This window comes from Echiichthys vipera, assembly GCF_963691815.1.
Source record: "Echiichthys vipera genome assembly, chromosome: 23".
Classification (NCBI taxonomy): Eukaryota; Metazoa; Chordata; class Actinopteri; order Perciformes; family Trachinidae; genus Echiichthys; species Echiichthys vipera.
Genome location: NC_139848.1, coordinates 11,178,782 through 11,304,779, shown reverse-complemented (window position 1 = coordinate 11,304,779; position 125,998 = coordinate 11,178,782). Strand labels below are relative to the sequence as shown.

General features: G+C 43.4%; 6 protein-coding genes across 7 annotated transcripts; 3 read left to right on the top strand and 3 right to left on the bottom strand.

The window, feature by feature from the left end:
* Positions 1 to 33,321: 33,321 nt before the first annotated feature.
* Positions 33,322 to 36,809, top strand: hpxb (hemopexin b; the record flags this gene model as incomplete). The annotated part of the gene is made up of 10 exons (XM_083938018.1): positions 33,322 to 33,386; positions 34,063 to 34,088; positions 34,247 to 34,330; positions 34,463 to 34,620; positions 34,716 to 34,869; positions 35,070 to 35,282; positions 35,395 to 35,487; positions 36,059 to 36,189; positions 36,293 to 36,440; positions 36,583 to 36,809. 10 exons carry the CDS (start codon positions 33,322 to 33,324, stop codon positions 36,807 to 36,809), a joined length of 1,299 nt encoding a protein of 432 aa, XP_083794144.1.
* Positions 36,810 to 44,871: 8,062 nt separating this feature from the next.
* Positions 44,872 to 47,858, bottom strand: LOC310964527 (gap junction alpha-3 protein-like; the record flags this gene model as incomplete). The annotated part of the gene is made up of 3 exons (XM_083937702.1): positions 44,872 to 45,700; positions 46,967 to 47,523; positions 47,790 to 47,858. The coding sequence occupies 3 exons, from the start codon at positions 47,856 to 47,858 to the stop codon at positions 44,872 to 44,874; spliced, it is 1,455 nt and encodes a 484-aa protein (XP_083793828.1).
* A 6,959-nt stretch (positions 47,859 to 54,817) lies between these two features.
* LOC310964851 (gap junction beta-6 protein-like) lies at positions 54,818 to 58,452 on the bottom strand (the record flags this gene model as incomplete). Its single annotated transcript, XM_083938145.1, has 4 exons — positions 54,818 to 55,028; positions 55,125 to 55,270; positions 57,965 to 58,117; positions 58,282 to 58,452. 4 exons carry the CDS (start codon positions 58,450 to 58,452, stop codon positions 54,818 to 54,820), a joined length of 681 nt encoding a protein of 226 aa, XP_083794271.1.
* Positions 58,453 to 63,319: 4,867 nt separating this feature from the next.
* Positions 63,320 to 65,747, top strand: sap18 (Sin3A-associated protein). The gene is made up of 4 exons (XM_083938258.1): positions 63,320 to 63,482; positions 65,008 to 65,117; positions 65,227 to 65,349; positions 65,462 to 65,747. The coding sequence occupies exons 1-4, from the start codon at positions 63,411 to 63,413 to the stop codon at positions 65,616 to 65,618; spliced, it is 462 nt and encodes a 153-aa protein (XP_083794384.1). The 5' UTR covers positions 63,320 to 63,410; the 3' UTR covers positions 65,619 to 65,747.
* A 1,163-nt stretch (positions 65,748 to 66,910) lies between these two features.
* Positions 66,911 to 71,088, top strand: rtraf (RNA transcription, translation and transport factor). The gene is made up of 8 exons (XM_083937711.1): positions 66,911 to 67,055; positions 69,041 to 69,165; positions 69,270 to 69,369; positions 69,688 to 69,768; positions 69,886 to 69,974; positions 70,104 to 70,172; positions 70,283 to 70,331; positions 70,457 to 71,088. The coding sequence occupies exons 1-8, from the start codon at positions 66,995 to 66,997 to the stop codon at positions 70,609 to 70,611; spliced, it is 729 nt and encodes a 242-aa protein (XP_083793837.1). The 5' UTR covers positions 66,911 to 66,994; the 3' UTR covers positions 70,612 to 71,088.
* A 644-nt stretch (positions 71,089 to 71,732) lies between these two features.
* nid2a (nidogen 2a (osteonidogen)) lies at positions 71,733 to 118,121 on the bottom strand (the record flags this gene model as incomplete). 2 transcript variants are annotated; one of them, XM_083938343.1, is made up of 44 exons in its annotated part: positions 71,733 to 72,836; positions 74,330 to 74,442; positions 74,553 to 74,676; positions 75,446 to 75,603; positions 77,559 to 77,730; positions 77,830 to 77,959; positions 78,417 to 78,589; positions 78,713 to 78,813; positions 78,899 to 79,028; positions 80,546 to 80,651; positions 80,842 to 80,975; positions 81,639 to 81,744; positions 81,854 to 81,987; positions 83,189 to 83,294; positions 83,416 to 83,549; positions 83,672 to 83,777; positions 83,874 to 83,998; positions 84,824 to 84,929; positions 85,047 to 85,180; positions 86,137 to 86,242; positions 86,366 to 86,499; positions 87,300 to 87,405; positions 87,509 to 87,642; positions 88,371 to 88,476; positions 88,601 to 88,734; positions 88,893 to 88,998; positions 89,100 to 89,236; positions 89,578 to 89,703; positions 91,148 to 91,276; positions 91,955 to 92,101; positions 98,764 to 98,994; positions 99,082 to 99,282; positions 99,736 to 99,847; positions 100,010 to 100,143; positions 100,290 to 100,399; positions 100,606 to 100,645; positions 102,414 to 102,525; positions 103,000 to 103,350; positions 103,437 to 103,569; positions 104,273 to 104,412; positions 104,516 to 104,617; positions 115,214 to 115,330; positions 115,605 to 115,790; positions 117,915 to 118,121. In XM_083938343.1, 44 exons carry the CDS (start codon positions 118,119 to 118,121, stop codon positions 72,826 to 72,828), a joined length of 5,844 nt encoding a protein of 1,947 aa, XP_083794469.1. In that variant the 3' UTR covers positions 71,733 to 72,825. The 2 variants fall into 2 exon arrangements, with proteins under 2 accessions (XP_083794469.1, XP_083794470.1); XM_083938344.1 differs by lacking the exons at positions 81,639 to 81,744; positions 81,854 to 81,987; positions 83,189 to 83,294; ... (3 more) ...; positions 84,824 to 84,929; positions 85,047 to 85,180.
* Positions 118,122 to 125,998: the final 7,877 nt, after the last annotated feature.

The window sequence follows — 125,998 nt, the reverse complement described above, 5'->3', positions numbered from 1 at the left end:
TTTTTTTTTTTAACTTGAGATTATTCTTTAGATACGGAATAAGGCGCGTTGAGATCATTTCAGAAGGAGAAACTCCCTTTTTTACGTGAATTAACATAATCAGAAGGGGCCATCTGTCACAGTGGGATGAACACATCTGCTGGGCTGAGGCCACGGTGACTTGACAGCATGGAGGTATAGGACGGCACAAATAATGTTGACATCTGCTGGACATGACACCATTGGAGCTACTGTGTTTGTTTTTTTTTATATATAAAACGAGGAAAGTAAAAATACAGAAAGCAGCAGCGTGTGGTGAGAATAAAAAACAGCTGACGGAGGCAGAAATTTAAAAAACAATTAAACTGAATTGCTGTGTCGCCTTGGTAGGTTTGTTTTTCCACATTTGAGACTCACCTTGACAAAGAGTTGGGAGGCACAAAAAAAAAAATCTTCCGTGCAAAACCAAGTTCAAAGCGCCTCAACTCCAATTTAACTCATATTCCACCGCAACAACCATCGGATGCTCGAGAGACGGAGTCGGTCAAAACGAAAAAAAAGGAAAAAAGAAATAAACTTGACTTTTTATTACTTTTTTTCAGCTTGCAACATGGGAATCGACGCGGGGGTCGAACGTCAGGCGGGGAAATAAATATCTAAATATCCAAAACCAGTCCCGAAGTTACAGATGATTAGCGATTAGTCGATTAAAAAAAAAAGAAAAAGAAAAGAAGGGATAATAATGATGTAAGCGGGGATCAGTCAGCCTCCTCGCGTGATCCCGGCGATGGAGAGACAATAGAAGAGATGGAGAGATAGCGGAGAAAGTGCAGCCGGGGCTTCTCGTCCATCCGCCTGTGGAAGATCGGGAGAAAGGGGGCGCGATAAGCGGGGCTCTCCCCGTGTCAGGAGTGAGCGGATCGGGAGGCAGCTCGCAGATAATCCCCTGTCTGTTTTTCTCCTCCAGTCTTTCTTCCGCCGAGTGTCAGATGAGAGATAAGATCCAAACGATCCCGACTAATAAAGGCTCACTTCAGGGACGGAGGGCATGGAATATATTTGAGGAATGGTATTGTCTAACACCGCCCCTCTCTCTCTCTACCTTTCTCTCTCTACCTCCCTCTCTCTCTCTCTCTCTCTCTCTCTCTCTCTCTCTCTCTCTCTCTCTCTCTCTCTCTCTCTCTCTCCCTCTCTCCCTCTCTCTCCCCCCCCTCTCTCTCTCCCCCTCTCCCACACAAACACACCCCCCCTCTCTCTCTCTCTCTCTCTCTCTTTACCTCTCTCTCTCTCTCCCTCTCTCCCTCTCTCTCTCCCCCTCTCTCTCTCTCTCCCTCTCATCCACACAAACACCCCCCCCCTCTCCCTCCCTCTTTCTCTCTCCCTCCATCTCTCTCTCTCTCCCTCTCTCTCTCTCCCCCCCTCTCTCTCTCTCTCCCTCTCTCCCACACAAACACCCCCCCTCTCTATCCATCTCTCTCTCTCCCTCCCTTCCTCTCTCTCTCTCTCTCGCTCTCTCTCTCCCTCTCATCCACACAAACACCCCCCCTCTCTCTCTCCCTCCCTCTTTCTCCCTCTCCCTCCCTTCCTCTCTCTCTCTCTCTCTCGCTCTCTCTCTCCCTCTCATCCACACAAACACCCCCCCTCTCTCTCTCCCTCCCTCTTTCTCCCTCTCCCTCCCTTCCTCTCTCTCTCCCTCTCTCTTTCTCTCACCCTCTCTCTCTCCCTCCCTCCATCCCTCCCTCTCTCCCACACAAACACACACCTCCTCCCTCTCTCTTCACGCCCCTCCAGCCCTCAAGCGCTCTCCCTCCCGTGGGAGTATACAGCGGACCAAAAGGGGAAAGCAGAGATGTGTGCGCGTGATAAAAAAAAAAAAAAAAAAAAGATGGGGAGGAAAAATAAATAAATATACGCGTGTCCGTGCACGTGCGCGGGTTTTCGGTGTTGGTGAAGCAGTGATGAAAAAAATAGAAATAATAATTATAATAATTAAAGTCAGTTTTTTTTAATGCAGTGAGAGGAAGAGAGAGATTTTCAACTTACAACAAATCAGCTTGAAAGTCACGTGGAGTTTTCTACATTTTTGTTGACATTTAAAGAAAAATAAACTAATATTGTGTCGTTTTGGATTTTGGAGATAACATTTATATGGTGAACCCAGTTAAAAAAAAAGAATGATGTAAACAGCATCACTGATTTATCATAAAGGCTATAAATAAAACTGTTCCCTTATTTGATTCCTGTGAGTTTACATGTAGTTTTCTGATGCAGGTGATTTAAGAGTTCGGCCTTCTATCAGTGCTTCTTATCAGGCTTAGTCGGCTGTAACCAATTCAATTCATTTCAATTTAATTCAATTCAATTTTATTTATAGTGCCAAATCATAACAGAAGTTATCTCAGGACACTTTACAGAGTAGGTAAAGACCACACTCTATGACTTATTTATGATTTACAGAGACCCAACAATTCCCCCGTAGAGTACGGTGGCGTTGAAAACCTTCCCTATAACAGACAGGAACGTCAGACAGACCCAGCTCTGTGGAGGACGGACATCTGTCTGCACCTGAGGGAGGAAGAAAAGGAGAGAGAAAGAGAGAAAAGATGGACAGATGGACAGAGAGAGACAAAGACAGACACAAAGACAGAGACAGAGACACTTACAGTAACTATAATATCTATAGTAATGTGAATATGACTTCTATGTCATGGCAGTTAATAACCACACCTGTGGGTGGAGGTGAGACTCACCCTCACCCTGTTCATCAGTGACACACACCTGTCTGCTCGATTCCAATTTAAGCCAATTTGAGCCAAAGGTTTATAATAAAGAAGACATTTAAACACGAGCAAACGCATTCGAATGATACTTTTTAAGAATAAAAGTGAGGAACTGATGAGTTCTGATGGAGCCCGTTTCAGAGCGGTTTGGACACCAGCTCCCTGAATCCTCCCGTGGCCTCTAAGACTTCAACTATTTAAATCCAACCTTATCATTTTGGGTTTTTTTCTCCTTTCGTCTTGACATTTCACTACCGATGTTTTTGTGGAAATAGCATAGAGAGAGGATAGAAGGTAAGGTATGATAAAGGCCTTTGAAAGCCAGAGCCATAAAAAAGGATACTTTAAAAAGAGATGCTTGTTTCTTTTTAGCTTTCGTAAAATAAAAGTGCAGAACTTTCCACTTAACAACAACATCAGTTCTGTGATGTCTAAGATTTAAATGGAAGTTTTCTTCAATGTTTCCTTATTTTTTTTACTTTTCTTAATACTGTGCATACTGTTAGCTAGTTTAATCCAATGGTTCCCAACCTGAGGCTCAGGGCCCCCTTCAGGGTCCAAGGAGATGAATGAGGGGTCCTGAGGTGAAAAATAGAAGAAGAAATGTGTGAAATATTGGATAATTTGAAATGAAACCATGTAAGAAGTTAGAGAAATATACAAAATATAGTGTATTTCTCTCTGAAATGTAGTAAAATGGAATCTCTTGAATAAAGTTCTTTCCTTTTGCTCTTGGAAAAGTCAAAACTGGAAGTCTTTCAATTGTGTAATAATATATTGGTGGTGTTGGCCATGTTGATATAAAGCATATTGACACAACTCTGCAGGGCCAGAGTGACAGAACCTTGATGGATGGTCTGAAGTTTGTCTTCTCCTCTCTTCTCCCACTCTTCCTGATCCTCCCATCATGCATCCCTATGCCCGTTGGCACCACCAGCATCGGGTCATGAGGGCATGGTTCCAGAGGAGGGGCAGTGGCCAGTAAGTGTGGGGACTAGCTGCGCCTAACGAGGTGATTAAAACGATAAGGGGAAGCACGGATGACATGACTCGTGGCCCGCAGCCACCGCCATGCTTATTGCCATCACACACACACATGCATACACACAAACAAGCTGTGAGTGAGAGAGAGAAGTACTACCACGGTGCCAGAAGGACCATATCAGTGAAAACTCGGCGTGTGTGTGTGTGTGTGTGTGTGCCTGGGAGAGAGGGGAAGAGAGAGAGTGTGCATGTGAGCGCATGTGTGTGAGATGACGGACAGCTCGCCTTGGGCTCCGGCCGGGTCCGCGGAGTGTGTGTGACACGGAGAGGCTCACAGCGGGGTGTATCGGAGACATGTCAGCACCAGAAGACAGAGGCCTCCTGACAGCTGGAGCCCACGGACACACACACACGGCCCACCACCCTAATTGCTCCACAGACGGAGAAGTGGAGATAGTCTATGCCTGGTGGTCTGCATCACCCGCGCCCCTCCTCAGTCCGCAAGGCCCTTGGCCAAAGACACGAAGGACCCCTCCAAGGCTGTTTTGTTTGTGCCTGCTGCAATTACATCCCACAGCTGATGTACTGACTGTGGAGACGGGGAGGCGAACTGCAGGGTGGTGTAGTCACCAGAGAATGGTCATTTCAGTCAGAGGGATGACGCTCCATGTAGTCATGACGTTGCTGGTAAAAGACTCTTTGTTTATGTGCTCTGAATCTCACATTAGATCATACTTCTGCTGAAGAAAATGAGTATTACAATCAGACATAATCCTGTTTGAACATCAGGAAGAATGTCCAGGTATTTCAAGGCAAGGTCATGAGTGCAGTAACAAAACAGATTACTGCATTAAAGGTCCTATATCATGCTCAAGTTCAGGTTCATACTTAGTTTGGGTTTCTACCAGAAAATGTTTACATGCTTTAAAGTTCAAAAAAGACATTATTTTTACTGTCTGTATTTACCCTCTGTGTGAAATGCTCCGTTTTAGCGCCTGTCTCTTTAAGACTCACAAGAAAAAGCCAAGTCTGCTCTGATTGGACAGTGTTTCCAAGTCTTCTGCATCCGCATCTCTTGGCGTCTCTGTCATTGCATCCGGGGAACGACTGTAACGACACCGGAGCAGCACATTATACGTAAATAAAATATAGTTGTGACATCACAACCACACAGAAGTTTCTGGCTGTGTGTATTGTTCTGTGTACTTCTGTGATACTTTCACAGTTATACAGCTCCTCAACCGGCTTTATAGTAAAAAATACATCGAAATATCACTTTTTTAGGATATTTAATTGGTATCAAGGTTTTTTTCCCATGCGCGCTGGACGAGAGGCAACATCTGCATGTCTAGCCCTTGAATTAGGAAGTACTTCTAGAAGAAATGCGCTCACAGGCAGCTTTGTATGCATATATGCAATAAAATATGTAAGCTCTTGTCGGCAGAACCCCCCAAACACCAGAGCGTCTGCATAGGAAAGGAATGTTTCTCTTTCACGTTCATTTGAGAGTAACGTAGACCTTTAAAAACTTCCTTGACCGTCACAAAGAAGAACGGAAATTTGTCTTTGGCATCACAAATATGAGGAAAACACACACACACACACACACACAAATACACAGTAAACTCATCTACTGACAGCTGGTGCTTTTCACACAACTCAGCGTGCCCTAAAAGATCATTACTATTGCATTAAAGGAATATTTCAAACCCCCCCCCCACACACACACACAAGGTTATATGAAAACCCAAACTTTGCCAAGGATGTTTCATTTCAGTTCTTGCGCGCTTTTTTGAAATGAACAGATGCAACTTTTTTCCGAATCATAAAGCTTCATTTATTCATTTTAGGGGGAAAAATTCCTTTACAAAGACCACCTCAGGAACAGGAGTTTAGTCTGGGTTGAAATGTCCTCTCGCTGTGGTTCCCGTAATCATTCAGAACTGGCAGACACACAGGAAGCAGTACTGATTTATGGTTATGATTATTCTTTGCAGGGCTTATATCGCCGATCCAGCTGAGGCCTAATACTGCAGAGTTTCATAGGAAATAAGATGCAAATTTGAAACCTGAGTTTTTTTGGAAAGGATCACATTGTATTCAAGGCTAAGGCAAAAAAAAAAGAATTGTTAAGGCTTTAAAAGACAATGAAAACATCCTTTTTTGTGTAGGTGGGCGTCTTTTTAAAGAAGCTGTCATCGGAAAGTTGCAAAGTGACGAGACGTCTGTAATGGAGTTATTCCTCTAATCAGTCAGAGCTCAGTAGACCCCGCAGCTGTCTGAGCCGCTAGTTACAAGACAAAAAAAACACCTTGAACTCGTGTGACATACTCCCACCTGTCACCAACACACACTACGCACACGCACGGTTTCGAACATTCAGGGAGCAGTGGGATGGAGCTGTGAAATGGGAAGGATTAGTCACTTTGTCAGGAGATGTATGAGGCTTCTCTCAGGTGGATGGCGAGCCACAGGGGGCATCTGGGAGAGGGAGAGGGGAGAGAGAGAGAGAGAGAGAGAGAACGAATTAGAGGCCGGAAAGAGAAGATAGAGAGGAGCCGACATGGAGGCGAAAAATGAAAGTGTGCAAAAATGAAGACATAGTGGGAGAAAATGCAGTTTGTGAGACACAAAAAGGAGAAGGTAGGGCGTTTAGCACGAGAGACTCTTAATTTGACAGCCGTGTAACTCATTTGCATCAGTTACATCACCCGGACGACACACACACACACACACACTCTGGGTAGTGTGTAGACGCCAACTTGTCCATGTGTTGTGTTCTGTCTTTTCTTCCAGGGTAATGAAATAGGCAGTGGCCTGGACCCATGCGTGTGTGTGTGTGTGTGTGTGTGTGCTGGGAAGATGGGGGTGGGAGGGGAGGGGGGATGTCGGTTCAGGCCTGAACAGGAGGTGTGGGCTCCAGAAAGCTGGGGGTCCCATGTGAGAATGTGGCCATCGTCAGCGCTGCAGTGGCAGGCCTCGGCACCATCTGTGCTCCCAGCAGGACGCCCGGCGCGTTCTCCGCCACCCAGACACATATGGACACACAAAGGTGCTCACTTTCTCTCATGGACGCGCAGTCTCACACACACACACACACACACACACGCCGAGAGCCGAGAGCCGAGAGCAAACATTTGGGACTGAACAGTGAGGGAGGTAGTTGGATGAGTTTGTTGATTGTGCGGCGAACGGGTTGATAGCGTCTTGTTGATGATGCTGACATAAGTGTGATGACTTCAGAGAGCAAGAGGGGGCATTATTAGTCAGCAAACATCCCAGCTGTGCTCTGCAATTCACACAGAACCGCATCTTTCAGTCTCTAGTCACACTGTAAAAACGTTTCATTCTTCATGGACGAGGATCACAAGTTGTTCGGACTTTAGTATTTAAAACATTTTTCGTTGCACCAACAAAGTGAGTGTGAGTTCTAACAATCATTGACTGTGTTATTCCTTAGGTGTGGAACAATTTCAGAACTTAATGGAAGTTTAACATTTTTGGAAATATGCTTATTAGCTTTGTTGGCGAGAGTGAGACGAGAAGATCGATACCACACTCTATGCGCATAAAAATATGAAGTTACCACCGGCCAGCTAACTTAGCTTAGCATAAAAGATGGGAAGCGGTCTTCATGCTGCTCCTCTTAGCTCCAATTTGGTCATGAATCCAGTCCTGGCCTCCGTCTCTTCCTCTCCATCCCTGTTCAGCGCAGACCTACATTTTCTATCACCGCAGCCTCCCACATCTCTTCCTCCTGCCCGCTGACCCTCCTGTCTTGGCCCCCAACCCCCCTCTGAAGCTGCACCTGCCTCATTTTCTCAGCTCAGTCGACCTACACCTCCATCTTTCTCATACCTAGCACCCCCTCTCTCTCCCTCTGGCCCCACAGCCTCCCCCCCAAGTGGCCCCTGTCCTTCCATCCAGGGCCTCCAGCTGGCTGATGAGTTCATTAGGCCCAGAGCTCTGCCAAGGAGCATACCGCTGTTTGGGCCAAACCAGGACGGCATCAGGGGGCCCCTGGTGGTCATTGGGCACAGTCCACGGGCATTGGAGGTGGGACAGAAAAGTCCCACAATGTCCCACATGTCGATATTCAGCCTCTGCGTCCATTCTTGGAGCCGGAGACTGTTATTTTGTACATTAGCAATCTGGTTCGGGGCTTGTTTCTCTCTGAAACTTCAGCGGGAAGAGCATGAGGCGTTGTGGTCTGAAGGGGTCCACATAAACAATGAGAGAAACAGATTTCTAATAATCCCCACAGGTCGCAGTGACATCTGGCCTCACACTTGAGCGTTGGCTCAATTAATTCGGAAAACACAAAACAAAAAGCGCCGGGGGCAAAGATCTGGGGGGACTTAACAGGCCGCTTTGTATGTGTGTGTGTGCGTGCGTATTGATTGTGGCATTTGATCAAGTCAACTGTGGTGCATGTGTGTGTGAATTTTGTCCAAATTAGTCGAGGTATACAGCTGCTTGACTGAAAGAGATAATCATGTTTGTCTTTTAAAGACGGGAATCTTGTGAAATAACAGCAGAGATGTGAGGTAGTGTGCATATTCGAACTTTCCCTTCCACGATTTGGCTCCGACACACACCTACAGGACTTTTACCTGCCGCTTTAACCACGGCTCTTCGTTCCCTCCGCTCTCACCTTTTCCCTCTGTCCTCTGCCTCCTTCTTCTTGGCGGCGGGTCAGCTGGGGTCGGGGCCTCCGTGGCTGGGCTCAGGTGTAGCCTCAGCTGGGCAGGAGGGGGAGAGGAGAGGAGAGGAGAGGAGAGAAGAGGAGAAGAGTGGAGAGGAGAGGAGAGGAGATGATTCAGTCCCATGGCTACCCAAGGGGGAGTCTTTAAAAAAATAGGAAACAAACACATGCATTCACCCAAGTAAAAAAAAAAAAAAAACGACAACAGCTTTGTCCCTCACCCCTCTTTCTACACCTCCCCCCATCTTCTCTCTTCCCCTCTTTCTCTCTCACTCTTTCTCTCCTGGGAGAGGCCTGGCCGGGCTTGGCCTGAACGCCATCTGCTGCATAATGTAACGGGATGGAACTCCAAATCCTTCATTTCCACTCACTGCCTGTCATCTGTGTGTGTGTGTGTGTGTGTGTGTGTGTGTGTGTGTCTGTCCACTCGTACAGTTGCATATGCACACATACGCGGAAAGGGTGTGAATGTTTGAGCGCGTGTGAGATCTCATTTTACGGATGTTGTGACATTAGCTCGTCCAGCGATGATGTTGAGTGATGGGTTTGATGAAATAAAAAGGTGACGCCGAATATGTGTGTGGTTTTTATTTAAAAGGATTATTCCGCTGTTTCGAATATGCACGTCTGATGGTTTTCACAGCATCTGAGGAGGAAGAAGAAGACAGCTACGACCACGGCATCGACGGGTCGTTGTTGTTGTTGCGTTTCCAGATCCGTACGCGACGAACGGTCGTCGAGCCCGAACTCCTGGGGAATCTTCAGAATGGCACCTTGCCAGAGATGTCACAAATTTGCTTTTTGTTTACATGTTAACAAACAACAGTGCACACACACAGAGTCGTGTTTAAGTGCCCCACCCCTCTCTGCAGCGCTGGTAACCCTGGAGGTGCAAAGAGTTGTCCCTCCATGTCCCCGTGGGGCCACTGTGAATTGGAGGGCCATCTGTTTTCTGGTAATAAGCTTTCTCTTCATTCATCCTTTCTCTCTCTTTCCCTCGTCCTCACTTCTTCTTCCTCTCGGTGTTTGATTCTGCTTTTGTCTCCGAAGCTTGCCTTGTCCGTCTTGCCCTCAGCACGCACGCACACAGGAAGACACGGACAGACGTAGACAGACGGAGGGATCTGCTACGAGAGGCCGCAGCGCTTCTGGATACAAACGCGGGCTCTCACGCTGCGAGTTAAGGGGAAGAGAGACATGGTGAAATATCACAGTGTGAACCCTGAACCCTGACCAGCTATCCATGGCTGCTGACATAAAGTAAACGTGACACATCCCTCCGCACATAAACCCGTACACCCCTCCAGCTGCTGGGCAGGCAGTAAAGTCACTATTACATTTTCTTTTCTTTGTTTCATTGGTACTATATGGTGACTCTGGCAGCATTAGGAAAAAATGGTCGTATTTTCTCTGTTCTTTATTGGATCCCGTTGTCTGTCTTGTGTTTCCATATTTGTGTTTTCACTCTGCAGTGATTTCGTCTTAATGGGCTGTCCAGTTGTGTTCTTCATTTTGGTTTGTCGCAGTGAGCTCTCAGGGCAACAGTAAAAAAAAGTGTTGTGCTCATTTTCAGGCTCATTCTGTTTTGGGTTTGTGCCAGAAAAGGTTAACATGCTTTAATGCTGAAAAGGAAAATGTTTTTAGCGCCTGTCTCTTTAAGACTCCTTTCCGAAAAGTACAGTCAGCTCTGATGGTCAATGGACTTGTACTCATATCGTATTTCACACTACTTGTCACATTCACCCATTCACACAGACGGCAGTGGACATCTTCATACCATCTAATCTGACCATTCACACCACATTTACACACCCATGCGCAGCACGAGGAGCAATTCAGGGTTCAGTGTCTTGCCCAAGGACACTTCGACATGTGGACTGGGGGAGCTGGGGATCGAACCACCGATCTCTCAAAAGGAGGACGACCCACTCATCCACTGAGCCAAACCCGCCCGCTCAATGTTTCTGGGTCTTTCACATTTAAGCTCTTAGCTTATCTGCAGTCGGGGACTGACTGTGACAGCACTGTAGCAGCACTTTCTACCTTTATATAGTATATTTGTGACATCACAACTGTAGAGAAGTCCTGACGGCTCGTTTTAAAGGATCGTTTCTGAGTACGGGCTGCGTGTAATTCTCTGTGGATTGACTTTTGATACTTTCACTGTATCTATATAGCACCTCAACCTGCTTTATAATCAAAGACATGAAATCTCACTTTTTTTACAAAATGGGACCTTTAAATTCCAAACAAGCTGACAATAACACAATCATCTATCAATTTATGACTTTTACTGTGAATATCAGTTGTATTATTTGTCTTGAAAGCACATTTCTAGCCCAGTGCCATAATAATTTGAATTTTATTGGACTGAATTCATCACCTTGCACAGCAACAGCTGACTAACTACCGGGCTCAGAAAGCCAACCCCTCTCCCCATCCTCCTCCCCTGCTGGAGCCGCCGACTCACCGTCGAGCCACTGACTACTGCCTGATTGTTTAAGTTTTGGTTTGGAGAAACATTTGGTATTAGATGGCACTTGATCGATCAGAATAGTTGCCATGGCTACGGTGTGATGTGATGGGGAGAGGCTGAAGGAGAAGGGAGCAGGGGAGGCGATGAAAGTGGATTTAAGTTCACATCATCCACCACACACACACACACACACACACACACACACACACACACACACACACACACACACACACACACACACACACACACACACACATACACACACACACACACACACACACACACACATAAACATTCACTGTGTCAGTGAATGGAGCGCTCCAAGGTCCAGCTTTAAAAGTGCGCCGCTCCTTTGCTTTCAACTTCACCTGCACACTGTATGGAGCAGGACAAAAAAATGTGTTTGCAGCTGCTCACTGCATGGGTGCGCCAATTCAAACCCAACAATCACACAACACACATTCATGTATCATTATGGGCTGTGCATGACAACGTCGATATGTCATCTGATATTGTTCATTATCCCGGCTGTTGCATTATCCGATTTATGCCTTCCTATGGCAGCTTTCAATGCAGCCGAGTGTTATATCATGATTATGAGCGGCCCGGGTGCTGGGATGCTGTCTGCATCTCATTGAGGCAGAATGAAGTGGATCAATATACCAGAGGGGGCTGAATCAGGGGGTCTGCATGTTTGAGTGTGTGTGTGTGTTAGTGTGAAGACAGACAGCCTTGGGAGATCAGAGTGCACAACTGCTTGCGGGTTCAAACAGTGTTTCTTTTTCTGTCTCTCTCTCACACACACACACACACACACTCTCTCTCACACACACACACACACACACACACACACACACACACACACACACACACACACACACACACACACACACACACACACACACACACACACACACACACACACACACACACACACACACACACACAGCTGTTTATCGCTTCATGCACAAGCGTAGAGTCGACTATTGTGATCCGAGCAACATTGTGGTGTAGAAACAACATAATCACGCAGTATATCAGCCTGTGACTGCTTCTTCCCCCCCCTTGTGTTGGTTGCAAACTTCATGAAGCCATATTTCTTCAGTGAAGCAGACAGGCAGACAGGCAGACAGGCAGGAGTCAGACTCTTGCTTGCTCTCATTTAAGTGCAGATTTACAAGCTGTTTGCGACGGGAGCTTAGGTGCCTTTTCAGGATGTCTTCTGCCTAGTTGGGAGGAAGCTGCCATGTGAATACATCTGTCGTGTCATCCTAAGTGCAGCAAACAGGCTGTCTGGCTTTCTGTGTGATGAAATTGAAAAATCGGAGCCTTGTAATAGCTCAGGTGCATTGTTGGTTTGTTCTGGAAAAGGATTTGTTCTTGTTGGAGGGGTATTTTTTTATCACCTTTACACACACACACACACACACGCACGCACACACGCACACACACACGCACGCACAGACACACACACACACACACACGCCGTTGTCCTTGCAATTACACAAATTTAATGCCCCATTTCCCCCTATTAATCCCGAATTCTGTCCACATTTTTATTCTCGCTTTAAATGAAGGGGCTGCCACATGCATCAATCCAAACAAAAGGGAGGTTAGATTTATTCTTCATTTGGGGCAGCGAGGGTGGGTGGTGGTGGTGGAGGGCTGGGTGTGGAGGCGGGGGTTCATGCATGGGCATAACCCAGCCCCTAAAGGAAGGCCCCCACTGCCAGCTGCCAGCCATAATTAAGCAGCCCTGCCGTGTCTATCACTGATTATGTTTGACCTGGCTAATAAGGCGAGTGTGTGCCACCTACATGTGGCAGGAGAGCGCCGCGGCCTCCGTCGGCAGCCCCCATTGTCCTCTTTTAGATGAGGTTATTAGTTTGATGTATTGCTGGTGACAAACACGCGTGCCGCTAAAACATCAGTTGCGTTAATGTGTTGAACGTAGTTGTTGTCGTACTGTATCTCCAACTTTTGAGAGTCAACTTTGCAGAAGCTAATTAAAGGTTGGCTGCGTGACTTTCAGAAAAGCCTTGTTATTGTATAAGCGTTGGTCATTAGTGAACTGCATTCAGCATCTTCTTGCTCACGCCTGCATGCTCGCACACTCCATAGCCGCGAGCGAGTACAGGCAAAAACAGAAAAACGTTGATGTTAGCGGACTTCGTTTAGCTAGCAGGTGAAGCTGAAGAGAGGCCAGGGACTCGGGAGAGCGCAAAACATCACATCCTTTGAAATTTCCCAGAAAATCCATCCTGAACCCTTTACGTAGAAGTAGTCAGTCAGCCGGGCTGTTATAGGCAACCGAGAAAGTGTTTTTGATGTAACAACCCATTCGCCCATTGGTAATAGAAAAAATATGAATAAATATGAATACATGTGCATTGATACACACAGGACCTAAAGTTCAAATCAAACCCAAGTTTTGACACTATTTAGGATCAGTAGGTGTGAATGGTTGTCTGTCTCTGTTCGTCTCTATGTGTCCTGTGATAGATTGGCGTCCTGTCCAGGGTGGACCCCGCCTCACGCCCGATGTCAGCTGGGATCGGCTCCAGCCCCCCGCGACCCCGACAGGGAAAAGCGGTTGAAGATGAATGAATGAATGAATCTAGATATATAATTTATTCATATTCAGTCATTATTTCTCAATAAAGTAGCTTTAAATGTCAGTGGACGGGTCTGCCCCTCCCATGCTGGATCTAGATTTGTGGGATTAACAGAAAACAGCGCAGAATGTAAAACAGAGCACCTTTATTATTGATATCAGCCTCACTTTTTTTACGGTTGACTCTCCTCCATCCACTTCAAAGCTGTGTTACGTCACTGCTAATGTTAACCCAACATTTCCTACATCTTTCAACACCTCTGACTAATTTAAATCATGGAAATTTGTCTACTTGGACTGTGGACAGATAGGCCACAGTCTTCTGTTGTATTTCGGACAAAGTGGCTGCTCCTCGCGTGTCTGCCGTAATATTAAACCACTTACGTTAAACCGTACTTGTTACCAGGCTGCACAACACATTAAAGGAGTCTCTGATTGGATTACCAGCTGATAGAAGCTAATGAGATCTGTGCAAACTTTAAAATCACCAAACCTGCAGTGCCGATATTTACACTGAGACAGATTTATTCTTACTTAGGAAAAGATCACTGTCTTCTCAAATGGCAATCCCAGGGAGGGCTATCCTTTAGTAACCGCCTTCGCCTGCGTGTACGGCAACATTGCAGCAATCAGTATAAATTAATAATAAGTGAATCAAAGTGCTTAATTTAACAGAGGCTATGAAAGATTAATACCTGACATTATCCAAGCTGCTGTGCTGTAAGGGGAACCACCCATGCCTGAGGTAAACCAATCACATTTCTATGAATATGACATTAGACACATTGATGTGATGTGTTACATCAATGTCAGCCAGAGTCTTGAGTACAGCAAGTCTGGATAGAAAGTCCACTGAGTGTGACTGGTCTATTTCTGTCTCTTTTCCCTCCCTCCCTCCCTCCTTCCCTCCCTCGTCGGTGGGTCTAGAGGCGAGAGATCAGTTCAGGGTGGAGGAGAGCTGGTGTTTGGCCTGAGGGGCGCTTGGACACAGATTCTGTCATTGTCCACAGCTGCCACTCCACCCCTCCCTCAGTCCCTCCCTTTACCCCCTCCACTCCATGGCCGTCCTCACCTTAAGGGCATCCCCTGCTACCCCGCCTCCCTAATGAAGAGTGACATGCGTCCGGAGGATCTGATCTAGTCTGAAACTGGGCCCTCGCCTCCTCTGTTTTGTCTCCTATTATTGACTGCGGTGGCTCACACTGAGTCGCGGTGATGAGAGCGCCATATACCCAAGAGGCATCGCTCCCAAATCGGAGGGGGAGCTCAAAGGGCAGATGCAATTGTATGGAATCATGAGGACCTAATTGTCTTTATTCATGAGCTGTGTGATTGATATTAGGGGAAAATGAGACACTCTAATTGTCCTCTTATATGAGGAATTTCTGACTGGACGCTGTGTGTGTGTATTGTGCATGCATCTGTGGGTGTGTGTGCACTACCGGGTGAGATATCAAACTGACAACTCCTAAAGGGCATCTATGCAGCGGTCTCCAGACATATCACTTGAAATAATTCATGTTGTCCTTTCTGACAGTTTCTTGCCTTTACACAACGATATCAGGATGAAATGCACACATCTTCGATTTTGTTTTTTAAAAAACAAAAAAGGTGACAAACACCTGCTCTGCTTTCAGCCAGAGGAAAAGGGCTTTACCACTAAACTAACTTGTGTTATGGTGATTTAGGTACTTCCTTTTGTTTTCCCTTAAGCAGATTTACGGTTGTTGAAATCATCCTATTCTGTCTGACAGCATACTATATGCTGAAGCTTTATGATGTTTACACAAAACTAAATATTTACACCAAAGTCTCTTGTTTTCTGTGTCTTCAACATACCATCAGATGTATATTTGAGTCATTTGAAATAAAGTTCAGTGGTTTTGCAAACATCCTGGATGCACAGAATGACTTTATTACCATTTTCATTAAGTGGTTTCTGATCGTTTGTCTGTTCCTTGTTATTTGACTATGGTTTGAGAGCTGAAGGATAAATCTTGTGATAATCTACAAATTAAAAAAGTAAAAAAACATGTAACATCCCCAAAGACCAAAGAAATACAGGCTGGATATATCCTATGCCATAGAGCTCCATTGTAAACTATTAAAAACATTTATGTGTAGCATTAGCTGGGATCGTCTCCAGCCCCACAGGACCCTGACAGGGACAAGCGGTTGAAGATGAATGAATGAATGAATGAATTGTAGCCCTGTTTGGGCAAAGGCAACCTTTTGGGGCTGATAATAAAGCAGCATAGCCACTTAAAGCTGGCTCCAAAAGAGAGTCCCCATGTTAAAATGCCCAACATTAAAAGTAGAAATGATCATGTTTACTGCCTGGTACGAAAACAGGTTTTGGTCCCTAGAACTAATTTCTCCTTTCATCAAATGAAGTTATGCATAATAAGGGAAATGGCCGGTTTGAGTGACAAGTGTTTCAGCAACCTGGCTTCTTTTGGCCCGCTTCACCTCCACCCATGCTCCACCTCTTTGACCAGATTCGTATAAGCCGAGAGTTACAACCAAAATACATTGGGAATGTATACGTAACATACTTGTGGTCAGTGGTGGTCAGTTTCACTGCATGTAGCTGAGTTTTAATACATTTGGTCCTGCAGGGAGCTGCCTCACATTGCCCTCTGATACAAGAATGTGTATAATCATTTTTAAACAGATTGTACTGATTCTTCACACGGTTCTATATAGTTTTAAACCTGTTGGTGGGCTGCACGGCCGCGTGCAGAGAGAGAACTTTATCCTTTAACGCTATGCATTTAGATTTTCATCTGGTTAATTGTGTGTTAAGTTTGCATCTATCAAAGAGTGAGTTAAAACAACGGGGTTTGATCATGTGACCCACTAATGAACGCTTTGTCGAGTATTCCATTACATCTTATCGCCAAAGAGCAAACAACCCATCTCAAATCTTACTGATTATGACCTTAAGTGGTTATCTTTGGTTTTCGGTTGAATAGCCGTTTTTATAATTGGTGACAGAAAGCAGTAAAATTATACTTTTTTTGTAAGGAAATGTACCTAAAAGCAGTAGTTAGGCTTGAAATTATCGAGTTTCTCCACTGTTCCCCAAGTTAACCTGCAAAATCTTAGTGTCTCGATAATAGCTCTTGTGTATCTGCGCGTCCGTCTGTCCGTCCGTCCTTCCATCTGTCTGTCTATGTACCTACCTACGTGCTCCACATGAGGCATCCTGCTGAACTATAATTGGAATCCATTAGGGAAAACACCTTGACTGGCTCAGGTAAGCGTAAACTAATGTGTGCGCGTGGCAACGTGCACCAATATGCACACAGAAAAGCACGGTGTGTACATTGACGCGTGTGTGCTTGTGTGCAAGCATGTGTGTGTGTATGTGCACCCACCAGTGTAATGTGATAAGCTCCAGCAAAGCACATACCTGATGCCATTAAATGCAATTTCCCCTGTGTGTCAGCTGAGCCATTTGTCAGCTGCTAACACTGCACGCTTTATTAAAAACCTCATCCGCTTCAATTAACTGCGCCCGCAAAGCAGTTTAACTCCACTCTAATCCTGTAAAGATGTTTAAACAGGCCTTGCGTACAGTAGGTACATCATTTCAAATCCTGTCAGCGAGTTGTTTTTTCATCATTTCCTGGAACACCTTTACTCATCCCTTAAAGTTGGGGTTTCGTTTAAGAGGGAGTGTACAGATTTGTTTTTTTAAGGCAGTCTCTGTGGTTCGGCTTCTGCGTTGACATAAGTTGTGATGGGGCATCATCAACAGGATGATGCCCCACTGACACATTTTGTCCCCTCTACATTATTTGCCGTGTATTCAATCTACGTACAGTCCACACATTATGAGGTATTTCCTTTAAGGCTGTGACTGTAAAATCAAGCTTTCATTTTTGTGCAATAGCCAGCAGCTGTGTCCCTCTATGGTTTGTCTACTTGCTTAACTGGGCTGTGACTGACAGATGGAGCGGTCACATCTTGGAGCTGCTTGCTGCTAATTTTGCTCAAAATAAGTTAGTCGGGATTTGCGCAGTTGCCTGCACTTTTACGTCCACCGATCAGTTTGAAAGAGGCAGGTTAAAACAAAGTCAACTGTGTCCGAAGCACAGAACAGTCCGGTTAATGTGTGGTCAGTCCAAGAACGTAGATTTATGATGATTCTGCAAAACCCTGAATTTTGTAGACCGCATTATCTGCACTAAGCGAGTGCAGATTTGTTTAAAAATTGGGGGGGGGGGTAGGAATGAGTGACAGGTGTGTAGTCAGGTGAGGAATAGGTGAGGGCCACTGCCTGTCTCTGCAGTTAGACAGTTTTGTTGGCATCTTTGTGTAGATCACCGTTCCTCTTCACCGTCGGACGTTGGTATTCTTCCAGTTTCGTCATTACACAGACTTTGTATGAGGGACCTGTCAGGGTAGAGTCAGTTTAATGTCCGGTCCAAATGATTCGGACATCACATCCGACGCCTCCGAGGAATGTTTGGATAAGTTCAAGGTTGCAGTGCGCCTGTGACAGTGGCTTTAAACTCTTATTCTGCTCTTGTCCCTCAAAGAAGAAAGGAACAAACTAAATGACTTCTCCTTTCAAAAAAAATTTATCCAGTTTGAAGGTCTCAAAACTGCCTCCCACAAGGATACCACACACACTCTTTCTTCCAGTCTCTCCTGCACACAAACACATTCACACACACACACACACCCTCTTTCTCACACACACACACGCACACAGTCATGCCAGCAGGGAGGTGGCGGTTAGCCATGTCACCAGAGGATTGGGGGGGTGGGGTTTGCAGGGAAGGGAGGTGTAAATTGGGTGAGCGCTGGGTGCAAATCCTTGTGAGTGAAGGCTTGCTCCTCTTCCTCTTGATGCTTTTTCAGATACAGGTGGTGGGTAAGGTGAAGATGCAGGGGGGGGGGGGGGGGGGGGCAGTTTGACTGTCATTTCTGCTCTGTATCAGGTTTGTATCAGGACTGTGCGCTCCGTTGTGTCTTTCACGGCTGCTCTTTCTTTAACCCCTGTGCCTGCCATCTTGTTTTTCAATGCACTATGAAACATTAGGTTTGATTTCAAAGCAGAAAAACAAGGCGCCAAGGCAGAGCGAGGGTGTAAAAGTCCGGGAGAAAGACGGGAATTGGGATTGTGACGGTGTTGACCACGAGTAAACAGGTTTACGGCGTAATTTCATATCTATCAACTTGACGTTGATGAAATTTGAAAGTGTAATCAGCAAAACGAAAGCTAAAGGCGAGCAGGTGTGACTTGCCTTTGATCATAACGGAGACCAATTGCAATTAGACCCAAAATGGCTTGACGGAGGTATCAGGGGGCCGCTTGCAGATTATGTATTTTTAATCAGAGTTGTTAGCATCTGTGATGGATGCCCATTTTACTCACACCAATCTCTGATGGCATACGTCCTGTTTGCTAGCTGTGAATTACCTCGGCGTGTATGCTGTCCATTAACTGCATGAGGAGGTGCACATCCCCCCCCCCCATCATGTCGCCCACTATCTCAACTGGTTTATGCTTCTGGAAAACAAGTTTCACTGTCGTCGCTCGTCTTCCTCAGGCCAATTTTATTGCTGCACACAGTCAACACAATTAAAGGTATGCTAATTTTCCTGCTTTTCATTCTTGTCCAATATAAGTGACACAGATTCCACATAAACCTTCGCAGTAAACGTGAACCGTTTGTTTGTTTTATTTGATCGACTACCATTCTCACTCAACAACAAAACAACTACCAACCACTAACATGGGGCCTTTGGGAAAAGGGGAAAATGGATAATCACTACCGGGACAATCGCTCTGGAGAAGTCACAGGTCTTTATCAGCTCCAGCTGCGATCGACAGTGATGGAAAATTGACACCCGGGTGGACACCTCATTTTCGTGTCTGTGCTGGCACGATGCTCTGGAGCATGTCGCCTCCGTCAGTAACTTCTGCTAATCTCAGCCACAAATTCCGTCCGTCTCCGCCCACGCAGCACTCGGACATAGTTCAGAATTAGTCTGCACCCAGTTTGAAAGAGCGACCAAATAAGTAAAAGATAAAAATTTAAAAAAAGAATTAACCGTGATATTTTTTCTGACCACCATGCTTTTTATTGTTTACTACCCTGTTTTACGGCGAAACGCAAGACACGGGAAAAAACACCAAAAGGCATAATTGTCTACTGCCAATGGAAAAGGAGTCTATTGCTTTTTTTAAGTGTGTTTTCATGTGTTTAAAAAACCTGCATACACATGCTAATTCGCTAATTTGCCTTGCTAGCAGCTCTGTACTTAGGGACAGTTGTGCTGGGAGCTAAATGCTAACCTCAACATGACAACATGCTCACAATGAAAATGCTAATGTTTACCATCCTAGTTTGGTGTTTTAGCATGCTAACATTTTCCAATTAGCGCTCAACACAAAGTACAGCGAAGGCCAATGGGAGAGTTGTCAGTTTCGAAAGTTTTTGCTCATAAATAAAAGTAGTGGACACATTTTAAATTGAACCGGATGCGCTAGATGAGGAGTTTAGGGATCAACAAAGGCTATACAATTAATCCTGCGGGGAACATGAACGTCTGTACCAAGTTTCATGGCAATCCTTCCAATAGTTGGACCAAAGTGGTAGTTGACCAAATGGCCGACATTGCCTTCTCTTGAGCCAAGCTGCTAGTGTGGCTAAAAACCTTACGCCATTTACACACTGAAGATTACTCTGCTGTCAGTCTTCTAATCAAAACCAAAGGGCATGACCGTAGCACACCTATTTTAGCCTTTTAACGATGGCTCCCAGTCGGTTTTCTAGGATCGATTGTTCGATTTTATTGATTACCTTTAAGCTGTTTTGGCTCCTTGCTATTTTTCACACTGGTGCCTTATGTCAGTGTATCTGTCTGCATGGACCTGGTTTAAAATATTAAGCTGAAGGTGAATGGTTCAGATTTTGCTGGTTTGAGAACAATGTATGTATGCTGTAGAAACCTTTCATACACACAGAGTTTTTTGATCAGTTGTTGACGTAAAAATACTGGCCTATTTGAGCCTTTTGAAATGTATCCAAAAATGATTCTCGTTAAAGTTATTGCAGTTTACGTAGAATAATATTCCATATTTACAAAGACTAAAGGCTGTGTGTGTGTGTGTGTGTGTGTGTGTGTGTGTGTGTGTGTGTTTGTGTGTGTGGCCCCTAACTCGACCATGTGCTAACCCCACACAGCTGCAGAGTCCCCTTGAGGGTTTGTCGCACAGGCAACAGAGGAAGGGCGGAGGGGGGGGGGGGGGGGCAGACATGGACTGAACACTCTCATTTCCATGCCACACTGTTCTGGCAAAGACATTGTACACCGCTGTGGATGTGCATCTCTTGTGCTATTGCTCAATCTTTTTAGGCCTGTCAGTTAGGGTTTTCATCAGACAATTCTCTGGGCGCAGAGGTTGGAAAGCTGACTGTGTACTTCGGCGTGGCAAATTTGTTCTGTGTGTGTTAACGCATTTATACGGGAGAGTGAGAAAATACTCTTCAGAGGGAGTTAAAAACAACAAAATCTAAATGTTTTCTTTACGCCGCATCTCAAATACGACGTCTTTTCGCGCGCCTTAGCTGTACGAGAAGTTTTTTTGTGATTTATTTGTCAGTGGACAGCTTCGTAAAAGTACACACTGTCTGTTTTCTGCCCGCTTCTTTCAGGTATAAGGCAGCTGTCCAGCCTGAAAACAGTAATGGAGAAACCAAAGAGTCTCAGGTTCCTCAAATATCCCTGTCAATCAAACGCCGTTTCCTCTGAGTGCGTTTTCTATCTGTCAAGGGTCATAGAGAGTGAGGATGAGACCCATTCCCTCCCTCCCTCCCCCCGCTTCTCCATCTCCTCCATCCCCATCCCTCCCTCCTCTCCCCGCTCCTTAGAGGTATATCTCTACCTTGTGCATCACGTCTGGGCATGACCTGTTGCTAGGTAACCCTGGGTCACAGCTGCACACTATGGCAGAGCCTTTTTTTTTATTTATCAGTGAGTTATGTGGGAGACGGGGGCTGTAATTTATTAGTTTGATATTGGGCAGGCAGCGCAAGTTTGGGATTGTAAAAAGAAGAGACGGCCTATAGCTCATCAAAATGCTCATTCTGATCCCCGGCCTCAGCCCGCTGAAGAGATTCACAACAGAGGGGATCACAACATTATAAATTCATCTGCTTTTTACTAAGAAAATCAAGCATCTTCAACAACAAAGCCAATGGTAATGCACTTTCCATGCTGGTAATTGAACAGATGTGGTCAGAGCTTAGAGGACCGAGAAAAAGGAATTCATCTCAGTACAGTATGTGACTGATTCATGTCCAAGGATGAAGTGGGTGCAAATAAATAGTGTTATCAAGCTTTGTAGTCATGGCAGTTATGAGTTATCCCCACAGTGTACATGCACGCAAAACTCATATCAGTCGGATTTTCAAATAAAAAGCTAAATCAACAGCAATCTAGGATAAACGTCTAATCCGTAAAAACTTGTACTGAATATAGTTTATTAAGCATTTTAAGGAAACGTGCTTATTCATTTTTTTTGTAGAGTAGCGTTAGATGAGAGCACACTACGCATGTTTGTCTGTTAAAAATGAAGTCAGAAAAGGATTAACTTAGCTTTCTGTAAAAATGGAAACAAGCTAGGTTAGACCTGAGGTAACAATATCCGCATACACCAACACATCTAAAGCTCACAAATAAATAAATAAAACTTGTTAGGGTGACAAAAAGACTCCAGGAAGACCCTGTCAAGAAAGAGTCAAGTGCGTAACCCCTAGTGAAACCATGACTATTATTAATAAACTGTTATTTTTAAACTCGTATGGCTTCAACAAGATAAAGTGTTTTAATTTGTGATCTTTAGAGGTGCTGATAGGCAGATTTTGCTGTTTTCTCCTCTTGCTTTGCTAAGCTAAGCTAACCGACTGCTGGCTGTATTCAGCTGAAAGATACGAGTGATATCAGTCTTAAAAATCCAAAATTGTTGCAATAACAAGTCAGAAAACAGGAACAAAAATAATCTTACATATAATTGTCACTCTTAAGGCAGTGGGGGGCAAAAAACAACCCTTTTTAGCGCTCATTAGGGGGTTATCTCTATGTTAAACCAGCTTATAAAGTTTTATAGATAGTTATGATGTATACACAAAACTACAGTTTGTTGCATTTATGAAATTATAGAACAAAAACGAAGAAAACTGTTTTAATTTATATTACTATTATGATTATTATTACCTGTTGTTCTCTAATTTCTCACCACATATCAAGCAAACAGGTAAGCCATCAGTGTTGGCAGTGAAAGCAACATTATTTTCCTCTGATCTTTTTTTTTTGGGGGGGGGGGGGGGGGGGGGGTATCCACGGTCAGCATACTGACAGCGTGGGTCAGAAACTCAAGATTAGCAGGGAAAAGGCGCTGAGTCATAGACGTAGCATGTGACGCATATTTTAGTTTCACATAATATTTTTGAAAAAAATCACCCGAACTCCAAGATAACAGATGCTCCCTTCGAAAAGATTGTCCACTGTGCAAAAAACAAAATTTATGTCCATGTTATTTTTTGGCAAAGCTACAGGGAGCCACTGAAAAGGGGCTGAAGAGCCGCATGAGGCCTGAGAGCCGCGGGTTGCCGACCCCTGGGCTAGAGGTTATGGTAAGGGTCAGGGTTAGGGGGTAGTGTTAGGGTCTATATCCGCCTATTTGCCGGAGAATTCTGCACCGATTGTGTAAAAAAAATAACAGACGGGGTAACATAGGTACGCTCCCCAATTTAGCTAACGTAAGCATGCTAACATGCTAAACTAAGATGGCCAGCATTGTTCACCAAACAAAAAATATAAAGCACTTTTGCTTTTGGCTCCAATTGTCATGAGATGAAATCAAAAATCTAAGACTTTGACTCTCTATGTGCACAAAAGAGCCAGACCTATTTCCCCTTAAATTCTGTTCAGAAATTTGAATCTGTGTTAGTGAGCGCTTCTCCTTTGCAGAGATAATCCATCCACCTGACAGGTGTTGCATATCAAGACACTGATTGGACAGTATGATTATTGCACAGGTGTGTCTTTTATTCTGACCAGCCTAAGGCGCACCTGAGCAATAATCATTCTGTTTAACCCTTTGGAGTCTGGCTTTTCTGGACGTTTTTTTTGAATATTTTGGATTTTGCCTTTATGTGTTTACCAGAAGCACAACCTCACCGATATAACCAGAATATTATTTTTGTTTGATGCTGTGGTGACTTGTCACATGATCACATCACTGAGCACTCCTTATTCATTAAAGACAGGGCAGGCACCGGTCATTTGGAGGAGTTGTGTTGGAAAAGCTTCTTGGAAACCATGATAGACTAAGTTTTAGACTGATCTTACTTACCTAAAACATATTGTCTACATCTACATTGAAAATACCAAACAATTTGGGGATTTGTTCAGGTCAGCTGATCACAAATATTGGAACACATGAATAAATCTAAATATTGGGATGCTTTTTTATTAAGGCACAGGTATTTACACCTACATTATTCATTGTTTTTCTAGAAGCATGTGATCAGGCCTTGTAATGCTAAACGTAACAGCGTGACCTTTTGGTGAACGTCACTTAAATCATCTAGGATTTTTGTGTGAAATGCTTGAAAATGTTCATTTTAGCTGTTAAGTTACTGAAGATGTATCCTGGGGTGCCCACAGACCTCCCTTCAGGATTGGATTGCAGACAGCGTACATAGAAAATGGTCCTCTGCCAATGTTAAGTGTGAGATTACGGCCTTGGATTTGATGAACGGCTTCAAAATGCGTCTGAATGTACAGGCCGTCACATTCAAACTCTATAGAAAACTCCCAGGGACCGCAGATGGAAATGAGCTTTTAGCTAAAAATCATCTTTTTACACTATGTAACCAATGAATTTCGTACATGGTCTCTGAAACAAATAAACAAAATCAACTAAACTAAACTACAATAAGAAATAAAGTAAGAAAAATATTGGCTACTTACTGAAATCAGTGCCATCTTTCCCTTTTCTCTTCCCTCTGTCTTCTAACATTGGGTATTACTAAATCAGGTACGCTTCATTTGTAGTTTTACATGTGAGATATTATTGTTGAGTTACTAGATGTGTGTATGTAAAGCATGTTATATATTTATTAGACTGAATTAAGGCAAATAAAGGGTTTGTGCCTGATCATATTATTCCCAATCTGCACCACCGCAGGAGCAGTGTAAATCCAGCTTCCAATAGTATATATATATATATATATATATATATATATATATATAAATAAGGTAGTTATTGCTGAAGTTAGAGTATATATAGGATGTTAGGCTATTAGTAAAATTATATGGTAGACTGTTAAATAGTTGTTTGTTCACAGTGTTTGATTTTAAAGTATTTAAATGATTAATTAAAAGAGCTCTTCATATGTTTGTTGGGAGATTGTAGAATGAGGCGTCTTTGAAATGTGAAACCATAATAAAATAAAAAATGTACTTTTGAATTTGCAGATACCGACCAGTTTATTATGATATCAGTTATTCCAAAGCGTTCTCACATTATTCATAGTGTCACTTTACCAAAACCCCTCAAATTAGCTTGGCAAACGTAAGGACGGACTGCCACCATGTGAAAGTTTGACAGTTTTTGCAACACTTCGCTGTGATATTAATTTGTGATGCATCTGCTGCTGTTGACTCAGCCGCAAATCTGCTCCCTGCCCTGATGAAAGCTCGCCGTGGAATCACAAGTCTCACCCACAACACTTTTTGTTGGATTCTCCTCCCTAATGTGCCTATGATGAATATTTCTCAGATGCTTCCTTTAGGCCATAGCTGATCAAAACAAATGCACCTGCACTTTTTCTCCCCCCCCCCCCCTTCTTGCAACTGCAACTCCCCTAGGACGGGTAAAAATTGACTCCCTGGCTTCCTCCACCAGGCAATTACGTGCCATCTGTTCCCATCTTGGTTGTTCCAGCTCGTTTTGTTTCTGCGATTGTTCGTCTAATATCATAGGCCTGAAAGTGTTAGAGAAGAGGGGGGGAGTGGAGGGGGGGCGCACAAAAATGAGGAGTGGCATGAAGAGAAATTAATCGAATCTAACAGCAGAACCAGATCTTCCCCTCTGAAAGGAGATAGTCCCACCAGAATGAGGACCATTACCATATTCATCACCTAATATTGCCCGCTGTATGCAAAGTGGGGGAGAAGAGTGCAATATGACTTTCTTGACCACCTTTCTAATTCCATCTGTGAAACCTTGCAGACTTGTTTCTTTTTTTCTTTTTTTTTTATTGTTTGTTTGCAACAAGTCCATTTACCTCGCTGCGATGCTGCCATTTGTTTGGGCGTGGTAATAATAACCCATTAACTTCCCTGTCATATACCGCGCTGATATTTATATATGTGGTTGTTATGCTGCCATGCTGAATCACATTATTGTTTTGTTACAGTAACCATTGGCCGTATTATTCTCTGCCGTACACACAGGCTGGAATTTAATTGCAGTGATGTTGCAGGCGAGGCGAGCAGCTGGATTGGAGACTTTTAACAGTGATATCAATAACGGAGCGCCACCTTAGGCCAATATAATTTTCCGTCTCTCCTGACAGAGCGGAAGATAGAAATAATCAGTCACAACACCAGCCAGGCAGCCTGTAGGATCTCGTGTGACATCCAGCAACAGTGATGGCTCAGGACCCATCTGTGTCCAGGGGGAAACACTCAGTGTGTGTGTGTGTGTTTGTGTGTTTGTGTGTGAGGACAATTGTTGGGAAGATGTTGGATCCTATAAGAAGAGGAAATCTGTTACACAGCTTAAAGGCTTATATGGTAGAAACCCACTTGATCAGTGGCCTTCATACGTGTTCATGTGAGTTATAAACAACAAGTTGAGGTGCATTTTCTTCTACGCTTGGTTTTTAAAAGTTAGATATTAACCAAACTTAAACATCTCGGCTTGTGTTGGGGGATGAGATGCATTCCCAAAAAAGAACGCCTGAGAGCAGCCCGACAGCAGAACCTTCCACCCTAACGACATAGGAGATTAAATGTGTGATTCTCTAATTGGGACCAAACCTTGTTAAACAAAAAAAATCAGTTCAGACTTTCCCGTGCAGACCTGCAGAGAGACTCCTCTTAAACTGCAGCTGAGAGAACGTCACCTTCAGTAATGGCGAGTCAACCATCCGCAGCATGTAATGCAATGAGAAATTAAATAGTTTAAGCACCTTTTAAATGACATTACTTCAATTTAAGAAGTAATTCTCATAAATGCACATTATTACCTTTCTAAATAGAGGAATTTGACTTGTCACCGAGTACATCTGCCTTAATGCAACAAGGCCTGTTGTAAAGTACATTTATTAGTGACGTATTACTATGCAGACTGATCATTTGATTATTGTAATATATATAATATCTGATTTAAAGCGCATTCGGTTTGAGAAAACACAAGGCATTAACTGTAAGGGCGCTCTCCTCCTGAAGCTTTGTATTTGCTGACATCTAGTGGTCAACCCCCGAAGCAATTTCAGTGAAAAGCAACTGGACTTGGTCGAGTGTGAAACGTGAACGTAATTCACAAGATAAACTACCACGTGTGTCAATAAAATGGATGTGGAGAGCAAGTGTCTGGCTCACAGGTTAAGAGTAAAATGAAATGAATGACGTGTGTAAAAGGGTCTTTTTTTCCATGTTTGGAGGGAACATTTTTGTGAAGCAGCAACAAAAACAACAACCTCAAACTCAATATATTTCAAATGAATTCCTCCCTATGTTTAATACTTGTGTGAATATTTATCTAGAGACCATCTCAACATAACACGCCTGCTCTCACTCCCAAAAAACATTTTCATGTTTGCACTAGACAACAAAATCTATTTAATTCAGTTCAATTCAATTTTATTTAAAGTGCCAAATCATAACAAAAGTTATCTCAGGACACTTTACAGAGTAGGTAAAGACCACACTCTATGACTTATTTATGATTTACAGAGACCCAACAATTCCCCCGTAGAGTACTGTGGCGTTGAAAACCTTCCCTATAACAGGCAGGAACGTCAGACAGACCCAGCTCTGCGGAGGACGGACATCTGTCTTGATCTATTCATTTTTCTCTTGTGCTGTTTAAGTTTGTTTACATCTGTTAATGTAATAACTATGTGCAAGTGGTCAGTTGATTAATATCCAAAATATTCCTGTGCAGATCCATTGGAAAAAAAAGAGAGGGAGGGTAAAGGGGTGAGGTGAGGGAGTGACAGAGAGGCGGAGGGAGGAAGAGCTGGAGGCTGCAGGGCAGAGCAGAGAGAGCAGGGGAGGAAGAAGCACACACCTGGAGTTCAGGTAAGACATCTCTGTTTTTTGAATGTTTTTGTTATTGTTGGGATTTTTTGGTGTGTATGCACTGGTGTGAATGTCATGCTTACATTTTGCAGCTTCAAATCTGAATAAAAATGTTTAAGTTTTGTACTTTTTGGAATTTCAGAATGACACAGTATTTGGCTTGAGGCGGTTTGCTGCCGACAGATTTCTTTGTTTCAACGGACTGAAGTGGCCGACGTTTAATTTAAATCTCAAAAGGAACCTATACCTGTGAGCTTTATGCTCTGAAACTTACAGTGAATGGCTCCATTGTTTAGTTTCGATACGCTGGAATGCCCCTGAACATCCTGCATAAGCCTCTCAATTATGAATGCTATCATTTATTCTATAGTCTCAGCACCTCAGCAAAAGGCCGTCCGGTAACTTAGCAACTACTGCCTCTCATTCAACATTAAAGTGGGGGTAACGTGAGAAGACGCAGCGGCCCCGCTCCAGGAGAATGACAGGGATTTGTAACCGACACATAAAATCCACATTTTCCCTCATTCCGACAAACAGATGGACGCCTCTTCAGCGCTTAACCTGTGAATGCATGAAGCATAGTTCTGACATTGACTGAACACCTTAACATGTTTTCCCTGATTTCCGCTTTAAGTTGTTTCTACAGCGTACAGAATGTAACACCCGCAGATAACATCTAAAAGATTGTTTTTAAAACATGGGAGACAGATTTTATCCATTGACACTTTTAGGTCACGTTTCCAGAGGGACTTTACCGTGAACATGCAGAGGTAAACTGACACCCCACCCTTTCATCCTTCAAAAGCCTTGTTGTTTTGCTCCAGGCGAGTAAAATGCTCTTTAACTAGATCTACACTGTTAACATACACACGCTGGTACCCACAAATGCTGACTCATAATATGATCCGTTTTGCACAGTCATAAAGAATCAGTTAAAAGAAAGGAAGAAAGGAAAGACTGACCCCTCTCCTGGCACTGTCTCACATACCTTGTGTTTGTGGTGAAAGACGAGTTCAGTTTCAATGCCTTCAGCAGATAAGCTGCTGTTTCCACCAAAAGTGACAATGAGGGTCTGTGCTGCTTTCGGAAGCATCTATTCGAGACCGCTGAAGTTTCATGATGAGTGACATTAAGAGACGTGACTTGGCATAGAAACCCCTCTGCTCACCTTGGCATAAATGATCGTTCAATCAAGTATCATCCAATGTAGCTGTAAATACGGAATAAATGATGAAATCAAGATGAAGAAGTACAGCTAGAGTAATTCAAGGCAAATGTTTGCTGATTAGAGACTTAAATTACTCAAATTGAGTACACTTTTTGTAGTAGTGATCACTGGCTGCTGGCTGGTTGAAGTCTGAATACAACAATGACCTCGACACTAACCAGGACAGTGGTTACCTGAGAGCACTTTAGTGTCTCGGGAGAAACTGAATATTGTGAGGGATAGCTGCAACGAAAGGCAACCTGTGTCCCAGCTTCAGACCGACAACAGAAACGTACACAAGGTTTTATTCAGGTTTATGTGATACACCTGGGCTAACAGGTAGGTCAAATAGATTCCCCTGAGGACTGAAGAGTTCATTTATAAAACATTGCAGGATGAATGTTGTAATGCTGTAGATGTATTTTGTATATTTATATTTGTCTTTTGCATGTTCTTTTTGTCTTTACAGAAACACACTCAACAAAATCGTGAAAAAGTGAAACCTCATTCAACAAGAGGATTTTTGAAATCTACCATCCATAATGTTAATGCGGTCTCATTCAGAGAGAAGAGCCCTCCTTGGGTTCTCAGCCCTATTGACACACAGCACTCCAATACAGAGAGATGTGAGCACCCCACCCCCCCTATCTTTCACCCCACGAGACTCCATCTTTACACCCGCATCTCTTACTTCACCACCCCCCTGGGTGACTCAGGCCCTTTCCAACCTGGAGCAAGGAGAACGAGAACTGCAAAGCCTCAGGGAACGACAACAGGCCGAAGTGGAGGAGGTGAACCGTGAGTTGGACAATGCTACAATTGAAGCTCAGAGAGAGGAGCGTCGCCTTCTTGAGAAGGTTGAGCAGGACCACAGAGAAGCCCAACGGCACCTTAGTCAGGTGAAAAGAGAGAATGCCGCGGCAGTGCGAGTTGTGCAGTCACTTGTTGACCAACAGCTTAGAAAAATTGGGCAACTGAAGGAGCAGATACAAAGATGGGGCAGTACCGCAGGTGGATCCAACAAAAATCAGCTCCAAAGAGGAGTGGCAGAGGTCACTCAACCTTGGGAGATCTCTCTCACAATGAAAAGGGTCAGTTTCTTACCAAACCCTGGGTCCAAGACCTTAAGCTTAGGGGAAATTGATGTTCGAGAGCAGGGTATGTCCTACCCAATTGGTGTCTGTGGTGCCCAAGGACAAAAGTGTGCTTTGCACTCAGGGGATACAGCATTTACAAACATTACCCCTCTTGAAATTCGAAAGGAACCACAACCAAACAGAGCTGGGCAAAGGTACAGTCAAGAGGAGAGCAATAAGGCAAACAGTGGGAATAAGCGTGTTGTCCTTAAGCTACGTCTGTCAAGCTCTACAGAGAATGAAGATGATCTCAAATCACCCACTTTAAAGTCCCCCATATCAAGACATTGTGGTGTATCTGAGTCATCCCAGGATGAGGAAGTAGAATCTGTGTGTTCAGACACACAGGGGCAAGACCTCTTCCTGGCTATCCCACCAGTTTCCAGTCAAGGAGAATCTGAAGGGGATGAATCTGATGGTAGACAAAATGGAACAAAGAGGCGCTCCACACTAAAGGGTAGGAGGAAGCAAAAGGCCCTTGTCCTGGTCTCATGTGAAGAACCATCCTGCCCTCCCGAAGAAACTGATGCAAAAAGCAGTTACGTGGCAATATCTCCAAAGAGTAGGCGCAAAGGTTCACCCTCCGGGCACAGTCTTGTAGATCTTTCTACCAAACATCATCCACTTTCTCAACACACTCTGCCTAAGAAAAAGACCTCAAATGAATCTTCAGTGGACAGTGAAAGCCCTCCATCCCCAGTGGACAGTGAGGATTCCTGTTACACCTATACGGTAAATTCTCCAGTCAGTGGATCCCTCAAGCAAGAGCACTGCCGCTCCATTCCCACCACTGACCTCTCAGGTAAACTTAGTCCTTTGATTAACGATGACAAGGGTGAACATAGAGGAATCAGGAAGATTAGCAGAATGCGTCTTGCCTCTGAACCTTTGACTTTTGTGCAAGACCAAGGAAAAGGCACAGAATCTGACAGGAACACCATAAGTTCTGATGAAAGACAATCAAGATCTCAGACTCCTGTTACACAGGGTTTAAGTTTAAACCGTGTAAGCAGATCTCTGTCCATGTCAGCCATTGAAGGAGACAAATTACACCAAGGCAAGGAATCACAACTATACAACAAGCACAAGAAAGAGAGCATTGTGCCATCATTGGGGGAGCTGGAGGAAGAGGGTGGTTCAACTGCGCTTGACTCAGCATATCTGGTCAAACAGTTTGGAAAACAAGGATCAGGTCGCACTGATTTCAACCTACCAAGCGGCGTCCATGCAACTGTCAAAGGGCAACTATTTGTGGTGGATTGCGGTAACGCCCGCATTCAGGTGACTGATCTCCAGAAAAATGTTGTACAGCAGGTGTCTCCTTCAGGATCCGAAAGGTCTTCCCGCATCTGCAACTACTTTGACGTGGCTGTGAACTCAAAGGGCCTCATTGCTCTAACCTGTGCTGCTGAACGAGCTGTGTTGGTTTTCAGCCGTCATGGACGTCTCCTGCAAACGTTTGGGGGCACATTGATTGGTTCCACCAACGAAGAGCTCGATGCTCCCAGAGGGGTGACTGTTACCCGTCAAGATGAGTTCTTAGTTGCTGACATCAAGCATGGCACCTTAACTTCCCTCAAGCTGGACCCCAAAACTGGGGCCAGATTGGAGCGCACAGTGGTGACCGGCTACCACAGGCCCTATCTGGTGGCGGCCTGTCTCACGACTGGGCTCATGGCATTATCCGAACGAGGAAATGAAACTGGACGTGTCCCGTGCATCCGGGTCCTGGAGCCTGGCTGGAACACTATTCGAATCCTAGGGGTGTGCTCTGGCTTGGGGCCCGTTCTAACCTGCCCTTGGGGTCTCTGTATTGACAACGATGGGGATGTGCTGGTGGCAGACTGGGGCAAACAGCACCACCGCGTTCTTCTCTACCCATCCAAAGGTGTTGGCTGGCCTCTGGTAAACGAAAGCCTGAGTAGCCCAAGAGGCTTGGCGTTGCTCCCTGAGGGCCACATGGTCGTGTCAGACAGCATGAATCATTGCATCAAGATCTACTGCTACAAGTGAACCGCAGAGGATGACAAAGACAGAGACAGAAACAAACATGCAAACTAACTGATGTGAGATGATATGATGAGAGGTTAAATATGTAACAGCAATAGCAAGCAATATGTATAATATCCTAGGGCGTTCATAATGTGAGTTTCTTTGTAGAATAATAGTAGTATAGTATAATTTACCGCCTCTGCCTCCTACCTGTTTTAACTTGACAAGACCATGTTTGATGATGTTTCAATTGGTGATGGTATATAGTTTTTATTATGGTAATCTGTAGATGCAATTATAGCAGATTAGTACAAATTAATTTAATTACATTTATTCATAAGATTAAAGTAGTAGATAAATGTACTAATGCATGCTTTTAAATGACCTTTGATAGTTTCTAAATCAATCTACAGTAAAACATGGTAGTACATAATGCCATTTCCATGAATGATATTCATTAACATTTTGCGAATTATGTCCATTTCGCTAAAAAAATGTATTAATCAACAATAAATACAAATTTGAGAAGGGCTTAATGGTTTTTTGATCTGACAATTTCTGTTTTAAAATAATTAAAGTTTAATTTGAATCTAATTTAACATGATTCTGATACTGTTACTTTGAATATTACCACACATTATTTTAAAGGCTGGTTATTAGCTTTTGGGTATTTCTCCTGTTACCATATTTGCCCCTAAACGAGACAGACAGACAGACGAAAACAAAAAAGAGAACAAGGGGATCGATCCTGGCGCACATGTTAGACAGACACAGTTAATAGTGGTAAAAGGTTAACCAAACAGATCTAAATTGCATTTGAAATCAACTTCAAAGGCAAAGTAAAGGTTTTCCCTTTTACTTCCTATCCAAGTATATTTTCAAGCGTAAAGAAAATAAAGATATAACAGATATTAAGTGTAAATGTAATTCACAATCACGCTAAAGCCTCATTTTGCAACAGCTAAAATTCCACCAACCTGCCTATGCAAACACACACACACATGCACAAACTGTTTCCTAACCTGTCCACCCACGCACACATTTCAGTATAAAAAGGCAGTTTCGGCCCCTGCACAGCTACATCTCCACGTCGAAGGGACCGCACAGCATGGAGGCGTTCACCAGAGCTCTGTTTCTGTGCTTAGCACTTGCCCTCACTGAAGGAGCACCTACGTGAGTATGAATGAACTCGTATCATAGAGCAAGATTTCAAAATCCTTCACTGCTGACATCAAGTGCATGTTTCCAGAGTGTGTCCAACCCTTGGAAATAAAGAGATATGTGCTTATTTAGGCTAAAAAGCCAAAACTTAAATGGCCTGTGCTCGACATGGCATGATTTAGTTTCAAGTTGATTTTCATGTTTTTCATATATATATATTTCTGTTCTTTAAGATCTCAGTATATGTGTATATATCAACAGGGGGTAGAAAAATAACATCTTAATATACAATGCAAACCAATACATTACAGCTGTAAATGGCTTCTGCTTCAGACAGGTGTTGAGTCAACTTTAAGCTGGGCTTTTGTTGCATTTGATTACATTAAACTTTAATTTGTTCCTGTGACTTTGTCCACCCTCTGTAACTGATCCGGATCATTACTGCTCTTTGGCACTTTCTCTTATCAGTTAAACCAGCGCAGCAGAGATATGCAGACGACTTTTCACTCATTTCATATCTCTGTTTGTCCGTGAATAAAGTTCACCACTTTGATCAATTGAACAAATAAAAGAGTGCAAAGTCATCGGTGGCGTGACGCAGCTTGACCCCTATTATCTTGACTCAAGGATTTTTGGCAATGAAAGGTAGTGTGGTTGGAAAAGTAAACATTGATTTTATCCCCCTCAGGCCCCCGCATGACGGAGCAGTAGATGGTGGGTGTTTCATAAACATATTAAAATCATAACCCTGCTTTCTCAGTGGTCTGTCCATCATTTGTCTACTACCATAGTTAAGCATCAGTACACATTTTCTGCATTTACCATATTATATGTAAGTTTCACTAATGGTGACAATACTTTGGAGCGTTTAGATGGTGCTCTACCAGACCGGTGTTCAGGTATTGAGTTTGATGCCATCACTCCTGACGAGAAAGGAAACACTTACTTCTTCAAAGGTGTGGAACTTTTTTTTTATAGAAAGAATGATGGCCTCTATTTTCTCAGATTATTTTAAGTTGCATTTTATAAATTTTTCCAAACTGAATATATATTTATCGCTATGAAATGAAACTGAACTTTTCCTTCAGGTAGCCACTTGTGGATGGGATACCATGGTCCAGCGCAGCTGTCCAATGAGTCCTTCAAGGAGCTTGACGACATCCATAACATCGGCCATGTTGATGCTGCCTTCCGCATGCACGATGCAGAGAACCTAGGCGACCATGATCACATCTATTTCTTCCTGGTATGATCCACAGATAGTTTAATATGGGTGTGATTCTGTTAGAATTTCAGACCCAGAGTCATTTCTGTACCTACGTTTTCTGATGTAATCTCCAGGATGACAAGGTGTTCAGCTATTATAACCACACACTGGAGGATGGATATCCTAAAGACATCCAGGAGGATTTCCCAGGTATCCCCTCTCATCTGGATGCTGCCGTGGAGTGTCCCAAAGGAGAGTGCATTGCCAACTCGGTTCTGTTCTTCAAGGGTATGTTGGCATTCAGTGTAAAAGTATTAATCTCACTAAATTGAGACTATAATTAAGATGTGTGCTATATAGTAGACTGGCATAGGCGTTTCCTTAAAGAATTTCAGCATATAAATCCATGCAGCAGTGTAGTCATATGCAAATAAACTAGTGTCAAAGGAACTGTGATTTAAATAAAATACCCCCCCCCCTCTCTACAGGACATGATGTGCATGTTTATGATATTCCAACAAAGACTGTGAAGACTAAGACATGGTCCCATCTGCCTGTCTGCACCTCTGCTGTACGCTGGCTGGAGCATTACTACTGTTTCCATGGACACAACTTCACCAGGTTCCACCCAGTAAGCGGAGAGGTAAGCGGCGCCTACCCCAAGGACGCCCGCAGTTACTTCATGAAGTGCCCCAACTTTGGTGAGTCCCTCCAGAAGTCCATCTAAATAGATTTGGTATAAATGATTATGTACGATAAAGGGAAACAGAAATAGTTTGCTTCAACGTGCCCGTCGTCTGTATTTGAGTGCAGGTCATGGAGGTGACTATAAAGTCCCGAAATGCAGTGAGGTCAAAATAGATGCCATCACCACTGATGATGCAGGCAAAAGTTATTTCTTCACAGGTAAAGTGAAACACACACACACACACACAATTCATTTGTTTTCTGACTTTCTGGGTCGGTAATCCAACTTTCAGGAGGTGTTTCCAGCTGGGAAATCAGAAATTCCAACATCCCTGCTCAAATGGAACGCAGCATTCGCATTGTCATTTTTAGCATGTTAGCACGAAGACCTTAACATTTGGCTCAATGCACTGTTGTGCTTAAGTATGGTCTGATAGAGCTGTTGGCATAACAAACAAAATATGGCCTTATGTGTGAACTAGTAAGCTTTAGAGGTGGGTAATATCACCATTAAGTGCCTTTGAGACTTCAAATTTTCAACAAAAAAAGATGAGATTTTCATTTGAACTTACAGGGAAGGTTTTCGTCGCCACCGTCCTCCAGGAGGAATTGTTGGGTCTATGTAAATCATAAATAAGTCATATAGTGTGGTCTTTACCTACTCTGTAAAGTGTCCTGGGGAAAAGTGTTCCCAATATGTCAAACAATCGCTTTGGATTTTTTGTCCTTTAATAATTCTTTCAAGCTTGCTGTAAATCTTTCACTAATGACGTCAGTTCAATCCGCACAGGCCCCATCTACATGCGCCTGGACACACATCGTGACGGCCTTCACGCCTTCCAGATCACCAAGGCGTGGAAGGAGGTGACCAGCGGGGTGGACGCTGTCTTTTCCTACACTGACAAAATCTATTTGATTAAGGTAGGCCTTGGAGGAACCATTCAAATCCTTGAAAAACCTCAACCCATTTCATCTGTGTTGCCATTTATCCTAAAATACCTCGTGTTCTGCCAAACACCTGCAGGATGATCAGGTTTACATCTATAAAGCAGCTGCTCACTACACCCTGGTTGAAGGCTACCCTAAAACCCTGAAGGAGGAGCTTGGCATTGAAGGACATGTGGATGCTGCCTTTGTCTGTCCCAATGAACACACAGTTCATGTCATCCAAGGTAAGGTTACGGGAGTGCTTATTTCTTATATTTTGGGTGACTATTTGGGTTGAACTTGTTTTGAGTATTAACAAAACTCTTGAAAATATGCCTAGGCAGAAAAGTTTGACAAACATCTATACGCACATATTTCTCCCAACAGGACAGAGACTTCGTGATGTCGACCTTACCGCTACCCCCAGGGTCGTGACCCGGGATCTGCCCATGTCCATGTCCGACATCGATGCTGCTTCGTGCAATGCAGAAGGGATTAATGTGTTCAAGGGCTCACAGTACTACCACTATGAAAGCCCTATGATACTGGCTGTGAGCAAGATTTCCCCTTCGCCTGAAAATATTACCAGCGCAATGATGGGATGTCAGGATTAGGAGTCAGGGATGACAGGATGTTTCAAACTCCAAATGTGTCACCTCTATCAAAATCACTTGTCAAATGGAAGAGTACAGAAACAATAAAATGTTGAAAAACTACATACTGGAGTGTAAGTTACTTTGACTTCGATGTCTACAGTGTATGATATCTTTGTCAACAAAAAGAGCATTTATTATTGGTTTAATATTTTCAGGTTGCACATGAAGGACCAAATGAGGACCAAAATCCAAAGGAAACGTATGAAGTAATGACAGAGTTGGGCCACTAGAGGACCTACTGTACAAATGAATGTTACACCAGAAATAATGAGGGGGGTCCGATTCAGTGTTAACCTGAATCAGCTGCAGTAACACAGAGTTTTGATGCAGACATACTCAATGTATAAAACATCTTAAGAAGCTATTCCGGTTGTGAAGTTGCCAAAGTGCCCATTTTTAACCAGGATAAGTGCGCCCTGATGGGACATGTCCCTTGATGTCACACCAAAATGGATACTTGTGTGAGGCAGCCCAAATAACCCCCTGGATACCTTAAGTGCTGCTACGTATAGCGGGAAAATTAGGTTTGAACTCTAAACCCTGTCCTTAACCGATGTACCCCTGATACTTAAGCCATTTTCTCACCTAAACTCTGGATAATGTCTGGAAATCTAGGTCCGGACATTGTTCGAGGGCGAGGGATGGTACCTAGGAAGACCGACAGACGTTCCATAATCCTGTCTCTCCACTTAGACATTTTCGTTGGCGTCTTCGATTAAATGACCCTTCTTCTTCACCCTTCTTCTTCATGTTTGCATTCTTCCAATTTCAAACAGAGAGTGTTTAAAATATTGATGTAGTCTCCATGACGTAATCCCTAGGTTTGCAGAAGAGTCAAAGTGAAGCTCAAGGTGGGTGGCTCCTGGTGGCTACGAGTGTTGCCATCTTGGAAGTGCCTCTGCTTGCTCCCAGCTTATCCAAAAACCAGCAAAGACGCGTAGTGCGATGAAGCTGAGGCGCCCCCCATGAAGCCTTCCATTCGAGGTCCAAGCTAGGGAAGGCTAACAAGCTAGGCTAAGCTAGCTAGACTATTTCGCCAGGGAAGAAAGCCAAGGGTGGCAGCCCGGAGATGGCGTTACTTAGTGGATGTATCAATTATAACTCAGGCAATGCAAACTGCAGCATCGGGGGTCAACAGCTGGGTGGACGCCAACACCAGTGTTGGGTTACCAGTCTAAGGGAAATCTGGGATCTGGTGCTGCGGTTGTTTCTACGGCTAACTGAAGGTTTCTCCCAGTCAGTTACCACCAAAAATAGAATCTAAATCTGTGGGAAACACTGCACTTATATATGTCTACCACATAATCTGAAGTAAACCAATTCATCTGCAAGGAGAGAATGATAATCCTTGGATTATAATTCCCCACAACGCACATTTTTATGGTTTTGACCCTGAATGAAGTCTGGGGACTGAAATGTCACATTGCTCTCAACAGCGCTGTTCAAATGTCTCCTCTATTATTGCCTTTCTCTATCTGAGCAATAACATAACGTGAAATAGAACAATACTAGAATTTCACTCACCCAAAGAACTGGAGAACTTGACAATCTTTTAGTCCGATTAAACACACAGTAAGCCATGTTCTTAGTCCGATATTTGGTTGAAAAATGCCCCAAAGGGCAAAAAGAGAAGAGATTGTTGTTGGAGACATTTTACATTTAGCGACAATGTTTGTCAGCTCAGAACAACTGAAAAGGGAGTTGCTGTTCGACAGCTGTGTTGAGTATTAATTAGGAACATGTTGCAGGTTTAGTTAAAGGGCATACAGGTGTGATTCTCTACATCGTTAGCCTCAATTTAGTGAAATCGCCGCTGGCCAAAACTTTATTTCTTACAAGAAAGAGGCTGGATCAGAACAACCAGCTCCACACAGACAGGTGTACTCTAGATATTAAGGTTGACCTTGTGAGCAGTAGTGCTGCGTAAAACATAACAGGCTTCACAGTCACACAGACTGAGAGGGACACACTCGTCTGGCAGAGTCACAACAGAATCCCAGACAATTTGTCCCCAAGTAAAAACAGACCATTCATTGATGTTCTCACCAAGAAAAGATTGTAATAAATGTAATCCCCATGTTTTTTTTTAAATCATAATTTATATTTTTAATTACATGCTTTTTTGTGTGTGTGTTTTAAAAGCACCAGCCATATGAGGCCAAATGTTTAAGGTCAACATGTCTGAAAAAAAAATGGTGATTTACGATTGGTTGGTTACAATATACAGTATTTTCACAAATGGTCCCTGCTTCTATTGGACCATATGGACGTGTACGCAGCAGCCCGCAAGAGTCCAGAGGTCGGGACGGCATTAGCAGGAATTCAAGGCCTTTTCACTCCCAGGAGAGGTTTTTGTTCAGCCAAAATCCCTGGGACTTTCAGCAAGCATAAAGGAAGTGCTGCCCTCAGCACAGCTTAATGGGTGAGGCCGTGTGGACACACAAGCACGCGCACACTCACCGGAACACACATGCATGTGCACATAGAAACAACACCGCACATATACATAGCAGACAGTACAGAGTGTTTTTCATCGCCGGGGACCATGAACATCTGAAAAATGTCATTGCAATCCAGCCATTGTCATGATTTAAGGTGGCGCTAATCTAAAACCATGTTTAGGAACTATTTTGTATTTTCACCCCATTAGCACAGCAGTCTTTTGCATATTTAAATCATAGCTAACCCATGTAATCATGAGGCAGGTCATGCAAGAAAAGTCAGGTGGGGTGGATGGATGAGTCAAACAACCAATGACTTTTACCCAGGAGACCGTTGTTCGCGTCCAGTGTGAAGGCAAAAGTCAATGTTGATTTATTACAGCTACGTTGGTGTTATCATAGCAAAATGTGATCTTGAAGACACCTGCTGTAGCGGGGAACTACCACAGAAGCAGTTTCAAATATTTTGCCAGGTCTGTCTACGGCCCGATCACCGCAATAATTAACCGCGCAAGATGAAGTCAAGCAGTTACAAGTGTGTAGTGGAAAATGAAGGGCAAGTTCAAAGATGGGTGTGGTCCGAGCAAAGTGCGCAAGTAGTAGTGGGGTGGAAAGTAGGGAAAGTTGCCCACACACGCTTATTTAAACCCAGAAACATAGAAAACAGGAATGGTACAAAAAGTTTATTCAGTAACAGTTCTGTAAACATCTGAGGTAAATGAACATTTACATCAACATGTTCTTTAACAAAAGGTTCAGACGCAAGGCACTTCTCTTCAAAGACAGTCGTTTTACAACGGGAGTAATAGCAGGGGGTGTTCTTCATTTCTAACATGTGGGAGGCCGTGTCCCTGCTTGTTGGGGCGCGATGAAAATCCCATCGAATCTCTTATTCAAGGCACCTCCATGGTGAAAAAGTTGGAATAGCCAAAAGTCTCTCAATCAATATTCAGGACAGAGAAAAACAATCACTTTAGATTCATTTCTTGTCCGAACCAAGTCTAATTTCCGTGTTTTTTTCCATAAATAAACAAAAATATGTTAATATCTCTCCTCGAAGGACACCCCTTTTTCTTTACTATTCATAATATCTTCATATCCTCATAACAGTGGTCTATAACTAACTGTGCAAATCTTTATCTACATATCAAAAGCACTAAGAACAGCTTGGAACGACAAGGTTATGAAAAACATTTCAGCAATAGAAATAAGTCGAATGAACCTTGTTCTCTTTTAGAGACGAAGCTCAACATTCTACCTTTTTAGTGGAGTTTCCCAGATTATTGGTACAAATGCTGTAATGTGACATCTTTGGTTTGTTACATCTTTGGTTAAATCTTATATCTAATAACTTCTTTTCAAATACAGATTATGTGCTTCAGCTGCCATAGTGTACTGAAGTTGTTTATTGGCATCGAGAGACATGTAAACATTCGACAGAGCCAGCAATAGATTCAGTGTATTGTTCATCCTATCTTTAGGAAATTTGTTCTACGAAACTAAAAAAAAAAGTGCCTTTTACTGCATTTTGTCTCTTATTTGTCACCTCGTGTTTCATTTGTTCAATAGAAGTTAAATGGTTGCATTCATGACAGGTTGGAAACTGATTTCTTTAACGGCAGCCATTTTGTCTTGTCAGCTCAGGAAAGGAACAAATTCCATTAACGGTGGCTCTGTTTAATTCAGGTGTTTCAATTAGCCGTGACGGCCAATCTGCACAATGCAAGTCCCTTGAACCGGAACACCTGACTGGAACGCAACAATCAAAGCTGGGGTAGAAAGTTTTCTATGGCGTCATCTGGCAAAAATTCCGTAACCTTTCAGCATGATGTAATTCAAATGGGCTGAGAGAGCTAAACTTCTCCGCCTTCTCTTGGCTTTGTTTCAGGCTTTAGAAAATCCGACCCAGGAGACTCTGGCCAGGTCATTTCAGAGAGAGGGCGTTCTAATGCAGATGAGCGTGCATGTCCCCGGGTGAAAGCCTGTTTCAATGGCAGAAAAAGTTGCTAATCCAGCATTTGCAACAACTGCCTACACTGCAAAGCAACCCGAAAAAGGGAAGACAGACTAATTGATCTTAACTAGAGTCTGACAGTACGCGCACATCAAATGTGTCATTAGCAATAAAGCGTTTGAGAGATGAGGAGCAAGTGTTGCGAATAGCTTAGCCTGCTGCTAACATAGCCAAAGGCTCAGCTGGCAGCTAGCAAGGCTAGCAAGGTTGTGTTTATGTAGCTAGCTAGATCCTTGAATCACAGCATGTCGATCTCAAAGTACTGTACAGGCCTACGCGTTCGTATAGAAAACAGGACGGTAATAACGGCTGGGTACCTTTGAAAAAAACGATTTATGATACCAGTACTGATACCAGTAGGCGTACCCTTAAAGTGGTAACGAGTTCTTCATTCGATACCCATCATGTGAGTGGCAGTTTCTTGGCACGTTGAACTGCCAACTTCATAAAAAATATGCCGCACTCGAGTGTTTGTGTTGTAGCCGCCGCAGTAATTGGCCAATCACACGTCGTATTAAATTGAAGAAAGCTTGCAGTGATTGGCTGCGAACAAAACAATACAACAATACAAATTATATTTTTTTTCCGATAAAAAAAAAAAGAGATTGAATGCAGGTATTGTTTTACTGGAGAATGCTAGCCTGGTTTTTGCTCTACCCTGTCACGAACTTTACCATTTTATAACTCAACAGTGCACCAAAATGTTTCTGAAAACACTTTACGTGACAAATGGGTAATACGGTCACAGCATCTTGACTCATATTGGATAAGCGCTGTCTAGTTTCACAGTTTGATTGTTGTTTATGAGCCGTCTTCGACACAACACTAGAGACTCCTCGGCTCTGATTGGTTGTTTTCCTTCAGGCGCTGTGGTAACTTGCAGGTGCCATTAGGAGCATGCCAAAAACGTATTTTTAGAAAAGTTATCTAGTCCAGCTTGAATGCAAAAAGCCCAAGGTTTTATTTGATTATTTGGCTCGTACACATGTTCCAACCTGCCATGAATGCGGATGAGCAGCATTTCCAGTATATTGATATATTTATACGGCATGTGACAGTTTTGGAGTCAAACATTAAGCGAGGTACTCTGAGATCTGACTCCTGCAACATGACAGTCTTCTTCTTAGGAGAATGAACCCAGGGCAATGTCCTGGGTTATCACCTGATGGTAAAACATTTTTACCAGACCTGGACAAGACAACGAAAGCAATGAAGACGGTTGAAGTGAGGTGCGGTTGAAAGCTTGTAAGTGGACCTTGAGTTAAGATGATTTGACCAAAGTACAAAAACAACATTTTGTTTATATCGAAATGAAAACATATTGAATCAGACTTGACTTTCATTTGGTTATTTTGTGTTCAAATGCTAAGCTTCAGGCACGTGTGATATAATTGAGCACTTTTCTAGTATTCTAGTCGTACTATTTCAAGTATAATCAACTAATATTCTGCTCAGTGAGAAACACAAAGATTAACAAACCCAAAACGCTGCTTTCCCCAAACCACTCTCCTTTGATGACTTGCTAATCGGGCGCATTTCTATTCCTGAATGAAAACATTTATCATTTGCTTTGATAAATGAAAGCTGCTGGGAAGTGAATTTAGATCAGCAATTTTCTGCATGTTTTTGGCAGGAATTTATAAGAAGAACAGGGAAAATGAACATTCCTATGTGGGATGTCTGTTAAGAACTGACAGAGAAATAAAAGTTAGCACTTTTTAGGTCGTGTTGCTTTCTTTTTTCAAAAAGAAATCTAAAAGCTACTGTATAATCTACAGCTAGTCTAGAAAATTAACGTAAGAGTCCTCCTATGCGGAAGAGCTAGGGGGTGCTCAACAGCTCTGTAACACACTGCAAACACAAGCATCGGAAAGAAGGTGAACTGATTATTTTACGCTCTGTTCGTGCTGCTGTAAATATAGTTTAAGCCCTTGATTGTGTATTTATTTCGAAAAATTACCTCATGTCTCCTAACACTGGGTTTTTGCATAAAGTGACCGGCGACCAACGTCAGAAAACGCTAAACACTTTTGATCTTCTCGATTAAAGTCGCTATAATTTGCAGCTTGACCAGAAATGTTAAAATGTCGGTCTGTGTAACATCCTGTGGTGCCTTGCAATACTACTAATCATTATACGTATATTTACATATTTATATACTTTATATAGTTTACCCTGATGTAACTGCGGAGAAGTCATTTTGTAAACAGTGAAACAAGATTAAGGTACCCAAACACACACACACACACACACACATAGACACACGCAGCCTGTGAAGCCTAAGGACTATGTCTCAGGGTGGGACTGCTTCATCGCCCTCCTCCTCCACTTCTCCACTGCTCTATCCCTCTCTTCATTGAAACTACAGGCTGGGTGAGCGCCGCACGCGCTGGCGGACAGATTTTCGACGCGACACGCGGACTGTTCGGCTCCATCATCACGTCACGAGGAAAAATAAAAATAAAGAAACAAAAGTGCAAACCTCTCCTCCTGATGTCTCCCAGCAAAGAATTGAAAGACAGATGGAAATGAAAGAATATGGTATTGCTGCCTCTACGCTCCCAAACTTATTAGTTAGTCCAATCATCATCATTATCATCACCACCATCAGCATCACTATAACTTCTCCTTATTTGTGTCTGCGCTGGCTATATATATATACACTGTAGTTGTGTGTGTAAGTATGTGCATGTGATCCTACATATACTTCCCCTCTCCAAAGAAAAGTCAGAGTATGGCCAGTGCAGTAAGTGGCGGCCATGTTGGCGCTTAATTTCTCTCTCTGTGCCGAGCAACTGATCATTTAAAAAATGTACGTGCTGTAATACAGCGTCTGGCAGCCATGTTGGAGATTCTTTTGGCTGAAAAAAAATGCTGGCTGTATTGTTTAAAGGAATTGTTAAGTATGGTAATTCGCGATTTTGCCGAGAGTTAGATAAGAAGATGGGTACAAATCTCACATCTGTGCGCTAACTATGGAGCTAGAACCACCACACGTCGATAAACTTAAGCATAAAGACCGGCGGCAGGGGGTAACAGCTAGTCTTCTTTTTCCAAGTTCTCTTTTGAAGTTTGAATTGTCTTCTTTCCTCCCCTGCACATATCCATTGTACTGTATTATTGCATGTCTTTTTGAGTGTTGCTCCTGACTTTTGTATCTATAACGCTTTTTTGGGGGGGATACGAATAAGCATGAATCCTTTTAAATGTATTAAATGATAGAAATCTCTTTGTTTGAACCTCTGCGTGCACAGCCATCTCTCCACCGCGCACCGCGTTGCTGGGAGACTTCCGCAAAAGCCCCTATGAGCTGACGAGTCGAGAAGCTCATGTCTGGCCAAACTCTTTCTATCCCTACTTCTAGATCATAATTCTGAGATTGAAATAAGCAGCCGGTGTGGTGGTGTTTTGCACGTCTTTGTTGCAGGCATGTCTTTTGCTGAAAGGGCGTGCTTGTGTGTGGTTTTATTCACATGTGGGGGAAAAAAAAATACTCATGTAGATTCTCTAAGTGTACACAGCACGTATGCATGGTTGTGTAAATGTGTGAGTGTGTGTGTTTTAGCTACACTGCCAGGTCATCGGGGCGAGCCCGGACGCCGCTGCTCCTGCTGGCCCGACTCGGCTTCCGGATGTCTCTCGCAGCAGCAGGTGGCTGATGCATCTCCGCCCTGGTAACCACGGTGAAGTCGTCATGTGGGACCATGCGGGGTGATGTGTTTTCCTTATCCGCCGTCGCCTCTTCCGGCGCGAGGGTGGAGAGAGGGGTGTGACGAGGAAGTGTAGGAAACGTGGAGTGTTGCTCCCCTTCTGGAAGTGGTGGGGAGATCTCCTCATGAGGAGAGGAGGAGGCGGAGGTGGGAGGAGAGGGAAGAGGAGGAGGGTAGGAGGAGGTGGAGGAGGTTTTTTTTCTTAACAAACTCTGGAGCTCCAGTGCCATGTTGCTCCAGTTCTGCTCCATTGCCATCAGCTCCCCGTGGCTCCCGACACTCACTTTGTTGCCATAAAAAGAAGTGGGCAGGGCCTCCAACGGGAAGTCATCGGGGTGGAAGGCCGTGCCATCCATCTTGAGTCTGGCGGGCACAGAGGCGGGGATCACTGCAGGGGAGGCCTCATTTGGACTGTAGGCTCCTCCTTCTGCCCTCGCCACGGTCACACTCGCATACCCCGGCAAGCAGTCGAGCACCGATGCAGCGGTCTGCTCAGGAATCGTCTCCGCGTCTCCAGGCTCGTCTCCACCCGGCAGCAGCGCCCCTCTGCCGCGTACAAACTCATTGGTGACCCCCTGCTTGACTTTCTTCCAGCCCAGGTGGTAGATCTCCAGCAGGTTGAGGACCAGAGACACACAGGCGACCACCAGCATGAAGATGATGAAGATTGTTTTTTCAGTGGGCCTGTGACAACAGACGAACAAAATCAGACTTAATTCCCAAATGTATTAAGAAATAGTATGAAAAAGACATGCTTATGTTTAAAACACAGAGTTTGTGTTACAGATCCATTCACGAGGTGTGTGTGCTTACCCTTGTCATTCTTATCATACTAATTAGCTTAATCGCTAACTGCTAAACTAGCTCTGCACGGGAATACAAGAACAACGCCACGTTCCAGTTGGAAGTCGGAATTTCCGTGTTTCCAATCGGAGATCTCTCGGCGCCCACAACCCAACATGGCGGCGTCCAGCACCAACAGTAGTTAAGGCTGTAGGAATATACTGTTCATTCTCACTTTTGTCTTAATTGTGTCTCATTTAATAATCGTACACAGAGTGCTGTCCATCTTTCATCTGTGAACACGTTGCTACAGTGTTTGTAAGCACAAAGGCATAATGCATTGTTATCAGCTGCTAAACTGACTGACCTGGCTAACCTGTTAAATACAGTATAATAGTTTTCCCGACTTTGTGACGTCAGCTGTAGCGTTTAAAGATATATAGTTAATCACGCTGGTCTGACCTATCTGGCGTTTCTGCTGCTGTTCTGTTTCATGTAATGTTACTGTGTTGCTTTGCCACTGTATTTTATAAACCAAATCTAGCGTTATGAACAGCCACATGTCACCTCCGGTCGGACAAACTTGTTTTAGGTGGTGTCATTTTCTGAATACTGTGGCCCAACAGGTGAATTATGTTTCCAACCTAACGTGGGCAAAAGTTATTATTGATGAGATTGGCTCAGTGCCATTAAATTCAATGTATAGGACGCAGGATTTCCCTTTATTTCTATGACACCTAGATCATAAACTGACATTATTTTACATAATTTCATCATGTAGCCATAATGTGCATATTTAAGATCCTTTTTTACAGGGTTCTTGCTTTAAAGCGAGCCAGTTGGAGACATTGTGTTTACTCACAAACCCATATATCTAATGTTTGGTCATTAAAAAGATAGCTACAGTTTTTGGCTAAAAATAAAAAGCCTGTTTTTTCTCTTCTCGTGTGTGAAGTCAAGGACCCATCATCTCAAACATTTAATGAATTTCGAGTGGTTACTCCACCATCGTTACCACTGTCAGTCATGTTGTGAAAAAACAGAAAGATAGATATGTAAAGCAACAGTAACTGGAGTGAATGTATGGCGTGAAAGTTTGAGTGGAGTGGAAAGATTGGTTTTGCATTGTAAACGAACAAACACACAAACAAAGTCCTACTGTCTAACCTGGAGATGAAGCAGTCCACAGTATTTGGGCAGGGCCAGCGGCCACATTTATAGAGTGGCCTCAGGTAGAAGCCATAGAGGAAGTACTGTCCCAGGATGAAGCCCACCTCAAACAGAGTCTTGAAGATGATGTTGAAGATGTAGGTCCTCAGTAACGCTCCGCGGATACGGATCTTCCCGTGCTCGTCACGAATCGGCGGCTTCTCCTTCTTCCCGTCTCCTCCTCCGTCCCCGACTCCGTTGTGATAGAGAGGGTCGTGGTCCTCCTGGTGCCGTACGGCCTTTCTGAGCTCCTCCTCCCTCTCCCTCCTCTTCTCCTCCATGCGGACGATGTGCAGCACATGGCCCAGGTAGATGAGGGTGGGCGTGGAGACGAAGATGATCTGCAGTACCCAGAAGCGGATGTGAGAGATGGGGAAGGCCTCGTCGTAGCAGACGTTCTCGCAACCGGGCTGCTGCGTGTTACAAGTGAAGTCCGACTGCTCGTCGCCCCAAACCTCTTCTGCTGCCGCGCCCAGCACCAAGATGCGGAAAATGAAGAGGACGGTCAGCCAAACCTGGGGACGATGAAAGGATTAATAAGGAGGAGGTCAGGTATCTTAGGCCTGGAATAGTTGAAACAAGTGCTGCTCTGCTTGTCTTGTCCTAGGAGATCGGGGAAAGAGCCTGAGCAGGATGGTCAATCTGAATTATCGAACAGTTTCAAACACTAAGAAGTGGTAAAATATTCTGGATTGGGGCCATTTAACCGTTGCAAGGACTGTGTGAGAAGAAGGAGGTAATCATGATATCTTGTCATAATAATCGAAAGTCAGTCAGTCACCTTTCCAATCACAGTGGAGTGTTCTTGAGCATTCTCCAGCAGCCGCCCTAGAAAGCTCCAGTCACCCATGCTTCACTCGATTTTCTAGCCTGGAGAGGAAAAACAAGAGTGTGTGATGAAGCACGAGACACAGAGAAGAGGAGAAGCATCACCACAGATGGCCAAACAGGGAAGTTTAGGGAATAACAACCATATATTTCTATGAAAAAGACAAAACCAATGCATTGGTTTCGTCTCTCGATACTTTTCCACTCCTCTGCTCTGTCTGTGGCACTCTGACCCACTGAGTCCACTGGTCGTGGACTATTACACATTTGGTGCCGGGACTAATTATGGCACCAGAATGGGATTTACTCGAAATAAACAAGAGCGCCGTGTTCATAACATGTCAGCCAGTACAACAGTGTGGCTCTCTGGTTGGTGAAATGTTCCTATTTACCTAAAAGCTGCCGTAGTTTACAACAAAATAGTTCAAGGAGACTCTTTTCCACCAGCTTGATCACGACCCTGCACCGAAAAACCTCTCGAAACCCTCGATTCCAGGTTTCGTGGAAAGGTCCGATGAGACAATTAAAGGTGTCATAAGGAGGAAAGGGAAGGCAGACTTACTAAAAAATTGCTGGATTGTGAGTGATAAATCCATCGACCAGAGATCAGAAGAAAAACTAGATCTGGAAAGGAGAGACAAAACGCCCTTGTCAACTTTATATGTCCATTGTAAACAGCAGTCACACTAAGGTTCACACACACGGGTTAAATCTCCGAAAATGCCACTTTATAAAACGCTCATTCTTCTTAAGCCACTAAAACAAAAACATAAGTCAGAGGACAACTGGTTTATGTTTAGTGACTCTGCTTACAATCGGCATTATTAAATATAAGGAGGGCAATATTGTTGCGGGGCTTTTCTGAGGGAGCTGACCTACAGAACAAATCTATAAGAATAAAACTGTGTCCGTGCACGTACACTCTGCGAATGTGGGTGTATGTGTATTGTATCCATGTAAGGAAAAGTTGGTATATGCATGGCTTTCTTACTGTAACCACATGCACATCTGCTTGCGGACGTGCGTGTATTCGTGCACGCGTGTGTTTGTGAGTGTCTGTGTATGTGTGTGTCGCAAAGCTGGCTGGCTAGTGGACAATGGCTGGCCATCTGTGGGAAGTGAATGAGTGGATAACAGGTCGTCCCAGTTGAATGCTGGACTCATCACATCCCGGGAATGCTGAGGAGGGCAAATGTTTGCCTGGGATCGACTGATATGTACAGACACGCAGACACGTACACACACACACACACACACACACACACACACACACTCAAAGTTACAGTACCACACTCTGCTCCACCTATGTGAAGCCACTGACAACTTATTTTGACGTCCAAGAAGTAGACCAAAGACTTGCATCTTATTTACCCTCACAAGAATCGTACCAGCAGTCTGAAAAAGCAGTGAAAATCCATGAAGGAAGGAAATCAAACACTCTGAATGAAGCTGTGTTCGGTTACGCTGGCCCTTCAGTACAATAAAAGTTTCAAAATCCAGCTTCTAAAAAAAGGTTCAGTTACTTTTCCATTCCCGACAGCTGCACCAAGACGGAGTAGTCACCTCAGCACATAACTGAGTGGACCAGTTACTGTAGCTGTCTACTGATACACCGATCTAACAGTGGCATGTGTACATGTACATGATGTGTTGACGTGATGAAATACCATCTGTCAAGACAGACAATAGAGAAGCTGCCAGATGGACATTGTCCTGGCCGGTGTGTGCTTTTGATGGATCAGAGGTCTTTGTGCTAAAACAGCCCAAACAGTTAACTCTTGGCCTGCCGCTCGCACCCTGAAAACCCTTTTAAGATACGCAGACAGTGGCAATGTTCACACCAAATAGGATACTGTTTTTTACCTATATTCATCCAGTAGCCAGATTTGGATTGGATGCACATCCCTAAACATTATAATCAGTTAGATTAACATATGTAAGCGTTTACTCCATGAACAATGTTGATTCTTGAGGAAATGATGCTGCGGACTGATAACAGGTCAGGGTCAGCAAGTGTGTGAGGACGCACAGAAAATGCACAGTGTAAATGTGCATACAATGGTGCGTTAAGTGTGTAAATGTATAATATTCTGGTAAGAACGCATAAAAGTATATAAGGGTCCGTAAAGTGGCACAAAGGTGACGCAATGAGTGAAGAGAATCATTGAGTATAAAGGTGTGTTAAGGTGGATCACGATGTGCATCCCACAAACTCCAATAAATCAAATGAAAAAAGCTAATTATGCGTAAAAGTATGATGTGAAAATGGGCTTCTAAACTTCCATAAATGTAGATACAATTGTATAAAGGCAAACTTGATGGAAAGGGTCCACCGTAGTAGAGTAAACTCAAATCAAGGGAAAGCATCTTTCAGTCATTATGCAACAAACAGCTGGAATAAACTTCCTGAAGATCTGAGACTTTCACCCACTCTGACCACTTTTAAAACTTAGACTGAACACTTTTACATTCACCTCAGCTTTCTGCTAAATCTCTGCACTTTTAACGTCCCCACTGTTATTATTGTCTGTGTTTTTATTCTCTTTGTCTTTCTGTAATGCATTTGAATTCATGACATGTTGTGCTGTGAAGCACTTTGAGTCTGCCTTGTGTATGAAAAGTGCTATACAAATAAAGCTGCCTTGCCTTGCCTACCTGTTCAAATTTGGGGCTCCAGGAAAGTAACATTCTTTGACAAAAACATCCCAGATTAGACAGGAAACACGGAAATAATCAGTTTAACAAGGGGAACGTAAGAGCAGCAGTGTGTTATGACTGAGGTTCATTTGCTTAAAAGAAGCATTACACTGCTTTTAAGTAGGTTGAGCACATATTGTAAAAAAAATACATATATATAAGATGACATATTTTGTATTCTCCCAGTTTTGTGGTGAAAAAAACTGATTTTTGACCATTTACCGGCTTTGAATCAACAAAAATGACAAAAAATATTTGTTTAGCCTTATATAGAGCTGTCTAACAATGGGGATACAGTCTTTTAAGGCTAATTAACATTATATAACACATCCTAATTGACTGCCCAGGACTCAATTAGGTGGTTTAATGATAAGAGTAATTGTTAAATCCAAAAGTTTACACTGAATTTCAAAGACTCTACCATCCTCCTATCCTAACTCAAGACATAATGGTGGCTCCCTGTGTGCCTCCTCTCCCACAGGGAGGTGAGCGCAGCACGAGAGGTGCTCCTAATCCAGCAGGTGGAAGGATGATAATCCCTCCTCTTCCCTCCCACTCCGGCAGACACCGTCCCTCCAGCATCCACCTGCTTACCGCTCCCCTCTGAACCACGGCTCCCTCCCGGCGGCGCGCTTCTTCTCCTCTCACTTCTTCCCTTCTTCTTCTTCTTCTTCTTCCTCCTTCCTTTTACTCCCACAGGTGGGCTCGAGGCGTCCGAGCGAGGAAGGGAGAGAGACACGGAGAGAATAACACAGAGAGAGAGAGAGAGAGGGAGAGAGAGAGAGGGAGAGGGAGAGTAAAAAGGACGCGAGGCTAGTCTAGTCTAAAAAAAAGGGCGCGTGTGAAACCTGTCTCGTGAAGGCGAAGCGCAGCGGCTGCATCCCGCGTGGCCAAGGCCATCCGCCACTGTCACACATTGGCGACCCCGTGCATGGGGCGCACGAGGGGGGATGTACGCGCGCGCGTGTGTGTGCGTGTGTGTGTGTGCGTGTGCGTGTGTGTGTGAAAGCAGGGCAGGGACCACTTTATCACATCACCGGGCCCCATTTTAAACAAATTAAAACAGTTTAAAACTACTATTACTAGCTAATGTTACCATAGCAACTGCTGAGAATATGCCCCTGTTGCAGTATGCACTTTGACATTAGTTGTAATTCAGTAAAAAGTGTTATTATGATTGTAAAAACAAACAATTCCCCTTCTTTTTCTTAGCACTTGGTGTTGTGGAAAAAGTGAAAGCTCTGGGCCACATAACCAGAGAAGACCTGTGTGATGATGCCGTGCAGTGCTGTAAACTCTGTTCACACTTTCCAGTGTACAGGGGAGGTAAAGAGTGCCCTGTTCAGGTCATATTACAACACACTACACGACACACTTGTAGTGCAAGTACAGTGCTGCAAAAATGAGAAAACTGCTGGTAGCCTGCAATGATGCATTTTGAATAATACTTAGGCGCCCAAGAGGGACAAGTGCGGGTCACATGTTTGTGTCCACTCTTCATGCTCTTTTAAGAAACTGCATGAATAGAGTTAATTTAACCAGGCAAGCAATAGCATCACAGCAGCACGAGCTACCCACGTCTCATCTCATCTCATCTCATCTTCATCCGCTTATCCGGGGTCGGGTTGCGGGGGCAGCAGCTCTAGCAGGGGACCCCAAACTTCCCTTTCCTGGGCCACATTAACCAGCTCTAACTGGGGGATCCTGAGGCGTTCCCAGGCCAGTGTGGAGATCTAATCTCTCCACCTGGTCCTGGGTCTTCCCCGAGGCCTCCTCCCAGCTGGACGTGCCTGGAACACCTCCCTAGGGAGGCGCCCAGGGTTCATCCTTACTAGATGATCCTGAACCACCTCAACTGGCTCCTTTCAACGCAAAGGAGCAGCGCCTCTACTCCGAGTTCCTCACAGGTGCTGAACTTCTCACCCCGAGCTACACACAGTGATGCAAAATACTTGTCAGATCTTTGGAGACACTGGAATATGTGTCCGTACGTGTTTTAGGTTTAAGATGGTGTGTTTTTTTTATCTTGTATTGTATGTGAATACAAATACGATGTGCACATACTGTCTCTGAGCACTGATCTGCTTTTTTATTTTTTAGTGTTGTTTTAGTTTGTTGATTTATCATGTTTAGTTGTGTGTTGTTTTGGTTTTAAATGTGAAACTTGTGTGTTTATGCTGCTGTCTCGACCAGGACTGCCTCGGAATAGAGATTTTTAATCTCAATGGGAATATTCCTGTATAAATAAAGGGTAATAAATACATAAATAAATAAATGGGTCTTTGTATCGTCTTCTTTTATTTATAATGGAGTCTATAATAAAGACTATCTATCTATCTACAAAAAGAATATTATCGCTAAAATCACCTATTTTTATTGAAAAGATTATTATAATATATTCTTGTTAGGGTATTCTACTATACTACTGCTATAGTTGAACAGGTTACGAGTGACAATGATATTAGCTAGTTATAGGCGAGTTGTACTGGAAAATGTGAAATGTGTCAAAATGAGGAAAAAATGACAAATACCATGGCATTCAGCGAAATGCAAATGGTGGGGGGAGGATCTGCGTAGCATTTAAATGATCATATTTTGCATAATTCTGCTTCTGAATAAGTCGGCTATCAAGTTTGTTTTTTAAAGCATGACTATATCACCATGGTTACTTGTTATGTTGTGTAAAGTTATGTTACCTCTTTGCCAAACCTTTTTTTTTTTTTTGTTTTGAAGTTCCTTGGTTATCTAAAAACATGCTAGTACAGCAGTGGTAGAGCCACAGCGGATATTCCATAAAATTATGAACAATTAAAAAAAACAGTATTTCAGAATAAATCAATTATTTACACATTGTTCTCTTAATTTGATCCCGACTGTAAGCATTACCTTATTCAAATTGATTAATTGGTTGATTGATTGATTGGTTGATTGATTGATAGATTGATTGATTGATTGATTGATAGATTGATTGATTGATTGATTGATTGATTGATTGATTGATTGATTGATTGATTGATTGATTGATTGATTGATTGATTGATTGATTGATTGATTGATTGATTGATTGATTGATTGATTGATTGAGTGACCATTTCAGAGGGTTCACACACACGCCTCTGTCCAGGCCAATTCAGAGTTGTTTATGTGGTTTTATCAAAAGTTATACAACTCCAATTGAATTGAATTTTAGGTGCAATACCTTTTACACTGAATGTCAGGTCTGCGTTTTAGTAAAAATAGGATATGTGTCCAAAAACACGCTCTGAGCTACATGACATAAGATAAATCGTTTACATCTCTGGTTCATTCCAGAGATAAAACCTTGCAGTTATCGACCAAAATCATGTATTCATATATATAATATAAGTATGTTATCATGTCAGTCCAATGGATTCAGTGACCCAGAAAACATGGGGCTAGACACCAAGATTACTTGGCTGGGTCAAATAATGAAGGAGTTAGATATTCTAAGGACGTCCTGCCCATCTTGGACGCCATCTTGGATATTGACCCTTCCTAGTGGTCACACTTTGGTAAACTTTTAGTATGTTATTAAGGACACATAATACTACCAAAAACAGCTGAGAAGCCAACAATGCCTATTGTGTCAGAGACAGAGGGAGGACCATGGACATGTCAACGGTGGTGCAGTCACTGCTGGCCACCAGCAGAGGTCACCAGAGGTCAATACAGCAGATCACTTGATGCATCAGCCATAAATGAAAAAACACGTCCTGTTCACTCCATTTATGTCCTTTTTCTTTTGCCAAAACAGTTTTTTGTTCTATTATGACTTTATGAATCATATGGAATACAATGATTATCACATAAGTATTAGACTATCACACACTTGAAAATCTCAGTCAGTATCATGTAAAATCACAGTTTTGAGTCCATCCTCTCCACCTCTTGAATGCTGCATTTTAACACCTGTACCGTGGAAAATGTTCTCTTTTTGAGTTGTATTTACACCTTTTGGGTAAACCAGATGTGTACCGCTTGTAATTATCGAGCTTTAAAGCCTGTTTAGTCTTTTGGAAAGTATGTCCTCTGCATGCATCATCCACCTTGTCGCTGCTTCCTCAGGTTGACACGAGTAACTTCTGGTTCGTCCTATTCTGCGTACTCTCTCTGCTGCATGATTTCCTCTTCTTCTGCCCACTGAGCCATCTGAAAAGAAAAAGTTACACGCGGAATTAAGCACCTGCATGTCGATAACCCATTTGAAGGATGAGGGACTTCACATTTGAATTAATCACCTGACTGTCTGACTGAGTAATATCTCTACCTAGTAACAGCCTTGGCAACGAGATATGCAAGTTCAGCCATGTTAAGGACCATGCAGATGGAGGAGGCAGTGGCCATGAAAACAGTGAAGATGGTTTTCTCAGTGGGGCGTGAGATGAAGCAGTCCACCAGGTTTGGACACGGCCACTGGTCACACTGCACCAGCCGTGGCATCTGGAAACCATCGTATACCACGTAAAGGGCATACCTGGAGAGACAAAGACACATGCCGAGTGGAGGCAACATGGTATAACTCTACCAAACTAGCAATATGGCAAAAGAAAATCGGATTCGGAGATCATACATGAAGCCTCCTTCAAACAGCAGTCTGAACAAAAGGCTGCAGGCATACGTCCACCAGAGGGTGCCAGCTATCGGGAGTCTCCGTCTCCGTAGAGCCTCCAAATCTTCCTGGCCTCTGTTGCTGAGGAAGCCGGCTCTGCCAGAACCCTGTCACACAACATGGTATGACATGACAAGCTAAGACACGACTGGCAAGACACAACCACAAAAATATATCCTGTAATATCACAAGACAAGATATAAGAAAAGACAAAGCAAGACAACAGAGGTCACATCACATGATAAGACAAGACCAACCAAGAGATGATAGATAAAAGTGGACGTGGCAGCGTGCTATTATTACTGCTTTTATTGGCAAGACCCGGCAGCTGGGTGGCTCGGCAGATGGTTGAGGTCAGGCATTGACCTCGACTGGGTTAGGGTCAGTATAGGACGTTGGTCAGGGGATAGTACCTGAACACGCGAGCATGCACGACCGGCCAGTCCTAGTGCCAGAATGCTACGCATGGCATGACAAAGCATCACATGACAAAATACAGCATGACATGATATAATAAAGAATGATGACATAATAAATAATGACGGTGGTGTAGTGGTTAGCACTGTCGCCTCACAGCGAGAGGGTTTCAGGTTCGCATCCTGGGCCTTTCTGTGTGGAGTTTGCATGTTCTCCCCGTGTCCTCCCACAATCCAAAGACATGCAGGTGTTAGGTTAATTGATGATTCTAAAATTGCCCGTAGGTGTGAATGGTTGTCTGTCTCTGTGCGTCTCTATGTGCCCTGTGATAGACTGGCATCCTGTCCAGGGTGGACCCCGCCTCACGCCCGATGTCAGCTGGGATCGGCTCCAGCCCCCCCGCGACCCGACCCCGGGATAAGCGGTTGAAGATGAATGAATGAATGACATAATAAAGCATGATATGATAAAATAAGGCAAGACATGACATGATAAAGCATGATATGATAAAATAAAGCAAGACATGACATGATAAAGCATGATATGATAAAATAAGGCAAGACATAACATAATAAAGCGTGATATGATAAAATAAGGCAAGACATGACATAATAAAGCATGATATGATAAAATAAGGCCAACCATGACATAATAAAGCGTGATATGATAAAATAAGGCAAGACATGACATAATAAAGCATGATATGATAAAATAAGGCAAGACATGACATGATAAAGCATGATATGATAAAATAAGGCAAGACATGACATAATAAAGCATGATATGATAGAATAAGGCAAGACATGACATAATTAAGCATGACATAATAAAATAAAGCAAGACATGACATAATTAAGCATGACATGATAAAATAAGGCAAGACATAACATAATAAAGCATGATATAATAAAATAAGGCAAGACATGACATAATAAAGCATGATATGATAAAATAAGGCAAGACATGACATAATTAAGCATGACATAATAAAATAAAGCAAGACATGACATAATTAAGCATGACATGATAAAATAAGGCAAGACATGACATAATAAAGCATGATATGATAGAATAAGGCAAGACATGACATGATAAAGCATGATATGATAAAATAAGGCAAGACATGACATGATAAAGCATGATATGATAAAATAAAGCAAGACATGACATAATTAAGCATGACATGATAAAATAAGGCAAGACATGACATAATTAAGCATGACATGATAAAATAAGGCAAGACATGACATAATTAAGCATGACATGATAAAATAAGGCAAGACATGACATGATAAAGCATGATATGATAAAATAAAGCAAGACATGACATGATAAAGCATGATATGATAAAATAAGGCAAGACATGACATAATAAAGCATGATATGATAAAATAAAGCAAGACATGACATAATAAAGCACGATATGATAGAATAAGGCAAGACATGACATAATAAAGCATGATATGATAAAATAAAGCAAGACATGACATAATAAAGCATGATATGATAAAATAAGGCAAGACATGACATAATAAAGCATGATATGATAAAATAAGGCAAGACATGACATAATAAAGCATGATATGATAAAATAAGGCAAGACATGACATGATAAAGCATGATATGATAAAATAAGGCAAGACATGACATAATAAAGCATGATATGATAAAATAAGGCAAGACATGACATGATAAAGCATGATATGATAAAATAAGGCAAGACATGACATAATAAAGCATGATATGATAAAATAAGGCAAGACATGACATAATTAAGCATGATATGATAAAATAAGGCAAGACATGACATAATAAAGCATGATATGATAAAATAAGGCAAGACATGACATAATAAAGCATGATATGATAAAATAAGTCAAGACATGACATAATAAAGCATGATATGATAAAATAAGGCAAGACATGACATAATAAAGCATGATATGATAGAATAAGGCAAGACATGACATGATAAAGCATGATATGATAAAAAAGGCAAGACATGACATGATAAAGCATGATATAATAAAATAAGGCAAGACATGACATAATAAAGCATGATATAATAAAATAAGGCAAGACATGACATAATAAAGCATGATATAATAAAATAAGGCAAGACATGACATAATAAAGCATGATATAATAAAATAAGGCAAACCATGACATAATAAAGCATGAGATTACACAACAGAAAGGACAAATTAAAGCAAGAAATGGCGTGAAAGAGAGAATAGAGAAGATAACACCAGACAAAGCACCACCAGCAGAGACATGACATGACAAAAGGTGACAAAACATCCCATGACAGGACAACAGAAGACGGCATGAACAGGAGGTTTGTCTGCCACCAGCACAGCAGAGAGATGAAACGCTACACACACCTGTAGCAGCCTCTTCTTATCGCCGTGGTTCCGATAGGCCACGTACATTGTGACCAGGAGCGTCGGCGTGGAGACGAAGACGAGCTGGAGACACCACAGACGGATGTGGGAGACGGGGAAGAACTGATCATAGCAGACGTTTTCACAGCCGGGCTGAAAAACAAAGACACACACACACAGACGGTTTCAAAAATGGAAATATTAAAGTTTAGGTTGCTGTATATATGTTGTATTCACGCACAGGTAAATGACATCTTGGCGACAAGACATGGAAATGATTATATTTACTTGATGACATCACTGACTGGGTGCCCTACCTGTAGTGTGTTACAGGTGAAGTCAGTCTGCTCGTCCCCCCAGACGCTCTCAGCAGCAACAACCAGCACCATGACCCGGAAAATGAACAGCACAGAGAGCCAGACCTTCCCCAGGCTGGTGGAGTGACGGTTTGCCCCGACTAACTGAGCGTACAGAGCAGGCCAAGACATCCTGGGGAAACAGCCAGAGACATATAAGAATATGATAATATGACACTAGCTGCCTGTGTAAAAGTGGATTTTTGTACCAGGCTCGGCTGCTTCCTTTGAACGCCACATCTCACGGCGACACAGATGGAAATTCAGAGGGAAGGCGGTGGCAAAAGATGAAGGGACGGACAGCCAACGAAACAAAAGAGGAGTTTGAAAGAAGAAGAAGAGGATAAAGAGGAATGAAAGTGAGAGGAGGAGGAGGAGAAGGCCCGGCGCCAGAATTCATGTGAACTGATGAACCTCTCTGCCCACTGTGGACTGTACTGAACCGAGCCCACTCCACTAAAAACACACTGGACATACTGTACAAACCCACACTACTACAGCCCTCACCATTCACGTTCTACCATTAAATGATTTATTGATTGTACTGATATCTGTGACATGCATAGAAATGACTTCCAGTGATAAAATGCTTCCTAAAAGAGTTTAAAATATATAAACTATTCCTAAAATTGTTCTTCCAAAGATGCTTTAGTATTGAGGGCACTTTCAAGTTGAAAAGAAATAAACGTTCCCACCTTGTGTCAGTTGAGTCAGGTTGTTTGGGGTAAAGTAGTCCACATGGTCCTTTCCAGCATGGAAATAATCAAACAGATCACTGTCACTTCATTACTGGCGTAATTAAAAAAAGAGGTCAAATTGAATGGAATCTGGCTCTAATATACTGAGAACAATACAAAACACAGACCTGCAACTCCTGCTTTCTTTGCATGAAATAAAAGATGCGCCTCCAGTGTCAGCTCAGCCAGAACGACATGAGGAGACTTCCTGTGGGGACTTTCAAACTAAAACCTCACACACTCCAAGATATCCTGGTTCACCTCAGCTCCTCTCCAGAAACAATGGATCCTGTCTCCATACTGCGTGTCTTTTATCAGACCTCCATTAGTGTTGTGAATGCTTACTGGCATTTCCTGGACGTATCAGTTTGCAACTAATGAACAGGAACGTGGGCGCCATTTACTCTGAACAACTGAAGACAGGCAGTTTTGCGGTACCAGAAGAAATGAATGTGAACTAGTGCATAATTCGCAATGTTGAGCTATGAATGTAGTTCATTTAAATACGTATGAACTGAACTTTGAGCAAGTTCATGTGAAGTGTGTGAACTTGCACAACAATTGCCACAGACAGTGGCGTGCACAGACTTTTTGAAGGGCGGGGGCGAAAAGGGAAAAAAAGGGCACATATGGCACATCCTCGCCACTGAAAAGGGCACTTTAGCACACGTTTAGGCTCCTAGAGGGCACTGTAGCACACGTTTCGGCTCCTAGTGGGCACTTTAGCACAATTTTTGGCTCCTAGTGGGCACTTTAACACATGTTTTGGCTCCTAGTGGGCACTTTAGCACACGTTTAGGCTCCTAGATGGCACTTTAGCACACGTTTAGGCTCCCAGAGGGCACTTTAGCACACGCTTTGGCTGCCATGAGGGCACTTCAGCACACGTTTTGGCTCCTAGTGGGCACTTTAGCACAATTTTTGGCTCCTAGTGGACACTTTAGCACAAGTTTTGGTTCCTAGTGGGCACTTTAGCACACGTTTAGGCTCCTAGAGGGCACTTTAGCACACGTTTTGGCTCCTAGAGGGCACTTTAGCACACGTTTTGGCTCCCAGAGGACACTTTAGCACACGCTTTGGCTGCCATGAGGGCACGTTAGCATGCGTTTTGGCTCCTAGAGGACACTTAAGCACACATTTTGGCTCCTAGTGGGCACTTTAGCACACATTTTGGCTCCTAGAGGGCACTTTAGCACAAGTTTTGGCTCCTAGTGGGCACTTTAGCACACGTTTTGGCTGCCATGAGGGCTCTTTAGCACACGTTTTGACTCCTATTAGCATGCGTTTTTCAACAGCTGGACCAGGGGAGAGACACAAATTTAATTGGTGGACATTCAAATGGTGGCCATCTATTGTTCTTTAAGCGTGGAAGTGAAAAAGGAAAGACACCAAAGCGAAAAGGTGTGTGTATGTATTTTTGTGTAGACCTTTGACTGTAACAGGACACAGGTGGAGAGTCACAGTGACTTTTCGGAGCTCAACCATCACTTGGCAGCGGTCCGCCTGCAGGACAGTACAGCTCTGTCTGCTGATAATGACTGTGACCGATGAGCTTTCCCCACTGTTTGTGGAAGTGTGGGCGAAAAAAAACTTCTTCCTCAGATTACACTGTGGATGCTTACAAAACCAAAATGACAACTTTTGAGAAACCTGCAACATATTCTGCATATGAAGTCACCATTCTTAGTGGTTATCACCTGATTACATGTTGGTATTGGTTTTCATTCCGTATTAAGAGTAAACACTGCCTCAATCAATGCATCACATGGCCCTAAATGAGCAACAATGGTCTGGAAGGGCAGGGAAATGTCCAGGGTTGAGACAGACAGGGCGTTAGTGATTCTAATGGAGTCATTAGGGGAATAACAGGGACACTATTTCCTGATGCATATCAATGAATGGATATCAGTGTCAGGACTGGACTCAAAGACCCACTGTTTGATCTTTCAGTCAGGATAGAGCTAAAGAAAAAACAACAGAGGGAGAAAGGCTGGTGGATGTCCATGCCATCCTTTCTGTTCAGAGTCGGTGCGTGTGTGTGTGTGTGTGTGTGTGTGTGTGTGTGTGTGAGGGGGGTGCATAGAGTGAATGAGTAGGGAGAAAGGGAGAGAGCGGCAAAACAGAGCTGATTGTTAGAGTAGCTCCTGATCGGCTAGCCAGCATGAGAACAGAGGCATGCAGTGTCAGGATACACCACACACTGTACAACACTCGTATATGTTACCCAGAACGCTACACACACACACTGTAATGAGTGAGGGGGAGAACAGCATGTGACTGAATAGCAGGTCTCAGTTCCGTAGGTGGACTTGGCGGACTGACCCTGGATCAGCTCTGGCCTACTGTATGAAAGTCTGCCAGATTAGTTATGTGACTGACGGATTTTAGTTTTTTTGTACCTTCAATAACGTCAGATTCAGATTTCTTTTGGTGCTTCACTGTAACGCACATACATTGTTTTGATGCGTCTGTCATCACCTCTTGCAGAGAGTGGTCGGCATGAAACTGGACTCGCTGGTGACGGTAGCAGAGAGGAGGACACTGGACAAACTGCTGGACATTATGGTTGACGCCAGCCACCCCCTGCACACCGTCATCAGCAGGCAGATGAGCCTGTTCAGGGGAAGGCTGCTCCTGTGGTCAAGTGTAGGACCAACAGCCTTCAGAACTCCTTTGTCCCTTAGGTCATCATCCTCTACAACTCCTCACTCAGGGGGAGGAGTAAATAAAGAGGACAGAAGGGAAGGAGTGGGACCCACTCACTGTGCAATTAATAATCTACTCTTACAAACCTGGAAACTCATCTTCTTTTCTTAACTTTAATAACTTTGTCCACCACTTCAGTGCTATAATTTAATCTCACTGTTCATTTCTGCTAATGTCATTTATCCACCGTATAAAACACAATGCCATATACAGTCATATATACTTTATATTTTAGCTTTGTTTATCCTCTATATGTTTCTCTACACTTCATCTCATCTAATTTCAATTTTCTGTGGATTTTATTTTACTTGTATTCTTAACTCTACTTTACATTTATTTAACTTAGAGCTTATTGTTTACTGTCTATTGTTTACCTTCTATATTTAACTTAGAGTTTATTGTTTACTGTCTATTGTTTACCTTCTATATTTAACTAAGAGTTTATTGTTTACTGTCTATTTTTTACCTTCTATATTTAACTAAGAGTTTATTGTTTAATGTCTATTGTTTACCTTATATATTTAACTTACAGTTTATTGTTTCCTGTTTATTGTTTACCTTCTATATTTAACTAAGAGTTTATTGTTTACTGTCTATTGTTTACCTTCTATATTTAACAAAGAGTTTATGTTTACTGTCTATTGTTTACCTTCTATATTTAACTAAGAGTTTATTGTTTACTGTTTATTGTTTACCTTCCATATTTAACTTAGAGTTTATTGTTTACTGACTATTGTTTACCTTCTATATTTAACTAAGAGTTTATTGTTTACTGCCTATTGTTTACCTTATATATTTAACTTAGAGTTTATTGTTTACTGTCTATTGTTTACCTTCTATATTTAACTTACAGTTTATTGTTTACTGTTTATTGTTTACCTTCTATATTTAACTTAGAGTGTATTATTTACTGTCTATTGTTTACCTTCTATATTTAACTTAGAGTTTATTGTTTACTGTCTATTGTTTACCTTCTATATTTAACTAAGAGTTTATTGTTTACTGTCTATTGTTTACCCTCTATATTTAACTAAGAGTTTATTGTTTACTGTCTATTGTTTACCTTTTATATTTCACTTAGAATTTATTGTTTACCTTCTATATTTAACAAAGAGTTTATGTTTTCTGTCTATTGTTTACTTTGTATATCTAACTAAGAGTTTATTGTTTACTGTTTACCTTCTTTATTTAACCAAAAATGTATTGTTTTATGCCTGTTGTTTATCTTCTATATTTAACTAGAGTTTATTGTTTACTGTCTTTATTTCTGGATTTCTGGAAAATACATTAATATGTATTTTTAGACCTCCTTATTTGTGTTTTGTAAGCAATAAAGAGAAGTCCAAGTCTAATGAAGCTGTGATACATCAAATAAGTGTTCATCATTAAAAAAGGAAATGGTAGCTTAATTAAATTAATACAAATGGATATACAGATACACCTACTACCTAACACTCGCTGTCTCACTCCGAAACAGTAGGCAGCGATAAAGTTATCGTTGGTTTAACTCACCTAAAACGACACCGGAAACGGAAACGGCTTCGGTCTCATTCGTCGCTGCAGCTACGGTAGAATATCCGAGCACGGTGGTGGAGATCAGTAACGTGACAGAAGTGCATTATTATACCGAAGAAAAAAGAAACAGCAATGGCTCTGGAATCTCGGATCACACAGGAAGAAATCAAAAAGGAGCCAGAAAAGCCTATTGACCGAGAAAAGGTAGACATTTTTGTTTCTCTGCCGGTTTAACGTTAGCTTGTTTACCTAGCTCAATGGTGAGCTAAATGCTAACAGTTTGGACACTGTTTGACTCATGGCACACAAACTACACACATAAACGTATATAGACCAGTATGGCTGCTCTATTTACGAAGTAACGTGCCGCTGTGGTTAAGAGTAACGTTAAATAAAAGGGAATTGAGCAGCGCCATAGTGCCAAGGCTAATCCGAAGAGGCTGGGACACCAAAACAAAAATGTCCGCGCCGGATGTTACTGCGCATGTGTCCTCCCCCAAAGCTCAGACGTTTATTGTTTTTGATGTCCCAGCCTCCTTCCATTAGCCTTGGATAGTGCTAGCATACCGTGCTAGCTAATAATTAACAACATTTTGTAGTTTATAAATGATATTGCCGTGATACTTTGATAAACTTGTGTGACATAATGTTATAACGTATCAACTGGAAATAAATGTAAATGAAAACTAGTAGAAATATATAATGTAAATGTCAAAAAGCTAACCAAATGCAACGTTCAATGTCTTTAACGAAGTTAGCTCGGGGGAGTTGAAACGGGCTACTTTCCACAGGTGGTCAGAGATAGCTGAATTAAATAAAAACACTATGCATATATGCATTCAAATACTACTCATATTTTTATCACGACTATTGGCCAATTCCAGCGTCTCCTGAGGATAAATATAGTGTTTTATTAATATCTACTAGGGGTGTAACGTACACTAAGGTCACGGTTCGGTACTTACCTCGGTTTTGAAGTCACGATAGGGTTCATAGTTAGGGAGCGGGAGGGGGTGTAAACAACGTCTTGTTTGTCAGAACGAAGCTCAGTTCAATTAATAAACAATTAAACACAGCAGTTAAACAGGGTTAACATAAGTCATTATGAAACATACAAATACAATATATAAATACTGCTGCAACTCTCCAATAAATAAAATACTTCTTAAATAATTGCAACTGCAGCATTAATGAAGGTTATGGCATTTGCCCGGTAGGTAGGGGTTGTTTAAATGGTGTTGTGAGCTTGGTTTTTTGGTGGTAGTAACACCTGGATGGTTCCTTTATTAGACGTATGTACATGTTCATAATTAACCTGTGTGCATCCCACACTTGGGATTCAAGTTTTAAGTTCTGCACAACAAAAAAAGACTGTATATTCACCATATTAACACTATGTATATTTGCGGACCGAGGTCCATCTCTGTACCGATCCAGAAGCGCTTGTACCGTGACGGTTCGGTACGAATGCGCGCACGTTACACCACTAATATCTACTGTATTTTGGCGCTAAAAATGGCGTGTTTACGTACTTGGTGTGACCACTAAGCGGCAGGGAAGCTTTGGGACTTAAGCCAGACGCAGTAGCTTACTATATTTCTACAGGAAAAACTTTGAAAATAATGAGCCGATCTAATTCCTGTGTTAAAGAAAATAGTGTCAGCAGTCATCCATTCTGCCCACTTTGCTTTATCTTCACGCCCCTGTTTTATGCTTCTTTGTGCTGCAGACCTGCCCCCTGCTGCTGCGAGTATTCACCACCAACAGTGGCCGACACCACAGAGCGGATGAATTTGCCCGTGGCAACGTTCCCTCCAGCGAACTGCAGATATACACATGGTGAGATCGCAAACATTTTGCTTTTTCGTCATTGCATGTGTCATTCGACCATTTGCCCATGTTGTGAGTTGTGTTTGTTAGACAATAACAATAACCGTGCAATTTTAAGGATGGATGCTACTCTGAAGGAGCTGACCAGCCTGGTGAAGGAAGTGTATCCAGAGGCCAGGAAAAAGGGCACCCACTTTAGCTTTGCCATCGTCTATCCCGACCCCAGGGGGAAAGTGTACAGGTTGGTATCATGCGACGACAGCACCTTTGTGACTTTGGAGCAGACCACTTACTTACTGGTCCATGGAATATATGTGCACTATATATTAAAACACACCTTTCGACCCTTACAGGTTGAAAGATATCGGCAACACTATCTCCGGCAGGAAAGGCGCAGATGACTCCATGACGTTGCAGTCTCAGCGCTTCCAGATCGGAGACTATCTGGACATAGCTATCACGCCACCTAACAGAGCCCCGCCCCTGAACCCACGCATGAGGCCCTTCTGAACATAAACCAACACACATCAACCTGCGTTAATTTTTAAATTTTTTTTCCCCCCTCATTACATCATCTTTGATGGTTTTTGCCTCATTTTATAAAATGTGACGTGTAATAAAGTTGTCATTTTTTCCAACGTTTCTGTCCCTTTCTGTGTAACATGCTGTGAAGTCTTCATAATAATAATAAAAGAATCATAGGTCAATTTTGAGAAAATATGCCATTTCATCAGTTTTATGGCAGTCCAGTTTCCACAACATAACTTATTTGGAGTCAGAATTCCTGGTGACACCTCAGTGGTGTTTCAACTCTCCAAGTTTGTGAAAACAGCCAATGCCATACATCAGTGGCTCACAAACTTTGTACATGATGTCCCACCTCAGAACATATCAGGCTCTCTCAAGTACCACCACTAGACTATTGAGCTGCGGACAGGCAGGTCTATTCCTAATCAGAGGATAATTTATTGTTTACCATGACATCAGTTTCAGAAGGCCTGCTCTAAATATTCTCCTCCTGATCCACACTACTCTTCTTAATAGTTCCCATTTGGAGCCAATCATTACCTCTGCTGACTCTTACCATCTCAGTTTAGCTCGTGCCTCATGAACGTGACCACGTAGCACGCTGATATTGAAACAAAAATACCACAGGAAATGTTAAACTTAATTAAAATGAAATTTCATGGATTTAAAAGTTTTAAGTATTTTCTTACGAAATGTTGTATTATTTCGATAGTATTGTATTTATTTAGTAATAATGTTTCCTGTTTTTATTACCCAAGTTTGAGAACCGTACATTATAACTGCCTTGGGATCTGGTAAATTGGGAGCTAGTTGAAATATAAGTGTCAGCACTGTCTTCACTTCCGGTTAAATGCTACTAGATTAACTGTTTTTGAGCCAATATGTATCACAGAATCAGAAATACTTTAATAATTGTTTTTGTTTCAAACTCCAGCTATACAAACAACATATTTGTTATATATATATATATATATATTTGTTATATATATATATAACTATATATATATATGAAATATCAAAATGACAATGGTAATGTATATACAGATCAAAAGTACTGTAATAACGTGCAAAGTCCCTTACAAATGTGCAAAATAGGAGTGGGGCAGTGAATGTCGTTTAAATTAGTGTTGTGACAATGTTATAAACTAATAACGTAATAACGTCATCATTGTATCCCCGTGTTGTGCTGGTGATAGATAAGGATACTTTTATTTTGAAAGTTTAACAGGAAAATAGATAATGCCCGACGGCGCATGCGTGATGCCACATACTGGTCGCAGCTAGCAGCAGGAGCAACCGAAGCGAGCTAACTGTTAGCTAACGAAAGCAGCGACTTACACATAAAAACGTGCCCGGAAATGTTTCAGAGGAAGCTGACAGCGCTACAGTATCACAACCCCGGCGGCTTCGACCTCACAGGTGAGACGCAACCCGCCAGAGAACTTCTAAATGTGGGTCCGTGAGGTAAACGCTGAGCCCGGGGCTAACGTGCTGTCACCGGAGACGAGCGAACGTCAAACTCTATTTGTATAACAGGGAGGCTAGTTTTATGACGCTTTATGGCCGACAGAGCTGTGTGTTTTAGGAGATAATACATCTTTTACAACCTCGTTACACACAGGTGGCTCACTGTTTGGCCACCGTCTTATTCCAACGTATTTAAATAGAGATGCAGATATCCGATATGCCGATATTTTACACCTTAATCGGCCGATAACCGATATCAATACCGATATTTATATACACTGTTCCGCCACACTTAATTGCAGGAATCATCAAGTCTCTTCTGTAGTGGAATTACATTATTATTATCTCATCTCATCTCATCTTCATCCGCTTATCCGGGGTCGGGTCACGGGGGCAGCAGCTTTAGCAGGGGACCCCAAACTTCCTTTTCCCGGGCCACATTAACCAGCTCTAACTGGGGGATCCCGAGGCGTTCCCAGGCCAGTGTGGAGATCTAATCTCTCCACCTGGTCCTGGGTCTTCCCCGAGGCCTCCTCCCAGCTGGACGTGCCTGGAACACCTCCCTAGGGAAGCGCCCAGGGGGCATCCTTACTAGATGATCCCGAACCACCTCAACTGGCTCCTTTCAACGCACAAAAATATTATTATTATTATTATTATTATTATTATTATTATTATTATTATTATTATTATTCATTCATTCATTCATCTTCAACCGCTTGTCCCGGGGTCGGGGTCACGGGGGGTGCTGGAGCTTATCATTATTATAATAATACATATTTTCCATCCGGTTCAGGCTTGACATGAACGCCCGCCCACCAAATGCAGGTGACTTTCAGCAGTGGCGGGTAACACAGTTGCTCCAACTAGCCACTTTATTTATGGGGGAAAAAATGTCAAAGTTTTGAGATGCACCTGCATGTGACTGCTGCTCAGATAGACTGTACATAAGGTGATTATTAAGGCTGTCAATGGATGCAAATATTCAAAGTTCTATGTTTTATGTATTGTTTTATTTGAATTGTATTAGGCTACAGTGTTTATTGTTGTTATAGGTAAATGATGTTGTTAATTGCTGTATTTAAACAGACAGTATTTCTCTTACTGGACCTTTTTCAGTAGTGTTATCTCTATAGTTAATCTTATACATCCCTGCACCCTTTTTTATTATATGGATAAGAAGTTACCCTTTTTTTTGGCTATTTTTTCGAAATATGCTATATACGTATACAAAACTGTGGCTAGTAACTTTTGGAAACCACGAGCGACAATGGCTGTTAGAAGTAAGGTTAACAGTAGATATGTAGGTAAACCTGGGGTAGGTAGTTCATTTTGGGGGCATCCCTTTGTTCCCCTGGTCCTATGTTCCCCGGTCAGGGAACCTTTTCCCAAAAAGGATCCTATGTTCTCCTGTTGCAATAGCCTCTGCCTTGGTGAATTTAATTCAGAAATTTGGTACAGCTAGAGTTTACAGTTAGTGTTAGGGTCAGGGTTAGGGGGTACTGTCAGGGTCTACATAGGCCCATTTGCTGGGGAATTTGGCACTGATGGTGTAAAAAATAACAGATCGGGGAACAAAGGACCCTTTGTGAGAACAGCGGGGAACAGCTGCTCCTACGTTCTCTGGTCACAAACAAAGCCGGGAACATGGGTATGCTCCGGTTAATTTTTCGGCAATAAATCCGTGACCCTACCCCGGATAAGCGGATGAAGATGAGATGATGAGGACAGAGAGGGAGAGCTGCAGAAAGGTCTCTCTACTTGTTTTTGTTCCTTTTTACATGCTGCAGCCCCTCATCCTAACTCCTCCAAAGAAGGCTTAGATTTACTGATTCAATAATGTCTGCCTCTATTACATGACAGCAAACCCTGTGTAGGTACAGCATCCATTTATCCGTCGGTGTGCAAACGAGTGTTCGTCTCTCCTCTCTGCTCAGATGAGACACAGTTTAGGAACTGCATCGTGTGGCTTGAGGACCAGAAGATTCGACATTACACGATAGAAGAGAGAGGAAACCTGAGGAACATCCCCAGCTCAGACTGGCCCAAAGCCTACCAGAAGGTGAGACCACTTTTAAAACCTACGACTAAGATTTCCACCATTGCCGTGGAGCTTCCAGCACTTCCATCCTTACATGCATGATGAGTGTCCTTTCCTTTGCGTAGTACCTGCAGGACCTGGAATGTCCGTTTGGAGAAAAGGAGAAACAGGAGTCTTTAGACTGGTTACTGGGCATGGCTGTACGATACGACTATGGAGACAAAGGTAAGATCAGATGGCAGTACGCGTACATCTGTTGTGATAACGGCAGTATTGTTTCAGATGAAGGTAAAGGAGCATCTCGGCTACAGTGACAGTTGCCTCGGTGCGACCACACCGTCATACTGATGATGACCAGTAGATGGAGACGTTATCAAAAGAATGTTTGCCGATGCAGCCAGCTCACCAGTCAAGTTATTATTGTACAGAAACAGTTGCTAATTGAGTCCAAACATGTCTAAAATCATCTTTATATTCCTGACACGCTTATATATTCTGCCACCAAGTGTTTACATTGGGCGTGTTTGGTGTCCCTCTCTTCAGTGGACAAGTATCGGGACTGTGAGCCCATGACAGCCTACAGCAACATTAAAACAGCAGCGGACCCGCTCCTCAACCTTGACAGTAAGCAGAAACACTTCTCCGCTCCGCTCCCCCGCCCGTCCTTGCACATTCTCTCTCTCTCCTCCTCCTCTTTGTCCCAGGCGAAAGACGAAAACAGACGTCGTTTGTGTTTTTCAGGTGATTCGCCCGATTTCAAAGCCGGAGTGACAGCTCTGGCCAACATTTTAAAGATCCAACGACACGATGACTACCTGGTTATGCTCAAGGTGGGAGTGCGCCCGCAAGCTGTATATGTGTCTGAAGATGCATACATCTTTTTATTATCACTTTATACTTATTTAAAAGAAAATGGCCATGCTAACCGGTTTGTTTGGGATTTCATGTACTCCCGCCAGGCTATTCGTATTCTGATCCAGGAGAGACTTTGTCCAGAAGCCATCGCTAAAGTCAGCCAGAATACTGAGGTATTGTAAACGGATGATCCCCAAACTTTGTATCCAGAATGATATTTAGAGATGATCCTTGATAATGAACTGAGCAGTCCCAGTCATGTCTGTGTTCCTGTGGTTCCCAGGGTGTGGCAGTAGCTTTAGACAAGCACGTCTTGGGCTTCGACACTGGAGGTGAGCGCTGCTTTTATATGATCAAAAAGTAGAGCAAAGTTAAAAAATATATATATATCAATACAATTTCTGTATGGGACCACTTGTTTGGTAAAGTAAATGAAATAAAAAAAGTGTCTTCTCAGACGCCACCCTGAACGAAGCGGCACAGATCCTGCGCCTGCTGCACATCGAGGAGCTGAGGGAGCTCCAGACCAAGATCAACGAGGCCATCGTGGCCGTCCAGGCCATCATAGCCGACCCCAAGACAGACCACAGGCTGGGCAAGGTCGGCAGATGAGAGTGAGGATGAAGAGGGACGCTGCCGGCAGGGAGGGACTGAACCACGAGAGTTTAGATTTGATTTTGAGAGGGAAAAGTCGTTGGACATAAATTAGTTTTTCTGGCGTGTGTTGCATGAGAACAGACTGATCGGATGAGGAATGTAGAGAAAATATGAGCAAATGCCAAATTTTCCGATGCTGTCGTTTTGTTTTTGTACTGAAGCGTGGATACGTTTATACCTCAACACTTTATTTTTAGGCTAATTGGTACGGAAGTAGTCATTTCTGCTCATATGTTGTTAATTTTATCAGACTGAGGTCTAACCTTCTGGTCATCTCCCGGCTGCCACAATCTCTCCCTCTGTAGGAACCACAGAGAACCCTCTGAGATATTCAAATTGACAGTTATATTTGTTTTGTTTCTAGAAAAAAACATTTTTTGCAGATGGATAAATGGTTTACACTGACACTGTGTAGAAAACTATATAAATACAGCTCAACAGAGTCTGGCTCCTGTGCTTCTTGTGATAGCAGTGTTCCTCTGTTAAGCATCTTAAAGGTTTCACAGCCCGTATTCAGAAACTGCCTTTAAACGAGCCCTCACCACTTCTGCACAGTTGTGATGTCACAACTATACTGTATTTAGGTAGAATGGTAAATGAACCTGTACTTATATAGCGCCTTTCTAGTCTTCTGACTATTCAAGGGGCTTTCACAGTGTTTGTCACATTCACCCATTCACACAGACCTGAAACACTGACCAATCAGAGCAGACTGGGCTTTTTCATAAGGGGGTCTTAAAGAGACAGGCGCTAAAACGGCGTGTTTCAGACTGAGGGTGAATACAGGTACATTCAGACAGACAGGATGAGAAAAATGTTTTTTTTAACGCTAAGGCATGTAAAGCTGCTAACTCAAAATACAAGTATGAACCTGAAAATGAGAACAACATGCGACCTTTTAAAGAAGCATCATGCGCCATGTGTGGAAACCCAGGACGCAATAATCTCCGAAAAGACCGTCAAGTACCAAATCACATTTTATTGTTATAAATATTACATCTTATAAAAAGATAAAGATTTGAAAAGTAGTAGTAGTAAAAAATACTTGGCAAAAAAAACAAAACGTGTGACGTCCTTTCATCGTGTGTGAAATACAGATTAGTGCAGAGGAATATGGCTGACGACTATTTCAGTCAATCGACAATAGCAATGGTTTTACACTTAGCGTAAACACAAATACATGTTTCTGAGCATGTTAATTCCATTTCTAACCAGGTATTCAATAATCATGCTGATTAGTCAAGACTTTTAAATTCATCAGTTCAATTCTTTGGGAAACATTGCACCTGTTTGCTTTTTTGTGAGGAGTTAGATGAAAAGATTGTATATTTATGCTAAACATTACACTATAGCTTAGCTTAACCTAGCATAAAGACTGGAAGCAGAGAGGATACGGCTAGCCTGGCTACCCACCAAGAAAAATACATTTCCGCTATTGTATGGATTCAACAAATAAGATAGCATGTGCTGTGTCTGGTACCTCTGGACAATGCTAAGCTAACCGTATCCCCCTGCGCCCAGGCTTTGTGCTAAGCTAAGCTACCGCCTCTAGCTTCATATTCAACATACAAATCATGTATTGGTAACAATGTTCTCATCTAACTAGCGTCAATAAGGGGAATACAACATTTCCCAAACGTCTAACTATTTCTTTTACCTGTTTTTATTTCTGTCCACAGCTAAATGGTTAGCCGGACTTTAGCCGACCAAAGGAAGCTCGGTTTCACAACAGAACTTTGGCTCAAACGGTTCAAAGGTCATTCTTCTTTGGCTTTAAAGAGCAGGAAAGCTACACTCACATCCGTTTCCAAATCTGATTTGTTCTGTAGCTTTAATCGATAAAAGAAAAGGAAAAAAAACCTCACGTACAAAAATACAGTAGAAAAAAAAATAGAAAATGAGGTATAAAACAAATTTACAAAACATTTATTTTGGGGGTTATATCTTTAAGGTGAGATAATGGGGTTGGGGGTCAGGGTGAGTGGAGGGGTTGTAAATTCGCTCCGACGGTCCAATTTGGCAACAGGAAGCCATCTTGCGCCCAACTGAGTGTCCTTTCTTTATTCCGTGGGACACTGAAGAGGACACTTTTTAAGGTGGTCCTGCCCTCTGATCAGGATTCGGCCCAGAACATTAGCACCAAAGGACCCTGCAGCTGCCAGTCTGTCATTAGTGGCTCCCTGAGACACACAGATCAGACATTGAGAGGACAAAATGTAACTTTGACACGTAGATTACATTTGCAGTGGCAGTACAAACCTCCTTTTTTCCTTTTAGTTTATAGCTCCAGGTGGAAATGAAGAGTTAAAGGTCTGATTTTCTCTTCCTGTGTGACAGGATGAGAGCTTAAGTGCTGCAGTGGCCTAATGACAGAACAAACAGACCCTGTGTCCTGAACAAAGCCCTACACTTAACAACTTGTGAAGACTGAGAATTATCTCTGAAGACGAGTGTGCGTCTGTGTTCATGCATTCGACAATAAAAGCTTTTAAGTCTCTTACGACCGGCTCCCAAACCCTTAACAAGTGTGCCTTAGAGCTGTCATCATGGTCGGAATTACACCACGCAGCCACATCTTTGAAGCAGTCGGCTGTTATTTAGTCTGAGGCTTTAGAGAGAGTGAGAGGACGTGCAGACGTTTGCATCCGCACAGCCGTCATTTCGACCGTTTTCGCAGAGTCAGATGCGCAACCCGAACTGTGCGCGCAGACTCGTCTATCACAAGCCGATTTTACGCTCTCTGCAGATGTGCGTCGCTCTGACAACAACATCTGCCAAGGTGCTACTTTAGGGATTATCTGTGTTTAGAGGGCTACTTTGTACTTTAAAGGTGCTTAACTCGAGGCTTTGAAAGGACTTGAGGCCATCTGCAGACATCAACACATCAAACATGACACACGCAAACACAAAATATAGGCAGAGGGGCACAGGCAGCTGTGTAATCATTGTTCTCGCGTCTATTTCACCGAGTGTATGTGAAGTCACCACACACACACACACACACACACACACACACACACACACACTGTGGAGTAGAGGGTCGAAGCCAGCTGTTTGGGAGCCGGGTGATGAAATGCAAACGTGGGTTTCTTCAGACAACACAGGCTGCATTTACTGGTAATTATTTGTGTGCAAACTATTCATATTTCATAGCTAATTCGATTCACTGATGCAGTTTTTAGGTATGTTTATTTAGCACGTGTCACAGCCTCTCCGTATGATGCATTCGTCACTAAACTCCCTTGAAACGTTTAAAGATCCCTTCACACTCGTCTTGCTTCGGACTCGAACTCAGCGGTCTCATCCGTCACATCCCTCTACGGGGTTAAATGTGTTGTCTGTCTCTGTGTAAATGCAGCCTACGGGGGTTACGGTGACACCTGGTGGGAGTTGACTGATGTGATGACATCACTGCACACACACCAATGAGCTCACTGTCTGGTACACCTTACTTAGTGTGTCTGTCTGTGTGTGTGTGTGTGTGAGAGAGAGAGCGCTTGTTTGGTTGTTATTATACAGAGCCTAAATTACACATCGGAACTGAGTCTGAAAAGAGTGTGCGTGTGTACATGACAGAGTTATAGCTTGTGTTTGTAAGACACAGCGAGACAACCATGTTAAATCAATCATACGCATGAAGCCGTGTAAAAAGCATTCACTCCTTTCACAATACCTGATAGACAGTGGGTGGTTGCTATGGCGATGCCGTACAGGTGAGAGCGCTGGTCGGGCAGGTATTCGTCAGTGATCTGACTAGTATCTTTGCTCACTGCGATCACTCCATCCCTACGAGACAGACGGCAGAGAGACACGGAGGGTGAGGAAGGCAGCGGGGGCTTCATGCTGAACAGCTCGCCGATAAACAAGCAAACAGGTAGAAAGATAAAGATGGCTACCTCCTCCAGTCAGTGTAATAGAAGTGGTTCCTGTAGTAGACCATGCTGAACGGGTAGTTGAGGCTTGGGTGGACCACTCTTCGACCTGAACCATCTGGGGATACACACTCTAAACGCTTTGTACCTGACGTGCAGAGAAGAAAGACAAAACATGGGTCATTATTACCTGAAGCTTTTTAGATATTAGGTAGATGCTGATGCGGATGAGACATACTGTATTATGCTCATTTTCAGGTTTATGCTTGTATTTTGGGTTGGAAAAAACAACAACATTATTTTTCTGATACTGTCTGAATTTACATGTATACACCCTGTATACACCCTGTCTGTCTTCATTTTTCACCTTTTCTTTTCCTGAAAAAGTCCAGTCTGCTCTGATTGGGCAATATTTACGGGTCTTCCCCATCTGCACTCTCCGTCACTGCAGCCGGGGAATGACTGTGACAGCACTGTAGCGGCACTTTCTACCAATACATAATTTAAAGTTGTGACATCACAACCGTACAAAGTCCAGACGTCTCCTTTAAAGACACAGTTTCTGAATACGGGCTGTGTGCGTTTCTCTGTGGATTAAGTGTTTTGATACTTTCCCAGTTTTTATAATGCACCTCAACCTGCTTTATAATAAAAGAATACATTAATACCTTTCATCAATATGGGACCTTTAACTGTAAATAAATATAGATTCAATGATTTTATAAAAATATGTACAGGAAGTAGCAGCGCTATTTTGCTACTACAAGTGTCTTGTCTGCAGATCTTCCGAAACTCAGATTTTGTATTTTGTCACCCCACTCCCAGTGTAAATAATGAACTTGTATCGGTGATGGCAGTAGCAGTTCACCAGTGGTAACATGGACAGTGGCAGTAGTAGCGGTAGCAGTAGTGTTTACCTGCATCGGCCCAGCACACTTGACCAGAAGAAGAGTCATAGGTGAGAGCGTTTGGCAAACCGATGCCGTCAGACACCACCACCCTGCGGTTCTGACCGTCCACTGACGCGCTCTCGATCTTGGGAGCCTCTCGGTTCCAATCGGTCCAGTACAAAGTGCTGCAGAGAGAAAAACAGGAGGCAGGGGTTATCGAACTTTTGACTCTTGAATTTCATTTTGCAAATTATTAAACTATATCCAAGCTGCTTTCGCATTATGCCGACTACTTAAAAGTGGACCCTATTTTGTCAATTGTGTGTGTTTGCGTGGACTTGTTTTTGGTACTTAGTGCTAGGATCTGGCTAATATAAAGAGACAAGAGAAAAACACACACACACACACACACACACACACACACACACACACACACACACACACACACACACACACACACACGCACACACACACGGGTATATAAAGGTACGAGGGCACAGGGCTCGAGGGACCATCTGCCTCATGCTGATGAGGTCACGGTCAGGTTACTCTGAGCAACGTGCGACCTCTGACCCCAGCTCTCCCACTGCATTTTTGGTTTCATCTGTGCACATCAGAAAATATGGTCCACACTGGTGGACGCAAACAGGCCCATTTTGGAGATTTCAAAGAAACTAGTTTCTCCGTATTTCTCACGAATGTGTTTCTGTGATGATTCAGATCATATTGTATTGTTTGCGACATTTTCTCAGCAAGATGCGAACAGAGCTTAAGGCAGAGTGTGTGTGGGCCGCTCACGACGCCACACTGCTTTTCGTCTGTAGATGATGGTGTACATGTGGGCTGTCCACTGGGAACCACAGGTAATACACACCACATGAGCAATCAGCTTACACACACACACACACCATGTGTTTATGAGTCTGTGCGTTAATTAATTTGATGAACGCATGGGTGAACAGATGTTGGTGTATGAGACATTCATACGCATGTACATGCTTTTATAATGTGTGTGCACGTAATTTCAGAGTGTGTGTGTGTGTAACGGCAACATGTGGAGGCTCAGAAATCACAGAGCACATGCTTAATCATACGTGTACCCGTGTGAAGCAGTAATTACCTTTAGGACTTGGCTTTTTGTCAGAACACACACACACACACACACACACGCACACACACACACACACACACACACACACACACACACACACACACATCCTTGTCCTTCAGTCAGAAAACAAACTTTAAACTCTTAAACCAATGATGTGAAACACACATTTGGGGGTTTTATGATTTGGGTTATTGGTGCTATGTTTAATCATTTGTATCAGCCGCATTAACACACACACACACACACACACACACACACACACACACACACACATACCTGTTGATTATGTGATTAGTTGCAATGATGAAGAGCAGATGTTATTCCTGGAGAGCTAACCATTGATGGCCTCATGCTTTCATTGCATATGTATGTGTGTATGTGTGTGTGTGTGTGTGAGTGTGTGTCTGCCCAGGATTAATAGCATCAATAAATTCAGTACAGTTTTCTTGGCTCAGTTTGTCGGAAAACTGTCAAAAATAGCACTAAAATTCACTGATATGATAGAATTATCAAACATGCGTCACTCAAGGGAAACTCTACTCACGTCCACATCCACATCGATTTCCCTGCCACCGTCTGTCTCACACTGATGAAGTCATGTTTAAAAAACAGACTGAACAGGAATTCTTTCTGCAAAATGGCTTTAAATAGACTGTGCACTGTACTAATGAATTAGACACAGGCCTTGTTGACTTGTCAGAGGACTTAAAAGTGTTTGTCATGGTGGTGCTAATGGGCTGAAAACCATCTGTGCCCTCTCCTGGTCTAAAATCGCTCTGTATACAGTGAAAGCTGTATCTCATTCTGCCTCAGTGAAGCACCTCCAGGATGTTACACTTGATCGCAAAAACAGCGTGTGGGTGCTTGTTTGTTTCTTGCTCAAGGGAGAGATTTGTACGCGTTTGCAAATCCAGACCCAAAGCTTTAGAAGTAGCGGGTTTAGTAAGGTGATTAAAACAAAACAAAATCATGAACGCAGCACGACAGAAAGATGAAGAGAGAAGCTGGTGGATGGAGAGAGCGGTTTACCCGGTGGAAGAGACCACGATGATGGCTCGAGGGTTGACCAAGTCCGTGTCGAACAGCGTCCGCCTCCCACTGCCGTCCAGGTTGGCGCTTTCAATCATGTCAGGGTTCGAGTCGACCCAGAACATCAACCTGCGTTTGACGTCCACCGCCAAACCCTCTGGACTGACCAGATCTACATTGAGCAGGGAGACCACGGAGAAGGCATTGAGATCATTCCAAAGAAATCATATAGCATTTATTATAGAAATGAAGTAGTGCAAGGTGTTCTTACTTGTGTTGATGAGTATCTCGGGTTCGGCACCAGCTTTCAGTGAAGCTCTGTTGATTGTTCTTGCGGACAAATCTGTCCAATAGACTTTGTTCTCTTTGCAGTCATAGGCTATACCCACAACTATGGAACCCTGCGTACACAAATGAACATACACATAATGAGATATGTCAACATAACTACAGCCACATTAGTATTAACTTTGTGCGTCTCACCCTTCTTTTTTTGTGTGTGTTCGATTTAACTTTCCGTTGCCGTTACTAACACAAGTCAAAAGTCTCTGTCCTGGCTGGTTCATTGGAGTGATGATTAAAAGATCTTTGGCACAACGTTACGTAAACTATTAACTAGTTTAGAACTAGCTCAACTAGCTTAACTAATGTTGTAGCATCACCTAGAGCTGATGGAATGGTGATGCTGCGTAGATAGCAGCTTTTAACTAGCTTTCAAAATGGATTTAAACATCTTTCCAACATTTAATCAAAGAAGCAATTATCCTTGTGCATAAGAACCAACTAACAAAGTAGATACCAGAAGTCAAAATTGATAGAATACATATTGAAGTGTGCCTTTATCCGATAATCTCTTACATGTAGTGTCAGTAGTGTTTTGGAACGGGTCGCATCTAGTTTGGTCCCGTTGAGAGGCAGCGCTCCTATCTTCTGTCCCTGAGCGTACAGCAGTGTGATGTCAGTGTCTGGCGGAGGGGTCACATCCGGGCGGGGCAATGGGCGCACGGTGGGCGGGGCCACTGAGGGGAGGCCTGGGTAAAAGATTGGACAGGTTAGAAAGCACGTTTCAATAACACCGGGACAAAAATGGCACAGTCCCGTGTCACTGTCATTTAGATCATGTAAACAGACAATACAGGTGTAAAGACACTCACATGCGGGTTTGACGGCATCATGTGATCGGGTACCAGGAACCTCCCGACCGTCCTGGTCCACACACCAGCAGTAAGTGGTCTCTCCATAACACTGGACTGGACTGAGAGACAATTTGTTTTCTTGAGAGACTTGCCGTCATAAACTATTCCAACGATGACGCTACTTTGTGAATGTGTGGTGTGTACCTGAACTGTCCGTCCGCCTCACACTGAGGCACGTAATGCTGCGGCTCTGGCTTCCCGCCGTAGTGCTCGATCAAACTGGCCCTCCATCGCTCGCACACACTCTCGGGGCGCTGCGTTGGAGCCACGGGGACTGAGAGTGACACGAATCAAACATGCCCAAGTTAAATATAATGGCGCACAGTTGTAAAAAGTTCAACTTCACCATTTTGTTGTATCATTATTTGATATTTTTAGGGTGTTTTCTAGCTGGAGTTTACGTTAGAGTGATAGGTGGAGTGCTTGATTAATGGTGTGGGGAGGCCCTGTGTTTAAAGAGGCGCACACACATACACACACACATCTTGCTTTTGTCAATATTGTTTACCTTGTAAAATCTCTTTAATAACTCACTTTATAGGGAGAGCTTTAAAACTAAACCTGAAACCACTTAAGGGTTCCACTTATGTTTATACTGGCCTCTCTCGCTCTCTGCACATTTCTAATGGGAGACTGCAGTTGCTGGACCGAGAAGGAGATTAGGGTAATATGTGAACGGAGGGTGAGAAGAAAATGGCTCTGTTGTGAGAGATCAGAGAGGTTAAGAGAGAAGAAGACTAACTAAACAATTAGACTGATGTTTCTGATGCTAAGTTTTTCCCAAAGGAAATTATTGTAGCGGCTGTTAGCATGCTGCGATCCAGCCTTATGAATCACTTGGTTTCACTTCTATTTACTGTTTAACCACATGACCAACTAAATGCAGTGGTTCATGTGTCTCTGACGTCCTTCAGAAAGATCGACAGCATGTGGATTGTCCGCTAAATCAATGATATTTCAATCCTCCAGCCGACTTACCGTGTTGGCAGTGAGTTGTATCACTTATGTGGGCGCACAAATTTGAGAGTGTAATGTGGGTGTTTGATCCCCGCATCACGTAAACTTCTAAATTGGGTACAAATGTAATTTAAGAATCCAGCTGAAACGGTCAAATTACGGGGTTACATCCACAAAAAATAATGTCTCAACTTTGGATTCGGACCCGAGGATATGAATCACAAACTGAAAATGAGCTGGAAATGCCCTGGCCTCCCTCATCATCTATTACAGATGAATCTCTGAATAAAGCTGCAGTGCGGTGGCAGAAAAGTCTGATTTTTAAAACAGCAGAGCAAAGGTGGAAATCTATAAGCATGTGTCTCTGTCCGTCTGTGCAGCATCTGTAGGTTGGGTGTAACACTGTTTTGTGACTCAGCTGGCCAGGTTCGGCCCGTCTTGTTTTGGTTTGGTTGCTTGGCGACGGCCGGCTGCTCATCTCACCACGAAATGACCACTTCAGATGTTTGAATGGTCATAAATGGAATTTATAGCGAGAACTGAATTTATAGTACGGCCTCTGTGTGTACATTAGAGTGTGAGTGAGAGGGTGAGAGAGGATCACGGGGTCACAGAGAGAGAGAGAGAGAGAGAGAGAGAGCGAGAGAGAGAGAGAGAGAGAGAGAGAGAGAGAGAGAGAGAGAGGCAAACAACCATGTGATGTTTTTCCAGTTTAAATTTGAAATTGCCGCAGGAAATGAAAAAATAACTTTTAATCTGAATTGTATTACTCTTGGATGCACAAATCAATATTTATGACACTCAAAGTGTCTCATGCAGAAATAACAGTCTCACCTGGTCTGTCACAGTCTACAGATGGTGTACCAGGTGGTGTCCTGGTTCCTGTTCTCTCCTGTCCCCTACTGTCCACACACCAACACTGTCCAGTGGAACCGTGGCACTGAAATCCATAACAACAAAAACAACATAATCCATAGGCCTGTGAATGCGCTCATTTGTCCCGGTCACAAATAACCAAGTCCAGTTGCTTTTGACTGAAACTGCTTTGGGGATAACATTGTCCATAGTAAGTCAAAAGTAAAAATGTTAAAAGAAGAACAAAGACAAGAGAAGCAGACAAAAAGCTGTACCTGTCGAGGTAGGTATTGTCCTTCTGCGTCACACTGGGGCACAAAGGCTCCAAGTATCGGGTATCCCTCTGGACTGGTGGTCTGTACACCGTCTCTGTGGTGCTCACAGTGAGTTTTAGGGCGCTCTGGTTCATCTGGTACATTAGCAAATGTACATAGTTACAAAGAAACACACACAGTTGCATATAAGTGACAAGGCAATATGATTCAATGAACGTTTTTCACAGACTAGTCTCAACTTGGCTGGTTACGTCTCCTGACGGCAGAGTTGTTTATCCAGTCCTACCAACTCTATGCAGATGACAGTGAACTTGCATCTAAAGCAGGTCTTCTATTCTTTTTTGGTAATCCTGACCTCCGACTGTGGTATAACCAAAGCATCCTGCATTCTGTCACTATAACTTGTACTTATTATTTATTCAAAGCATTTCAGTCAGTCTGAGTTTTTGAGTCGCTGTAACTGTTTGAAGTGGGCTTGAACCTCTGAGACACTTTTGGTACAATCCCTGACAACCATCTGGCATGCATCATGGACATTTCTTGTTCTGTGGGTCTGCGATCTATAACATTTGGCTTGTTCAAGCTCTTCTCATGTTCTGTATAGAATATATTCTATAAATACTTCCAGCTGGCCTCGTAAAGGATTCTTGACAGCTTGTACCAGTCATCCGGGATGCTGCTGTGTCTAACTCCTTAACTCTGACCTCCTGCTTCTCAGTTTAAACAATTGTGTTATGTCCACTGCAACATGAAACATAGCTCAAGGGTGTTGTGGAAGAATGAAACAGCAGCCTCACCTGGTTTATCACAGTCTTTGGGTTGTGTACCAGGTGGTGTCCTGGTTCCTGTTCTCTCCTGTCCCCTATTGTCCACACACCAACAATGTCCAGAGGAGCCGTGGCACTGACACGATAATGAAAGACAATTTCAGTATTATGTCTATAACTCGATTCGAGTTCCTCAAAGTAACATTGAACCACGAAAGTAGGTCTGTTGTTGTTGTTGTGCTAACCTGCAATGGTAGGTACTGTCCGTCATCGTCGCATTGGGGCACATAAGCTCCAACGATAGGATATCCCTCTTGACTGGTAGTCTGAGCTCTTTCTCTATGATGTTCACAATGAGTTTTAGGACGCTCCGGTTCATCTGGAAAACATTTACGAGTTTACAAGAGTTATTAAAGATGCCCTATAGTGCTAGTTTTCAGGGTCATATTTTTTATTTTGGTTCAGCTTTAATAGGTTTACATGCTTTGATCTTTAAAACACACATTATATTTTGCATATTGTCCATTGCTGCAGCACCCATGCAGCACCTCTGTGTGGCAGCCTCTGTCTGAGCTTCTGCCCCCCCCCTCCATAAAGCTGTGTGCTTTTATTGGCCGGCTGGTCTGCTCTGCTGTGATTGGTCACCTGTTTATGCTGCGTGCCGGGAAATGATACGCCTCTTACCATATAAGGAATAACTTACCTCAGCAGCTGAACACACGTCTATATGGAAGCTTGCCACGTTAGCTGCGCAACATGCTAACGTTAGCTTTAACTGGTCACCCTCCAAAAGAAACACCAAAAACACCATAAAAGTGGCTGAACTTACAGTCTTCTACGAGGACAGATTTCAGAAATTCAAAAAGAAAAATCTCTAATAGCGACCAACACCCTAGCGTTCAGAGCTGACCACAGCCAAACCAGACAGTTGGCAGGGCTCACGTCTAAATGCAAGTTTTTTTATTATTTGACCCTTTGGTATTATTTAACATGACTATAAAACCTATAACAACATTTATAGGTCAGAAACGACAGAAAAGCAAAATAGGTCCTATTTACGTAACAAACAAATAGTTCCAAGCTAATCTAAAGTCTCAGGCTTGGGTGATACCACGTAAAATCCACATCAGCCCTGGTGAGTTAATATGTTTCACTGAGACAACATGCCAGAAACGTTTCACACTCTGGCCTGTTGAACCTCAACATGCCTTGTTAAATAGGACATCTACCAAGACTTCACTCCTTGCTGCCCTTCTCTTGTTTCACTATGCTGATGACAATCAACTATCTTGACAAGCTGACCTCTCCATCTTCTTTGATGATATCAAGATGTATCCTGCACACACTGCAGTCTTCCTACAATCCCAGACATACCCTGGATATGTAGCAGTCTTTTTTTTTTGTTCTGTACAGATTATTATAAATCCCCTTAGCTGGGCTTCTAACGTATTATCACAAACCCTTAAACTCATCTAGAATGCTGCAGAAATGGTGTGTTATCATCTTGCACCTTAACTCTGGCCTCCTGCTTGTTAGCCTCACCCCAGTGAATCTTGGGCAGCTAGAATAACCAATCTCACCTGGTTTATCGCAGTCTTTGGGTGCTGTGCCAGGTGGTGTCCTGGTTCCTGTTCTCTCCTGTCCCCTCGTGTCCACACACCAACAATGTCCAGTGGAGCCGTGGCACTGAAGCAATAATGGGAGATCATTTAGGTATTATGTCTACACTTCTATTCACGTTACTCCATATAATATAAAACCAGAGGTAAAACACAGTGACATCTTCGTCTGTCGGGATGAAGTTTACCTGCAGTGGTCTGTACTGTCCATTTGCATCACACTGGGGAACATGGGCCCCTACTACTGGGTATCCCTCTGGACTGGTGGTCTTTACACTGTCTCTATGGTGCTCGCAGTGAGTTTTAGGACGCTCTGGTTCATCTGGATGACAATGAGTGATCGATGTATTAGGAAACATAGGTCTTACTAGCAAAACAGAGGGGAGCCATTGTGCTTTTTCATCTTCTGCAGCAAGTCTTGTTAGCTAGAAACAGCTGTCTCACCTGGTCTGTCACAGTCTACAGATGGTGTACCAGGTGGTGTCCTGGTTCCTGCCTTTTCCTGTCCCCTACTGTCCACACACCAACAATGTCCAGTGGAGCCATGGCACTGAAATACACAATATTAACCACCCGTTATTACACATAACGATCATTATGACAAGGGAAAGGCCTTATGTCTCTTTGCATTAAAACTGTGTCTTACCTGTTTAGATGTGTATTGTCCATTTGAATCGCACTGAGGTACAAACGCTCCCTGTATAGGATATCCCTCTGGACTGGTGGTCTGCACACTGTCTCTGTGCTGCTCACAGTAGGTCTTCGGACGCTCTGGTGCATCGGAGGATTTCAGATTAAATAACAGTTATATATAGTACAAATCCCTTAATTAGACTGATGATATTCCTCAGATATAGTAACTGACATGTAAGCAATACACCCGGCTTTACCGTTATGGTGCAGTAAAACAGTTTTTAGCAACCTAAAAAAGGTCCACCTAAACAAAAATGAATCAGTTTAAGTGTCTTCTATGTTTAGAATATTTTTTACTACATTACCTTGTCATCAGCGCTGTTTAAATTCACAAAAGGGAAAGTGAAGCCATTCTGTGCTCTTGTCAAAGCCACCAGACTCCATCTAGCAATTCCTGTGTTCTGCAGTTTTGGTCAGTGGTGGCTTTGATGAGAGCATAGATAACGGCTTCAGTTGCCCCCCGCGTAAACTTAAAACAGGGCTGTCTCACAGCTACCTAAAGCTGTGAAAATAGTCTAAATACAGTGTACACTGATAAAGGTGGGCCTTTTGTAGGTGGCTTAAATAAGTTTATCTGCTGCCCCCATCCATTGCTCTACACTGTTTCACTGCCGTTCCTGTACTTCTGCCTGCTTCTCCAAACTGGGGCCGTGCCGACTGACATCTACTGTAGGTAATATGCTTACAGTTGATAAGTACCTCATACAACCACAAAAGGAAGTGCCTTCTTGTTCTAAAGCCCTTACTTAGGTGTAAGGACAGTGTCTTTGCTAAAGACTATGCAAAAAAAGTAGATATCCCGAAAATGGCAAACGATTCTTTTAATCTCAATGATATTTCGCTCGAATGCACAAATCAATATTTATAAATTCAACGTGTCTCAAGCAGACATAACAGTCTCACCTGGTCTGTCACAGTCTACAGATGGTGTTCCAGGTGGTGTCCTGGTTCCTGTTCTCTCCTGTCCCCTACTGTCCACACACCAACAATGTCCAGTGGAACTGTGGCACTGAAATACATACAATAATTAAAAACGGCATTATCCATACTAACTAAAAATGTAAAACGGGGAAAAGAAGCAATAGAAGCAGACCAGAAAAACAGTTTGCATAGAAATCAGTTTCACCTGTTGAGGTAGGTATTGTCCTTCTGCGTCACACTGGGGCACAAAGGCTCCGAGTATAGGGTATCCCTCTGGACTGGTGGTCTGTGCACCGTCTCTGTGGTGCTCACAGTGAGTTTTAGGACGCTCTGGTTCATCTGGGGAGATAAAGATGGACAATAACAGGATCGTATGCATATTTTTTTCGAGCGTACATATTAAAAGGACCCGCCTACCTATTCATAGTCATGCATTGTGTAACATTAGGCAACAATTATAATTTGTTTTCTTATGATGTTAAAGGTTATTTTCCATCTGTAATATTTGTAACTACAAAACTAAAACGTGTCTCTAGGACCAATTCAATTTTCATAACATGGAGCGACAAGTTAGTAATTTATGTTAATGCTAATCATGAACAACAAATGCAGTCTAACATAAAACATATGTCAATTTTCAACTACAAATTGTTTAAAAAAGTACATATTTTAATGCATTTGCTAATAATCCTTTTTTTGAATGATCCTACTTTAGGTTAATGCATGATGTGCTTAAGTAAATACCTATAAATGTTCTTTAAAAAGATACACGTTAAAGGGAGGACTGGGGTAGTGTTTATTTTCTCCCTGACCGTCATAGTTAAAAAGAGCTGAGGGCCACGTCTCCATTTTTAGTTAATATTAAAATATATAACATAGTTGTGGCTACTTTTGTCCATTGCGACAACGTGCGTGCTCTTTTTTTTTTAGCTTCACTTCATCTTACTGTTTCAATATGCCGTCCTTTCCGTTCAACTTCCCACCATACGCGGAGTCCTGCAGTGATATCACCTGTTTTTCCAGGCATTCCAAGGCTATGACCCTATGACCTCCGTAGTGCACCACTTACAAGGTTAGACATACACTCGCGTAAACGTGCTGTCTGTTTGACTTGAAATTGAGCTGAGGAATGAGGGGGTTCACAGGTCAATGTTTTAGCGAGAGAGCCTCGGAGAGCCATGACATAATACACCTGCTGACGCTGGTACTGTTACCGCAGAGCACAGCTTGGAGAACCCATGGGAACATGAATAGAGGGAGAGGTCTGTCTATGCATGTCAACTTTTCTCTCTCACCTGGTTTGTCACAGTCTGTCGGTGGTGCACCAGGTGAAGTTCTTGTTCCTGCTCTTTCCTGTCCCCTACTGTCTACGCACCAGCAATGTCCAGTAGAGCCGTGACACTGAAAATTTAGATATTACTTATTACATGCAGTCAGATTGTTTTGATGGTGTTTTAAACAAAATCTAAAAGCAATATCAGCTCATATGTCTTTATATTAGCCGATCTTTCATTAAATGCTGACCTGCAGTGGTGTGTACTCTCCATCAGCCTCACACTGAGGTACATAGGCTCCGAGTAAAGGGTATCCCTCTGGACTGGTGGTCTGCACACTGTCTCTGTGGTGCTCACAGTGAGTTTTAGGACGCTCTGGTTCATCTGAGGGAGGATAGCATTTGTTTACACAAGACATTTTTAACAGATAACACAAACAGGCCACAACTACATGATAGTACTGATAAGAATGTTTCACAGAGTAGGGAAAGAGGAGAAGTGCGTTTACATGCACAGCAGTAACTCAAAATTGGGTTAAAGGAAATAAAAGGGAATAATCAGATTATTGAAGTTCCCTCCTTTTACATGAGCAGGGGGGAGAATGGGAAAATGACGGGAGTAAGGCGACCCCCGGTACAGTCGGTGGCGCTCCGCCAACATACAACTGGTCGGAATACAGCTTTTTCTTCCAGTTCATCTTTGTCAAAATCAGAACAACTTGGAAACCGGGGGAAAAATGGACGACTTTAGGACAGAATTACGACAGAAAACAGGTCTTCTTGGCAGTGATTTTACTTGCCATGGCGAAGTCTTCCCTTGGTTTAAAGGTAATGTGTGTGTTATTGTTGTTTTTTTCATGTCGTTTCTGCTCTGTTACTTCCTGATTTATTCTTTTCCCGGGTCAAAAGCCACTGCTGTGGATGGAGTGGGGTGGGGGAGTTGTAACCGATGGAGCATGTGCAGACGCGGAACCCAATATGCTGTGAACGCTGTTTACATGCATGAGAACTCCAATTACTGAAGGAGCTATCTAGGTCTGTAAATCGGCTATGAAAACTCAGGTACAGTGTTTACATGGTATTTGAGAAACCGGGGTATTGCCTTAATCCGAATATAATCAGGTTTTTAAATCGCATGTAAACGCACTAAGAGAGCTGTGAGTCAGCACTTCCAAGAAATCTCACCTGGCCTGTCACAGTCCTTGGGTGCTGTACCAGGTGGAGTCCTGGTTCCTGCTCTCTCCTGGCCCCTAACGTCCACACACCAACAATGTCCAGTGGATCCGTGACACTAAAATAATAAATAGTAGTAACCATAATGAATTCATGTATTCACTTTGTAAGTTTCAAAATTACAGTAATGTTTTATGGATATACAAATGACAAACACTGACTTGTAATGATCTGTACTGTCCATTAGCATCACACTGGGGCACAAAGGCTCCAAGTATAGGGTATCCCTCTGGACTGGTGGTCTGTACACCGTCTCTGTGGTGTTCACAGTGAGTTTTAGGACGCTCTGGTTCATCTATAAAGAAAGAAAACAATGAAATAATTGTGCTGTGCTGTGATCAGTTACATTTGCTGTCTCCCAGAAAATGCTGCACAACATGTGCACTTTTCATTCATCTTTGACTCCATCATGTCCTGATCGAATAAAACGTTTAAAGACTTTAGCATTCAACAGTGGAAATCGGTGACCTGTCCACTTTCTGAGGCTGAGCTTGGTAAAAAAAAATCAGGTCCCTTTGGAAGTTAAGTTTCCTCTTTCCCCTTCTCATTGCTGATGATGAGACACACCAGGATAGTGTCATCTGCATATAAAAGCATTTTTTTTGTGATATAATCAGGGTTCTAAATGAACACCTGCCTACCCCCCAACTTTGTAAAGAAGAAGAAGAACGAACGGAGCCAAAGCAGGGAAAATAGACTGAAAGAGGAGGGAGTAAGCTAACGTTAGTAGAGTAAAGTAAAGAGTTAAGGTTAAACTAAAAGCAGCAGTGGTTAGGACAGATTATTGGGGGCGAGAAGAGGAAAGAGGCAGGGGGTGAGGATATCGATAGAAATGAATAAAAGAGAATTTAATTTAAAAAAAAAAAAAAATTCTGTCTCCCACAAGTTCCCTAACCTTGTGAAAGCGGAACACTAAGTGACTGAAGAACCCAAAATATAATCTGAAACAACTGATTTAGAAAGAACACACTCAGAAAACATCTCCATTTTTGGGATGGACCGAGAAGGACGCATGTTCCTCACCTGGTTTGCCACAGTCTGTGGGTGGTGTACCAGGTGATGTTCTTGTTCCGGCTCTCTCCTGTCCATTACCGTCCACACACCAGCAATGTCCAGTGGAACCGTGACACTGCAGTAAATAATAGAAGCAACAGCATCAATAACATAACACTATATTTTATTCGTATGCAAGTTAACCTTCCTTCAGTTGGAGGTTAAAAGAAGTCCTTTCAGACACTTAATTTGTGACAAACCTGTAAAGGTATGTACTGTCCGTTAGTGTCACACTGAGGTGCATAGGCTCCGAGTAAAGGATATCCCTCTGGGCTGGTGGTCTGCACGCTGTCTCTGTGGTGCTCACAGTGAGTTTTAGGACGCTCTGGTTCATCTCGGGAGATAAAGATAAACAAAGTAGAGATAAAATGTCTACACACGCTTATCTAATTCTTCTCTTGAAGACCAACGTCAAGGGGAAGTTCGCTCTTTGATGCTTTTCGATATAATACACTGTATGTGTGTGTTTTTGTCAGTGGGTGTATACCTTACCTGGTTTGTTGCAGTCTTTGGGTGCTGTACCAGGTGGTGTCCTGGTTTCTGCTCTCTCCTGGCCCCTTACGTCCACACACCAACAATGTCCAGTGGAGCCGTGGCACTGTGATGAATGATTCAACGTTTCCATATCAGTATGTCACTTAACTCAGTCAGCAATGCACTCTGCCGCTCTCTTTAACGCACGACCAGTGCCCAACCCACCTGAAGTGGTCGGTAGCGTCCGTCAGAGTCGCATTGAGGAATGAAAGCACCGAGGCTTGGTTGACCTCCATGTTCCGCTCCACTCTGCAGGCTGTCTCTGTGTTGCTCACACTGGCTCCTTGGGCGAGCTGTCTGTCCTGTAGACAAATAATACAACATTTACACATGTCGTTATTGTTTTTTTCCCCCTCCAATATCTTTGAAGTTTATTTTGGATGTGTTATTTCAACAGGGCATACATATGAATACATGAGTTCATGTCCCTATCATACAAACTGTACTATCTGATATGTTTCTATATAATATTTACAGTGTTTTAATAGATGATTGGCACACCGGGCAGACAATAATGATCCCTAACTGTACAAAAAAATCATTGTGACCACAAAGCAGATTTTTCAGTGCTATTGAAAAATTGCACTAGCAATAGTAAACGTGTGTCATAATCATGCATCACTATAGTGGCTATTTGACTGACCTTCCTGTTGGGTACAGTAGAGACCGTCACCATAAAACCCAGGCTGGCACTGACACTGGAAGGAACCCAGTCCATTGATACATCTGGCACTGATGTGACATGGAGAGCTGCTGCATTCATCGATATCTAAAAAAAGAAAAACGAAAAGTCAAGAACCACAAATCTAGAAACACATCCTCAAATTGGAATTTGGAGGGGAAAAACTATCTAAATAATCTATAATAATATCTGTATAGGTGCAACTGCATATGATTTATGAAGGCCTTCTGTAAAGTATCTGTCAAGCAGGGAGGTAGGGAGGGTTTAAAAGAAGTTCATCAAAAGTTCACAGTGATGGGTAAAAGGAGGACACACACACACACACACACACACACACATGGGCAGGACCTCTCTCCTCCACACATTCCAAACACACATTGTGTCATTGCTCCATTTGTCTTTCACTTTCACCCCCTCTCCTGTCTAATCTGACCCTCTCTTTCTCACATTAGTCCTCTCCTTCCCACCCTTTTTCTCACATTTGTCACCCATCCTCCCCTCTCGCTGTGCTCCCTAGCTTTTGCAGCTGTGCTTTACCGCTGTGGAAGAAATGTTATGCCTTCCCTGCTCTCGGACAAATATGTGGACCTCTTCCAACTCCGCAGCTCATTTTGGAACATGCAGCACTACATGCTACAAAATATCTCTTATGTGACCGGCAAAAGTAATGGACTGATGAAGATGGGAGAATGTAATAACGTACATGTTTACGGAGGGTTCTTCTACAGGCTGACCCTGCCTGAATCAGCAGGGAGCAGCATGTTTAGTGGTTCAGGCTGACGTTCTTTCAAAAGTCAAACCTTTATGTTAAGTGGCTTTAGCTGATATCTTTGCTAATTGCCATTTTTCATTAAAATTGTAGCGTTTCAATAATCTCATAATAATAATAAATCGAATAACTAGAAGTGTAGAAGTGTGTTGAACCAATACACAATCCACATGATGGCGGGGGCTGTGGAGGGAGGGGGGGGTGCAGGTGACCTTGCTTTGTGAACTTTAAAGAGAGCACTGAACACTTGGCTTAATGGGAATGATTACAGCCCCTGTGTTTACATCAAAATATCATCTTTTTTGCTTAATCTTCAGCTGCAGGGCCCTAGAATAGCACTGTCAGTCTCTTCATTGGTCGGTCCACCACTTTGTTCCACACTAAAATATAACAACTACTGGATGGAGTACCATGAAATTTGGAACAGACTCCAAAGGAAAAATCCTACTGATGTTAGAAGGCACCCCACCCCCACCTCTGAGTCTTCCTCTAGCACTGCTACGACGTGGACATTTTTAGTTTTTTGAGTAAAATGTCTCAGATTGAGTTGGATTGCCATGAAATTCGGTTTAGACATTCATGTTCCTCTGAGGATGATTTCAAATAACCTTGGTATATATATCTACCTAATGACGTTTCCATCAGCCTCAGCTGTACGTGTTTTCAGAAAGAGCTCAGAACCCCAAAATCCAAGTCGTGTGTGCATACTTCACACTGTTGTCTTGTGTTTAGTAGCTTTAAGGGTCTTGCGTTGCAACTCACCGACACAGGTACGCCCGTCGAAGCCAAACTCATAGCCACTCTGGCACTGGCAGCGGTGGCTCCCAGGCAGGTTTATGCACTGAGCGTGAGCGCCGCATGTACTCGAGCCTTCGGCACACTCATCTATGTCTGCAGTGAGAGAACAGGGGAGAAAGTGAGGCGGTTTTTCTTTTAACTCGCATGTATGTGAACCAGGGATCCCAATCTAACAACATGTAGCATGCTGCATGTGTTTGTGAGTTTAAAAGCTGTAATTAAGTGTCATTACTGGGGCTTTTAGTGCGTATACATTGTGTGGCTGCTTGTTTGCGTTACTATAACATGCAGCCCCACACCTGGATTCTTGACTGCATTCTTAAATGTAGTGTGTAATACACAGGACAAAACCACACACAGATTATGTGACCGTAGAGAGACACTGAGGCCCAGGCATGGGAACTGAGGCCAAGCCTGGGGCTTTCCTAGTGCTGTCAGCAGGAGAGAAAGACTTGCTGCTGGGCTAATGATAGGCCGTGCTCCAGCTTAAAGCCCTGGAAGTCCCTGTTAAGTGCAGAATTAAGATAGAGGAAGAGGCAGAATGGGGGAGAAGAGAAGAAAAGAGAAGAGAATAGACCTTCCATCTAGCTTGTGCTTGATCCCTCTACACTGGATACTTAACAGATGTTGATGAAACACAGACAGGCTGCCTTGAACTGTTTTTAATTGCATGTGTCTGTGTGTGAATGTGTCTCTCATCATCTGTCACGATTATTTAACAGTCCACCGGACGTGTGCATCCATGCCCATAGAAAACTCGGACAGACGTACCGTAACAGTTGCGTCCATCCCCTCTGTAACCGGTAGCGCACTGGCACTGGAAGGCCTGGCCCTCCAGGGGGATACACTGGGCCGTGGTGTCGCAGTCATGGTTCCCAGCGTAGCAGGGGTTGACCAGCTCCGGCCGTGTCGGCTCAACTACAGAGAGGAGGAGACACAGAGTACATTTTTATTTAATTTTAATTAAGTTCAGAAGTGGCAGCTGTGACGGTGGGTTGTTTACACTGTGTTTGTGTTTGTCTGTGGGTGATCGGGGGGCGCTTTGGATAAATGTGCTACATAAATGCATCCGTTTGACAAATATAAAGAAATGGAAGGACAAAGTAACAGAAAGTGTAAACTACTTACATGCCAAAACACCCTAATAAAGAGGATTTAGCAGCTCAGATGGACATGAGATTAAAAAAACAACAGCAATGAATGGATTTCATCTTAAAATAAACCTAAAGAGACAGACAGAGAGAGTAATATTAAAGTACTGTTTGTACACAGGAGAGACACAGTGAAAATAGACTGCAAAGAATCTGCAATACTCCCAATGTCCTGAGTTGAGATTAATTGAGATGTGGATTATTCCACGGTAAAAGTCCCATGATTACAGCGATGATTCCTGGACAGCCTAACCAAACACACATGTCAGAAATCACTCCGCACAAATTCCCATAGGACCGGTTTCCTCTTAGGAAGTGACTCCCTTCATGTGCTCGATATTCAACATATGGATGATGTTAGACACACGTACACATGAGAGAGACACGGAGACAGGGGGATGAGTGAGCGGATGTGTGTTCAGGGTTTCCTCATACCAAAGCACGGCTCCGACGGACAAGACAATTTAAACAGCAACCCTCAGACTAATTTCTGGAAAATCAGGAAGAAAAACAACGCTGTAAAGAAGAACCATGGGAAATGATTAGAAAAGAATGCGAAAGCCCTTGTAAATATGGTGAGAATTAAGTGACACACAGTGCGACCCCGCGTTCAAATGGTTCAGAGAGCATAAATCGGGATGGGTGGCACAGTGTTCGTGCCTTTCTCTAACGACCGAATCTGATCCACTGAACCACCGAAGTGCTGGTAATTGGCAGTGTTAGCATACCATGGTTTAAATAAAGCTCTAAAATGTCATAAATATTGAAAAGAAAGTATGTTTGACTTATTATCCGGGCGTTGCCTTTGCTACGCCATCTTAATATTATTCCAAATATAGTTGTTGCATTAACTTTAAAGGTCCCATATGAGGCTTATTTTCAGGTTCATACTTAGGAGTTTTTGGTTTCTACTGGAAAATGTTTACATGCTATAAGGGGGTGGTTAGCACTGTCGCCTCACAGCGAGAGGGTTCCTGGTTGGAATCCCGGCTGGGGCCCTTCTGTGTGGAGTTTGCATGTTCTCCCCGTGTCTGCGTGGGTTTTCTTCGGGTACTCTGGTTTCCTCCCACAGTCCAAAGACATGCATGTGTTCGGTTCATTGATGACTCTAAAATTGCCCATAGGTGTGAATGGTTGTCTGTCTCTATGCGTCCTGTCCAGGGTGTACCCCGCCTCACGCCTGATGTCAGCTTGGATCGGCTCCAGCTCCCTGCGACCCGACAGGGACAAGCGGTTGAAGATGAATGAATGAATGTGTAAAATTACCCTAAGGTGTGAGTGTGAATGGTTTGTCTCGATGTGCCCTGTGATAGACTGGCGTCCCATCCAGGGTGTACCCCGCCTCACGCCCGATGTCATGTATGAATGCATGAATGTACCTGTATTCACCTTCTGAATGAAACGCTCCATTTTAGCTCCTGTCTCTTTAAGACCCCCTCCCCGAAAAAGCCCAGTCTGCTATGATTGGTCAGCGTCGCTCGGTTTCCGCACCTGCGCTTTTTATGTCTCTGTACCGTCACTGCAGCCGGAGAATGACTGTAACGGCACTGTAACAGCGCTGTAGTGGCGCATTCTACCTATATATAATATAGTTGTGACATCACAACCATACAAAGTCCTGATGGCTCGTTTAAAGACACAGTTTCTGAATACGGCCTGTGTGCATTTCTCCGTGGAACACTTTAAAAGCAACAGTATATAACACCTGGACCTGCTTTATCATAAAAAAAGGCATGGAAAGAGTTGGTCATTATGTCTAAATACACACAATCTACCAGAAAAAGAAAAGAAAACCGCCTTAAAGAACATCTCAGGACCAATATCTGTTTTTAATGATGTTTTAGGGTGGAGCTTTTTTTGTTTTTACCATCACGGGCATCACCCACTATAAACAACAACATACACACTTCCACCTAAACAAAATCAAACACACAGACACTAGGCACAGCTTGCTTCCATCTTCTTAGACCCCAGGCCAATTTTGGCTCATTATCAAAGAGAGAGAGAGAGACAAAAAGAGAGCAAGAGAGAGAGAGAGAGAGAGAGAGAGAGAGAGAGATCGAGAGAGAGAGAGAGAGAGAGAGAGAGAGAGAGAGAGAGAGACTCTTCAAAGTCCTGAATGTGGCCGGGAAGAAGGGGCGATGAGAGGGCGAGATACACATGGATGGGAGAAAAGACTGAGATAATTAGAAAGAGAGCGAGAGAGAGAGAGGGTGGAGAACACACACACACACACACACACACACACACACACACACACACACACACACACACACACACACACACACACACACACACACACACACACGCACGCACTATACACCATCAAAGCAATGACTGCAGTTTCCCACCTGTTGCTTTTTACAAAACTACACACACACACACACACACACACACACACACACAGAGGTTTTACTACGGGGGCGTAGCTATATAACAGTACCAAGCTGGCCAGGATGCGCTGGCTATCCAGTAAACCACCCTTGGTGCAACACAAAACGATTTATCTATCAGCACTGACTTTTACTAACACGTTGAAATGACCTGACATTTTTCAGAGCGGTATTTAAAGTAATGAAAGCAGAATCTTGGTGGCCCTTCAGCACTTTTGATTCCTCGCATTTGGAACCAAACAGCCTCTGCTGCTTCGGTCTTGTCTCTCACAACTCCCCCGACGGTATGGAAGTGACAGGTACAGAACAGTCCAATGTCTGATATCAGAAAGTCCCTGGACCAATAGATGAATTGCACTCAGAATTACTTTCCATTGTATTCCATTTCCACTAATTCAATTCTAGTCTATCACACTATTGACTGAGACAAATGTTCAAAGGCTCACGCCAGTGTTTCTGCACGCTGTAGCCAATTTACTACAAACGATACTGGCCCCTCCTCCCCCTGTCAATGACACCAGAACACAATACCACACACACTTCTAGTGGTCAGAAGGGATGAGTGAGTGGTAGTGTTCACAATGTTTATTAGATAAATTTTACTCATTGTGCCTTTCACTAAAAATAACTTGAAGGCAGATAAGAACCTTGTAATATACTGCTTGATAGCTGTTCCCATTGCACAAAGATCTTGACGACACCGTAAGTTTTCTCTCCCACTCTTTTTTATTTCTATCTCTCTCCGTCTCTCTCCCTCTCTTAATCAGCTCGGTGTCTTCAGTTCGTCTGCAATCTCTGATTCTCATGACATCAGTGGGCAACCCCCCCTCCCCCCTCCCCATAGAAAATCTGTCATTGGCTTGGATATTATTTCCCAGAAAGTGTAAGAAGACCCTTGAACGCAGACACACACACACACACACTCACCATTTAACCCGTGTTTACAAAACCCCCTGATCCCCAAAAGCTCTTCCAGCTGTGCTCTGGGTGTATCCGTGCGTATGCGTGTGCACGCGTGAGATGTGTCATCATAACCTTTTTAATCAACGTGTTGACGTTGAACTGACAGAAACTTGGTCTGGATTCAAGAACTGAAGGGGGGGGTCTCTTATCTCTCTCTGGTTCTCATCCGATAGAGCGGGTAAAGAAAGCATGACCACTGTGTGTTGACAGAAAAAGAACATGACACGTGTTCACGCTGTATGTCTGTACACACAGGGACATAAAGGAAAGGTGAGCGAAACCTTGCATCCAATAAAACACAATAAAAAAGACAGCTGTGTGCTTCCTTCGAGGCTCAACTACGCATTGACTGGGATCCAAATGAAACCTCTTCCCTCTGGTCAAATGCAGGATTGACCATTTTCACACCATAAAGATTTAACAACCATGGAAAAACATTAAGAGGGGAAGATACACTTGATACCCTTGTCAGCCATGCACACATGTCCAAACACAGCAGAGCTATAGTACTGTGTGTGCCGCACTGCCAACCTTAACCAATATTCAAAAGCTACATTCAAACTGCTCGGCTGGAATTGGCTCGGTAAAATTCCGATCTCAAGCTCGGATCAAATCAATCACTGTGATACAATTTCATGATGAGATATTCAAATAAGGCAACATGAGGGTGTGGTGGTTAGCACTGTCGCCTCACAGCGAGAGGGTTCCTGGTTTGAATCCCGCCTGGGGCCCTTCTGTGTGGAGTTTGCATGTTCTCCCCGTGTCGGCGTGGGTTTTCTCTGGGTACTCTTGGTTTCCTCTGGGTACTCCGGTTTCCGTCCAAAGACATGCACGTGCTAGGTTAATTGATGAGTCTAAAATTGCCCGTAGGTGTGAATGGTTGTCTGTCTCTGTACGTCTCTATGCGTCCTGTCCAGGGTGTACCCCGCCTCACGCCCGATGTCAGCTGGGATCGGCTCCAGCGCGACCCCGACCCCGGGATAAGCGGTTGAAGATGAATGAATGAATGAATGATATTCAAATAAAGCGACATGAGGGTGTGATGGTTAGCACTGTCGCCTCAAAGCGAGAGGGTTCCTGGTTTGAATCCCGGCTGTGGCCCTTCTGTGTGGAGTTTGCATGTTTGCATGTTCTCCCTGTGTCTGCGTGGGTTTTCTCCGGGTTCTCCGGTTTCCTCCCACAGTCCAAACAGGTGTTCGGTTCATTGATGACTCTAAATTGCCCGTAGGTGTGAATGGTTGTCTGTCTCTTTCTCTATGTGTCCTGTGATAGACTGGCGTCCTGTCCAGGGTGGACCCTGCCTCACGCCCGATGTCAGCTAGGATCGGCTCCAGCCCCCCTGCGACCCCGATAGGGACAAGCGGTTGAAGATGAATGAATGACATTCAAATAATTATGTTATGTTATTTGTCTCCTTTCATGCCACAGAACCAAACCAATCTGGTCAAATTACAAAGTTCTGTGGTTTTGTTTTTTGTGTTCTGGTACCACAGAGTACATCGCTGGCTTCCATTGAGCTTTAGCTGCTCCACCAGCTCACTCTATAGGACGATGTGAACACTGTAGATTCGAGTCATACATGCCGATCACCATGAACAAACCAGTCAAAGATCTAAAGTCAGCTGTGACGCAAATCCCGGCTACAATGATCCTCGAACAGTGTGGTGTGTCTGCAGCCTTTAGTAGACGTTTGGACATTGTTTTCTACGGTCTCTGTGTATAATTATCCCCCAGCTTGCAGCATGTGTGCTTTAACAGCTGAGCTCCATCCAACTCTGCGCCGTGGTTTGGCTGAGGTTTGTGCGGCTGCAACAATTACTAGCTGGTCTGGTTGCAAGTTGTGGCCGTGGGACAGAAAACCTCATATTTTCAGCGCCTCCAGTGTGTTCACCCACTTTGAGATTGACAGTGATGGTCTGGAATGGATTTACGGTCACTCGGATACTCCTTATTCCTTATTTTGGGCCAATTTGGCCTTTTGTCGAAGGCAAGATATCAGTGGGTCAGCTTCATCCACGTGGATGGATAGAACTCCCTGACCCCAGCCGTGTGTACTGATACTACGTCTTCTAAATCTGATTCCAAACTGAAATATACATTTATATATATATATTTCCCAGATTGATGACCAGAGGAAGTATTGATGACATACTTTTTAAGGCTGATGAATACATGTATCTAGTATTTCATTCATTTATTCATTCATCTTTAACCGCTTATCCCGGGGTCGGGGTCGCGGGGGGCTGGAGCCGATCCAAGCTGACATCGGGCGTGAGGCGGGGTCCACCCTGGACAGGACGCATTTCTCAAATTAGTTTGGAAATGTGTTTGAATTTTTGATTTTGAAGCCCCCGCTTTTATTCTCATGACTGTTTTTCTTCACATTGTTTTCATTCCTGTGTTTAATGTCTCATCACTGTCTCTGTCTCTTGTGCGTGTTTTTAATGCCAGGAACTAAGATTTACTCTTTTACTTTCTTTCACCACGGTTGTACTTTCCTGAGGACTGAAGGCCTCCGAAGCATGTAGATCATTTCAAGACTGAACCTTGTGATTATAACCTTAGATTCTACTTATATTAAAAAAAGTCAGGTGCATACTTGTGTTTTTGGGTGTCTACAGCACCGTAGCGGCACTTTCAACCTATACATAGTCACCGCAACTGTAGCTGAGTTCTGGCTGCTGGTTTAAAAAGGAACAGTACGGAGTATGAGCTGTGTAAATGGTAAATGGACTTGTACTTATATAGCGCCTTTCTAGTCTTTCTGACTACTCAAGGCACTTTCACAGTGTTTGTCACATTCACCCATTCACACAGACATTCACACTGATGGCAGTGGACATCTACATACCATCCAATCTAATGTAACCATTCACACCACATTTACACACCCATGCACAGCACGGGGAGCAATTCGGGGTTCAGTGTCTTGCCCAAAGACACTTCGACATGTGGACCGGGGGAGATGGGGATCGAACCAACAATCTCTCGCATGGAGGACGACCCACTCTGTCACTGAGCAGCAGCCTGATATCTCCAGGTGATGTGTCCGTCTAATCCCAGTTTGACTCACCTCCGACCGGGCTGATCTTGTTGGTGATGGCGTATCTCAGGATTCGCTCCTCTTTGACGTACATTACAAACACCCTCTCCATGGTGATCTGCAGCGTCTCCGGGACGGTGGCGCGGTTGTCGTGGCGACAGTCGCGGTAGGTGATGTTCTGTTTCAGCTGGAAGGAGAAGGCCTCTGAACCCTGCTCTGCTGAAACGACTGTAAACTCCCTCACGGAGGTGGAGGTGGCAACTGGGGAAAGGGGAACGTGAAGCGGTTTTTGGCAAACAGAGGTACTAATGTTACACGTTATTTGTCTCTTGTGGTGTTTATCCTTACCAGATGGGTAGTACTGGTAGGTCTCCTTGAAGGGATCCATGGTAACTTCAGCTCCAGGGGGCAGGAAGGGCACTTGGCCGTTGACCACAGTATCCACGGTGAGGTGGTTGTGGTCGTCAAGGCCACGGCCCGTCTGGGTGATTGACAGGCGTTGATTACCGGGGTAGAAGATCACCTCTGCATGACGAGTGAACTCAGCACCTGGTGATTAAAATAAGTCAATCGATCAATCGATCAATCGATTCTTCTCCTGTTTGACTATTTATAGATTATTTTCATTGCACATTACTATAGGCAGACCAACAGTGCAGCAGTTGCATATGATAAAGAGTGGAATGTCTGCAATGGTTACATCTGAACAGCACACACACACACACACACACACACACACACAAACACACAAACAGCTGCTTCCTATTAGAGAGGGGAGGTGGAAGCCTGATATCACATCTCATCCCTGGAGACAATACAGCTGGCTGGGAGACTGAAAACACACACACATACACACACACACACACACACACACACACACACACACACTGAAGAGGAATTCCCTCATCTCTCTACAGCTGTGCCCTAGAGTCAAGATGTACAAGGCCACATACTTAACCAAACACACACACACACACACACACACACACACACACACTTTACCTGTGATTTTGAATCCCGCTTGGCTATTGGGCAGCTCCAAAGCAAACAGCCACCCAAACAGCTCTCCTATTGGTGCGAGTGGCATCAGAGCCCAGCCCACTGGCTCGGGTACCTGACCAATCAGCACAAAGTTCACAAGGAGAAATTGGAGAAACCAGGAAATCAAATATGGATGCGAAGGAGATTATTTAGTTATTATACAGAGATCGTTTCTATGAAATGTAAAAAGGCACTATATATTACATATCGAAAGGTTAAATTGTTAGACTCATACCTCACTGATGGCAGTGTACGCTCTGCCGTCTCCCACTACGATGTAGGCGTGAAGATCAATGTTGTTCAAGGCCACTGGAGTTGAACCGACGATCACTGTTCCGCTCACCTTACCGCTAACACGCTGTGGAGCACCTGGAGGAGCAGCACAGGGACAGCAAAGTTGTTTTACCCCAAAAAAACAACTTTAACATTTGAAGAAAAGATTAAGCTACTACATAAAAATAAAATAAAATAAAAGAGATTAGTGTATCTCTTCGGGTTAATGGTAGCTTTCTAACCCTCGGGTAGACAGTGGCGTCCGTTTCCGTAGAAGCCAGGCCGGCAGTGACAGCAGAAACCTGTGGCGTAGTCAGAGCAAAATGCATTCTGGGAGCACTGCTGTTGGAATCTAGAAATTCGAGAGAGGGCAGAGAAATAATACACGTTTCATACAAAATGGAGAGATTGCCTCTTTTATTCCTCGTCGAAATCTGGCGCCTACATTACCCACAATGCAATCCAACCACTGATAGCTTAGTCAGAGATTTGGGTGTGTTATACAAGGTGTAGTGAAGCCATGAGCTTAGATATCTTAGATATCCAGTCTTCACGTACCTGGCACACGTTTCCTTATTCTCCGTAGTGTACTGAATCACTGGGAAAGAGAGAAAATCATAATTATTACTATACATTACGTATACAATACATGTATAATTAATACCCTGATGTCTCCTATGCAGGATCCTGGGAAAATGGCAATCATACAAAACAGAGAGAAAGATGTGCATGCTGACCAGCACTGTCATTTGCGATGCTTGTATCAAAGATTTGAATTCTGTTGTTTTTTATGTTTATGGCTTGGAGACGATACATTTCCTTTGTTGCCAGTATTTACATCCTACAGATGTGCAGGTTTAAATGGAGACACTACATTAAACGCTGTTTCCATATAAGTGCAAATGGACAGAGAGAATAGAAAGTAGAAGGACAAGACACAGGGAGAGTCTCACACACACACACACACACACACACACACACACACACACACACACACACACACACACACACACACACACACACATACACACACACACAAAAAAGACACAAGTCAAGGCACTACTGTTGCAAACCAGCTGTTGCAGTCCTGCCTCCCACGCCCACTAATCCACACACACACACACACACACACACACACACACACACACACACACACACACACACACACAAACATCTAAAATACAGAAGTCTAAACTCTGAAAAACAATTTACAATATATGCATAAAGTAATATATACATACAAAGTAATTTATCTGTACAGTGTATCTGTAGATCACAGAGGTATTTGCCATGTGCACACAGGAAGTGATGCTCTGTTCTTGATTTATTTGGAATAAACAGAAAAATAACTGGCTAGTCAATGCGGCAGTCACCATTGCTGAACAGACAGAAAAAGGCAGAAGTGCAGCCACATTTCTCATACCACTGAAATGACTAATCCTGATTGCACTAGCTTTCACTTTTCACTCACATTCATGACAACACATGGAACTTCCATAACTACCGAGGGAGTGCTTTGCTCCCTCCAGTTTCTCTCCTGGGATCTCTCTAGATTTGTCTTTTTGGTAAATGGCGGATTTGGGATCAAAACGCAGTATTCTATCATCCAACAGGGGCACCAGACACACACACACACACACACAAACACAGGATGTCAGCATGTTTTCTCAGGAACCGCACATACACACACGTACACACACATACACACACGTGCCGATGGTGTGGAGGGAAACCCGCATACCAATATCATAATGTTTTACGTTCCGTCTAAGTTTTATAAACATCGAAACCATGGCAGCACTGAAAAATGGAGCCATTTTGGAAATGCACACACACCCACGCTACTATTCATATACACATACTTCGTACTGTACACGCAGTTATCCTGGTTTTGCCTGGTATATTGAGTCAAATCTAGTTTTCCTTCAAACACACAAGGATTATAGATTGATGGGACGCAGAACAAAATGTTTAAAAAGAAGAGCTGGCTTTATTCTAAAAATACGGTCATTATTTCTGGGGGGAGAGAAAATCTGTTCTTTTCACCTCTAAGAAAAATCATATTACCCGACCCTTATGTAACCAGGGAAGTTGACTGAGAACTCATTCTTATTTATGGCAAAAGTCTGTGGGGGTAGTTGCAGGGGAGGGAGTTTTGGACACACACACACCCACACACAAACACACCTGGGAGCTGCCCAGCACAACGGCAGTATTGTACTGCCAGCTGCTGAGCGGCTCCGCGGCAGAGGGCAAGGTAACGTTACCCTCCCGCTTCTCAAAGTAACCATCCTTTCATACGTTTCGCAGACACACATCTGCATATAACTATCCATATTCATGAAGACACATGGTTTGTCTCTTACCCCCCGTGTCAAAATCAACATCGTCTTCGTCCACGCTGACCACGTGACCTCCAGGGGAAAGAGGTGGTTCGTTTCTGTGAGGGGGGTAGACGTCCACCACCTCCAGAGGAAGCTACAGGGGGGAATAGGGCATGTTTAACTCCAAGTATGTTTTTCCTGTTGTCATTGAGAGCCAAGCCAATACTTTTTAACTCTCTCCAGATGCTGCAAAACCAGAGAGCTATGATCTGTGCATACTTTACATATTGTATATAGTATGTAGGGTATAATGATCGCAGTTGTCCATCACCATACTGTCTCCGAAAGAGCATTCCACTATAACCGCACAATTTACAATAAGGCGACTATGATTTCAAATCGTTTCGAGTACTGACAGCACTGGCAGTTTACATTCTGCTCTTTCTCATATCATAACACATAAACATGGCCGAGCAGCTTTGCGATGTTTGTGGTTGATGCCAGTAAAAACCTGATTCAGGCCCACGTTAAAAAAGCACAGTTGCATATGTTCCAGTTGTCTTTGGCCGGTGGGGTTTGTTGCCTAACATGTTAATTCATTTCATGAGCAGAGAAGTTTTAGTGTTACCTGTGGTTGCTGTTCCTGAGTCCGCTGAGCATCTCCCTCTGGTACTCTTTCTGGAACATTAGGGGGAGCGTACTGCCTCTCTGCTGGCTCGGAATTGTATCTGGGTTCAGAGGTCAATGGCACATCTTCGCTGCCATATGACACCTGATGACCAGAATCTTCTGAATGCGAGGAGGGAGCGTCTGGACTTGCTGGTTGAATGGGCTCTGGGTGGTCACCACCAGCGGGGGCTGGCTGGAATTCAGGGTCCCCGCCTGTGAGAGGATAATCATCTTCTTCTTCCTGGTTATCAGGGTCGAACGTGTTGTCTGGATAGTCCTCAAACTCACCGTACTCGGCGGTGGTGGTGTCCTAGAAGAATAAACCATGGAGGACTCGGTGTCACAAAAACAAATCTTGACTGTACATAAAATAAATTACGCAAAAAAATAAATTACCAGGGAGAGGCCATGTCCTCCAGTTGGTGGAGTAACAAGGAGACCACCAATGGATGCAGGAACAATGTTGTCGAAAGAGTAACGGTTCCCGGTGTGGAAAAGCCAAACGCCTGGAATTCCTGTATTACCAACCCTAGAAAACAGACAGCGTGAGCCCACAGTCCAGTCTGAGTGCGTGAGTGAGTGTGAGTTCTAACCTCACAGGTTTATATCCTAATCAATGATATTAATTACACCTGAGCATGTTCTCCAGTAACATGTCATAACATATTGGAAGTAATTAGCTCCACAGCTACAGTATCGAACCGCCATATCCTGTTCACTGACTTGTTAGCTAACTCTCTATAAACACACTGATTTTACCAAAATACTGAATTTAATAAAAGCTAGCCTTACGGCTGTGTTACCTGTTAACAACAACAGCTAGCTAATAACAGCAGATTTACTCAATTAGTTAGTAAAAGCTAGCTAGCAGGCAAATTGAGCAAAGCAAACTAGCTATCTACAGTAGTTAGCTAGATCTAGCTAGTAGCTTTCTAGTGGTAGTTTTTACTAGCTAGCTTACTACTGTAGCTTTCTTCTTTGTGGAGTCAAACGTTATCTTTCTTTACTAGTTGCAATTTATGGTGTTTTATACAAAAGTTTATCGAGCTAAATGCAGATTTCAGTGTCACATTATTAACCTCAAGTTCAAAACAAACCTACATCATTATCACGTGAACCTTTACTTCAACAACAAGAGTATTTTTCAGACATTTCTGTTTCCCTAGCCACTCAGAGGTACTAACAATGTTGCCAGGTGTGACTGTAACGCAACTTTGAGTTTTACAACTTACTGGTAGAGGTTCTTAACACTCTGCTCATCGCTGGTAACGCTGTAGTGAGGCCCCTCAGTTCGGGAGAAGATCAGATATGCGATTTCTCCTCTGCTGAAGCCCACTCTAGCAGGAAGCTCTATCTCAACATTATAAGACTCCTAGAGATAGACAGAAAGAAACATTTCACTCCAAAAATTAACTGTAACGGTAACGTCTACAAGTGCTGCGCTGGTAAAATGTTTAAGCTAATACCCAGTTTACCTTTGGTCGTGTCCCAAAGAAGTTCAGGCCACCTTCAGGGTAGAGGAAGAGAGCGTATGAATCGGTCTCATCGTACCCAATTACTGCCTGGAACGTATTGAACTAAAGAGAAAGAAGAGACACCATCAGTTTGATCCAGAATGACAGGTAAAGGTAACCTCTCGCACTGGTAGTTCAACGGAATTTCCCGGGTAAACTTCGCAGTCATAGCAATGTGGTTTATTGGCATATTCAATGACGCATACGGAGAGAAAAGAAAGAAATGGAAGAAAAGAATATTTTAAGTTTTTAGTCTATTTAGTATTTGCGTTGAAAGGAGCAAGTTGAGGTGGTTCAGGATCATCTAGTAAGGATGAACCCTGGGCGCCTCCCTAGGGAGGTGTTCCAGGCACATCCAGCTGGGAGGAGGCCTCGGGGAAGACCCAGGACTAGGTGGAGAGATTAGATCTCCACACTGGCCTGGGAACGCCCCAGGATCCACCTGGTTAATGTGGCCCGGGAAAGGGAAGTTTGGGTCCCCTGCTGAGCTGCTGCCCCCGCGACCTGACCCCGGATAAGAGGCTGAAGATGAGATGAGATAGGATGAGATTATTTCACCTGTTCAGATTAGCAATTCAAGTTTTTGCGTGGCTAATTTAGTCTTTATTTGATCATAGTCTGGTCTGTAATTGTCTGTGAAGCAACTGCCTCGAGAGAAAAATTCAACGTACCATTTTAATTGCAATTACCGCTTATGGCCAAAGTGGACGCCGTAGTACAGAGCATTGAGTCTACCGATCATTTTCAGCTCTGCGGGTATCAGAAGGATGAGGTCACTTCCTGTGCGTGCAACCCAGCTCAACCACCCTAAGATTATACACTCACTCCTAATATTTAAACTTCACACCTCCTCTCTCCTCCCTGTGTCTCCTCCTCTTCCTCTGCTGGGTTCATGTTGAGACTTCTCCCCCTTCACACCCCCCCTCTGGCGACCGCCACTAATTATTGAAATATCCTGGCGTCTAATTTGCACAAATTAGGAGGAAACAACCGAATGGAATAAGTATGAACTGATCAATCGAGCAACTTCGGACTTTGTTTCTAAACGCTGGATATGAGGGACTTCTTTCCTACGTGTGCACAGCGACGCCCAGCCCACTCTGCCTCCCAAAACCGCAGTTAAAAAAACAGATTTGGTGAATGAGAGGAAGACTGTGAGTGATCCCATGTTGTTTTCCTTTGGGACACAATCACATTATCTGTACGCATACACACACACACACACACCGCACACACACACACACACAAGAAATGTACACACACCTCGGTCTCTCAACCCCCAGCCCAGATGTTGATCTCCACAGCTGTCTTCCTGTGTGTCTAGGCATCTTTCACGATGATGTTACAACATCCAAACCAGACATTGTTACAATGTGAGACGTGGGGTGCGCACACATACACACTCATACAAGCATGCACGCAAGCCCAGATGGTTCTCCACCTATTTTCATCTCATGTGAACGTATGTGTGTGTTCCTAATTGTTTACATCAACATCTTTAAACTATCTTGTTGTTTGTGGGCGGGGAGAGCTTTGTAGCCTCTGGGCTCTTTGTAATTACTGAGGAGGGGGTCTTTTCTTTTTTTTTTTTCTGTCTTTTAAGAGGAGAAGAGGCTGGAGCTACGAGAGGGGATCCGCTTTTTCTTTTGTCCTTAATATCCTTTCTAAATGTGTGTATTTTTCTCTCCTGTTATCCCTCCTTTATCCTGGGAGGGGGAGGCGAGGGCAGAGAGATGAAAGGATGCGGGGGGGTTGAGAGAGTCGGGAGAGAGGCCATAGGTCTGGTTTACAGCGGGAGAAATACGGGCAGACAGAAAAGAGGATGCAGTTATGAAAAGTTAAGTCAGCAATAGAAAATGTGAGTCAGTAACCCGTTCTGCGCAGTTTATTCAACAGCGCCGCCATGAAGGTACGTCGCAACGCTGGCTTTTCCTTCATTCACACAGACCAAACAAGGCGGCGCGATGTCACCCACAGGTGTGAATTCACGCAGAACGCAAGCATTCTGGAAGCAAAAGAAGTGTCTAGTGTGTACAAGTCAATATATCTTCATTGTCCCCAATTTGCAGTACAGTCAGCAGCAAAAACAACAGTCAAATGCACAATAGTAATTACACATATGATGCCAAAGACCTAATAGTTAAAAGAGATGGAATACACAATGACATGAGTGACATGGGACAACAATAAACAATCATCAATCAACAAACAACGTGCAACAGTGCTTCACTTGATAGAACTGGATAAAATAAGGAGTCAAAGTGACCACAGTGCTATCAGTTGTTAAGAAGGCCAACAGCCACTGGAACCCAGGACTTTCTAAATCTGTCAGGACGAGTACTGTACGAGCCGATCTGCACCGTTAATCAAACCCCCGGACCATAAAAAAAGCAATTTTATGCAGTATAGCACAACTGTCGGTAGAGAAAAGGAAAGAGGGCGCCGTGGGGCGTGATAAAAGGCGCAACAGCCCTGCAAATGGGATGTGTGCGTCTCTCAACGTGTTATTTCTGACCACCATCTATATGATCTTAGATCGTTTTGTGATATTTCATATTTCACTGAAATAACTCACCAATTACTGGATGGATTGCCTGGAATGCATAAAAGTTAGCGTCAGTTATTCGTTTCTGTTGTTTGTTAGCTTGTTACAGTTTCTGACAGCTGCGATGGCACTGTGTTTTCTCTATGTACTGGCCACTAGTCCACTCTTATTTGCCGGTGTTGTGTCGAAGTCGCGTTTCGCATATTCCACAACGATTGGTTTATGTATTAATGACATAGCAACTATAGCTTGCCTGGGATCCATTTGATTCTTACCTCTTTAGTGACAAATTTTGCACAATTACAGTGCAGTACAGTCAGTAAAGTCAATGTCAGACATTTTAGAGTGTACGTTATTATTTACCGTTCGGACATGAGAGTGGTATTAATCCTTTCAAGAAACAGAATAAGGCCATTTCTCCTTCACCATCCCTCCTCTATCTGTGTGGTCATTTGCTGTGTTTGACTCTGTGTGTGTGTGTGTGTAAAGTAGTCCTGGTGTGCTTTACAGACTCACAGCTGGAAGACAACAAATTGCAGCCAACACACATCAAAGACTTTGAGACGGTGTGTAGCTCAGTATGTATGTGAGTATGTGCTCCGAAAACCCCCCACTGCACACACACACACACACACAAACATACACACACACACACACACACAAACACACACACACACACACACACACACACACACACACACACACACACACACACACACACACACACACACTAAACCTCCCTACAGGCATTTTGTTACACCTTTTTTAAGGAGAGTCCTCACACTCCTCACACCATACAGACACATGCATGCGCTAATTGTCTCCGGGACTAACGTTTGTTGTCAGGGTCGTCCTTTAAGGTTTAGGTGGTAACATCATCAGTCTGCTGCACGGTGGGGGTTTGAGAGTCTAGAAATACCTAACAGCTTAACGCTGTAAACCAGAAGTTCTTTTACACTTATAGCGTGCTCACACTATCCTTTTGGCCGCGGCCAAAACCGGTTTTTCAGCTAAAGTCTAGTACCTTTTAAGTAGTGTGAGCGCACCCGCTCCGCGCTCAACTGCGGCCAGCTGGGCCGCCACGGCCCGCTTGAAATAGGTGGGCTTTAGCGGAGCCGTTTGCACATGTACGAGCACGAGCGTGCGCACGTGTACGAGCACGAGCACGAGCCCTACGGCAGTAGCGTTATGTCCGCCTGTTCGGACATGTAAATAGAAGGACGGACCATGCGCGGACATTTAACAACAACAACAATGGTGGTGAAAGGTTCACGTTGTGTTTACTGCAGATTTGGTCGGATGAAAAGATTAAAAAACAGTCGACAAGACGCACAAAAACTCCGAGGTCTATGGAAAGATTTGTAAACAAAGCCACACACACGCGATCAATGCGTGTGACGTGTTACGGCTTGAAGGCGTATGGACAGCAAGAAGTATTGGCCGAGGCCCAGGTAGTGTGAGTACAAACGGGGCTGGGGCGCGGGGGGGAGAGGGAGGGGGGACAAGTACCCTAAAGTCCGGGTCGTGGTCCGGGAGGATAGTGTGAGCGCGCCCTTAATTTACTTATAAACCGTATTCCAAGAATCACCAGTTCAGGTAAGCATGAACACATCAGTGTGGCTGTGGCGTCAATCTCCTTATCTAACTGTTGGCTAGAAAGTGAATAAGCACATTTCCCTCAATGCCAAACTATACCTTTAAAGTAGACCTAGTGCTATTTGCCTGTTTTGAATTAATGGTAGCTTTTGCAACCATGAAATGTGTGTATGTAGACTTCGAAACTTCAAGGTCAACACATACATTTATCAAATTGAAAAAGAAGCTGTTAATGCATGTGAGCGTGTTTCCCAGCCCTTGTTTATTTATTGGTCTAATCTACTCCGTCTTGACATAGTTTAGTCTACTCTGCCTCGCTTAAGATCGTTGACTTCTCATCTTTCCTGTGTTTCCAATAAGTGACTCAACACTCTGCAGCGAATGTTCTGAATCCTGTTATAATTATCTCGAGCTGGATTTCCACTTCGGTTAGCCGGGAACATCCCGAGGAAGAGAGGGAGACAGAGACAGAGGGAAGTCTGGATGAACGTGCTACACTTGCTTGTTGGTTGCTGGTTTTTCTGCTTGTCGGCCGCAGCACAGCTGCAAACAGGCAGAGAGAGAAGGAGAGCAGCTGCAGGCCAGTTGCCAGCCTCACCAGAGTGCTACAAACGGAACTGCCTACAGCGTGGGAACTGGCACACACACACACACACACACACACAAACACACACACACACACACACACACACACACACACACACAGCCCAGGCTTGTGGCCAGGAACAGTCCAGTAAGTATTTCACTGTTGTCATATGAAAATCCCTGCTCCGATCTTTTGGGTGGCTTTCCTGTTATAGCTTCAGCTGGACTCAAAAGGATTCCCTGCTCTTCTTAAGCTTGAGGAAATTGTACAACTTCGGGGTTTATGAAAGCCCTTCAAAACCTTTTTGATCGACCCAAGTACACATGGTGGGTAAAACCATAGCTGCTTTTCTTAGATCCTGAAAGGTTTGTGAACATGAACGTCTTACCCGCAACTAAAAACCAGAGCTCTATGACTTTACTAGTAATTAGTAAAGCTGTCAAGGTCCCAAGTCTCAATTCTGTGCCCAAGTGAAACACATGAGTCATCTGAACGGCTATTATTGAGCTACACCGCCACAGGGATATGCAAAAACTTTTGTTACTGGTTGTGGTATAGAAAGGCTCAATGGTTAATAATCCCAAGACATGAGGACAGAATAAGGGCGTGATCACACTGTCCTTTTGGCCGCGGCCAAAACCGGTTTTTCAGCTAAAGCCTAGTACCTTTAAGCCATGTGAGTGCACCCGCTCCGCGCTCAACTGCGGCCAGCGGACCGTCCACGGTCCGCTTGAATGAGGTGGGCTTTAGCGGAGCCGTTTGCACATGTACGAGCACGAGCGTGCGCACGTGTACGAGCACGAGCCCTACGGCAGTAGCGTTATGTCCGCCTGTTCGGACATGTAAATAGAAGGACGGACCATGCGCGGACATTTAACAACAACAACAATGGCGGTGAAAGGTTCACGTTGGTGTGATGGGGAGGTGGAGTGTTTACTGCAGATTTGGTCGGATGAAAATATTCAAAAACAGTCGACAAGACGCACAAAAACTCCGAGGTCTATGGAAAGATTTGCAAACAAAGCCACACACACGCGATCAATGCGTGTGACGTGTTGTTGGACAGCAAGAAGCATTGGCCGAGGCCCTGGCAGTGTGAGTACAAACGGGGCTGGGGCGCGGGGGGAGGGAGAGGGAGGGGGGACAAGTACCCTAAAGTCCGGGTCGTGGTCCGGGAGGACAGTGTGAGCAGACCCTAAGGTATTATGAAAACCCAATCCGACTCTGCTTTGAACGTCGATGAACATATTTCAAGGATACCCCTTGTGCCACTGCAAGAGGCCGCCCCAGAAACAACAAATAGCACCAACAGAAACAATAGTTCCTATTGTGCTACGAAAAAGACGAGGCCATATGGACAGAAGGCAAGGCAGCAACATGAAAGGCGAGGGCTGAATCCAACAGAGGAGTCCATTTACTCATTCCTCCAGCCCTAGTCTCACCTCCACACAGCAGGCATGTAATATGCCGTTACAACTTACAACGCTTTCTGTTTTTGCACATACATCTTTGAAGTGGGCACGAGGGGACGGCTACGTGCAAATAAGAAAGAAAAGGTCGACTGGGGTCAAGTGTAAAATCACATTCCACTTCCAAATTACTGCTCATGTACAGGAAAGCTCTCATGAGGGGAAGCTGAGGACACGTGTTATGTGGTGGATATGTAATAATAAGCATAATGCGTATTGCATAATGAAGGTGCTGTTAATGTCATAAGGATTAATCATCTCACTACATGACTGACTGGGGGCTGTCACACATTTGAAGGATGTTCACCAGGAGGAATCTTCTGTGTGTGTGTCGGGTGTTTTGGTGTTGAAAACACGCGTGAGGACTAACACGGTATTCGCATCTGCGCCACCCCACACGAAACACGTAACGCTTTAAGGTAGATTTGCAAGTGCCAAGCCAATGCCGATTTGCCTCTGATCTGGGAGCTCCAGAAACTGTCGGCGAGTGGAATATCGTGAAGCTTTAACTATGCTAAGCTAAGTGACTCTGCTGGCTCTAGCTTTATCTTTTAGGGCGCACTCACACTGTCCTTCCGCACCGCGACCCGGGCTTTAGGGTATTTGTCCCCCCTCCCTCTCCCCCCGCGCCCCAGCCCCGTTTGTACTCACACTGCCTGGCCGCTGGCCAATGCTTCTTGCTGTCCATACGCCATCACGCCGTAACACGTCACACGCATTGGCCCTTAGGGTGCACTCACACTGTCCATCTGTACTGTGCCCAAACACGTTTCATGGCTAAAGTCTAGTTCGTTTGACCAGTGTGAGTGCAACCTCACGCTCCTAGGCGCGGTTCGCTTGCCGACCACGGCCCGATTGGTTGAATTAGAGTATTTGCCAAAATTGTCAAGCTATTCCTTTAGTATAATAATGAATTTGCAACTCCTATAATCTTGTAAAAGCTAGTGAGTTTGTGAACATGCACATTCCTGTGTTAGTATCAACATATAAAATCAAATTCTTGGATTTCCACATTGACTTTTTGCGGGTGATGAAAAAGCACATCTTGCATTCTGCAGCCAAAAAGGTGATTTATGCTTCAAAGAACGATGACGTTGATGGAAGTGGAAGAGCAACTGTGTAACAGCATCCGCCAACATGACAGGTGTCCTCATGTGAAGAAGGATTAGAGTAAAACCTGGTCAACACTTCTTAAAACATCCACATACAGAAGGCCAGATTCTGTGTAAATGGCTCTGGTCATTAGCAAATTGGGGTACATGGCGGTAGATACAACAGAGTGTGTGTTATAGGTTTCAAGTGAGGCAATTACTTTCCAATTATGGTAATAGCCTCTTTAAGACTAATTTCATAGAAAACACAAGCCCACTTTTTAGGGATGTGAACTCTCTCTCCCTCTCTTGGGCTCTACTTTTCTCTCATCTCCATATCCGACCCCCAAACACCACACAGGCCACCCCCTCCCCCGCCCCATCACCCCTAATACCCGACAAACACACACCTCAAGATAATCAGTTCACACACACATACCACTCTACCCCCAACGCACCCCACCCAGCACCTCTGGCTAATCACTTCAAAGGAAGATGCTATCAGTCCGTAGAGAGGGAGAGAGAGAGAGCCACTGAAGCGAATCCCAGCCGGGACACAGACTGCTCCAATCTGACAAGCCCCACAGACCCTTTAAACAACAAAACGAAACCCTTTCTTAGCAAATGTAAAAACATTTTGCACTCTCAGAGGTGGACACCAGGCTCGAAATGGTATTTGGTCATCACTGGATAGAGACCTGGAGACTTAATTCCAATACTTGAGGCTCAAAGACCGAGCAGTCACTCATCTGGCCATGTGTTGTAAAAGGCTTAATGCTGCGTATCCCGGCTAGACTACTTGAATGTTTCGCTTTTGATCAATCAGGAAGAAAGAAGGATGAATTAAAAGAAACCAGACCACGAGAGTTTAGAGAAAAGGACACACAGAAAGAAGAGAGGGAGGGAGAGACACAGAGGGATCTCCTGGGGTTTTGCTTAAATCCACTCCCTTCATCCCACATGCTACGAACCAGGAACAACAAAGCACTGTTTGTTTGATCGATAAGTTCATTTGACCTGGCTTTAGTTGGAGCCTTTCCCAAAGACCAACTAACAAAGCCTCTTTCCTTAAGGTGACACTTACTTTTAAAGGCCCATACGTGCTTAGGAACGTTTCTAGACAGAACCATGACATTTGGTATTAATTATGTGTTTAGAAAATGTTAAAGGGGCATTTCAGACATTTTAGTTTGTAAAAAGAACTCTTGTGATGTCATATATTGATGTCATCCGGGTTAACTCGGCTTGGTCTTGAGACTTAGGGGCCGTCCACACTGACACGCGCTTTTCTGTGACCGCAAAGTTTTGTATCGTTTTAGGCCGATCATCGAGACGGACGCAGCGTTTTGGATGCCTGAAAAAGTTTTTTTCTGTAAACGGGTCCCAGGGCGGATGAATCTCAGAACGCCGCCCTTGCATTTTCGTCTGGACAGCTGATCCGCATAAAATCATAAACCTTATTTTCTGTAAACGGGTCCCAGGGAAGAAGAATCTCAGAACGCTGCCCTTGCATTTTCGTCTGGACAGCTGATCCGCATAAAATCATAAACCTTATTTTCTGTAGACGGGTCCGAGGGTGGATGAATCTCAGAACGCCGCCCTTGCATTTTCGTCTGGACAGCTGATCCACATAAAATCATTAACGATTCCGTTCTGCTTCTTGATCTTGCACTCGCCATCTTCGCCTTCTTCTTGTTGTTCAATTGGGTTGGTATACAGCGTGCAAGCCTTATGCGCATGCTCCTTCGCTTCTTCTCCATTTTTTTGGGGTATTTCTGGGCTGGCATGTGTACGGAAAACTTTTTAAAAACGGGGGGGGGGGGGGGCATGTGTGGATGAACCCTTAGGCTATATTTGGTGAAGTCTGAAAAGCAATTAGAAAGACTTGTGCATTGAGGAGGTAGAGAGGGTCTAATGAAGCTTGACCCCTTAATATATGGAGGCAGGACATGAAAGGGGATTCCACCGTGGTGATGGAGCTGGTTCATAATTTGGTCATAAACAGCCGAGTCTCTTGTCGTTCCTTGAACTTTGAACTCTTCTTCTTCATCCTTAAAGGTTTATTTTCTTCCAGATGCGGGGAGAAGCGCCATTAACACGCCCACTCGCTCGCTGTGAATACTGCGCACAATCGGGTCACTCAAAGATTTCACAGACTTCACACTCAGGAGCTGGAAAGGTAAAGACCGTTCGATGTCCGCTGCAACCGATTCAGACATTTTCGTTCTCACATACAGCCCTGCTGGTTAATGTCTGTTTGTAACGCATGTGTGAAAGGGGCTTTAGTTAGCTGAGAATGCAAAAATGTGACATTTATCTACAGGCAAGCATACAACTTAACAAATATGGAGAGTGACATTTTTAATGTGAATATTCAACGGATATTTATTTGGGTTTAAATTAAGCTTTGAATTCAAGAAAATCCCCATGTTCCCTATAATTAGTGCCTAATCCCATGCTTCTGTCCACAACAATTGCTAGAAAATGACCAAGGTGTTAATTGAGTTTTACCCCACAGGCTTTCTAAGTGTGAGGCGTGCCTCCCCTCGGGGGCGCGGGAGAGGTGAAAGAGGTACGCGGGGGGAGAAATGTGAGGCAAAGATACTCTGTGAGGTGAAAGGGACAGGTGCATCAGTGTTCTAAAACCATCAACATGGTCGACAGTTGGAGCTGCAGTTGTGGCTGTGACACACAAAGGATACTTTAAAGCCATTAACGCCAGATTACCACAGTATGTGTCAAAATTCCCTCAGTCAAATCTGTGCAAATGCTAAGAAATAACCTGTTGTCTCAATCGGAGGGGCCCACAGTGACCGACTGTATGCCTGCCCAACTTGACTTCTTCTTCCACACTGAGGTGAGCCACAATCCTTCTAGTTAAAAGGCTAGTTTTGTGCCACGATGTGTTTGTATACGTGAGACACTCTGTGAGATTTGGGTTGCTTCAGAGGAGAACTTTAATGGTACACCAAGTTATTAACTGGTAACCGGCAGACAAACAGGGAGAGAGGTAAAGTCCAACAGAGCATGTGAACATTAATGGTCAAGGCATGTTTGTGTCTACCTGTGTGTGAATTGGAGGAGGGGATAACGAGTCGGGAGGGGGGGCACTTTGATGACCTTTAAAGATGACCTCTGGCCCCGTGAAAAGGTTAAGAGGCAGATTAGGAGGGGAAGGGGAATTACAAATAGACCCCCCACCCCAGGCTGATTATAAGTGATGCACATCCACCAGGAATTTGGGATCGTGTCTCTCACAAGAACCAAAACATACTTGTGAACTACGGCGATAAACTCATTCAGTCATAAATGAATACACAGACAGACAAGGGGGCCTGGAGCTAGTGCGCTCAGTCCCGACATCAGTCTTACCTTGTTTGAAGGTCCGGAGGTACGAGTTTGTTCTTCATATGCCGCAACATTCTCCCACGTTGCAACCACAACATGCGTGGGTGTGAATTTTGCATCTGGGAACCCACGGTTCACTTCCTGGGTGAGCAGATGAATGAATGAATGAATGAATGATGGAGGGAAAGAAGGAAGAAGAAAAAAAAGAAAAGGTGGAGTGTACAATGGGTTGAACTAATGGATGAAGAACTGGAAAAAGGAAGAATCCAGATCTGAAGATAAGTACAGTGCAAAACGTATTCATCCCAACACGTCATTCCAAGACTTTTAAACAGTATTTTAAGCGAACAAGGGTCTGTATTCAGTTTGCAATCATACAACTGTTCATTTCATTTGTTTCAAGAGATAAACTGACCTGGGCCACTCTGTTGAGTACACTGGGCGTTTCGGTCACCCGGTAGTAAATCTGTCCTTGCCCTCCGCTGGTGTCAATGTCAGCCAGAAACGGAGCCACCACAGGGAAATCCGTAGGGAAGCCGTCGTCCACATATTGCTTCTCCATCGGCAGGTCCTGGGCCGATATAATACCATTGGTAGCCACCTTGAGACAGAGAGAGACACTGATTAATAATGAGAACCAGCAGTTTAACGATGGCTGCCAATGGCGTTCCTGCAGACGAATTAGGACCTCCGAAATACTTCAAAACCCATCATAAAACCCCAGAATCCTCTAAGAAAATATCTGAAACACCATCATGAACCCACGGAACCTCCTAATGAACCCATATCCCCTCATAAACCACTGAAGGCCCCGTGGGCACTGCTGGAACCCCCTCCCGGACCCCAGGAACCACATAATGAACCCCTAGATCTCCCTCGTAAACCACTGGAACCTCCTCGAGGACCTCTGGGGCTCCTTCCAGGATCCCTGGGCCCGGTCCCTGAATATGTGTTGGGAACATTCAAACCACATACAACTGTTATTGGCTTTCCCCCTGATGTATTAATAGAGTGTGCGTAATAGAGCATGACCATGTGTATAATTAGTGTCAGGCAAAGCAAAACCAGCGGGTAATATCTGCATGTTCTATTTATTTTATCATTGGTGGAGGTACTCTTGCTTTACTTGCGTACTTCCATTATCTGCCATTAAATTAGCATCTAAATGTGCATGTCCAAAGTACTCATTATACAGAATGGCCCATATCTGAATCGTGTTTAATATGTACTATTGTTTTGAACAACAGGTGCATTAATGTGTACATTACTTTAATGTTGCAGCTGGTAAAAGTGGCGCTATTTATAACTACTATACATACTGCTGGTCAGCTTTACCTATATAACCCATCACAATTTATTAGTAAATCATTATATTTTGTAATTTGAATTTGCAAAGTTACAAGTAACTAAAGCTGCCATTAATAAATATAGTGGAGTAAAAGTAGCTCCATCTGAGCATTAAGTAGCTTAAAATGCTGTTTAAGTAGCTCAAATGTGCACTTAAAGGTCTCGTATTGTAACATGTGTTATTTCAATGTCTTTTTTATACAAAGCAGGTTGAAGTGTGATATAAACCCCACTGTAGAAGTATCAAAAACTCCCAATCTACACAGAAATGCACACAGTCTGTACCGAGAAACTGTGGACTTGTGATGTCACAACTATACCACATGCAGGTAGAAAGTGCCGCTACTGTTAAAGTCATTCCCCGGCTGCGATGGCGGTGCAGAGACGCCGAGAGCGCAGACGCAGAAGAGCCATGAAACGCTGACCAATCAGAGCAGACCGGGGCGTAAAGAGGCAGGCGCTAAAACAATGGCTGACACAGGTATATTCTGATAGACAGCGTGAGAAAAATAATGTGTTTTTTGGACATTAAATCGTGTAAACATGTTCTAGTAGAATCCAAAAGTACAAGTAAGGATATGCAAATGAGCAGGATGTGTCCTCTTTACTTTCCATCAATGTCCAATTACATTCAATTCTGCACGATCAGCACTTTTGATCCTTTTATGAAACTTATAGTGAAGGATTGAGACGTTTATTTGCGTTAATGATTGCATATTCCATCACTGGCGTTAGAAGAAGAACATTTTATCACTCTGTTATTATTATTATTATTATTCATGTTACACTCACAGGCCCAAAATACACACACATGCACAAACAGGACCTATGTACATGCAATTAATGGAGAGATCTCAGAGCGAGGGGGCTGCCAAATGGATCAGCACCCCGAGCAGTTGGGGGTTCGGTGCCTTGCTCAACAGCACCTTTGGCAGTGCCCAGGAGATGAACCTCCTCCTAAAGGCAGCGGTCCACACAGGGACTCGAACCGGCGACCCTATGGACTGAGCTACTGCAGTCAAAGTAATTACAAGCACAATTTATTCTTAATCGCAGGTTGACCTCCATCTGGCGCGCATCAATGAACTGCTGGGGAAGTCAGAATATGTCATAACTAATGCTGTCACTCTCGAAATGAAATATATATTCATGCAAACTGTAAAGGCAATAATTTATAATAATAATAATAAAAAAGAAATAGCCAGGGCTCTACTGTGGCACTCAACAGCTGCAAACTTCACCTGCGGAGAGTTGGAGAATAATAATAATAATAATAATAATAATAATAATAATAATAATAATAATAATTTCACCCTGTCACGGGAGGAACACTGTAAAGACGTCGGGATGCAAAGCAGTGTCAATGCAGTCTACTTACGTATAGCTGGGAGAAGAGGGAGTCGTAGAAGTATAAGGGTCTGGGCAGGGACAGCACCCTGGAGGTCTCATCGTCGCCCTCTGCCAGGACCAGATCTCCACTCAAAGTGCCGTATGGGAACATATCAGCCCTCCGGATGGCTGTGACCACGCACACGCCGCAGCTCCAGCACAGCAGACACGCGGCCAGTATCCCCCCTCTCTCCATTGTAGAGCCGGGGTCGATTGAGCAGCTCTGCGCTATGACAGGGAGCAAGCAGAAGGGGAGAGGTAGATGAACTCAGGAGAAGGCAGCAGAAAGACGGAGAACTCTCCTCCTCTCCACCGAGCCCCCTGATACTCTGCAGGGAGGGAGGGAGGAGTTTAGGCCCGCTGTGATTGGTCAGAGGCGGCTTGAGTGACAGCGGGCCGGTGCCGGTGCTGGAGGTGACATCTGGCTCGTATTAGCGCAAAGGCAAATAGAGCGTTTTTAATCCGGATGTAACTCTATCTGTTTCACAACAATGGGAGAGAGACATGGTGTGACTTTTACACACGGACACACACAAACAGACACACACAAGGAGTTCACTTAAAGACATTTAGCAAGATAGAAGGAAGAAGTTTCTGAAAACACATATTACAAACTACGTTATAGCTTAAAGGTCCCATATCATGATCATTTCCAGGTTCATGCTTGTATTTTAGGTTTCTACTAGAACATGTTTACATGCTTTCATTTTTAAATAAAACACATTATTTCTCTGTCTGAATATACCTGAATGGATGGATTGGTTCTCATTTGCTCAGCATATTCGTCTGGGAACTCTCAGATCTTTTGGGAAGGGGCGAAAATACTGGTTGCTGATTGGATAAACCATCTGTCTATCACCAACATACGGGTCAAATCAACCACTCAGATCAACAAAGCGTATGACATGCTAACAGCTTCGATGAGGCAAAGCTCAGAAAGTAAACAACATATGGGTAAAGGATATTTGCCGTTTATGTGATGTGAATTTACGGATAAAAGTCACAACTTCAGGAGCCCGGTCCATATTCCAACAGAGGGAGGCTGTTCAGTCGGACGTAACACCCTTTCAAAATACGATTTCCGGGTCCAGACGCCCCGTTGAAACAAAATAGACACAACGGCCGAACGTGAACAATTGCGATCACCTCTTTTGTCAGTTAGGCACCTTTTTCATTGATTAAAAAAAAAAGCCAAAATGACAATTACATTGTTTTTTAAAAACTCTGCTCTGTTCAAACAGCGGGCAACACGGCACTGCTGCATCGTAGAAATATGAGGCTTGGACTGGCAATCGTATTTTGAAAGGTTTTCACGTCACAACTTAACAGCCGGATAGCTGCGCTCATCTCATCCGTGGTAGCCGCCATGTTGTTTACACTGAACAGTCTCTTCTCCTTGCGCCACACACCGCTGATTGGTTCGGTGGCGTGGGCAAACTTCTCCAAATTTTCTCCGCCGCAGGTTACCAGACTCATCTGCGAGAGAAATACAATGGAGCTCAGAGATCAGGACGATCTCACGGGGCTAAATGTATTTGCCCGTCTCTTTAAGACACCCCCCCCCCTCTCCGGAAAAGCCCAGTCTGCTCCGATTGGTCAGCACTTCTGGGTCTTCTGCATCCTCAGAATCTCTGCATCGTCATTGTATCCGGTGTATGACTGTTATGACACTAACAGTAGCTGCATTTTCTATAGTGTAGTTGTGACATCACAACCATAGACAAGTCCTAAAGGCAGCGTTTCTGATTACAGGTTCTGTGCACTTCTCTGTGGATTGTACATGTTGATTTGACTTTCACAGCATTTATTTGATCATTTTCTTTTTTACAATATGGGACCTTTAATATATGCAGTTAAGTTATAAAGTTTAAGGCGGCTTAAGGCATTTTTAGCAGAAATATTATAAGCACCTATGATTTTTGGCATTTCCAACAAATGTTTCTTTTGAATACACTTCAATAAATGATCACACAATTTACATGTTATAGTTTTTATCTCATTTTGATGTTTTATTTCATTTTACAAGTTCATTCTCTCTAGTTATAAAAGCCCATGGATGCATCCTTAATAAAACTTGTGCGTGTTCACCCCCTACTGTCCGAAACAGCATATGGCAGCATACAGCGAGCAGCGTACTCCAGCAAACTGGACATGAAATAAGACCTTTTGATGATTCATGAAAAAAACAAAACAATAAGTAGCACAGAAATAATAGTTTCAGTAGTATTTCAAGCAAAACCAGCATCGTTATCTGCTTCCAGCTTCCTAAATGAACAGGAACAGGGGCATCAAGTCAGTTTTAATTGTAGAAACACATTGATTCAAAAGGCTTTAAAATCTGTAGCCTGCACCCTTTATCCTCAGACCCTTGATTCAGAACAATAAAAGGTCCCAGGACACAAATGGAAGAAACGTCAGGAAGAGCAACAGAGGAGGGCTCCCTCTCCCAGGATGAAAGGACGAGACAAGATGCCGTGTGTACAGAATAGACAATAGCAAAATTAGACTGTGTAAAATCAGGATGACAATTTAAATGAAGGATATGAGCAGGGAGGACACTGAGCAAACACACAACGCAATACTGAAGCAACAGTTCAACGAGAGGGAGCAGCGTTAAGAGGAGAGGCTGAGGGCCCTGGAGGGCAGATCCAAGACATCTGGAAAGAAGCAGCGTCAGCCAGAGGAGACAGAGGTCCAGGGACAGCCGCTGATCCAGCACAGAAAAGCCCTGGTGTGCTGTATACAGAGGACAAAGGATGAGAAAATGAATAACACATTATGTCTAAGTCGCACAACTTAATATGCATCATCATCATGCAATTTTAGGATAACGCAGAAGGACAATTATCCCAAACACAGGGAGAGGGTGAACCAGGGAATGACTGGCTCCATGGCATCAGTCCAGCCGTGCATGTGTTTCACTTAGTGCAGACCAGACTGAGGGCAAGGAGCCCAGATAGTACAGGGCCCGGCCTAGCATTAGATCACACAGCAATCTGATTTCAAATGGTAAATGGACCTGTACTCATATAGCTCCTTTCTAGTCTTCTGACTACTCAAGGCGCTTTAACACTACTGTCACATTCACCCATTCACACTGACGGCAGTGGACATCTACATACCATCTAGTAGTATCCAGTCCCAGCCTGGTCATGAACTGATGAAGCCTCTTGGGTGAGAGGTGAAACGTCTTCCTAGACAAATAACCAAGTCCAGTTGCTTTTGACTGAAATTGCTTTGAGGATACATACCATCTAATCCAGGGGTGTCAAAGTGATCCAGTAAAGGGCGGCTGTGGCTGCAGGTTTTCATTCAAACCAAGCAAGAACACACCTGACTCGACTTACTCAATCACCTGAACTGTCTTCACACAGTTGATTTGTTGGACCAGATGTGTTTTTGATTGGTTGGACTGAAAACCTGCAGCCACAGCGACTCTTTACTGGATCAGTGTGACACATGTGAAATAACCATTCACACCTCTTTTACACACCCATGCGCAGCCCAGGGAGCAATTCTGGGTTCATTGTCTTGCCCAAGGACATGAGGACATGGATCGAACCGCCGATCTCCTGAATGGAGGACGACCCACTCTTGCACTGAGGCACAGTTGTTACACACACTGCAAACCATAAGCAGAGCACAGGTTTTACAGCTGTTATAGTGATACTATATGTGATAAAAATACAGTGACAAAAGGATTCAGACGTCTGTACTTTTCCAACTAGCACAGGTGGAAATCAAGTTCTAGAGATTTCTAAAGAAAAATCGAAGAAAATGGAGTCAGAACAGTTTGAAGTTAAGGGTCCATATAATGTATAAAAATGTAAAAAGATTTGAGTTTTGAGTTTTTAATACATTTGTAAAAAAAAAATGTCAATATTCAATTAAATAAATGCAAATGTGTAAAAACTGAAGGAGTCTGAATAACATCCACAACAAGACTGACACAAGTATTTAAAAAAATCCCTTTTAAATGATTTTCTCTGCATTATCCTGAACAGAACTAATAAAAAAAGGAAAAAGAAAATGTTATTCGTCAGACAGTGGGAAATCCAGAGAAAGGGCATTTATATATTTATAGATATGAACTATATTAGAATATGCCTTCTAGTGTTAAGGATGACATTTGTACTTACCCAGAGCAACCTGTAGGTGGAGGCAAAGGCCAGGCTGACATCATATTTATGGTGCATGACACAATTATAATAAAAAAAAACAATCAATCAATGTATATTAATTAATAAAATATTGTATAGCTTTAGTCTACCATGTTGTAAACAATCGCAATGAGTATAACATTCAGCCATAATCCCAAAACGCCCTATGTAATATGATCACACGCTCACATTTGGATCATAGAGCTCTCTCAACAAACCGCAGCGTGTAAAATACACAACTGATCGCATTTCCCTCGCACCTATTTGAAAAGTGTAATCATCACCATCTGATCTCATCATGTTTTCCTGTATTTCAGTGTGTAATTACAGGCTGCTGCTGCTGACTGACCGGCTCCGTCTATAACATCAGACATTCACCGAAATCAATAAACTCATAAATGATGCACACGTGGACTATTAGGAGGCAGGACACACACAAACCAATGCATTCTGTGGAAATAAAGAGGGGTGACGTGAGACATGAAGCCTCGCTGTGGACCTCTGTGTGTGTGTGTGTGTGGGTGTGTGTGTGTGTGTGTGTGTGTGTGTGTGTGTGTGTGTGTGTGTGTGTGTGAAACAGGCCGCGTGTACATACATACAGCTCTTGTCAGCATGATTGAAGCCCAACAAGCGTTGTTTAACAACAGATCAGACCTTAAGATTTGTGGACTGACACCTTAATTAATAATGAATAACACATTATTTCTAAGTCGCACAACTTAATATGCATCATCATCATGCAATTTTAGGATAACGCAGAAGGACAATTATCCCAAACACAGAGAGAGGGTGAACCAGGGAATGACTGGCTCCATGGCATCAGTCAGACTTAGAAATACTGTGTTATTCATTATTAATTAAGGTGTCAGTCCACAAATCCTAAGGTCTGATCTGCTGGTACTATCTGGGCTCCTTGCCCTCAGTCTGGTCTGCAGGACACACACAAACCAGTGCATTCTGTGGAAATAAAGAGGGGTGATGTGAGACATGAAGCCTCGCTGTGGGCCTCTGTGTGTGTGTGTGTGTGTGTGTGTGTGTGTGTGTGTGTGTGTGTGTGTGTGTGTGTGTGTGTGTGTGTGTGTGTGTGTGTGTGTGTGTGTGTGTGTGTGTGTGTGTGTGTGTGTGTGTGTGTGTGGAACAGGCCGCGTGTACATACATACAGCTCTTGTCAGCATGATTGAAGCCCAGCTCTCAACAAACGTTGTTTACCAGCAGATCAGACCTTAGGATTTGTGGACTGACACCTTCATTAATAATTAATCAAACGGCTTCTAAATAAAGAGCACAGAGACAGTGACGGTCACCACTTAGGATGCCTCAAGTGTTTTCCATCATCCAGGGTGGACCAGTAAGTGAGCAGAATTCTTAGTTGATGGATTCTACATTGGATACAATGACTGCTCGTCTGATTCTGTCTAAATTTAAATAATTTCCCAGTATGGGATCATTAAAGTAATTCTATTCTATTCTAAAAAAAACAATTCTCCTCTCCGGGATACTTAAGATTAACAGTCAAATGCAACTCTTTATCATAGGTGGATATGACACGTTGTCATGGTGCTTTAATCTGCAATAAAGTCACCGGATGCAAATCATGGAAACAACTGCTCCTCTAAACACGCAAGAAAGGAAATGCAAGAAATGAAATAAAAAGGGCATTAAAGGATAGAGAGCAGAGAAGAAAGAAAGGGAAAGGGAAAAAGAAGAGAATACAAGAAATAAAGGAAAAACAAAGGGGAGCAAGAGACAGGGAAAAGGCAGAAAGGGGGAGGTAAAGAAATGAGGGCGATGACAGGTATTTTGGCGTCAGTGTTAGGGCAGAGGACAAGGTGAAAGAGGCCTCCGCCGCGAGAGGGAACAAATATAGAGCAAGGGTCAAAGGTGACAGGGGGGGAAATGAATGGAGAGATTGGCCGACAACAGCAAAGAGAGAAAGAGAAAGAGCAGGAAGACAAAGTTAAAAAAGAGGTAGAGAGGCAGGGGGAGAAGCGCAAAGGATTTCTGTGTCTGACGAGTGATGTCAAAACCAGAAATAAGCTTGGAAAATGTAACCCCATACTATGTGTTAGTGTTGGTTTGGCTGGCTTATAGCATGAATTCAGGGGTTTAGCATGATTAGGACCAAAAAATGCACAGAAAGAGAGACTAATGTCCACGAGAAGAGAGAGAGAGAGAGTGAGAGAGGAAGCAGCGATGGCATAATGGCAATATGTCCCAATTAGGAACTCATTAATGGGCCTGAAAAAGCACTCAACTACTCTCAGAATACATTACGGCCCATTTAAACTCCTGTGTGGCGTTTTTTTGTTTAGAAAACGGGTGACACAGTGCAATTAGAATAACATTTTAATGCTCTATGGGATTTTTGAAAGCTTTTTGGGTAAAAATGGGCTACGCCTTGATGGTTGACGTCATCGTCGCCACGCAAAATCATCTGTAGCTACCTGAAAAAAGAAGCGTGTCAGTAGTTTAAAAGCAGACTTGTTATAGTGGTTTTAGCACATGGGGACATGCTGGATATGTCAGTGATTTATGAGGTACATCGATAGAAACACTCACATTCTCCCCGATGGGAAATTAAGGCATCAAATCCACGTGAGTGTGACCCAGGCGGACGACATGCAATCTTCCACACAGGAAACCAAAAACACACATCTACCACACGAGGTCTCGACTTATAGTTTCATAGTTCCGTATGAAAAATGTCATGAGGTAACGTCTGCTGTCATTCTTGAGCTATATTAATAAAATGAACCTGAGGCTGAATATTCTAAAAGTTACATACACGGGGGAGCAAAGTAGGACACACATCCACCCACACATATACACAGGGGGTTGCGTTATATTCCCTAAACATTGCTTTTTCTTGTTATTATTGTTAATATTTGCAGGACAGGACTTATGCCCAGTGTCATGTACATTTGGGAGACTGATTCCCATTTGTATTGTCAAATAATTAGTCGATTAATCGGTTAGTCTTTCAAAAGAAAATGAATTGTAAAACAATTTGGACGGTTGATTCATCTTTTAAACTATTGAATATGGAGAAGGAGCAGAACAGCACCATCTAGTGTCTCCAGATCGTAGTCGCAACAACAGAAACTAATTCCAGCAGTCGGGTTGCCAGGTTGGTCAGACCCGGTCCAGTAGACTACAGGAGACCGGAGTCTGTTTGAGCCTGTTTGAACCCGTCCCCTCCGGCAAATCACACCGTAAAAACAAGCATTATAGGAGTTTGACTGACAGTTAGCGTTAGCCGTTACAGCTAAGTAAACATGAAAGTTAGCTTACTGATCAAGGAGAAACGCAGCCATTTGGGCGTGTGTTTAAATGCCGTTGAACTCCTTTATCTCAGTCCATGGAGTGAATGCTTGGCCTATACTGACTCTGGTTGTTGCCCGTCTCCACTCACTCAGCTGCTGGGACAAATGAGCAGCTGCAGGATTGGCAAACTCCATTTCACCATTTCATCAGTGCCAGACTACAGTAGCTGCACCCAACAACAGACAAACCTGGAAACCAACAATGCCCAACGCTATTGGCTGTAAAATCTAAACAGAACGTGAAAGAAAGTCATCATTAAACCCATATATAGAAAAAAATGAATATTAATTCAGACTAAATATATATATTTGTATGGTTAAGCAACACCTTCATTCTGTCCCCATCAAAACGCCCCGTGGGTGTATTTTATTATTTTTAAATATAGCTTTTAATAAAGGTTCGACATATTCAACCTTTAAGGCAAAAAAACGCATAACACACTGCTTTTGTGCTGTTTCCTATCATTTTTGATGCAATATTGTAGGATTTTGGACTGTTGGTTTGGACAATTGGACAACAAATTGATGACATACGTTTCCAGTGGACATTTAATCACTGTTTTCTGACTGAACCATTAAATGACTAACGA

What these genes read in the sequence shown, in the direction of transcription:
- sap18 (XM_083938258.1), top strand. Translation starts at nt 63,411, where the DNA reads ATGGCTCTGGAATCTCGGATCACACAGGAAGAAATCAAAAAGGAGCCA. An exon ending in GAACTGCAGATATACACATG is followed by an intron (nt 65,118 to 65,226) that starts GTGAGATCGCAA and finishes TGCAATTTTAAG; the next exon opens with GATGGATGCTACTCTGAAGG. An exon ending in CCCAGGGGGAAAGTGTACAG is followed by an intron (nt 65,350 to 65,461) that starts GTTGGTATCATG and finishes CGACCCTTACAG; the next exon opens with GTTGAAAGATATCGGCAACA.
- rtraf (XM_083937711.1), top strand. Translation starts at nt 66,995, where the DNA reads ATGTTTCAGAGGAAGCTGACAGCGCTACAGTATCACAACCCCGGCGGC. An exon ending in GGCCCAAAGCCTACCAGAAG is followed by an intron (nt 69,166 to 69,269) that starts GTGAGACCACTT and finishes TCCTTTGCGTAG; the next exon opens with TACCTGCAGGACCTGGAATG. An exon ending in ACTACCTGGTTATGCTCAAG is followed by an intron (nt 69,975 to 70,103) that starts GTGGGAGTGCGC and finishes TACTCCCGCCAG; the next exon opens with GCTATTCGTATTCTGATCCA.